This window comes from Pygocentrus nattereri, chromosome 5, assembly GCF_015220715.1.
Source record: "Pygocentrus nattereri isolate fPygNat1 chromosome 5, fPygNat1.pri, whole genome shotgun sequence".
Taxonomy (NCBI): Eukaryota; Metazoa; Chordata; class Actinopteri; order Characiformes; family Serrasalmidae; genus Pygocentrus; species Pygocentrus nattereri.
The window spans coordinates 43,272,031-43,392,098 of NC_051215.1; the positions used below are offsets into that span (position 1 = coordinate 43,272,031).

The 120,068-nt window shown below is 39.7% G+C and overlaps 1 protein-coding gene and 1 non-coding gene across 3 annotated transcripts; one reads left to right on the top strand and one right to left on the bottom strand.

Moving 5' to 3' along the window:
- Nucleotides 1-11,560: 11,560 nt before the first annotated feature.
- On the bottom strand, nt 11,561-11,751 carry LOC119263529. Its single transcript, XR_005130335.1, has one exon. It is a non-coding gene; the product is annotated as a U2 spliceosomal RNA (small nuclear RNA).
- Nucleotides 11,752-22,446: 10,695 nt separating this feature from the next.
- On the top strand, nt 22,447-95,171 carry LOC108426858 (gamma-aminobutyric acid receptor subunit pi). Of its 2 annotated transcripts, none has more exons than XM_017696660.2 (10): nt 22,447-22,683; nt 47,404-47,492; nt 71,652-71,764; nt 74,486-74,553; nt 74,879-75,096; nt 76,741-76,823; nt 85,873-86,010; nt 88,128-88,280; nt 89,198-89,388; nt 89,527-95,171. In XM_017696660.2, exons 2-10 carry the CDS (start codon nt 47,437-47,439, stop codon nt 89,893-89,895), a joined length of 1,389 nt encoding a protein of 462 aa, XP_017552149.1. In that variant the 5' UTR covers nt 22,447-22,683; nt 47,404-47,436; the 3' UTR covers nt 89,896-95,171. The 2 variants fall into 2 exon arrangements, with proteins under 2 accessions (XP_017552149.1, XP_017552150.1); XM_017696661.2 differs by having other exon boundaries at nt 47,408-47,492.
- The last annotated feature ends 24,897 nt before the right edge of the window (nt 95,172-120,068 follow it).

Below are 120,068 nucleotides of genomic sequence, written 5' to 3' on the forward strand. Positions count from 1 at the left end.
CTCTTCACAGATGAAAGCAGGTTCACACTGAGCACATGTGACAGACGTGCCGGAGTCTGGAGATGCTGTGGAGAACAATCAGCTGCCTGCAACATCCTTCAGCATGACCGGTTTGGCAGTGGGTCAGTAATGATGTGGGGTGGCATTTCTTTGGAGGGCCACACAGCCCTCCATGTGCTCGCCAGAGGTAGCCTGACTGCCATTAGGTACCGAGATGAGATCCTCAGACCCCTTGTGAGACCATATGCTGGTGTGGTTGGCCCTGGGTTCCTCCTAATGCAGGACAATGCTAGACCTCATGTGGCTGGAATGTGTCAGCAGTTCCTGCAAGATGAAGACATTGAAGCTATGGACTGGCCCGCCCGTTCCCCAGACCTGAATCCGATTGAGCACCTCTGGGACATCATGACTTGCTCCATCCGCCAACGTCATGTTGCACCACAGACTGTCCAGGAGTTGACGGATGCTTTAGTCCAATTCTGGGAGGAGATCCCTCAGGAGACCATCCGCCACCTCATCAGGAGCATGCCCAGGCGTTGTAGGGAGGTCATACAGGCACGTGGAGGCCAAACACAATACTGAGCCTCATTTTGACTTGTTTTAAGGACATTACATCAAAGTTGGATCAACCTGTCGTGTGTTTTTCCACTTTAATTTTGTGTGTGACTCCAAATCCAGGCCTCCATTGGTTAATACATTTGATTTTTGTGTGATTTTGTTGTCAGCACATTCAACTTTGTACAGAACAAAGTATTCAATGAGAATATTTCATTCATTCAGATCTAGGATGTGTTATTTGAGTGTTCCCTTTATTTTTTTGAGCAGTATATATATATATGTATATATATATATATATATATATATATATATATATATATATATATATAAAACAATAACAGACAATCACACGCACCTCTTTGTGCGCATAATGAGGTTTTGTTTTGTGTGACCTGTCAGAGCTTCTAAGCCTTGACCGATTAAATTACATATAATTACATGTAACAGCCATATTATTAGATACACCTACTCTACAGCTATGTACGGCTATTTCTACACAGCTCAACTTAAAATTATAAAGTAACTTATTACACAAGATGGGAACACTAGAGTTCAAACCACTAGAGTCAAAAGCTCTCCTAAAAAGTTTTTGCTCTGTATCTAGCTGGGACTGTTTCCTTTGCACAATCCCAGCAGGTGTTTTCTCCTCTTAGACTCCCAGTTTATGGATGGCTGTGACATCACTGTGTCATGCCTCTCTCTAGCTCTGAAGCCTTCATGGACTTCATTCCTCAGAATCCCCTGGGGGATCATATGGCACCTCACCATCCAACACGCTCCAATCAGTGTTCTCCTTCACCTGAATACTGATCTGTAACACCCGCTGTTTTGTCACATGACTAGTTAGTGTAAATTTAAAGCTGGGGCTTTTAGACTAGCTCTTTGTGAGGTATTGCTTCTTTCACAGAGCTACTGAGTGTTTATTCTGGTTTCATTGTATTTGCGTATCAATTGTTCTTCTGTGTTTTTGACTTTGCCTTATGCCTGATCCCTGTTTGACTTGTTTGCCTAGTGTTATGTTTGTTTTTCTGTGCCTCCTGTCTGTTTTGGATTTGACCTACGCCTGTTTTTTGACAGTGACTCTGGATCACGATTTAACTAGCAAAGCTTCTTTCTTCTTTTTTATAAGCTCGTCTCTGGCTCCTTCGGATTCATTACACATGAGGGTGTAAATCCATAATCAACTGATGTTGTGTGAAGGATTGCACTGCTTAGGAGCTTCTGAAGTTACTCAGATTTTTGTGTCCTCAAATGTTGAATTGAATACTGTAAACAAAATGTTGTTTTAACTAAAAAGTAACATGTAGTGCAACATCTAAGTGTTTACCTCAATATCAGAAGCTTGAGTTTGAACCCCAGTGATGTCACAGCCATCCACAATGGAAAGTAAAGGAAAGAGTGCCAGTTGGGGGGATTCTTTGTACTATAGAAAGAAGCTTGATTTGAGTGAACTCTAGTATCCTCAAGTTAAAGTATTCCCTATTTTAAACCTAGTTTTTAAAACTGTGTTATAGTTCTGTTTGAAATATTTAATCCTTTTTGGCACAATTATTTTACTTACATTTGATACTCTTATCCAGAGCAACTCCTAAAACATGAAAACATTGGAAGTGATACAAAGTACCATATTATAGCTTGGTCTAAGACACTGAGGAGAATGAATAGTGCATTCTTATTAAAAGTAATCCAACACAGATGTGACATGCAGAGGGATGGAAGAGAAATGACGCAGTGACTCAGATAAGGTGTGGCTGAGAGCAATAATATGTTAACCCAAGTACTGTCTGAAGAGGTGAGTCTTCAAACCATGGTGGAAAGAACTGAGTGACTGTGCTGTGTGGTGTTAATGGGGCAGTTTGTTTCACAGCTGAGGGGCAAGGACACTAAAGCTGCAAGACTGAGAATTAGTATGTGAAGTTACACGTCAACAGCCCAGAAGTTAAAGACCTAAAGCATGCTACTAGCATGCAGGTGTGTAGTTCTGATCCAGAGGCCCTTTGAAGCCTGAAATATAAAAGCCAGGGTTTTACTTCTGAGGTCTTAACTTTAATATGTAATTTTACTTTAATATACAAGAATTTTTTTTTCTGCATTAATTGGTCATGACATTTGGTCTGTTCTTCATCTAGGTCACATGAATACAATATGCTAAAGTTAATAACACACAAACATTTACAATCTTTCATGTTGTTATATACACTCCAATTAGACACTGCTGGTGGAAAAAGTAAGTGAACCCCTAGATTTAATAACTCGTTAACCTGATTTGGCAGCAGGAACCTCAAGCAAGTGCTTCTGGTGGCTCTAGATCAGACGTGCATAACATTCAGGAAGAATACAGCACTTTTGTTCCTTACAGAACTCCTTCAGCTCAGCCTTCAGATGGCTTTCTTGAGCTCATTTCTTGGTGTGTCTGCTGGTTAAGGTCTGAGCTCTGACTGGTCCATTTCAAAAGATGGATTTTTTAAGCCATTCTGTAGTAAATTTACTTTGACTTTCATGGTCATTGTCCTGCTGCCAGATGGCAGACAGGTAGCCTGACATGATCTTGTAGGATATCTTGATACACTTGGGAATTCATTTTTCCCTTGGTGGTGGCAATCGGTCCAGGCCCAGAGGCAGCAAGGCCGCCCCAAGTCATTAAATCATAATGCTCCCTACATCATAAAAATGTCATCACTTTTAGGTGAAAACATTTTCCCAGGTGCCGTTTTTTTTCTATGTTGTAACTTATATGAAAATCAGGCCATATTTTAAGACAATTTTAGACATTAATGAAGACAGTTCTAATATACTCACATAGTTCTTTCTTGCCACTATTATGCACCATTTGTCTTGGTCTATTCATCAATGTGTTCAATATGGTGAAAAAAAAAATCACAAGGATTTTAAATGACAGTATAGTAGTGACAGGTGAGGCAAGGTACAGGGGCATCAAAGGGAGTGGGGTGGATTAGGAAGATTACAACAAAGATTGTTTTTTTGCTTTGTTTGACTTTTAAGCTTAGAAAGATTCTCAACTGAAAAGCTTCGTTATTAGTAATTAGCTAGCAATTAGTTACTTACTACTTTTAGATACAGTGCCAACTGCATTGCATTGTGTATTCTGTCACCTCTCCAGTGACACCATGTGTAAAAGTTCAGTGGCTTAGTACTTAATTCAAATAATGATGCTGCCAAAAAATACAAATCAAGTTTTTAAAAATGGCAGGAAAAGAACAACCACTAAAATGAGGAGTTTTTCAGAGTTAATGGTGATATATTGAGATATACTGGAGCTGATAATAGAAAATCAAAGCTTATAGTGTAGTGGTAGAAACGATATGACAGAGTGGTGTAAACAAAACCCCATGTCTCCTGCAAATCTATAGTGTTTTGAGTTTTTCCCTCATAAATCAATAGTCCAATACCCGCTCTGTTTTTGTGTTGCGTCCCCCACCACTGAAATGCAAAAGAAGCTGAAAGTGGTCTGCTATGTGATACAGATACTCTGTAGTCTCCTATCTTTCAGCTATATGGATGAATTATTCATTAAAGCCACTATATTTTCATTGTTCCATGACTGAATTTCCTGATCTTATGTTGGATAACAAATATGTTCTTGGAGATTTTTAGTGGGCTTTGCGTGGTATATCTGTCCTGTACTAGTCAAAAACTGTTCATTAGTTCATGCAGTTCATATTCACAGCTTTTTGCGGGCTCAGTAGGAGGTGGAATTTTGGAGATGTAACACAAGAAAAAGTGGAATTATGAAAGTAAAAAATTGGCATGTTTCAGTGTGGTGGTCATAAGGCAAGGCAGGTCCATAAACTTTTCAGAGAGCCCAGAATTTCCAGCAGCCCTGGCATAGGCAGGTAAATTAAGTAAACAGTTCGAAACTGTATCCAAGATACTCTACATAAGACATCAGTTTTATTAAAACCAAGTAGCTTACAACTATTGCATGTTTATGACTGTATAAATAAAAACAAAAAGGTTGATGATGTGACTGGACTATGATGGTGAGTTAATGAAAGTTCTATGTTCTGAATTTCTAAACTTGCATTTACCGCTCATTACTAGCACTAGTTAAACATAAATGCCATGACTGGGGTGAGGTTTGTCCTTAATGTACTTCAGTAGCTCCCAAAAGCTGTTGCCATCCATCACGTGCTTCTCTATAATTTTTCACGCCCGTGCATGATGTCCTTACACTGCTGTACAGCACATTTTCTTTCTTAGAACGTGGCTGAAACATGATGGTCTTATCATTTGTAAATGGTGGCTTTTGCTATGGTACATTGTGCTATCACCCTCTTGAGGGCGAATACGACTATTTTTTAACCAGTTGCTTCATTTTTAGTTGGCCTATGTTATGTAACCACATGTCTATTGCATCTCTCATTTGAGCAACTTCAAAAAGGTTTGAATCTGCCTATTCAATTGGGAACTGTCGCTCATTGGATTTGAAATAAAATTAAATGAACCTTTTTCAAACAGATGCCTGTTTATGTATCAGTTTATAACGATTTGTCATTTTTATGCATTTATACAAAACTGGACAGAGATGCACTTTTCATTTTTTGGCTCTGTACTCCAGCACATTGGATTTGAAAAAAAAACAGTGAGTATAAAGTTACAGTGGAGAAAGTCAGCTTCAATATGAGGGCATTTAGAATAACAATGATTTTGGATGAATCACAAGCCCTTTTTACACATAGTCCCCCTTTTCAGGGCACCATGCATAATTGGATTGTTGGCTGCTTGGTTGTTTACAAATGGAGCTGTAGATCAAAAGTGTGTGAGCCAATGCGTTTGAAATTGGCCTCTGTCATTCATAATGAGAGGAGCAGGAAAATAAAATTATCCCCCTCTTAAAAATGTGCTCCCTCTAAATTGCTCATACAGTTAACCTTTAGGCACCAGCCTACTCACACAGAAAGAGAAAGAGGCTAATAATTCCTGATGCAACTCATTCTGGAACTAGACTCTGGTATAGTCAGCCAAATCACTTTTGGTTACAGCAGTGGTGTGATGACAGTACAAAACAGTAAAAGGAATGGTGTTTTATGCATATGCTATAGAGTAGGTGGTGAAGAGGTACCTGAGTGTAATATTGTTTAAAAGAAGTCTGAGCAAGAGAACACGGGACATAATAGGTAATGTTGGAGTAATGTTGATTTTATTTTTATACTGGATCCCTCACACACTGTACAGGACCACCCACACACTAAGTATACAGCCTTATTTGAATGAAAATTCAAATGAGTACTTTATTTATCCTAGCATGGCAAGTAATATGGTCATTATATACTAAAAACTAAACCAACAGGGTTGCTGGACTTACAAACTGAAAATATGTCTACATAAAAATGAATTAATTGTGTTGTCTTTGTGTAACAGGTTTATGTAAAATGGGCAAAAATGAAAGAAATTGCATTTCAATATATGAAAACTGTTTATTCTGAGAACTCCAGGACAACTCAAATATATTTTTGGTAAAGTAACAAAGTTTGTGTACTCTGACTGTTTGACTGAGTGGAAGTGTGTGGTATAATTGAGTTACATTCATACAATGATTGATCTTTTTTGATTGCATTTTTCTAAACTGAAGGTTAATTTCACACTGCTGCACATTCACAAATTATGCAGAAGAAAAATAGATCTAACTACTTTTTAATACTGAAATCCACCAAAGGAAGGGAGCAAAATGGACATTCAAGCATAAAGACACACATATTCTGTATAGTTAGTGTTGTAATGTATCCTATCTCGTTTTCCAAAGTACCACATCTGCACAGCAAAGAGCACTTTATATTTCTCAAGATAAAAAAAATCATTCTTCTCCTAATATAAAATGAAGGCCACAGTTTGATGAAAATTCAGACTAAATTAGATGATGAGACATGACATCTGAGAGGTGAGATCTATAATAAAAGGTTTCTCTTTGCATACCACTTCACAGCCGTGCTTAAGTATCAAGGTACTTACGTATTTCACTTGATTACCAGTGGATAACATTCACATCTGTCAATAACTAAGGGAATAAAATGAGCTAAACGTCATAATATTGTCAGATATAAATCATCAAAATGTAAGTAACTGACAGCACACCATAGCACAAATATGCACTGGTCATCTAATAGCAGCTTACTTCTCTGCATTCAGAATTCAAGAAATATGAAAGACTAGAGTATACTCCTACACTGTTATCACTAAAAGTAGGATGTTCAGATTAGGGATCATGTTAGTCATAAGTTTCTTATGTTTGCTTGTTTCAAACATGTAAGAATCACACATTATTGCTCAATGCAAAAACTCAGCATCCAGTTATTATTACCACGGGGAATGAGAAATAACATTAAATGGGATGCGGAAAAATAACACCAGGCTGATCTAGAACACTCTCTTCCATTAACTGTCTTACATTTCTCATCTTGAATATACATGTATGTGTTTATCTACAACCACAACATATTATAACATATTATACCAAGTATTTGTCCCATAGAAGACTTCATAACCAAAGAGCCAAGACACAAAAAAGGCATTTGCTAAAATCCATCCATCCATCCATCCATCCATCCATCCATTTTCTAAGCCGCTTCTTCATCAGGGTCGCGGGGGGGTACTGGAGCCTATCACAGCGGTCATCGGGCGGAAGGCAGGATACACCCTGGACAGGTCGCCAGTCCATCGCAAGGCAGACAGACAGACACAGACAGTCACTCACACACTCATACCCAGGGCAATTCAGCATGTCCAATTGGCCTGACTGCATGTCTTTGGACTGTGGGAGGAAACTGGACAACCCGGAGGAAACCTACGCAGACACGGGGAGAACATGCAAACTCCACACAGAGAGGACCCTGGCCACCCGGCCGGGGAATCGAACCCAGGCCCTCCTCGCTGTGAGGCGACAGCGCTACCCACCACGCCCAACAGCATTTGCTAAAATGCACTGAAAAAATCTTTTTATTGTATCGTATGGTAGATCTCTTCTGGAATCTTGAATATTTTACTCTTAAAAATAAAAGAGAGTCCTTAGAGTCCTAGAGTTCTTAACCCCTAGAACCCCTCCTAGTCTTTAACCCCTTAAAATCCCAGACTTATTACATTTGAACGCTTATTATTAAGTAACCAGTGATGTCAAAGCAAACTGCTTGAGCTATTCATAAGTTACAGAAGTGTGTAATAAAACTTTGGCATGTAAGGGCTTAAAGAATCATTTTGGTAAATGAGATGTCTAAAGATCCTTTTTAAAGTTTAAAGAACCTCCACCAAAGGTAAAGATTATATACCAGGTAAACATTTTCCTAGAAACATATATATCCATGCCAAGAGTAATTTAGGAACCATTCATTTTAGGATTGTGTGAGCCATGAGCCGTGCCATATCTGAATTGATCCAGCTGTGAAAGGACCAGAGAGAGAAAACACATGAGGATGGCTGAGAGCTGCAGAGTGAAATCAGTCTCATTTTCTCACTCTACCAAACATTCAATGCCCTGGCCTGCTGTTGATGTTACTTTATTGACATTATCGATCTACAGAGCTGAACAAGAAGACCCCTGAGAGCATGAAAAATCCCCTCCACCGCTCCACACTTTTCAAATGAAAGTTAAGCTTTAAGGTAAGACGATGAAATTCTCCTGAGATTGAACAGGCCTGCTCAGATTTTATTTACATTGAAGGCTGTGTGTGTGTGCACAGGCATGGCCACTTTGGTAGGATTTTTTCTTTATCTTCAATATTTCTCAAAACTGGAAGTTTTTTGTTTCCGTTGTTTGTTTAATGTAGTTTTGAGGAAAGCAATTAAACCAGACTGAAGGCCAAGTGTGAACGGAAGCTGATTTAATCTAGGCTGTGTTGGAAAATCTGCACTAGAGTGCTGCCTGAACATCAATGCAGGCTTATGCACAGTTTGTGGTGTGAAAGAGAGATGATCTAATTTGCCATGTGAAGAACGCCAGAGCCACTCTGTGTGTCAAGTGGCTCATTATGATAGAGGCAGAGAAAGCAGAGTTCATTCATCTGATAAAGATCGCATGCATAATATTATCAGTGCCAGTGGTGCTCTAAAGAATAAGTTCTACCTCCAGAAATTTATCTGAGCCTCTTTGCCATTAGTAGCAAATGAACTCGGTGTCATGAATTTATACAAGTGAAGTGCAAATGTCTGTTGGCAGATGTATTAATTAAAGATTAATGATGCCCCTTTTCTCCATAATGCAGGGAATGACAGTGACAAGTCCATTATGCAAAAGCAAACATGGATATGACAGAAAGCAGGCCATTTGTAATTGCTTTGCAGTAGTGAGAGGAGAAAGTGACATGTTATTTCACCAGAGGAAATGGGGAACAGTGCTGCAATCACACTCTGCAGGGTAAACAGATAATAGAGCATCTTCTATAAGAACCTAACCGTATTTTGACAATGTCAGCATGTGTATAAAAATAAAAGTTTTGTAAAGGGGAATCTTGCCCCTCCCTTGGGAATAAAGCACTCCTGGCCATTCTTTGTCGTTGTTCAGTTCAGTTGTCATGGCAGTGTTACAGAATTTGTCATTTGTATAACAAATCATTTCTTGTATGTACATTTTTAAGTGTAATAATGATAATATATAATTAAAACTATTGTTTGTTATTATTAATATTATTATTGTTATTATTATTATTATGAGTAGTAGTAGTAGGTTAGCTACAAAAATAACAGCCACAGTTTGATCAAAGCTGTAGCATTCAACATTAAGTTGGCAAGTGAAAATGATTTGTTTAGTACATCAGGGGTTCTCAAATGAATAATGAAGACTGATAAGATGGGTCCACATTGTTTCTTTAGAGTACCTGACAAGACAAGGTGTGGAGGTAAGTCTCCACACTGAACTGCAGAACTCACATACAAACTGATCCCCAACATGATGGCTAATTTTAGCTGACCTAATTCTAATTCTACCTAACATCTAATTCTAGCTATCAATTTCTATAGCTAGTATAGCAAACAGTAGTGAGCTGGAGGTTTGGGAACCAGCCTCATGACCGGAAGATCACCAATTAGATCCCCTGAACCGACAGTACGTGACTCAAGAGCCCTTAGGCAACACATCTAACCCCCAACTGCTGTGGTTAGAGCTGCCCATCACTCTCTGCAAGTGTGCTCACTACCCCCTAGTTTGTAGTTCTACAATCTCTGACTGTAGTCTACCTGTTTCTCTCAGAAGCATCTCTCAGAATAGTGGACTATTCTCCAGCAGTGTCTGATCCTCTCATACCAGCACACATGTTAACACGCTACAGCAGTACTGGTGGAGTTTGTAAACACCTCAATGTCACTGCTGGACTGGGAATAGTTCACCAACTAAAGCAAAAAAATATCCATCCAACAGTGTCCTGTGGGTAGTGTCCTGTGACCAAAGATGTAGGACTACAACATGACCAACACAAACTGTGCAGCAACAAATGAGCTACTTACATGTCCAAGGTGGACCAAAAAGGTAGGAGTTTAGGAGTACAGAGACTTTGCCATGTCATTTGAAAAAAAAAAAAAGAAAAACAAACCAGGGCAAAACACAAAACCTAATTACTTATCAACATGAATCTATAAATGCTGAGTGTATCTGTCATGCTGAGTGCTATTTTTTCCCCACTGATACTCACAGATTCTAATTTCAGGACCCTTCATGTACAATGGGATTGACATGTCACATAAATGTAGCAATTAATTGTATAAAGCAAAGCACATCTAAGAACATAGAAAGTCATTTAGTTTATGATGACATTTAAAATGACATATAATCACAGTTCTTAACTGACAGCATGATCATTTACTGTCGTAAAGAAACTTTACCTCTGCCCTCACCCCCCACCCTCTCTCTCTCTCTCTCTCTCTCTCTCTCTCTCTCTCTCTTTTAAGCCAGCAGTGTTTACAGACTCAATCTGACAGAGCTTTTGCACCACTCTTCTCCCTCATGTCCACATTCTATCACCTAAGATCCTAATGTTAACTGGACATGGTTGCCAAACCAGACTGCTGGCATTGTCAATCAATTCTTCTCATATCAAGTTCAAAGTGTTTATTGTCATATGTACAGAGGAAACAGGTTTCCTTATATACAATGAAAAGCTTACTTTGCTCCTCGCTAAGAATGCCAGATATAACATTAAGAATATAAAGAGTATATATACAACCATATATATTAATCAAGAAATAGTGCAATGTATAAATTACAGTGGTATGGGTAAATAGTGCTGTGCCTTGCCGGGAACATGATTATCTGCAGCAGAAATGAGTAGTAAAGTGCGATAGTGCAATTGTAAACATGTGCTACAGTTAAAGTGACAGTAGTTGCAGGTTATTCCTGAGGAGAGAGTTCTTTACCAGTGGGGTACACATCACACGTCTGTACCTAAGTCTGGCAGACCGAAGTGTGAATAGTTATTTCTGGTTCAGAACTCTGATTGCGGTGGGGAAGAAGGAGTTCTTTAGCCTGGAGGTCTTGCACATCATACTCCTATACCTCCGTCCTGAGGGCAGAGGTTTGAACAGACCGTGCTGGGGGTGGGTGGGGTCTTTGATGATGGAGGCAGCCTTCCTTTGGACTCTGTGGTTGTAAATGTTCTGCAGAGAGTGCAGTGGAGAATTGGTGATCTTCTCTGCAGTCTTCACCACTCTCTGTAGGCATTTACGATCCATCACGGTCAAGCTGCCGTACCACACGGTGATGCAGCTGGTCAGGAGGCTCTCAATGACGCAGTTGTAGAAGTTGCTGAGGATCACCGGAGACATCCCAAACCTCCTTAGCCTCCTCAGGAAGTACAGCCGCTGTTGAGCCTTTCTGACTAGCTGCTTGGTGTTCAGTGACCATGTGAGGTCTTCACTGATGTGGACACCCAGGTATTTAAAGCTGCTCACCCTCTCCACCTCGAGCTCCCGGATGAAAAGTGGCCGATGAGGTCTCCTCTCCTTCCTCATGTCCACTATCAGCTCCTTTGTCTTGTCCGTGTTGAGGATGAGGTTGTTATCATCGAGGTGCACCGTTCCCGGAGGTACTGCAATACCGGGTCGATGCGTGGAGCGGACGGAGCAAGCTCCTCTTCCGTCTCCCTGTTCTAAAAATCAATTTAATATGTAGTCCTCATATAGAGGACGTATCAGATATTAAACTGATAAGAACAGATACTACACTTGATCTTAGCCAAAAGGCCGAGAAGCGATGTTGATGTTGATGTTTGTGATGGCTCGTGACATTGTGGCTACTATGTTATTTTTCTCAATTGTATGAGAGGTTCCTGTGCTGCATGGTACCATGATGACGAAGTCAAAATGAAGAAAGCTTCATTAGGCTTATGTACTCACCGTGTTAGTAACACAATGGTTGACTTCCTCATGGAAATGTATATAGAATCCTCAAAAATAACTGAACAACTCTCTAGAGAGTTAAAAAAATTATAAAACAAGGCCCTTGGTGGATATAACTGTGAAACAAATCTCTCCAAATGTCAAGAGTAGTTAATGAGTCAAGATGTGTTTGGTGTCTGAATGCTCATCCAGAAGAGCATTGGTGAGGTTAGACATTGATGTTGGATGAGGGGGCCTGGCTCACAATCTCTGTTACATCCTGATAATGTTTGATAGGGTTGAGGTCAGGGCTCTGTGTGGTGTCTTCCACACCAAACTCACCCAGCCATGCCTTTAAGGATCTTGCTTTGTGACCTTACTGAACAGAAAAGGGCCTTCCCCAAGCTGTTCCCACAAAGTTAGAAGCATATAGTTGTGCAAAATGTCCAAAATTGTCCTAGGCCAACCCCTGAATAACCATATCATTATGCTTCCTCTACCAAACCTCACAGTTGGCACAACTTTGTTACTCTACAGAATGCATTTCCACTGCTCCAGAGTCCAGTGGTGGTGTGCTTTATACCACTCCATCCAACGCTTGGCATTGTGCTTATTGATGTAAGACTGGCATGCAGCTGCTTGGCCACAGAAACACATGCTATGAAGCTCCCGATGCACTGTTTTTGTGCTGATGTTAATGCCAGAGCAGGTTTGGAATTCTGTAGTAATTGAGTCAGTAGAGCATTGGAGTCTTTTATGCACTCGTGCACCTCAGCAACTGATTGTGGAATATGTAAAAGGGAAGAAATGTTCCGAAATGTCTTGTGGCAATGGTGGCATCCTATCATAGTACCACACCCAGATTCATTGAGCTCTTTAGAATGACACATTCTTTTACAATTGTTTGTAAAGGCAGACTGCATGACTAGGTGCTTGATTTTATAAACCTGTGGCAACGGGCCTGAAAACATCTGAATTCAATGATTAAGAGGTTTGTGCCAATACCAGTGTCCATATGTTGAGTTGTTAGGTAATATCAAATAGACTTACCATAAAGGTAAGCAGTAAAAAGGGTTCTTCTACTTTTATGATGTCAGTTCTGTTACAATAGAAGAACTTTTTTGGAAACCATTTATATAGAACAAAAAGGCTGTATATTGAACCATATACAACACATTCTCCACCAGTCTGAAGAACCATCTCACCATTCAAAGAACCATTTAAGCATGAAATGGTTCTGTGTAGAACTCATAGTTCTAAATACAATAGAACCATTGCCTCAAGTGAAGAGCTCTCAAAAAATCTTTATTATTTTAAATTTTTACATAAGCTGCTAAAAACAGTGCTAACAGGCATCTTGAAACCCGAAGACAATAGCATATGGTAATATAACACAACACACAAATCCTCCAATTAAACACACACCTTGACACATAATAAACACACACAATGTAAACTGACAAGGATCAACGTAAAACAACATAGCTAGTCTTGTTTGTAAGGGCCGTGGACCCTCTCTGTGTCTCTCAGTGCCAGTGTCAGCGGCACACTACAATATCATACAGTGTCAGAAACCACATAGCCAGATCTAATCGAGATTACTTAATTCAACTCAATTAAACATGGTCTGAGGTGTGTGATAAGTCAGGAATACAGTGCTAACAGATGGATTAAAGAAGCAGACTTTGGACACCAAACCTGGCTGATCGACTATATTTACAGAGATCAGAAAACAGAACATGGTGTACATTTGATTTTGGCCAAACCATTGCCCAATAAGATAAAAGTACAGTTAGTAGACTCATTGGGAACTGTGAGAATCAATTAAATGCTGGACTGGTTCTATTGCAGTTAATGTGTACTATCACTGAACAGTGCAACACAACTGAATGTTACCAGTATGAAGTGTTTCATTCCAGCACTCCTGCACTGCAATTCCTCTTCTCTCTCTGTGCTGGTTTAAGCAGACGGCAGGTGCCTCTTCTTTACCTTAGAACATCAGAGAAGACGTGGAAGCCATCCTCCAGGTTTCCCCCCCTAATGAGGCTCAAAAGGGCTTTGAAATGGCAATGCTTATGTAAGGCATGCAACAGCAAGTCTCTCTTGTGTTAAAACACAGCTGAGGCCTGGTGCTGGGAAAGCCATATGGAAAATAGATCATGCAGTGCGTCTGACTGGTGGAGAGAGAGAGAGAGAGAGAGAGAGAGAGAGAGAGAGAGAGAGAGAGAGAGACAAAAGGGGAAAGAGGCTCAAAGAGCCATTTGAATGTGAGGATACATAATACACAGATATTACAAGACATTTTGTAAGTGCAATTACTAGAATTGTATTGCAAGATCCGTATTAATTTAAATGCTTTTTAAAGAGACGTGTCTTCAAACAACATTTTCAATACAGTGACGCACTCAATTCAACTTTCAGACAGCCAGAAGGGGTTCATTCCATCACCTGGATCCCAGGACTCAGAAGTGTCTTCCTTAATCTTGAAGCATCTTGAAGTATGGTGGGTCAAAGTGTGCCTTACTTGAGGCTGGAACGGCTTGGGGTATGGTTCAGGTTTTGATCCTTGCTGTCGGTAAAGGAAAGGTTTGCCTGTTTTTGGCTGTACAGGCAAGCATCAGGGTTTTAAATGATGCAGGAAGCCAAAGGAAGGAACACAGCAGTTGAGTGATGCTGGTTCTTGGCTTGGGCTTATGGTTTTTTGAAAAAACCTTCTGTATAGAACTTTTGCACTCTGCACAGGTCTTTAAACTTTAGGGAAATTCTTCACATTCACACACCTTTTATGGCATCACTCCAAAGAAACACTTTTGTTTTTGGTATGCTTATTTTTAAGCGTGTATAAGTCAAAAACTAGTTTACTATTATCACTAATGTGTTTAAAACAGTACATCATGTCCTCCACTAAACACATTGAGGTATTCAGTTAATTGCAACACATTTTTGGCTGTAATTTAACACATCACTTCTTCAAGTGTATGTACACTCTCTGGAATAAATGGTAATCCCACATGGTACATATGCTGTCATTGGGTGGTCAAGGATACATCTTCGGTACTTCCAGTTAGAGAGATAAATGTACCATATTCTGTTCTACTGTTTTGTTTTTTTTTCTACTCAAACCTTTTTAACAGAATGTACAAATATGCCCCCTTTCCCCTATGAAAGTGAACATGGTGTACGTTTAAAATTCAATTAAGGTACACAATAAAACCTTAAGGTTCATGTCATACCTCTGAGAGTACATCTGCATTGTATGTACCTTGCTGGACTAAAATTGACCCTTTTCCTGACAGTGGACACTTTATGTGCGTAAAGATTGTTTTTGATGGGTTTTTTTGTAAAGACAATGGCTCTGTATAGAATCTTGAACACTCAAAGAACTATTTGCATGATTAAGGTGTTGTTTGCATCATGAAATGGTTCTTCAAATTAAAGAAGAATGTGTTGTATGTGATCCTACACAGAGCTTTTTTGGGAAAGGTTTAGCACCAAAAAGGGTTTTTATGTTTTTTTAAAAAATATGAGAACACTTTTTGGTGCTATAAAGAACCCTTTTTCAAATGGGTTCCATATAGACCCATATATAACACATTCTTCATTAATATGTTTCACCATGTAAAGAAAGATATAGATATAGCATGCAAATTCTTTGGGGTTCATGATTCTATAAAGAACTGAAAAATACATGATTACCAATGAAGTTTTATTACACACTTCTACAACCTAAGAGTAGCTCAGGCAGTTTGCACTGAGGTCCCTGTAGTTACTGAATAATAATATGTAATAAGCCTGTCAACTCTCTGTTGACAACACACAGAACCATAAGTGTGATCACATGTTATGGAAAATATGATCTCTGCAATCTCTGCTGTGCCTTCTTCTTCTTCTTCTTCTTCTTCATCTTCTTCTTCTTCTTCTTCTTCTTCTTTCGGCTGCTCCCTTTAGGGGTCGCCACAGCGGATCATCTGCCTCCATCTTGCCCTATCCACTGCCTCCTCTACTTTTACACCAACCATCTCCATGTCCACCTTCACTACATCCATAAACCTTCTCTGAGGTCTACCTCTTCTCCTTCTACCCTGCAACTCCATCTCCAACATTCTGTTGTGCCTGAGATATGAAAAATGTCCCAGAACAGCACTTTGTACTCTAACTGTATTAAACTCATTGCTGTTATACAAATATGCAAGAGCATTATGTGAGCAGAGTTTGCTATTCGCTGTCTCTGCACTAGATTGTTATTGCAGTGCGGAAGTCTTTGTAGTTTATAGATCAAACTGATTACAGTTAATAGCTGTGCAGATTGCAGGTTGTGGCTGTATGTTTATCAGTGAGCTTTTTGTGATTCAAAATCAATTTTTATACCAAACTGCATTCACGTTTACTGAAAGCAGATGAAGTGTGTGACTTTTAGATTTAACCATGCCATTATTGTGTACCTCCTATATAACAGTCTGTTCAATAAAAACAAAACCTTTTGTTGTGTCTGTATAGCTCTTTAAAACATGAAATCACTTTAAAACAGGTCTCTCAAGACATGGACCTGTAATATCTTAAACAATTCACTGGCATCTTTTGTAATTTTACTTCTCTTGTGGTTGTGATGTCTTGATGACTGAGGTGCAGTATCTTCCTGAGATGAGAGTACATAAAAAATTTGGGAGATTAGAAGGAGAATAGAAACGAGACAGAAAGCAGAGCCGTAAATAAAAGGGAGAATGAGCCTAACAGAAGAAAGAAAGCAGGGGATGGGGCCAGACAGAAAAGTCCGTGAGGAAGCATAGAGACAAAGGATGAAGGACAGTGGAAAGGGGGAGATTGAGAGGATCTGGAAAGAGAACAAGGGTGAAAAAGTTAACCAGATATCGATGTACTGAATCATCAATAAAACAGAAAAAAGGAGGGAGAGATATTGAACCATGTCCACATCGAACATACAAAGTAACTTGAAGGCTCATTGGGGACTGTGGGAATCAATAATTTGTACGAAATCCTAAGCTTCTTAGGCATTAATACGTCTGAATCATATACAGTATGCAGAGAAGGAAGCTCTTTTTGAGCTATATGCCTGAAGCTGTCTTCACAAGTTGAAAGTGAAATTCAGATAAAAGCGCAATGAAAAGCACTTCTAGAGCAATTTCACCATGAGATGAGTTTTTTTTACACACACACACACACACACACACACACATCTCCTAAGCCGCTTCTCCTTCTGGGTCGTGGGGGGTGCTGGAGCCTATTCCACCTTGATTCATTGTGTTTAATTAAAAGCATTGTTTTTAAGAATGATGTTCAAGTAGATACGTAGGATATATGTCTATTTTTAATGACCACAACACATATACATATCTTTCAGCACATATCTTGTTGAAAAATCAAGATATCCTTTTCAATATTTAACAACCAACACTCAGCTGTTACCCTCTGAAGCCCACAGTTCCCTTTGGCATGACAGCTGTGTATTAAATGTTCATAACTGCGCTGAAATATGGAGTATCATTATGTCACTGATATCATGAGGTATCCTGTGAAGACATATTGTGAACACAGCTATACTTAATTGTGCATTGCACTGAGCTCTGGAGAGCCCTCCCCGGGGCTGAAATTATTCATGGAAATCATGTCGCTGTCCGTGGTTCTGAAAGTGATGCCATTTCAGTTGGTCTAGTCTAGACTCTTTGAAAATAAAGATGCCAAAAAAGCTCTTTGATGCAATGACACAAAAGAGCCATATTGGGTTCCTTCAAAAGTCTTTTAATGATAGACTTTTTAAGAAACGTTTTTTTATGAAGAACCTAAGAATAACTTAGCCACTTTGCATTGTAGACTATGTAATTCCTGGATAATAATCAATCAACCTTTATTAAACCTCAGAGAACATTAAAGGTGACACTCATTTTCAATGTTGCTAAGCTTTAAGGACATAAAAAGCCTTAAGCATGTAAAAAGAACTTCCATGTAAGAACCTCCGCATGATACATAAGCTCTATATCAATTTATCCCTTGTATTCCAAGGCTTTTTACACTCTTAAGGGTCCATATCACATTGTTCTTGCATTGTATTGTTCCCCCAAGATTCACTTATGTGGTTTTATGTACTAAAATGAAGTTTAATTCTCAAAAATTATATTCTTAAAACTCCCTTCCCTTAGAATTAAACAGGCTAGATTTGGTCCATTTACCATTTATGGCATTTGGCTGATGCTCTTATCCAGAGCGACTTACAATTTGATCAATATTTACAATTTGGTGCTGTGCCTTTACGAGAGATGTATGTAAATGAGCTATGTTCATAATACACTGAGTCTCAAAAAGCAGTGCAGGTTCTTAGAACTTCAACATGAATGGGCATGGTCACACTGCTGTAGGCTGTATAGGTGTATATATGTCAATGGTTTGGCTTTTGATGACATCACATAAACAGCAGATACAAAATGGGCTGCTTTTGCAACTTAGTTTCCATATATGGAGTGTACTGAGGAGGTATTGGAACATTTTGAAACTTTAACCATGTTTACAAATCAAATCAAATCAATTCAAATTTATTTGTATAGCGCTTTTTACAACGGATGTTGTCACAAAGCAGCTTTACAGAATTTCGGAAAAGGAGTGTAAGAATGTACAAACCCACCCCCCCGGTGGGCAAGCCAGGGGCAACAGTGGCAAGGAAAAACTCCCTCAGAGCTGAGGAAGACCTTGGGAGGAACCAGGCTCACCAGGGGGCCCCATCCTCCTCTGGTCAAACCACCTACAAATGATTATACTACTAATAATAATAATCAGCAGTTTTATAGAAAATGTGCTTTTCCATGATATAGGTCCATTTATTCAAAAGACCTGCTTAAACCCTTATTTAAGTCTTTACGGCTTTTTGTAGAATTGTAAATCCAAATCAAATCCATTTAGCAACCTAAATGGTATGATTGTGGCTTTCTTTTTCAAGAATTGTGTTGGTGAACTTTGGCATACACTTGCTGTGCAACTGCATATTACTGAAACCTATACTCAAACAGAGACATTGTAACACCTCAGAATGAATGCGCAGCATTTCAAAAAGCAATGGGGGAATCTATTAAATCAGAGAGATATTTCAAATCCATGAGAAGCGAAAGATTAAGATTACATTATTAATGCTATTTTCTCAGCTACATTTCATGGGCTGATAACTCACAACAGTCCCTTTCCTCAGCAGCTGCTCCTGTTTTTGAGTGTCAGCGCTACCAGACCCTGTCAGAGTTCACCCAGATGTCAGTGTCAACATGAATCACTGACAACAGGCTCCAGACTCAGAGAGCACCTTTGACTTCACCCAGCGCTGCTCCATGTGCTCAGCTCCAGCCCTCAAAGCATGATTACACACTACACATTTTCATAACACTGCATAAAAAGCCTACATTGTTCAATGGCTTGTTTAAAGGCAAGCCTGTGGTGAGTGTTAAATCTGCTGCTTTTACTGCCGTTGCTAGTGTTGTTGTTATTATTGGTAGGGGGTTTAATGTAGGGTGCACCTTCTTCTCTTAACAGCAGAGTGAGAGGTGCCAAGTGACATCACTACATCATCCTCTGAGAATAGAAGCAACCATTTCTGCCTTGTTCTACAAGTTTCCTTCTTTATATTTCCCGACTACGATGTAACATCTTGAAGTTGAGTGCTTGAGAAAGCCACATGACAGGAGACAAGAAGGCCTAGTCTATAGTCAGAAATGTGTATGTAGTTTTGTAGCAAAATTGGGCTGGATTTTCTCCAGGTATTCCTATTAAATTGGATGCCATATTTAGAGTATAGCAGCTGTTTTTGTACATTGCACTGTCTTTAGACATTAGAGAACTGCTGTTTTACACCCTGCCACTATAACCTAACCAACGAACACAGTAGTCTTAATTGTTGCTGTTTAAAGTTGCAGCATGTTGTGATTATTTTAATGCCAGGGCAAAAAAAATGAGTCTGGGGTTCAGAGCCGGTCCTGACCTCCTTGGGGGCCTAAGCAAAAGTGCAATCGTTACAGTCACACCTGACACCCCAGTGACTTCCACTGCAGTCCTCCCTCCTTTAAAACAGTTTGCTCCATCTGTCAGTCCAAGAATAAGTAGACCTATGCAGAACAGAATGAGATGTAAACCAACAATATTTAAAATTATAGATAATGCTTATGAATCATTTTATCAGCTGCATCAGGCCTATTAAAACTGACTCCCTCAGATTTCCTTTCATACATTTTCAATTCTAAAATACTATTTATACCATGATTTGACTGGATACTTGATGGGTACTATTAACAGAGAGATGTGTATCCTTATTATCCAGTTTGCCCAGCTTATCAACATCTCAAATTCAGTATTTGACGAAGAGTCGGCATAAATCCATGGCATTAGTCCAGAGTTGTAACCACTTGACTGAGACACTAGATATCATTGTCTTGTTTTAAGTGATGTACATCTATGAGGAGTGTGCCTTCATGCCCTTATATGGTCTGGACTGGGCTGGACTTGACTTTATAGAGGCTGCTGCTGCAAAGTTTCATTTCATAAATGTGCATATGAACACGTCTGCACATGGCATGATTATCTTTTCTGAGCTTCAGTTTATGAACTCTGTTGCCCAATTGCCGTTCATCAAACATCGTAAATAGTTATATTTCACACTCACACACCAGAGATGTGCTCTGCTGGGATTCCAGAGAAGGAAAATACTTGAGTAATTGTACCTTGTTACCACAGTCAGGTGCATAAATATATGAACGAAATTACTGTTATTTTAGTTGTTTACTACAGCATATTGGAGTTGATATTTAATGATGAATCTGAAAGCTCTTTGGACTTCATATTGAGATTTAACAACAACAGATTCCAAATGCAGATGCAACACTTGGAATCAACTTTAGACCTTTTATCTGTTTTATTAGTAAAATAATGAGGAGTAACACACATTTGGCCATGGAGCGACTCAGATATACTTATGAGCCCTCAATCTGGGTGCAACAACATATGAAAATGGTTGTAATTATGAAACTTTTAATTCAATTTGGAGGTGAACACCCTCAAATTAAAGCTGAAACAATGCACTTTGCATTCATATATTTTTAAATTTCAATTTCAATTTTCAAAAGAAAAAAAACATACTTTTTACATTACATTATTGGCATTTGGCTGACGCTCTTATCCAGAGCGACTTACAATTTGACCATTTTACACAATTGGCCTGACTGCATGTCTTTTGGACTGTGGGAGGAAACCGACGCAGACACGGGGAGAACATGCGAACCCCACACAGAGAGGACCCCGGTCGCGGAATCGAACCCAGGCCCTCCTTGCTGTGAGGCGACAGCGCTACCCACCACGCCACCGTGCCGCCACTCTTTTTACTCTTTACATTTTCATTTACAGTACTCATTAACAATCTCAAAGACCAGATGTCTCTCTTCTTCTGCTCATACTTTCACTTGACTATTATTTCCACCCCTGGACGATTGATTATGCACTCCAGCCTTCAGAAATCAAGGTTTAAAGCCAAACCCTGTCTTGTTTTGTTTTGTATTGTTTGCATAGACGAGAGATGACCTGGACAGTGTGAGAAATACAGTGATTTAATTTCTTAAAACTTTACTTCACAGGGGAATAAGCAGGTTCACTGATGTTGCTCAGATGCATTCTTTGATTAAAATGAAACAAAGCAATATGACAACTCAGAAACACAAGTGATGTTCTTTGTCAATTCCATTCTCAAAAAGCACTTACAACTGTCGTCCTTTACTGCCCCTCCCACCCTTTCCCCCAGCATTTTCTTTCTGCTCTAACACACTCATTTTAAAGGCATGAATGATTTGGTAACGAGATGAGCTGAGTCAGGTGTGTTGGGAGTTGGGGCCCACAACACTGGCATAGATGGTGTATATGAGCACTTTGGATGGGCATAAAACTCATGTTCATGTGACAATCTTCAATTGATAACAATATTTCACAGCATGGTTCAGTTTAATGACAGCAAAACTGTGGCTGTTTAATAACAGATTGTGCTGATTGATTTATAATGCGTCTAGAAAGAAAAGATGAATTGCTGGAAGGACTGAAAGTGTTTTCAATTAGACTTGCTTCAGGAATTAAGATGAATGACTGCATGAGGCTTATATAAGCTACTAAAAGAGCATATATTGTATATTGATAAGGCGCTTCAAGGCACATTCTACAAAACGATGTATTGATTAACAACATGGTTTTCCGTTACCTGTTTTTTGGAGAGAGAGAGAGAGAGAGAGAGAGAGAGAGAGAGAGAGTATATCTAGGCAATACACATTTGGGAGAAGTAAGAAGAGAGAAATAAGAAGTGGGATGTGAATGAAACCCACCCTCTGCTCCCACTTTTGATTTATTTAACATCCTCCACATTTGATGTGATCCGGATTTGTGGCGCGCGCTGCCTTTCTGCTCGAGTGTGCGCGAGCCCCGCGTCTTTCTCCCCCACCGGGATTACACTCACTCTCTCTCTCTCTCTCTCTCTCTCTCTCTCTCTCTCTCTCTCTCTCTCTCTCTCTCTCTCTCTCTCTCTCTCTCTCTCTCTCTCTCTCTCTCTCTCTCTCTCTCTCGCTCTCGCTCGCTCGCGCTCCCGCACTGCTCCCATTAGCGCAGCGACAGAAGGTTCGAGCCTGGAGCGCGCGGAGTCTGGAATGAGCGCGCTCCACCGAGGCGTACCGGACACTCTTTGCTGGCATTCGGGCCGCTGAGGCACGAGTCGGTGTTGTGGACCGCTGTGGACAGCGCGCGCTGGTCTCCTAGAGAAATGCCTGGTTACAGACAGCAGCAGCATTACGGGTGAGTTGGAGCGCCCGGCTCGCCACTTAGCGCTTCTCCGTCTTTCTCAGCCTCGTGACTCGCTTTGAGAGCGCTAGACTCTTGGGCAGCATTCAAGCAGTGTCATTAAAAGTAACTTTGTCTGTCCGTAAGACTAATTACACCGAAAGCTCGCGTATCTCCACCGTCAGACCCTGACGCTCAGTGAGCGCTAGCCCACTGTGTCTGCTCGGATGAGAGCAGACGTGGCGGTGCGTGACTCTCACTTGGTTATTGTCCTTTTGGGATGCAAATGCGACTTTTTCACGTTGTGTCGGGCAGCCCGGGGCAGCCTGGAGCAGCGAGCAGCTATAGTTATTTATGCGTTGTTATGTGCTTTTTAGAGCAGAGCTGGACATCACAAAGGTCGCTGTTCAGTCTGAACGCCCTGGCTGATTGAGAGGGTGTGACCAGCACCTCAGCCGACACCACAGGTGGATCTGCTCAGTGGGTCTAAATGGGTTATACAATCAGTCAAGTACATGAGGTTTAGGAGTTGGAAGTGGGTGCTTGTGTGTGGTGTGTGGGCATAAGTGCGCGTGTGCCTACGTGTGTGGCCATGTATTTAGGTGTTTTGTGTGTATTACATGTCTCACACACACCCACACACACACCCACACACACACATATATATATATACGTATGTATACATACATACATACATACATACATACACAAGGTTTACTAGCATACATCAAAAATACACAAAAGAACATATATGCAGATACAGATAGATAGATAGATAGATAGATAGATAGATAGATAGATAGATAGATAGATAGATAAACGAGTTTCTCTAAAGGCATTAATAAAAGGGGTGACGGACTGGGGGGGTACCTACAGGATTTAATTACATTAGCCTTGAATTTATTGCTACTTTCCTGCCTTAATTGTCCTTGTCAAGGACAAACTCACTCTAGCGAGGCACGACACGTAAATCAAGTTCCTTAATCATTATGATTGTCATTATCCTTACCACTATTAAATTCCCCTCTCTGTCTCCTGATGTAAATCATCACACTTGGCTTCCTTTTAATAGTGAAATGTTATGACGTGATAACTACAAGAATTACAAGACCATCATTTTATAATCTATTATTCACACTCATTCAAGAGTGCCTTTAAAGCCATCTTTTTTCCCCAGACCAGGACATTCGAATCTAAATCTGCACTTAACGATACAATCTTTTTTACTTGCAGAGGGGTTTTTTGCAAAGTGTTGGTACCACTTGTGGCATATGCACAGCACATAGCTCTCAGCCAAGCATGACATTAAAAGTAGGACTGGAAGTGAACGGGATTATCATAAATGAGGTTTTGGGAGGAAACTGCAGGAGAGGAGGAAGCCCAACATTATCATCAAACCCCCAGAACCTGGCATGTCATATTTCTACCAGATGTTCAGAATAAGAACCTTAACAGTATAAAAAATAGCCCAGGATTTACCCAGAAACTACTTGGAATAGATACTATGTATAAGAATATATATATATATATATATATATATATATATATATATATATATATATATATATATGTGTGTGTGTGTGTGTGTGTGTGTGTGTGTGTGTGTAGGATATTCTACTCTTGCTAGGGACTAGGCATGTGTCAATATAAAAATGTAGATCATATGTACAGTCATAAAAAAAAATCTCTGGTGAAACTGTAACTTGTTTGCCTAACAATGCAGTGATGCTATTTCAAAGTGTCCGAAATAACAGTGCTATGTGAATTTGAATCATGAACTGAATCAATAAATGTGAGTAATGAATCTTTGGCAATGTTCTGACAAACCTAGGCACCAATGTAACATGTTAGTGGTCTCATTCAGTAGATGAAGTATCTGGGATTAGGTTTCTAGGATGACCTGTTGGCCTTATTTTATATGTGAAAACTGTGTTTACAGAAAGAGTTGTATTTTAAGCTAATTCTTCAGTTTAATGAAGGCAGCTAGGTGATGCATGTAATGCTGTGACAGAGCAAGGTACTAAATGTACAATAGTTTTTGAAGGCCAATGCACTTTATTAGCAAAAACTGATATGGCTTAGAAAATTCCACTGATTAATGTTAGTAATATACCATGATTAGCGATATTTGTAAAAGTAACGCATTCTGACAAATGACATATAGTGTGAACTGGGCATTCCAGGGAGTAGTGTAGCATCCCGGTCCTGGCTTGCATGGTCGTAGAAGGCATGGCCATGCAGAGTGGTCATGGGCACAGGCTCATGGGAGGTACCAGTGCCAGTAGGAGAGACTTTAAATGTTGTAAATCAGTCGATGATGTGTGTATGTGTTATTTGTGCTGTTCTGTGCTGGGCTGTGGGGTAGTTGGTGTCGTGTTAATGCCTACTGTCAGGGAGACTTCTGTGGCTATAAGTGACCTGCCCCCCTATTACAGTAGTTTGAGCAGAGCTGTGTGGCAGTTCTTTGTTGCTGGTGTAAAGAGCATTTGCTTGAAGCGCTATCTTTCCCATGTCTTGTTCTACAGTGTCCAGTTTAAGTCGTCAATCACTTCAGGTTGGACATCACTTTGAAAATGTAAATGAAAAATCATCACTGGAAATATGTGTCAATGGAAAAATCCAACAATATTTATGTAATCATCTACTTTTTCTAAAGAGAGAGAGAGAGAGAGAAACGGAGAGAGAAAGAGAGAGAGAGAGAGAGAGAGAGAAAGAGACAGATAGAGACAGAGAGAGAGAGAGAGAGAGAGACAGAGAGAGAGAGACGGAGAGAGAGAGAGACAGAGAGAGAGAGAGAGAGAGAGAGAGAGACAGAGAGAGAGAGACGGAGAGAGAGAGAGACGGAGAGAGAGAGAGAGACAGAGAGAGAGAGAGAGAGACAGAGAGAGAGAGAGAGACGGAGAGAGAGAGAGACGGAGAGAGAGAGAGACAGAGAGAGAGAGAGAGAGACAGAGAGAGAGAGAGAGACGGAGAGAGAGAGAGAGAGAGAGAGAGAGAGAGAGAGAGAGAGAGACAGAGAGAGAGAGAGAGAGAGAGACAGTGAGTAATGGGCGGGTGCCACTGGTGTTTTTGAAATGTTGCCCTCCATTCTCACTCAGCCTTGACTTTGTGAGGCAGCAGTTATTACCTGCTTTGCCCCACTGAAGGACACCTAGCAATCAGAAACACTACAGTAAGAGCACAGGTCAGCAACTCAGGTCATCCTGAGGTAAGACTTCAATCCATCATAAGGTTGCAGGAGACTGGCTGTCAAACAGATGATAAGCCGCTCTCAAACGTCATGTGAGTTATGCCTTACAGCACGGTTCAAATATGAGCCATCTGCTATCTGTGGCCGAAATCTCCCCAAAATGAATCCGATCCTGGGAATTTGTTCAGCTTGAATGAACTTGATCTTTAACTTAACTCCAGAAACATTTAATTTCCTAAAATATGATTTAAAAATATGTTGCCATGTTGCTTAGGCCTAGTGAGTGGGAGGGGATGATCACTAGTTTGCATATTTCTCTTTTATAACTGCTCTGCTTTTGATGTCAGGTTGCTTTTCTCTGTAACCTATATGATTGATTTTGGAATATTTTACAGCTTCTGAACAGCTGGCAAGCATGACCCTGTGAGACTGGGGGCTTGAATATGCTTCAGCTGTGGTTTGGATTATTCGGTATCTCATGCATTTCTCTTTCACAACTCTTACTTCAGACAGTGATGGACAGTTTTTTGGCCCTTTTGAAACAACTCTCTTAGTTATGTGGGTTACTTCCGCCAAAGATAAAGTCTAAAAGATTTTCTTACTTACTTCTTACTGTCCATCTCATTTTATGAAATGCTGCCTGGTGTATGAATACCTAGTAGATGACATTTCCTTTTTTTAATTACTCATAGCCAGGTCAGTGAACTGGCTTATCTGATTTAAGATCATGAACAAACAAGTGTGACATATTTTTACCTAATTTTCTCCTAACTTTAGTTCTTGTCAATTCCCTGTGTTTGCTAGGTCTCCCCATATCACACAATGCTCCCAAGCTGGGAGAACAAACTATTACATGCTTCTGCGGAGACCTGTGAAGCCCCTGCATCTTCTTGAAGTACAAAGAGAGCTCAACACACTTGAAGAAGAATACTAACAGGCACATTGGTGAGCACCATACTGAGTGATGGGAGGGCCATCCTACCAGGCCAATTATGCTCCCTTGGAACCACAAGTGGCTGAGGCCTTGCCAGGGATCAAACTCTCCTGATGCTCCTGATCCACTGCTAAGACAGTTGCTCCACTTTTTTAAGACTCATAGTGGAGTCAGTGATATTCTTTAAGACCCTGTGTTACAGGGTAAAAGTCAGTGCTCTAATGTAACATGGCATTAGGCTTTAATCAAGGGCACAGTTGCTGTGATTCGAGGAAGGTCAAGTAAAAGTAAAACTTGGAACTTTGCAAATGGAGTCAGCATTCCTCGTGCCCAGTCCATGATTCAAACAAGCAGTATTCCAGGTTCCTGTTCTGCTGCTCTACATCCACAAACCCAGCTTCAACATAGGCAGTGCCAGGGAGAATATTGGGTAAAAATAAGAAAAGCATGTATTATCATTTCAAGTGCAATCTTATGGCCTATTCACACCAAGAACGGATGTGATATTTAACGTAGTGGGAGCACCAATCCATGTGTTTTTTGTCTAAACACTCTAAAAACACGCGAAGAAGGTGGAAGAAAAAGAAATGAATTCCATGAACACCAATGATAAAATCATAATTTTTCTTTTGAGCACTGCAACTAAATAGCACATACACCTCATACAAGACTGTCTCATGCATTGATCCTGAAGGGATTTGTGTATGTCAGTAAAGGAATTCAAATCCCCGTTTCCCAGATAATAAAAACAGCTTTATACAGTTACTCTGATGTACCCACAGTCATTCCCAGCCTTTCACCATAAAGTTTCTTTAATTTGTGCATTTTTTATAGTGCTTCTTGTATAAGCTGTTGTGCTTTGTAATGTGACGCTGGCCTCCTGATACATGTTTATTTGTGCTGCAGCCATGACAATTGAACCCTGATTGGTCAGCCTGATGTTCAACATACCAATACAATGCAGAAAACAAAGCTCTGATTAAAACAATTATGCAGTGTTGCTGTCCATCAGTTTCAGACTGTGATTAACGGCATTAACATACATGTTCACCTTAAAACTTGACATACATTTTTTTATATTTATCCATAAAAATTAGACCCTGTGACTCTGTAAATAGGCCTTTACTAGTTTATGACCCCAGTGGAGAGAGTCATGGTATATTTGAGCACAATTTCTTTTTACCTGATTTCACCTGCTCGCTAGGTCTCCCCTATCATACAGTGCCCCCAAGCTGGGAGTGCGTAGGCTATCACATACCTCTGCAGAGACATGCAAAGCCAATGCATCTTTACAAACTGCCACTAATGCAATGACAGCTCAACATGCTTGAAGAAGAACACTAACAGGCACATTGGCTAGTACTACACTGACAGATCCTACCAGGCCAGTTATGCTCTCTCGGACCCCCAGACAAGAAGGCTTCTTTGTTGCAATGCCATTCAAACCTTCCTTAAAACAACTTTTAATGGATAGTGGTTAAAAACTTAGATAAACCATTTAATTGAAAAGTTCTTTAGGGAAAAATGTTTCCCAACATGGTTCTCAGGGCGTCTCAGACAGTCCACATTTTTCCTTTATCTCTGTGTAATGAGTTAACTTGGAGTGCAATTGTTCACCATCTGGGGGCCCTGAGGACCTGGTTGGGAATCACTGCTCTACAGTGTTCCAAAGAACCTTTTTTGGCACGTTTGTTTGTGCAGCACAAAGAACACATAGTATGCAGCAGTCACGTAAGTACATGTAACTTGTATACTGGTTGTCTCACCTACACATTCGTGTTAAGACCGATTGGCTCCCTGGCATAGATGCGCTGTGGGAAGTGTAGTTTGTTGATTGTGATGAGGTCTGTTGGAGCTCTTCCACTGTCAGCCTTGAGCCATTCTGATGCTCTGTAATTCCTTGCCTATATCATCTCACAGTCTGATATGATTTGACTTCATGAAGCCTGTAGTGTGTTTGTGTGTGTGTGTGTGTGTGTGTGTGTGTGTGTGTGTGTGTGTGTGTGTGAGAGCATTCCATGCTCTATAGTGAAAGGCAGTCGCCCACACACTCAAGCTTGTGGCTGTCAGAGGGTTTAAGGCTGAAGAACTGAGTGCTTCTCACTCTGCATCAGTCTTTAGTGTGAAGGATGGCAGAGGAGTGGTATGGATATTACAGCACCCACACTGGGTAGAGTATTCGAATAAGTTCACTATGTTTGGAGGTATGTGTGGTAGGATGCCAGTGCAAGAACTGTGTATACTACAGTTATAGTAATCAACATCATCATAATCATCATTAAACATTTTCGTTTTCATAACTCTCATCATCATTACTGAACATCATCATCATTATCTGTACTAAAGATTGAGCTCATGCTGTGCAGATTTTAAGGCATGTTGCATGCTATTGTTTTGCTTTACTTTTCACATTTATTTTTCCCAATTCAGTCATAGCCCCTTTTATTTTAGACTGAGTAGGCTCTCATCTGGCAGTGGAAAGCAAAGACACATAGGGTTGGTCAATATAAATATTTAGATTGCAATATTTTTAAACACAATGGTTTCATTAAATGGTCTACATATATGTATGTATGTATATATGGCCACTTTACTAGGTACACCTTGGGATGGACATGGTCAGCAACAATACTCAGGTAGGCTGCAGCATTTAAATGATGCTCAATTGGTACCAAGAGGCCCAAAGTGTGCCAACAAAATATCCCACACACCACTACACCACCACCAGCCTGAACTGTTGATACAACGCAGGATGGATCCATGCTTTCATGTTGTTTATGCCAAATTCTGAATGTCGCAGCTGAAATCGAGACTAGACAGACCAGGCAACATTTTTCCAATCTTCTGTGAATTGTCTCAGTTTAGTCTTAGCTGAACTCAGTCTATCTTAGCTGACAGGAGTAGCACCTGGTGTGGTCTTCTGCTGCTGTAGCCCATCTTCTTCAAGGTTCGACGTGTTGTGCATTCAGAGATGGTATTCTGCATTCCTTGGTTGTAACAAGTGGTTATATGAGTTACTGTTGCCTTTCTATCATCTGGAACCAGTCTGCCCGTTCTCCTCTGACCTCAAATCAACAGGAATTTTCGTCCACCATTCTCTGTAAACCCTAGAGATGGTTGCGTGTGAAAATCCCAGTAGATCAGCAGTTTCTGGAATACTCTGACCAGCCCGTCTGGTACCAACAACCACGCCACGTTCAAAGTCACTTAAATCACATTTCTTCCCCATTCTGATGCTCGGTCTGCACTTCAGCAAGTTGTCTTGACCACCTCTACATGCCTAAAGGCATTGAACAGGTGTATCTAATAAAGTGGCCGGTGTGTGTGTGTGTGTGTATTTATATATATATATATATATATATATATATATATATATATGATTTCCTCCAGTCAGGGTTAAAGTAAAATAGCCTCCTAAAGTAAACAGTGCTGAAGCTACAAGGTCATAACAAAAACCTTAAACATTCCTTTCAGTGCAGCTGGTTTGATAATATGCAAGTGGAAAGACTTCTCAAAGATTTCTCACCACACTCTTAGATTAATGATGAGGAAAGTAAGAGGGAAGCTAACAGTCCCTCAAATATAATTGCATGGTGACCTGAAAGCAGCAAGAACAACAGTTACACAGAGAACAATAAGCAGTCAACTGTAGTACAATCTTCTCTATTACTGCACCGCTCTCTGTAAGAAAAGAGGCACAGAGAAGCATGTCTAAAATGTAAACAGAACTTTCTTGGAACAATGTATGCTGACAAAACAAAAATAGAACTCTTCGGCAGTAATTCAGCCTGTCATGTTTGGAGAAAGAAGGGTTACATCTGTGATCCCAAGAACATCTTAGAATGAAGCACGGAGGTGGGAGCATCATGACATAAGGCTACTTCTTTGAAAACGGTACTGGGGCATTACATGTCAGGGTAGGACATGTAAATGAAGCAGTGTTCCAGGACATATTAGAGAAGAAGTTAGTCTCATTTGCCAAGAAACTGAATCCAGGAAGAAGATGGACAGTTCAACAAGACATCAACTCCTAATACACAGCCAATATAACTCAATATTGGTTTCTAAAAAGCAAAGGATGAAGGTGCTTGCATGACTATCCAATCTCCTGGCTTAAATCCCATTGAGAAAATGTAGGATTTAAAAATTGTGAGTGCATGAGGGTCACCTATGTAACTTCTGTAAACATGTTATATGTATGTTATGTGTATGTTTGTACGTCGTGGTGAAGTTATCTTGGGTTATTGTGCTGATGCTGTCCTTAATTCCACAACAATTAAGTTTTTATTTTCTAAATAAAAGTGCATTTCAATAAAAGCACCTACCAGTTCTCATAATAGGCAGTGGTTGATACACAAGTAAACTCAATCCATGAAAAATCATGAAACAAGGCAAGGCTCAAAAACAGCACAGTAATATGCACAGAAATTGGCAAGAGTTAATGAGTCCGGTAAGTAATTGCATATAAGTCAAGAAACTAGCTGCATATGTGTGTAATCATGCGTGGACAAAGCCTTGGCAGAGCTGGAGCTGGAGAGAGCCAGTGCAAACTCCTGATACATCCAACACAAATTTCAAATATGAATAGAACTGAATTGTATGTGAAAGAACTCTCATAGAAAGGGTTTTACAAGAGATGATCTTTGTATTTTTTTTAACCAGAGGGATTTTAGCCACCCCCCCCCCCGCCTCCCCCATAGAGTATGGATTATTAATGAATTATTAATTAATATCAGCCCTATATTCATGACATTAACATTTTAAGATCATGAGGTCTAGCTCCATATAAAGTCACTCAGTTCGACAATAACCTCTATAAGACTGGAAGAGAATGCCAAGCTAGCATGTCAGCCATGCAAACCTGTAAACTATTACAAATGATGCCATTTCAGTCTATAAAACCTCATCTCACATTTATTAAAATGAATGGGCTGATACACATACGGACTGATGTACAGTAAAATCTGAAATGCTCATACTGAAGAGCATGTACCACACAAGTCTGTCATTGGCAGTGTGGAATCATAAGTGCTTGAGGGAATTCAAATGGTGGAGCTAATTTAACACTGCTGTTTTCAATATGTTCAAGCAGTCCCCACATGACACTGGCACTGATGTACATACGAGTAACGTGATTATTGGTATTTCAAATATGGTGTTGCAAATTTGGATAAACTTTTTTACTGTATAAACAGTATTTGCATTGCCAGTAGACTGACTGGCAGGCTCTGTGAGTGATACTGTGGCCATAACAGACAGCAAATATAATTACTCATTTCAGCATTTCATTATTTTATAAAAGAGGTTGGTTTGGTCAAGGGATTGTCTCACTACATTAACATGTACATCTTAAGCATAACATTTGTAGACTTAAAAAAGCATAACACACCTGCATGCATGGTTTGTATGCAACTACTTGATTGCATGATTTGAATTATTTGAATATTGCAAGGGAAAATTGTACTAATTTCAGATCAATATAATGGGAGCTACATATACAACCCTATTTCCAAAAAAGGTGGGACACAAAATTCAGAATGGAAATAAAAATAGAATGCAATGGTGTGCAAATTGCTACTGTACCACATTACGTCTTCTTTTAACAACCGTCTATAAGTGTTTGGGAACTGAGGAGACCAATGGCTGTAGTTTTAAAAGTGAAAGGTTCTTTCCTATTCTTGCTTGATGTCAGCCACTCAACAGTTCAGGGTCATATTGTTTGTTTCATAATGCACCAGCAGTTTTCAGTGGTTGACAGGTCTAGACTGCAATGAGGCAAGTTTAGCACCCGGACTCATTTACTATGAAGCCCTGCTGTTGCAATATGAGCAGAATGTGGTTTGGCATTGTCTTGCTGAGTTAAGCAAGGCCTACCCTGAAAAAGACATTGTATGTTCCACCCAAACTTGTACTTATTGTTCAGCATTAATAATGTCTTCACAGATGTGCAAGTCACTTGTGCCATGTGTAATAACGCACCCTCATACTATCATGAATGCTGACTTTTGAACTGTGTGCTGATAACAAGCTGGATGGTCCATTTACGCTTTAGCCAGGAGGATGTGGCGTTCATGATTTTCAAAAAGAGTTTTAAATTTTGATTCGTCGGACGACAGGACACTTTTCCATTTCGCCTCAGTCCATTTTAAATGAGATCAGGCCCAGAGAAGGTAACAGTGTTTCTGGATTTTGTTCATATATGGTTCCTTCTTGGTATATGTTTAACTTATATTTGTTAATGTAGTGGCAAATTGTATTAACAGACAATGGTTTTCAGAGGTGTTCCTGAGCCCATGAAGTGATGTCCACTACAGAATCATGTTTGTTTTTGATGTCTGAGGCCCCAAAGATCAGCCTTGGGGTTGTACTGTACATGTGACCAAGCCTTCAGAGCTGTAGCACAGTCAGTGAATTGTGGTGAGTGTGCATATGTCTGTGTGTGTGTGTGTGTGTGTGTGTGTGTGTGTGTGTGTGTGTGTGTGTGTGTGTGTGTGCATGGTTTTGCTTTCAAGGTCTTAAGTATAAGCATGGCACTCTGGAGTGGATAATCAAGAGAATTCCCAGTGGGCCAGTAACATTTTGAGCTGATTACACATTTAAAGATTGCACAGATAAACTGTAAATGTTGCAGTTCTATACCAATCAATTGCTCCCTCATCAAGTAGTACAGCTGCAGAATTTCTAAATGCAATTGGTCAGCTAACGAGACTCATAGAGTGGATCGATTGACCTGTTCAGATTGCATGCAGCATGAATCTGGTGCAGTAAGTGCATTACTGTTTGCATTAATTTACAATGTAGCTATTCTTATAGATACATCATATGGAGATGAATAGCAGTAACAAAAACAGAAAAAAAAGAAAAAAAGGATATCTGAGGAGGGTTCACTGAAATGTTCAAAATATTGGATATAATAGCTAGTTTGTAAAATATTCACTGTCATGATTGTCACATTTAAGAAAAATCTTTACATGACATTTAAAAAAAATCTAGCACATAGAATAGCACTGGAAATGGAGAAGGTGAAAATGCCCAGAAAAAGCTTTTACCACAGTTGTTAACTAGATTTTGCTACAAGATTCTATGCACACACAATTAATAACATGTTGCAGACTCATAAATGAGATGCAGTGTGGATTTTAAAAATGTATCGATTACCACAAAAAACATCTAAGCAAGTGATAACATCTTAGATTTAGTTAATATGACTAATATTTCTCATTTCGCGATTGTTTAAGGATATAATATGATTAATATACAACCCTAATTCCAATGAAGTTGGCACGTTGTGTAAAACATGAATAAAAACAGAATATGATGATTTGCAAATCCTTTTCAACATATATATATATATATATATATATATATAATTGAATACACTGCAAGGACAAGATATTTAATGTTCAAACGATTAAACTTTATTGTTTTTTGCAAATATTCACTCATTTTCAATTTGATGCCTGCAACACATTCCAAAGAAGTTGGGACAGGGGCAACAAAAGACTGGGAAAGTTGAGGAACTTTTCCTGTTTGAAACATTCCAAAGGTTAATTGGAAACAGGTGAGTGTCATGACTGGGTATAAAGGGAGCATCCCTGAAAGGCTCAGTCGTTCACAAGCAAGGATGGAGTGAGGTTCACCACTTTGTGAACAACTGCGTGAGCAAATAGTCCAACAGTTTAAGAACAACGTTTCTCAATGTGCAATTGCAAGGAATTTAGGGATTTCATCATCTACAGTCCATAAGATCATCAAAAGATTCAGAGAATCTGGAGAAACCTCTGCAAGTAAGCGGCAAGGCAGAAAACCAATACTGAATGCCCGTGACCTTCGATCCCTCAGGCAGCACTGCATTAAAAACCCACATCATTCTGTAATGGATATTCCCACATGGGCTCAGGAACACTTCAGAAAACCACTGTCAGTGAACACAGTTCGTCGCTCCATCTACAAGTACAAGTTAAAACTCTGTCATGCAAAGCGAAAGCCATATATCAACAACACCCAGAAACGCCGCCGGCTTCTCTGGGCCCAAGCTCATCTGAGATGGACTGACACAAAGTGGAAAAGTGTCCTGTGGCCTGACGAGTCCATATTTCAAATTGTTTTTGGAAATCATGGACATCGTGTCCTCCGGGCCAAAGACGAAAAGGACTGTCCAGATTGTTATCAGTGCAAAGTTCAAAAGCCAGCATCTCTTATGGTATGGTGGTGTGTTAGTGCCCATGGCAGGGGTAACATCTGTTGCACATCTGTGAAGGCACCATTAATGCTGAAAGGTACATCCAGGTTTTGGAGCAACATATGCTGCCATCCAAGCGACGTCTTTTTCAGGGACGTCCTGCTTATTTCAGCAAGACAACGCCAAGCCACATTCTGCACGTGTTACAACAGCGTGGCTTCATAGTAAAAGAGTGCTGGTACTAGACTGGCCTGCCTGCAGTCCAGACCTGTCTCCTATTGAAAATGTGTGGCGCATTATGAAGCGCAAAATAAGACAACGGAGACCCCGGACTGTTGAGCAACTGAAGTTGTACATCATGGGAAAGAATTCCACCTACAAAGCTTCAGTAATTAGTGTCCTCTGCTCCCAAACGTTTATTGAGTGTTGTTAAAAGGAAAGCTGTCCCAACTTCTTTGGAACATGTTGCAGTCATCAAATTCAAAATGAGTGAATATTTGCAAAAAACAATAAAGTTTATCCGTAGGAACATTAAATATCTTGTCTTTGTAGTGTATTCAATTGAATATATGTTGAAAAGGATTTGCAAATCATTGTATTCTGTTTTACACAATGTCCCAACTTCATTGGAATTGGGGTTGTAATACGATTAATAATCAATTACACAGTTTTGTACTTGTTTTAAAAGACTTTACAGGGTTTTATTATATTGACAGATCATTTTTCAAATTAGTTTTGCAAAATTATCATTTTCCAGATCATTTTGCAGATGAAGTTACTTGATATAAGAAACAATCTAAGTAAAATTATCTGCCAATAGAACTAGACTCTTTCAGGTGATAAAATGACTAGAAAGACGTAAAAAGTGTAACAGTGTGACTAGCAGAGTAGATCAAAGAGAGAAACTGTTTAAAGCTTTAGTTGAAGGGATGGCTAACGCTCATGCACTAACCTGGCAGATGAAACTCATGGCTAAACTCTCTGTATGGTGGCTCTTTGATAAACACTTCTGACTTGACAGTCTCTGGATTTCACTATCAGAGGTAAAGATGAGGTTAAGAGATAGTGTCTTGTTGAAGGCATTAGAGTGGATTAGGATGAAATGTGTAAACCCTGTGAGTCATCTGTATTATTTGGGCCATGTGGGGGTGTCTGAAAGAGAGGTATGAGAGAAGGAAAAGGCCAGGATATGAGAGCATTCTGCATGACCCCAAAACTCACACAAGGCTTTCTTTCCTTTTTATCCTTTTCATGCTGACTTTAAATCACACATCCAAAGTAACTCCCTAAGCCCAGGCAGACAAAAGACACACAGATATTCCAGTCTGTCTAGTCCAGCCTGTTGGGGCCAGGTTATCACAGACTCACATACAAGTGTCCAGTTGTGATTCTGGGGTTAGTCTATAGGCACCAAGGCTGAACTGTACCCTGAGGCCACAGTGACTGAGACCAGGCAAAGTGGGACTGCACTACAGCCTCATGTCTTAAAATAGAGTCTTAGTAATGGGTTGAACAGATAACACTGGCGGGCTTCTCTGACCTTTACCACTGGAAGGCTGAAAATGAATTGGATGGGTGAGATGAGGCAGAAGGGCAAGCAAGTAGATGAAACCATAACATGCATCTTTGTAGATCTTTGCATATGTGTTGTTATTTTGCATCTGGATGAATGCTGGATCTGAGCCTTTTTTGTCTACGACAAAATGCATATGTCTTGTTTATGACATGTATGTACCAATTTGACTATTTAGATCTTGCAAATCAGTGAAAATGTGCATAGGACAAAAACCCAATTAATCATTCCCATAGACAAACACAACTTAGTCATGGAACCATTATGTGGATATAACTGTTGAAAACCTTGTATCACCAAAATGGTAACTTTACAGGATAAGGAAAAAAAACCTTCTTTACTTTTAATGTTAGTCAATGGAACCAGACATTTTTCCAAGTCATTTTGGGCCGTTTCTTTTGGGTCCATTCTTCATTAAATTTACGCACTATGTAAAGGGCAACAGGCATTTTCAAATAATTTCAAAAACTGAAAAACAACAAAAATTGAGATTTTCTTCTGACAACAGCAATATGTTGTTGACTGGAAAACCACAGAAGTCTTTTTATAATCTTACTTGAGCCTGCTTTACATGAGAAGGTTATCCACCATAATCTTTCTCTTTTAAGTGCCTAATGTTTGCTTTTCTTATTAAGGTTTTTAGTCAGTCTGTGCGTACAGAGATTGTACTTTGTTGGTGTCTCAAAGGCCTTTGAAAGCAGCTTTAAGTTTCTTCCATCCAAAGAAGATAAGCTTCTCTATTCTCAAACCTACATAAAGAGTTCAGTTCAGACATGCACACCTCAAATTCATTTAGGAGCCTGACAAGGGAGTCAGAAGCGTTATAGTCCAACACAAGGCACAAAACCAGCAGTACTACACAGATCACCCACTACATACAGTCTACATACAGTCTTTGTAAGATTCTGCCTGCCCTGAACTACATGCCTTCGACAAAGTCATCATCTGCCTAAAAGTGTTATTTTGTTTATGTTTGACTCTGATTCAATTGCGGTCTGTTTGTTTGTGTGTGTGCTGCATGTGTGTGCTGTATGTATGTATGTGTATGTTTGTGCAGGTCCTTGAATCTGGGCTGTTAAATGGCCCAAAAAAAAAACAAAATCCATGGCTATCATTAAATAAAAGGGTTTAATATGGTATGTAAGCACTGGCCCAATGCCGCACACCTCTTGCACCTACCACTTAGCCCTTAGCCTTCCATTTTACATGTTCACTCCTAGGTATATGGCGTCTCGATTTTTGTTGAGACAGAGGGGTAGGGTAAGTGTTAGGGCTGCATGGCTCTCCAAACAGTGTTATGAGAAAAAAAGGAAAAACCTCCAAGACCAAAGAAACCCACAAATGAAAGCTGTTTCTCATTTTAAAATGTAATCAATAATAGTATGCTGATATCTCGGTAGCTAGCTAGCTAAATTTCCTGTTCCACCTTAAACAGTCCAGCAGTACTGATGCCTGAAGTGCCAAAATGTAACTGCTGCTCCATTTACAGTGGAGCAGGAAAATTCAAATGAGAAGCTGTCCAATAGCTGACTTTAGTTATATATTACCAAAGAATTAGGGGTGGGCGATAATGAATAATTGTCATGCCCCCCTCTTTGAAAGCAAGTGATGCTCTAAACTAAAGACTAGCAGCGAGGTTACCGAACTTTACCCTCCTGTGCAGACTGGCAGGGTCACCTACAGAGCAAAGATTTTAACCACTACCTAACTCAGGTCTAAGGAGAACACAAGGAGGAGTGGTAAAAATAAGAAATGGGGTTGGGCCATTGTTAAAATATCAAAATGTACCATTCATTTCTCTCTTCATTAATCGAAATCAAGCTGCAAAAACAGCCTGTTTTTAACATTTTTTAATGAATATAAAAAACCAACACATTTACATATATCCACCTAATCAGCCTACAGCAGGTTATTCCACCCATTCATGTAGAAGTTATGAAGAGTGTTTATGCCTGTACTGCTTTTTAAATAAATCACAGTACAAACAGCCAATCAGAACAGATGTAGTTTACATATTCAGATTCAGATTCATTCAGATTCAGATTCCTTTATTGATCCCAGGGGGAAATTGCAGTTGTTACAGTTGCAGCCATTTATGTAAAATAAACACTTTACTAATAATTTAAAACAATATATAGAATTTACAGTATGTATAATTTAAAACAATATATAGAATTTACAGTATGTGTGTGCACCAGATTTAAGTACTCGGTGGACCATTCTACTGAATAAGTTCAAAAACTGCTTAAAAAACAGAAAACAAGTGGGTATGCACTCTCTTTCTCAAACACACACACACACACACACACACACACACACACACACACACACACACACACACACACACACACACGCTTCATCTTAGCCATTTATCCTGGGTCACTGAAGCCTATCAACATGCATTGGGCAGAAGGCACCCTGGAAAACACCCTGGACAGGCTGCCAGTCCATCAGACACACAGACATACACAGTCATTCTCTCCCAGACATCGATAGAACGTATAAACTCTACACAGTCACTTCCTGCAGTGAGGGGATAATACTATCGTGCTGCCCAGTAGGTATTCAGACCTTAGATATTCATATGGATTATATTATGATCCTTTTAAACCCGAAGCATTAACTGAGAAAGTAATAAGCTAAATACATACAAATTCAACCTTAAACCCAAAATTTCCACTTGTAAAATTTGAAGATAATAATGGCATTTTTGTGCATTTTCTCAATACTGTTTTTTAAAATACTGTTTTTCGACCCACCACCGATGGGAGGGGCAGTAGTAGGGGTTCGGTGCTTTGTGGATCGGGCAGTGTCCAAAGGCGTGGGCCTTGGTGTTCTGATCCTCGGTTGCTGAAACTGGCTTTTGGAACTTGGAACGTTACCTCACTGGCGGGAAAGGAGCCTGAGTTGGTGCGTGAGGTTGAGAGATACCGGCAAGATACAGTCAGGCTCACCTCAACACACAGCTTGGGCTCTGGGTCCAATCTCCTTGAGAGGGGCTGGTCTTCTCTGGAGTTGCCCATGGTGAGAGGCGGCAGGCAGGTGTGAGCTTTCTCATAACCCCTCGACTCGGTGCCTGTATGTTGAGGTTTTCTCCGGTGGACGAGAGGGTAGCTTCCCTATGCCTTCGGGTTGGGGAATGGGTCCTGACTGCTGTCTGTGCTTATGCACCGAACAGCAGTTCAGAGTACCCAGCCTTCTTAGAGTCCTTGGGAAGGGTGCTTGAAAGTGCTCCTCCTGGAGACTATATTGTCCTACTGGGGGACTTTAACACTCACGTGGGCAATGACAGTGAGACCTGGAGGGGTGTGATTGGGAGGAATGGCCTTTCTAATCTGAACCCGAGTGGTGTTCAGTTATTGGACTCCTGTGCAAACCACAGTTTGTCCATCATGAACACCATGTTTGAACACAAGGATGTCCATAAGTGCACATGGCACCAGGACACCCTAGGCCGCAGTTCAATGATTGACTTTGTAGTCGTATCATCGGACTTGCGGCCATGTTTTTTGGACACTCGGGTAAAGAGAGGAGCTGAGCTGTCAACTGATCACCACCTGGTGGTGAGTTGGATCAGGTGGGGGAAGATGCCGGTCAGACCAGGCAAGCCCAAACGTATAGTGAGATTGATCTTCAACTCACACCTCCATCAGAACTTTGACCAGATATCGGGGGAGGTGGGGGAAATTGACTCAGAATGGGCCATGTTCCGTTCCTCCATTGTTGAAGCGGCTGACTGTAGCTGTGGCCGTAAGGTAGTTGGTGCCTGTCGGGGCGGTACCCCTCGAACCTGGTGGTGGACACCCCAGATGAGAGATGCCATCAAGCTGAAGAAGGAGTCCTACCGGGCATGGTTGGCCTGTGGGACACCAGAGGCAGCTGGCAGGTATCGACAGGCCAAGTGATCTGCGGCTTCAGTCGTTGCCAGGCAAAACCCGTATATGGGAGGAGTTTGGTGAGGCCTTGGAAAGTGACTTTAAGTCAGCTCCGAAAAGATTCTGGCAAACCATCAGGCGACTCGGAAGGGGAAAGCAGTGTGCCACTAGCACTGTATATAGTGGAGATGGTGTGCTGCTGACTTCAACTGAAGACGTCATTGGGCGGTGGAAGGAATAATTTGAGGACCTTCTCAATCCCACGGACATGTTCTCCAGTGAGGAGGCAGAATCTGGGGACATGGGAATAGGCTTGTCCATTACTGAGGTCGAAGTCGCTAAGGTAGTTAAGAAGCTCCTTGGTGGCAAGGCTCCAGGGGTGGATGAGATCCGCCCTGAGTTCCTCAAGGCTCTGGATGTTGTGGGGCTGTCTTGGCTGACACGCCTTTTCAGCGTTGCGTGGACATTGGGGGCGGTGCCACTGGATTGGCAGACTGGGGTGGTGCTGCCTCTTTTTACAAAAGGGGATCGAAGGGTGTGTTCCAACTACAGGGGAATCACACTCCTCAGCCTCCCCGGTAAGGTCTATGCAGGGGTACTGGAGAAGAGAGTGCGGCTTATAGTCGAACCTCGGATCCAGGAGAAGCAGTGTGCGTTCCACCCTGGTCGTGGAACACTGGACCAACTCTTCACCCTCTCCAGGATTCTGGAGGGTTCATGGGAGTTTGCCCCACCAGTCCACATGTGCTTTGTGGATCTGGAGAATGCATTCGACTGTGTTCCATGGGGTATTCTGTGGGAGGTGCTTCAGGAGTATGGGGTACATGGCTCTTTGCTACGAGCCATTCAGGCCCTGTACAAACAAAGCTGGAGTTTGGTTCGCATAGCCGGCAGTAAGTCAGACTCGTTCCCAGTCAGAGTTGGACTCTGTCAGGGCTGCCCTTTGTCACCGATTCTATTCATAATTTTTATGGATAGAATTTCTGGTTTGCAGCCGAGTGTGAAGCGGCCGGGATGAGAATCAGTACCTCTAAATCAGAGACCATGGTTCTCAGGCAGAAAAGGGTGGAGAGCCCTCTCTGGGTCGGGGATAGGCTCATGCCTCAAGTGGAGGAGTTCAAGTATCTCGGGGTCTTGTTCACGAGTGATGGTACAAGGGAGCGGGAGATTGACAGGCGGATTGGTGCTGGGTCAGCAGTGATGCGGGCTCTTTACTGGTCTGTTGTGGTAAAGAAAGAGCTGAGCCATAAGGCAAGGCTCTCGATTTACCGGTCGATCTACGTTCCCACCCTCACCTATGGTCATGACCTTTGGGTAATGACCGAAAGAACGAGATCGCGAATACAAGCGGCCGAAATGAGTTTCCTCCGCAGGGTGTCTGGACTCTCCCTTAGAGATAGGGTGAGAAGTTCAGTCATAGAGCCGCTGCTTCTTCACGTCGAGAGGAGCCAGCTGAGGTGGTTCGGGCATCTGGTTAGGATGCCTCCTGGACGCCTCCCTCGGGAGGTGTCACAGGCAAGTCCACCTGGGAGGAGACCCCGGGGAAGACCCAGGACACGCTGGCGTGACTATATCGCCCAGCTGGCCTGGGAGCGCCTCGGAATCCCCCTTGGAGAGCTAGTGGAAGTGGCTGGAGAAAGGGAGGTCTGGGCCTCATTGCTTAGGATGCTGCCCCCGCGACCCGAAACCCGGAGAAGCGGAAGATAATGAATGGATGGATGTTTTTTAAAAGATCATTTTAATTTCTTTTGAAGTAAAGTTGAAAGATTTAGGTTTCATTTCTGCATTAAAAAAACATTCAAAGAAATGCTGTTCCACATTTTCTTGTCAATTCCAAAACAAAAATGCTTTTAGTCCATAAGTGGAGCCTTATTTTAGCCACACCCCTGCATTTTAGTGCAGGAAGTGAGATTACATCCCTGCCTTGGCCACATGGCCTCTAACACATGAACACATGTCCCAAAGTCTGAAAATCAGTGTGTAACATTAAGAATTGTCACTAGTGAAACGCATATTTTTGTGTTTTAATAAAAATATTATGTGTGTACAACTATTCAAAGCTGTGTTTGCTAGTCATGTACTGGCTAGCATTTCAGAGTTATGCAACAACGACTTATGACTCTTTTTGGAACATAAACAAGCACAGACGTCACAAGGGACCCTTGGGGAAACAAATAAGTAAAATAGAAGACCTTTGTAGGATGTAACGGCTGTAAATCGGGGAATAGTCTCCTGAGTGCTGTGGCCCTGGAGACTACATCCCTGGAGACTATGAGATGATGATGGTGAAATGCTTCTCTGGGTGTGTATGTTTGTATATGTGAGTAGTAGAGAGTGTATGGGGTTTTACATGTGGGTCAGGATGACAGACAGCGATCTCTGGGCACTTAAACTGCCCAGCTGCTTCACAGAGACAGAGAGGAAGTGCTCTAATTAAAGGTCTGTTTGAAGCTGGGGAGGAAACGGCAACACGTTGGTGCCCTGCTTCCACAATCCAAAAACATTTATAAAAGAGTCATTATGAAAGATATTTCATCATTCGCCGATGCTGCTGTTTATAGTTATTTTCTGTATTTTGTTTCACTGCAGTATTTGCTGTTTGAGTACACTCCAATCCAATTATTCTGAGTGACTGTGATCAGAGCATGCTCAGCTCCAGAGTATTTGAAATGAGCCATTTTTCTAACTGCTTGCTTAAACAGTAATGAGAATGGACAGCCATTAAACAAAATCTAGTTCTGCAGATGTAGCGGTGCCCATAAAGTTGTAATTTAATTTTAAACAAAAGTTATGGCCTGTTCCAAAGTCCACACTTGTGGTTTGTGTTTTGGCTTAAATGGATACTCACGTGGTGGATTTCCAAATCAAAATTGTGCAAGCACTCTTTAAGACCAGAGCATGTGGCTATGTATCGTATCTGTGTTAGACAGGTATTTGCACTGTTGTTGTTCTTCCACAATATTTTAATACTGCATAACATCTTTGAAAAAGAAAAAAATAAATAACACTGAATCACACAAAATGGTTCAGTACATTATTTTATTTATCTTAAAGCAGTAAACATTTCATTGTTTACAGGCATTGTGACTAGATTTAAGCAATGCTAATTTGATCTGATGTCAAAAAAAAAAATCTAAAACTAGAAAAGACTGTAAAATTTTGTTTTAAACATTTTCCTAAAACCTCATTTGGTACAGAATTAAATTAATTATGTCTTAAATCAATTCTGTATTGATCTATACTGCTCCTATGGTGAAGCTGCAAAAATGAAATCTTAACAAGCCAGAAAATCTTGACAGTTAGCAATAAATCTTGCTTTTCATTTTAAGATTAAATCACTAGATTAGGTTTATGTGTACAAGATTAATCTGCTATCTTGAAAAGTTTTGAAGCTCTCTACTATGACAATGTTTCTAAAATTTAGCTGGTTAATCTTACACAGACCATAAGTATTTGGATGTGATTGAAGTGTAGACTTTCAGCTTTAACTCAAAAGGTTTAATAAAGTATTGCATGAACGTTTAGGTATTATAACCATTTTTTACATTGTCTGCAAAGTTTAACAGGCTCAAAAATAATTGATAAGCAAAAATGATTGATAAGCAGTTTCATGGTCAGGTGTGGCCTGTTCTCTGGTTATAACAGGACTAATTAGGGAGATAAAAGTTCTGGAGTTGATTCAAGGTGTTTAATATGCATTTGATATCTGTTCAACTCTCAATGTGCAGTCCAAAGAAGTGTTGATGTGTTGAAGAAGTGTTGATGCCAGTGAAGGGAAAAAGCAAAACAAACCTATTAGAGAGATTGCAGAACTTTTAAAAGTGGCCAAATCAACAATTTGGTAAGTTCTTAAAAAGAAGGCAAAACGAATGCACCGGTGAGCTCAGCAACACCAAAAGGCCTAGAAGACCATGGAAGACAACTCTAGTGGATGATCACAAAATTCTTTTCTTGGTGAAGAAAAACGCCTTCACAACATCTAGTCAATTCAAGGACATTCTAGAGGGGGTTTGCATGTCATTGACAGAGTCTACAATCAAAAGATGCTTTCATGAATGTAAATACAGAAGGTTTACCTCAAGATGAAAACCACTGGTAACACTCAATAACAGAAAGGCCAGATTAGACTGTGCTAGAAAACATCTAAAAAAAGTCCAAAAAGATTGTTGGACAAATGAAAACGAGATTAACATGTACTAAAATGATGGGAAGAGAAGAGTATGAAGAAGGAAAGGAAGGGCTCATGGTCTGATACCACATCATCTGTCAAACATGGTGGAGGCAGTGTTATGGCATGGGCATGTATAGCTGCCAGTGAAACTGGGTCACTGGTGTTTACCGATGATGTGACTGCTAATAGAAGTAGGAGAATGAAGTCTGAAGTGTATAGAGCTATACTTCCTGCTCAGATTCAGTCAAATGTAAAACTGGTAGATGGCAATTCACAGTGCACATGGATAATAACCCAAAACATCATGTGAAAACAACACAACAGCTTCTTAATGCAAAGAAATTGAATGTTCTAAATGTCTAATTGAGCATGAGGTTTTCACTTACTGAAGACCAAACTGAGTTCAGAAAGACCCAAACAGGTAACAACTGAAGGTGGCTGCAGTAAAAGTGTAGCAAAGCATTGCAAAGGAAGACACTCAGAATTTGTAGATGTCTATTGGTTTCAGTCATTGACTATAAAGGATTTGCATCCAAGTGTTAAAAATAATCCCTGAGTTTATAATTATGTTAGCATGTTCATTTACTTTGGAGCCTTGGAAATGGAAATGGCTGTAATTCCTAAACAGTTAATGCTGTATTTTCACATCTTGACTGCTTCATTTCACATCCATTATGGTGGTGTACAGAGACAAAATTACAAAAATTGTGTCACCATCTATGTACTTATGGACCTGACTGTATTATCATTTTTGCATTTTATTGACAAATTGGCAAACATGGCCATGTTATTAGATTATAATAATATGACAGTAATGCAAAAAGGTCTAGAGAAAGTCTAGAGTTCAAGAGAATTAACAATATAATAATAGACAAAACTTAAATAACAGTCACTAGTTGTAAATTCACAACCATTGTACTGTTATTTAAAAACATAATTAAAATAATTGAATTGATGGCAATTTTTATGGCAGATTGCATGAGCATACACATTTCTTTACAGTGTGGTCATATGCACTGTACTTTTGCATGTTTGAGAAATGGGACACACTAAGACTTTAAACAGAAAGAACATGAACACACAAACAAGTGCACAAAACTGCATGTGAACTTTGTGACAGGCTGCCAAGCTCAGGTGATGTAAACTGATTAGTTCAGAGTCTTTGATATGTGAACAGGTCTGAGAATGATTATTGGTTTCTCAAGGGAAACACACGTGATCTGCTCTGTTTTTCTATGTTCTGTTTACTCATTTGGACAGAAACTGTGGATAGTCTGCCATACTGTATATTATGAACTTGGCAAGCTGCTTTCCTCACACAGGCCAGAAACGAAATAGGCCTGCAGTGAGGAGTGGAGGATGCAGTTCTAAAGAGAGAAATGAGTGCACAGAAGGATTGAGACAGCTGTGATGCCCACTGGGGAGAGGAAGTTTAGAAGACTTGAGAAGCTCTAGCTTTTTTGACATTTTCCCTGGCTCCTGCTGCATTTGCTGGCAAAGCAGTGTCTGTACACTCTTGAAAATAAAGGCGCCAAAAGGTTTTCTTTGGAGCAATACTATAAGAGAATCTCAGTTCAATTGAGTGGTTTTAATTAATATTTTTTTAAAGAACCATTTATTGAAAGGGAATCAAAAGTGGTTGTTCTATGTTGTTGTTTCAAAGAACACTCAATGATATTTTATACGTTTTAGTCTGGAAAAAAGTATAGTAGTTTCCAAAGTGTAGGTTTGCAGTAAGACACTGCAATTTAAGGAGTTAAACTGAATACTTTTGCATTAAATTAAGTTTCTTCAACAGAATTACTCAAGTACAGTGCAGGGCAATATTATTGTTGTTGTTATTTTATGTGTGCGCAGCTTTTCAAAGCTGTGTTTGCTAGTCAGTACCAAAACATCTGATAAAATTAAATTACTTTAATTTCACAAAGTACATAAACAGAACCCAAATAATAAACTATGCTGGCCACTTTTCAGTGGCTTAGGCTGGCTAGACTTTTCAGCCTCTTACTCAAGCTTCTCAGCTGTTCCGTCAGTCTCTTGTAGTTGCTGCTGCTGCTCGTCCCTCTCTCCCTCTGTTCCCTCTCAGATCTTTTTAGCCAGCCAGATCAGCATCAGTGGGCTCTCATTAAGGGCAACATGAGGGAATGAGAGCTCATCGCTCTGCCTCCTCGTCACCGCCCCCAGCTGGCAACTCGGCCACCCAGGTTGAACATGAGGTGTAGTGAAGCGACTTCGCTGTGTAACCAGGCATGGGGCCCAGGCGAGGGCCCAATTGTTGCTTTTTTTCCTCTCACTAGAACATCTTAGACAATATAATTGTACAGTAATAGTCCAGAAGTTATTTAGGGTGGCTGTATGTCCACCCCCTGGTGGCTGTATGTCCAAAGCAGCTGCTTATGTTGCTTATTATGTAGAGTCAGCATGGAGTTCTTGTGCACGACTCCTAATTCAGCATTCATCAACAATTGTAAGTTGGTTACCAACATACAGCATTCACCGAAACAAATTAAACTGGGGGGGGACGACGACACACAACCAACGTTCTATAAATGTTCTACTCTAACTTGCTTGTAATTACACATTTTCCCACAGATGTGTCTAAATCCCCAATGTAGATAATGCTGTTTTCTCAATATGTATTACGGACTTACCAGGTCTCTTTTGAACAAAGTTATAGTCTTTAATATGCTATGTTAGTTCAAACCGACAAAGAACACATTCTTTTGAAAAGTTAGATGTCACCAAACTTTTGATTGGTAGCACATTCCAAAAAGGCATGACTCTAACATTCCTTTTGTTCTCTCTTCTAGATAGACTTTAGCAGACACCTGCTCTCATCTGCAATGATGACTATGATCCCTTCCTGGTTTCCTCTGTTTGTTTTCATCTTCTTCAACAGGTAAGCTCTGCTGTTTGCTCTTCATTTCATTCGGCCAGCCCAATTCAGCTGCTGTTGTTCAAGTACGTGGAATGATTCCAAAAGTGCTTTATTTATTCTCTGTGGTTTTAACCTAGGTTTAAATGAAGAGGGAGCCTGAACCAGTTGGAATATTTGCTGTGTGCTCTGCAGGTTATTTACATATGCTTTAAGAGTGGGAGAAAGGGTGAGAATGAGAGAGAGAGAATATTAGGACAGAGGCAATGAAAGACAGAGATACACATGAAAATAGTACCCAGTGTGGCTCAGTCTGCTGTGTCTAGAAACTCCAGTGCAGCAAACTCCCTCCCAGAGAGCTGCTCACAAAGTGTGGAAATTGACATGGACTCTGCCAGCCATGCAGCGCAATCCTCATCACCACACGCCCTTCTGCAGCTAGTCAATCACAGCCGGGGGTGCCCTGCAGCACACACGCAGAGAGGATAATGATATAGTTTAGGGCGAGTTCAAATGTGACCATAACCTTTTTACGCTCTGGCAAAAGCTGGTTGCAGTAAACACTTGCAGTATACACAAACCCACCAACATGATCACAAAGCAGACAAATAACACACACATAGTAAACAATACAAACACACTTACAAAGCACTTTCCCACAGAGACAAACATAAAGAAGTGAAAACTACTTGTGTCTTTCATCATCTGCTTACTTAAATCAAAGCACTATACAAGTGAATTGATATTCCAGCAATTTTCAACCTAATCTGAGTGAGTGAGTTGATCCCACAACCGGGGAAATTCCACCTCCGCATTTAACCCATCCGTGAAGTGAAACACACTAGTGAACACACACACACTAGGGGGCAGTGAGCACACTTGCCTGGAGCAGTGGGCAGCCCTATCCACAGCGCCCGGGGAGCAGTTGGGGGTTAGGTGTCTTGCTCAAGGACACCTCAGTCATGGACTGTCGACACCAGGGATTGAACCGGCACAGGGCCAGATCCTTAACCTCCAGCCCACGACTGCCCCAATCTCCATCTACCGCTTCTGTATAGTAGGAAACACAAAACACACTTTTAATAGAAATGAATAGGTCTAACACCCAAAACCTTACAAATTGAGAATTGTTACTGTCCAACAAAAGTAATTTTACAGAAGTCACGAAGTAAATTTGTACATTTTACAAACTAATGTAAATGTAAATGTAATGTAAAAAAAAATCTAATCACTTTATACACAGCACAAAGGACTGTTGAGAAACAAAAACCAGGAAACAATGGCGATACATGCCTGTATCAATGATGTAATACATGTAGAGCGATGAAATATATAAACAATGAATAAATGAATTGTGTTGCCTTTAAGTAACTGAAGTACTTGATGAATGAATTTATGAATTTTTCTTATTTGCATTTATAGATCATTTATTTTTTTTCTATTTTGTTACATCAACAATTGCATCTTATGTTATAATAACATAGCCAGTTTATTCCAACTCTACTCTATATGAAGGGAAATGTGTGGTATAATTAACCATTAACTTATTTGAGGGAAGCTTGAAATATATATCCACATAATGCAAATTCAAAAAATTGTTATACTCTAACAATAAATTCAAAATATTGTCCTTGTTAATGGATTATATGACACAGATTCAGCCAAATAGCATTTAAAAGTTGTGTTTAGGAAAGCATATATTTTTCTCTTTCATTGCTTTTGACTTTAAAAGCTGCAGTTATTTTTGCACTATTATGCTGCCTCGCTTTCAGTGCTGATTGTAGAACATTAAGCAAGTTTAACCGATTGTTAGTGAAAGAGCTTATGAAGCAAATGTGGTGTTAATAGCAGTTACTTTAGATTGCAAAGCAAAGAGTGAATGGAAATGCTTTAAGTGAAAACTCATTAAAAGTTAAAGGACCCAAAAGGTACCGATCTAACGTGATTCATTTCCTTTTTTCTTCATCTTCTTCCGTTTTTTTCTTTCATCTGAAAAATTCCGAATGCTACTTGTTATTCTATAAATCTCCCAGCATAAAGAAACAGTGCTGCACTTACACTTAGCTTACGCTGTTAGTGTCTCCTACATTCAGCTTTTGTTGAATATAGTGACCAAATAAAGGAAAGTCTTTCACAATTTGACATATAAAGAACATTATGTTGTGGCCTTTGTTTCTCACTATAGATCTCTCTCTCTCTCTCTCTCTCTCTCTCTCTCTCTCTCTCTCTCTCTACTCATCAACTGTCATCTCTCTCCCAGACTTCTAGCAGCTCACTTAAAAAAACATTCTGTCTGGCTTAACCTCACAGTCTCGCAGTCTACAGTCTACACCTGTCTAGACATTCAAATTCATATTTTACTGACAGAGATCAGATGGACTGAGGTGATGCAGTGCAAGGGTAATGCAGTGAAGTTGGCACTAGACTCATTAGAGATCTCAGTAGGTGCAGACCATAGTGGATTTTCTTAGTCAACCTTTTTTATTGGAATGAGTGAGGGAGGAGCTGTCAGAGGTATTGTTTTCGCACTGCAGGCCTCGGACTGCTTTGCTTTGTTTTGCTTGAAGCACTTAACTGTGTTTACTAATGAACAACAGTGCATAATTGTGTGTCCATACTCAATTTTTTGTTAAGTGGTTTGAGAGTGCTTGAGCAATGGTTCACAAACTCAGCTCTGTCATGTACTGTTAACCTTGTACGATATATGCTTTTCATCCCTCCAGCTAATTCTGATTTATTTTATTGTTGCTGTCAGATGTCCATTTTTTGATAATTTGAAAACACCAGCTGTTCTTTACAACTTTAACAAGCACTTAAAATAAAATCCTGTTGTGCATTGAAACTTACATTGAAATTAAATTTTTTTTTGTTTTTCCTATAACATTACTTTTGTAGAGATACATTGTTTTGTTCCAAGTGTGACACTATTTTTTTGCTCTTGACAGATACTTGTGTTTTTTTATTTAAATCCAATCAAATGTGTAAAATTTTCCCCACTTCCCCATAGTTGACCAGCCACGACATGTTTGTTGCCTGAAATATGCTTCTTCTTTAAGTTTGCACTGGAGCTCTGAGGCTAATGTAGCGAACAAGTAAGAGAAACCTATTTGTTCATGGTAGCATTGTGTAAACTGCATGCTTAAAGGTGCAGTATATGATTCTGATGGATGATTTTTGATATTTGAACTTGATAAAGCAAATGCAACCCTCTCTTCAGTGCTCCTTCAGAAACTCCGATATATAAACTCATATATCCTAAAAAATATGAATTGAATGACAGTGGGTTTGCAAACTTGTTTTTTTTTTACATCTTTGTTGCTATAAAACTTTGCAAATATTGTAGAAATACCATGATGTTGTAACATCCTGTCTTGTCCTGCCTTGTTTTTCTTTATTTTTGTGTAAAAATACTCAAAAGCAAGTTTCCTCAAAAGAGTGCCTGCCTTTGCTTACCTTCCCTTGTGTGACTTTCCATGTGTTTTTGTTGTTGTTTTGGTCTGTGTCTCCTTCTTGGTTCTGCCTCCTTATCGTTTGTTCTACCTGTCTGTGGTCTGTGGCCGCTCCCTCTCATTGGTCCCAGGTGCTTCTTCCTGCCTCTCAGTGTATTTAAACCCCTCTAAGCTTGCTTGGTTCCTTTGTTTTACATTATCTGCATGAAACTGTTGCTTTTTCATTTGTCTTGTTTGGAAAATCTGTAGACCCTAATCTGAATAGTGCTGCAATATGGTCACTATCTATACAGACAACAACCCTCAGAAATATTTCAATGCCTGCAAAGGAGGGATGCTGTATGATCATAACAGGAACATCTTCATGCAGCTGTAGATGTCTGCAATCATGTACAGTAATAGATCTCCATCTGGAAAGGGGCTGCAGGGCTGTGTAGCCCTGTGTTAGTGCAAAATGTGATTCAGCGTCCATAAGCCAGAAGCATATAGAAACAACAGAAGCTTAGCACTTGAAGGCACAGAAACAGATCCATCTTGGCCACGTCTGCAGTCTACATGTACCATGCATGACAGTAAGCCACCATACATGACAGTAAAAGTGGGAGACTTGCCTCAGGCCCTCAGCTCGGGGAGAGAGGTGAACTTTTGAGCTTTGATGTCTAATGCATTAAAGAATGCTGAGGGCTTCTCATGCATCCACATTCATGTGGTGTGTGGTAGAAAGCAGCAACTTTGAGGTGCATATTGCTTATGTGTGTGTGTGTTCTTGGATAGTATTTTGCTCTAATATTCCTATCTCCTCTCCATCTCTGAGAACGACATGCTTTTTTTCACTCTCACTCCCGCCATATAGTACGAAAGAACAAAGCCTGAAAAGATTAAAATGAGTAAAAGCAGGGCTTTTCAGTAGCGGCAGTTTGAATGTAGATGCTTATGGAATGCTTATAGGAAGCTGTGAGCAGAAAGCTACTGAAGACTTTAGAAAGAAAAGATTGTGTATAGGCTGGGTATAGTGGTTTCTAAGCCGCTATACACAGCCTATTGTCTCTCTTGGGTTCAACCAAAGATGAGGTTCTCTAACAGGAACTCATATTGTACAAGCTCAAGCTCATGTACTCTGTCTACACCCACACATATACACATATAGACACACAGGCTATGTCTCAATTCAGCTGACCGAATGTGAGTGGGAAGCCCCAGCGCAGCTAGAGTCTTGGATTAGCCTCTTATTAACACAGTAATGATGCCGAATCTACTGCTTTGGGGATATTCTCGCCAGGCCCAAGACATTTCATCTATCTGCCTGTCTTGACCCCTGCTTAGTTGTGTAGGAGTCGAACCGAAATTAGCAGAAGCCTTTCTCCATGTCATATTAGAACTACAAAAAGCCACAGTCGGCCTTCCAAAAACATCAAAAGACTTTTTCTTTAATGCAGAGGTTTCCAATCTAGACCTCCTGCTGTGTGTAATATCTCACTGAAACATTTGTTCAGAGCCTAAATGGATATGCAGGTAAGATGGGTCTGATGCTCACCTTATTAATGTAGCCTCATCACTGCAATATGCTTATCTGTGTTTATGAGCTATTGGATTTTGGATTGATTGGATGCTTGTTTTCTTTCTTTTATTAAGGAACATTCACTAAACCACATTTCTAGCCCTCTCATGTGCAGCTTGATTTCCCTGTTCTTTCCAGCTAATGTATAAGGACCCTTACATAATTATAGAACACTCTTGTGAATTTGTGACAATTTTCAGAGTTAGAGGCTCATTGATCACTGCTTTAAACATATAGCCAGTTCAACATGAGAGCTACAACTTGAGTTTATTTTAAAGGTGAGTCCTGCCTCTTTAATACTGCAGCCCTCACCACTATTTTTAAAAGCACTACTTTTGCACAAGATGTGTTGCTTTATATTCCAACTGTTGTTGGTCACAGCCATGTCATACATACGTGAAGCACTGAAGTGCACTTCAATGTTTACTTCATCAAATCACCTCTATTTGGTGCTAGAATTTCATTCTTATCTCCCACTGTCAAAAATAAATTTACCTATGTCAGACTAAGTGAGATGTTAGCAGTTTCCATCTGACAACAGTGCTACACTATTCTTTCAAATGGATGCAACACTGCTAACCTAATTGGCAATTACTGTGAAGCTTTTGACAGATTGATCCAAAATGTTCAAAGACTCTCTTTCTCTGAATTACCCTCAATATGTCAGGGGCTTTTGTATTCCTTCTAACCTTTTCAATTATATCAGGGCTATTATCATGGTAGCCCTCCAAAGGAAGTGTTAAAACCACTTGTAAAGGATGCTGGCAATTAAACATAGCCTATAAATACATTTTTTAAATATTTCAGCATGTGAAATTGATCAGCTCCACTTTATCAGCTCTATTTTGCACCATGAATTGTCACCAGCCTTTTCAGGAAGTTTCAGGAATCAGAGCCATCAGATCATTGATAACCATCATTTCTAGTAGCCATTCCTAGATTCATAAATCACAATAAAACTCAGAAAACTTGCAAAAATAGAGCAGCTCTAAAAGCAGGCAAACAAGAAAAAGTATAATCCATAAACATCAGTGCTTCATAAAACTGACTGCACTGTGTATTTGCGTATAGTTATGGAGGCCCCTTCAATACATCATGCAAACCTTTTCCAATAAAGTGACCCAACCTTAAACACTGGTGCAGCTTTGGGAGTTTTGGCCCCTAAATAATTTTTTAGTCTCCTCCTATCACTCATTTTAGGGTTCTGTGGAACCGTAGTGATTCTGTTTTGCTTTTGGAACGGTGTCATACTGATTAATGAGCTTGTTTATATACCTCATCCTGTGTAGCACAGAGAAAACAACATCATTTTCAATTGAGTTGATTTTCTGGATGGTTAGGCATAACCTGCCCCAACAAATAACATACATAAACAAAAAACCTGTAAGGAGATTTGTGCTTTGACATAGACTCTGATTATAATTGGTTTTAGTGCACTCATGGTGATACTCAGCTATGTGATGGATTCGAGCTGAGCAAGAAGCATGCATGACTGAACTGTGTTAACTATCTAAAAAATATTCTCTCTCTCTCTCTCTCTCTCTCTCTCTCTCTCTCTCTCTCACTCTCTCCCTCTTTTCCTCTTTTTCTGCTGTTACACATTCTCCCACTAATTTCATAACGAGAGAATCTTGTGTGAAGAGGATTTCAATCCATTTAGTAGTTCAATGTGGCTGGATAAGAGAAAGCCCTCCCCCCATCACTACCCCCTCTCCTGTTTTTAGACCTTTTTTTAAACCTCACACTTTAGGCTGTACAATTTCAGGATAAATGTAGAACGCAAAATACCAATTTGCTCTTCACAGCACCAATATGCACTTCGAATTTTCTCATTAGTGCCATTTAAGAAACCAGTTATATATAGCAGTGATCTCCTCTAAAGTGACATAGTATAATTATTTGCCACTTTGCCACACTGCCACGCTAAGCTGAAAGCCAATTGAATGCATGACCTCTTCATGTGGATGCTCATGTTTGCCTCCTTACCATTCAGAGCAACGATGTAAGGAGTGCGCCTGAGCGAGTGCGTTCCCCGTCTCCAGTAATGCATGCAGCCTTTTTTATTGTTTCTGATGCAGACAGGCACTGAGGATCAGCAGGCCATTCTTGCTATTGGGGTTCTTGAAACTGTTTTTCAGTGGAATGCCCATGGACATCAGCTAGTTTGTATGTTCAGTGGTGTGAAAAAACAATATCTTTCTTTTATTAACGCTGTGTTTACGAGGAAATTCTTGCCCAGTTCTGTGACATACATTTTACTGATTGCTTCTGTATGCATCGGAGGGATAAATCTAACCAAATGTTTTGTGATTTTCACTTTCATATATATATATATATATATATATATATACATATATATATATACACAACCCCAATTCCAATGATGTTGGGACGTTGTGTAAAACATAAATAAAAACAGAATACGATGATTTGCAAATCCTTTTCAACTTATATTCAATGGAATACACTACAAAGACAAGATATTTAATGTTCAAATGGATAAACTTTATTGTTTTTTGCAAATATTCACTCATTTTGAATTTGATACCTGCAACATGTTCCAAAGAAGTTGAGACAGGGGCAACAAAAGACTGGGAAAGTTGAGGAATGCTCAAAAAAACACCTGTTTGGAACATTCCACAGGTGAACAGGTTAATTGGAAACAGGTGAGTGTCATGATTGGGTATAAAGGCAGCATCCCTGTAAGGCTCAGTCATTCACAAGCAAGGATGTGAACAACTGCGTGAGCAAATAGTCCAACAGTTTAAGAAAAAAGTTTCTCAACGTGCAATTGCAAGGAATTTAGGGATTTCATCATCTACAGTCCATAATACAATCAAAAGATTCAGAGAATCTGGAGAAATCTCTGCAAGTAAGCGGCAAGGCAGAAAACCAACACTGAATGCCCGTGACCTTCAATCCCTCAGGCAGCACTGCATTAAAAACCGATATCATTCTGTAACGGATATTACATCTACAAGTGCAAGTTAAAACTCTGCCATGCAAAGCAAAAGCCAAATATGGACAACACCCAGAAACGCTGCTGGCTTCTCTGGGCCCGAGCTCATCTGAGATGGACTGAAGCAAAGTGGAAAAGTGTCCTGTGATCTGACGAGTCCACATTTCAAATTGTTTTTGGAAATCATGGACATTGTGTCCTCTGGGCCAAAGAGGAAAAGGACTGTCCGGATTGTTATCAGTGCAAAGTTCAAAAGCCAGCGTCTCTGATGTTGGAAAAAGGAAAGGTGATGTAACACAGTGGTAAACACACCCTGTCCCAACTTCTTTGGAACGTGTTGCAGGTATCAAATTCAAAATGAGTGAATGTTTGCAAAAAACAATAAAGTTTATCCGTTTGAACATTAAATATCTTGTCTTGAAAGGATTTGCAAGTCATCGTATTCTGTTTTTATTTATGTTTTACACAACGTCCCAACTTCATTGGAATTGGGGTTCTATATATAATGATGAAACACTTCAAAACTTTAACACCAATGCAAACTGAATTGCTGTAGGTTTAATTGGCATATATACACAATGAAATGAAACATTATGATCATCTGCCTACTATGCTGTTGGTGCTACCAAGACAGCTCTGTCTCCGAGGCATAGACTCAACAAGACCTCTGAAGGTGCCCTGTGGTATCTGGCGCCATAACATAAATAGCAGATCCTTTAAATTCTGTACGTTGTGAGATGGAACTGCTGTGGATCAAATTTGATGTTCCAGTACAACAGTCAATAGGACTGAGATGTGGGGGGTTTGGAAGCCAGGGCAACACTTTAAATCCCTCTTCATTTTCCTCAAACCACTCCTGAACAGTTTGTGCAGTGTGGCAGGGCGCATTATCTTGCTGAAAGAGGCCACTTCCATCAGGGAACACCTTTGTCATCAAGGGTGTATCTGGTCCACAGCAATGTTTAGGTAGGTGGCATGTGCCAAACCGACATCCACCTAAATGTCCGGATCCAAGATTTCCCAGCAGAAAGTTGCCCAGAGCACCACACATCCTTCATTGGATCATGTGCCCTTAGTGCATGCTTTCGACAGTGGGGAGGGGTCAGCAGGGACACAATCTCATACGCAGCAGGATGCATTGTGTGTTGTGACTCTTTCCTGCCATAACATATCATTAAAAAAAGTTTACTACAGTATCGCAGTAACCTTTCTGTGTGTCTGGACCGGATGGCATAGTCTTTGTTGTTCTTGTGCATCAATGAGACTTGAGTGCCCAATAACCTGTTGCTTCTTTATAGTTTGTCCCTCCTTAGATGACTGTCAATAGGTGTAATCACTACGGGAAGCACACCACAAGCCATATAGATGGATGCTCCAACCCAGTTATCTGGCCATAACAATTTGACCCTTGTAAAAGTTGCTCAGTTCTCCACATCTGCCCATTTCTGCATTCAACACATCTACTGAGAAGCCTGACTCTTCAAGTACTGTCTAAATACTCCAGACTTTGACATGCACTGACAAGTTATGAGATGTTATTTGCTTCATTTGTTAGTTGTCATAATGCTTTGGCTGATCGGTGTACGTAAGTAGTAGATTTTGTTGGAGTTGGTTTGTTGGCAGCTGGTGACATGTTTTTGTTATGAGTGAAAACTTTTGGTTTTGGAGGCTTCTTCTGACCACCTCGCTCTCTAGGAGAGATATCCACAGCTGAAATAAAGTATTAACATACATCCATTGCTGTCTTCACTCTGCTTTTTTTCCATGCTCAAGAGCAGCAGATCTCCTGTGGCTTCTTCTTGAGTTATCTAGCTGGCTATCTTTGACAGGCTAAGCAGAGAGTAGCTGGCTCTTTAGCATCCTACATGAAATGTGCTGCTGACTTTAAATCCCTACCCACATGCTGAGCAGAGTACACAAGGAATAGTTCTTCCATATACCAGCAGTTAAAGAGACAAAATGATGAAGATAAGTGCTTAGCAGTGTCCGTTTGGCAGTTTGACACTTTGTTGCCTTACAAACTTTAGCTGAACTTATTAGCATCTTCTATAACTTTTGTAAATGCATCACTGTTGTGGTAAATTATTAAATATAGACACTGGAAAAATGTCTGGAATGCACAATCGCTTGTGTTTATAACAACTGGTAGAGCAAAAAAAAAAGCATCAGCTGTTTTCACTGTAGTCACATTTAACCTGACAGTCAGTATTTTTAGCTGTTCTTATTTCTCTTTTGAATGAAAAACATTAAATGTCAGTGATAATGATACTGGCCCATAGTTTAGCATTTGAAAGCCAACAAAAGCACAATCATCTTGTAAATAATCACAAGCCTGATGTTCTAATATAATATTAGCTGCATAATATGTCTGTCACTTTGAATAACGTATGCTCAGATGTGAAAATATATGATAATGTTGGACTGTCATACTGTATTTCATGTCCTTTCCACCCATAAGGCGTGAAAGCAATAGCATTGCCACTGCACTGCTGGATCCACTAATCTGACTTTGGATTCTTACCATCAATCTTTTAAATAGTTTAATCTGAAAGCAAACCAGCGAAATGTTGTTTCGTATTAGATGACACTGCTCAACATTCTGAGGCACAATTATTCGGATTACCTGCTGCTAACACATTGCATGGATTTTAAATGGCAGTCCCCAATTAACACCCTGACTACACTCCCAGGAGAGTGGCATGCTTGACTATCACAGACAGTAATCCTCAGTAATCTGTAGTGCTTCAGTGCTTGCTGCACTATAAAATAGGCAAGAGTTTGGGACATATATTAAAGGATGGGATATGAATTTTGGGAAGGTATTTGGAAGAAAAAGATTTTTGGGAATATGTGAAGATTTTTTTTTGAGGTTTTGAGACAATGTTTTCAGGTATGTATGTATATATACACACACACACACACACACACACACACGCACACACACACACATACACACATATATATATATATATATATATATATATATATATATATATATATATATATACATATATAAAGAACGAGCAATAGACGGGGCTGAGTATGATGACAGAATGTCACAAGCCTTTCCTTCAACACTACATGGTTCCACAAACTGACAGGCTAAGAACTTTATACAGAGGTAACATTGTATCTATACAGCTTCGGGCCATCTATGACCTGATGGTTAATTTCACAAACTTGCTTCAATTTGAATTGTGACCTAGAAATAGTGAAGATTTTTGAGTCATTCTCCTTTATTTTCATCTTTATTTTCATTGCCATAACTTTTCTTTGTTCTCAATTTTTCAAGATTTTTAAACTTTCTGTTATGTCTAGGTTTACTTGAAAAAAAGTTCAAGAATTTCAGTGTGATCTTTTAGAGAGTCTGTAAACGACAACTGCTTGTGAATTTTATCTATTTATAGCTGTTTACAAACCTGTATATGTGTTGCTTTTACCTACATCATTCCCTTTACTTTAACAGTGAATCCCAAAGTTACTGCGTAAACAATGTTGTCTTTTGGTGATTTTATAATTGCACAGCTATTAACCATTTTCATTCTAAATCCAAACATTTAACACATTACTTGCATGAAAAAGGCTTTGCCGCTGTTTATCCAGCAGATATGCTAATTACAGGGTATATCTAGTGTTGTATGTAATACAATTATAATATTTAATTTCAAAGCTGTCGCCCTCAAATTGTATTAGGTGGCCTGAAAGCACACTTGGTGAGAATGTGTGTGCTATATTTGGGTGATATGTATTATGGTTTTGATTGCATGACTTAATGCATTAACAAAGTATGTTAAAGCGCCATGTAGATGATTTACATAGTCTTTCACAGTAAATGGGTTTGCATAGTTATCAGTTTGTATAGTTGGTTGCTTTGTTTGTATTAAACAAATCAGCTGGTTTAGAGCCAAGTACCCATTCAGCATGTTTAACAAGCAATCTGTCATTTCACAGTGAGTTAGATACACACATAGACAATTATTTCTTTTATTATATTATTTATCTTTATTAGCATTACATAAAGCTTTGTTTAAGTTAGGGTAGGTGATATATATATATATATATATATATATATATATATATATATATATATATATATATATATGAGGTATTAATGCATCACACACACACACACACACACACACACACACGCACACACACACACACACACATATATATATATATATATATATATATATTTTTTTTTTTTTTTTTTTTTTCCTATTATCACTTAATGTGGTTTACAGAGTTGTTATAAGTTATATAGTTTATTGTTAAAGGTATACACACACCAAAGCTAACCATTGCTGCATCTGGTGTAGACATGTAAACACATCTACTTGCCTTCTACAGTGATGCCATAATAGTGACAGAGTGACATTTTCCAGGTTAATGTCTAGGAAATCACCCTTCTGATGACTTGTCTTAAAGATGGAAGGAAAACCACTTTTGCAAAACCACAACTGCACCAGGGGGAGCTGTTTTTTTCTTACTAGCTGGCAATTACAGGCAGAAAAGTGACCAACATCATATATTGAAGAAACTAACTTCAGAATATGCTTTTTTAAACAAATTATTGTTCCTTTTTTACTTAATTGTTCCATAATTGTTATGTACCTTTGCCTTTCATTTGTTCCTTTCTCATCCTTTTTTTCATGAACTGCTATTACTTTTCCATAAGCTGATTTGTATGTTAGGTTGTAGTCTGTGTTTTTGCAAACTTGTGTCATTTTAGGAATGCAGAGTCACTCTTGGTAATGTTAGTGTTAACCTAGCAGGCAGGTAAGTCTGCGGCCAAACTTCAGTTGTTCTGAGGCCAGCTGAGAACCAGTCACTGCTGGTTGTCTCGTCACTGGTTCCACATTGAATCTTATAAAACTCTTCTGAAACTAAGGACCTCACTGAGTATGTTTACCTACACTTAATAATCTAATAATGGCAGAAAATCAGATTTTGTCAGTAATCAATGAATTTATATGCACTTGAGTGATCAGATAATAGGGAAACTCCGGTTCTACATGAGTCAGGCAGTAATCGGATTCCTGCTTTAAAATCGTCCAATGAACTCACAAAATAAGACATGACATAAGCGTAATGTAAAACTTCATGCTGCAACTTTTTAAACATTCCATTTTACCTGAAAATATGAACACACATCATCTAGAACATGAACAACATTCATTTTGCCCAGCATGTATTTGGTTTGAGTGTCTGTTTTCACGTATGTACCGCCTGAAATATCCAAAAGAAATCTGGTTACTGTGCTAAAACCATCTCTTTGTCTAAAATTTCTTAATCGGATGTCCAGTCCTTAGTCTGATCTAAGAAACTGAAGACTTGAGGCAATGATGGAGAGTAATTGTTACTACGCACTGATTGCAGGGCTGAGAAAATAAGATGGACCTTGGTAGTGAGTGTAAAAATTGTGATTTGCCATAATACAGAGACAGCACTCACAGAAAGGAACTCAAATTACAGTGTCTTTAAAAATGTGGCTTAATAAACGTTCCATTCTTATCTGATTTGAGTAGGCTTGTGATAGCCTTAGTCGGCTACTGCATTATCAAAGCTGTTTCCACATGAAATGAATCAAAGCTGTTTCCTCATGAATGGATAATGTGGGGGAAAAATCCTTTCTGAACCTGCCGAGGTCCAGATATCATAGCTAAGGCTGTTAAGGCCATGTAACTAGTGTATATGTGTGGGAACTATCTTCAAAAAATAAGCATCACAGCAGAGATGAGAATTGCCTAGACTGTTGTTCCTCAAGATAGCTGAATGCTGGGTGAATGTATGTAGAAATGGTGGTCCAATTTAAAAAAGGCACATGGGATTAAAATGTAAAGCTACAGCACAACCAGCCCAAATACAGCAACTAATATCATCATTATTACAAGGTAAATTGACACCTTCACAGGAGCAAATTCTCACTGTAGCAGCTGATAGCTAATAGATTGTGGTTAAATATGGTAATGGACACAGTGAACACAGGTTAATTGAGTCAGGCCTGCTATCACAGGACATATCTGTTTTGAGACAGGGTGTCAAGTAATAACTCATAGCAGGGCTTCAGCATGCTTTAGGAGGCCTTCAGTTTGTCAGGCTATTGGAGCTTCAAATATGACTTCTATTAGTGGGAAACACAGATCTGCAGCTTGACCAACAACATATAGTGGTTGCTAAGCAGTGATTGGAGGGCCAAGAAAATAAAGTGGGGCTTGAGATTAGTCTCTCAGAGAAAGGGTTGTGCTTAAACTTACAGGAATGATTCTAATCAAAAACACAGGTTTTATGAACACATTTAAGTGCAATTTTAGCCTAAAGTGTTAGTAACTGATAAAATATCTTGGGCATGCAAAACAAAAAATAGAAAAGGGCTCTACATCAAGGGGTAAAGAGGCAGGTGCTCAAGGACCCTCAAGAACCCCCCCCCCCATGGTTCCTAAATGGTTTTCAGCTTGAAGTTATAGAAGGGGGAAACAAATGTGAGAAAAAAGATTTATATCTCTAAATACAAGAATCACTTTTGGCAAATGAGTATTTTTCACCAGCAGATTTATTCCCCATCATCTACAAATGCTACTGAATCAGGATAAAGGCAAGCACCATTCATCCATCCAGGCTTCTATCCATCCATCCATCCATCCATCCATGGACAACTCAGCTACCATTCTGCCGGGACATGGAATTAAACCTCAGGGAGGAGCCTAGGGAATTGAGGGTGGCACAGAGCTAAGAGGAAAACAAGAAAGAAAAGACATGAGAGAGAAGGAGGAGGATGGATAAGAGCAAGAGATAGAAAGAGACAAGGGTGATGAGATACTGAGGCAGGAAGAGAAAAAGAAAGATTAGGTGATTACTGTCTGTCATGGAACATTTTAGGCAGGGTGGGGAGCAGATTTAAATTAAGAAGGCAATCTGGTGAGAGCGGCAGTAGATAAAATTTCTCTGCTGGAGTGTTCAGCTCAGTCTGTACTCTACTAAATGAATCTGTTCTGATGTGCTCGCTTTGATGCTGCCTCTGTTAAACCGAGGTGGGAGAAAAAGACGGACCAATTGCAGAAAAGGAAGGTACAACAAAGGATAAAACAGAAGGAAGCAACTGAAATCTTAGCGCTTTTCCTTCTATTTCTTTTTATATCCCTGCTGTTGACCTTCAAGCTCAAGACTGTTATTTATAGTCTCAGACTGAACATGGATGTGTTCTTGGAGCTTTGTTTTGGATGCTTCTTCATTGGTATGCAAGAGTACACAGTAACATTTATTACATTATTTCCAGCTTGTGGGTCCAAATAAATGTATACTAGGCCATTCATTTAAAAATGAGCTCCCAAAAAAGAATAGTCACACAAACGTACTCAGCTTTCACGCTGAAGCCTCACAGATTACTGTGATCTCCAAACAGCATGCCAGCAAAAGAGAGCGCGACTTTTGGGTCTGACCCGAAGGCATGTTATTCCCAATGCAGAGAGAGTGAGTGAATGAGGAGAGAGAGCAGTTCAGAGGATGGAGCTCAGTGTGGAGGCTGAGGTGAGGACACTGAGCAGGGTCATTAAAAGCATTCCACCGAGTGTAGCTTCGGAGCTGTGCTTCTATGTGGTTCTACTATGGCCATGAGTCAGGCCTGCTTAAAGATTTCCACAGAGCTATAAAACCCTTTCGTTATGAGGTGAAAAAGAAAACGCAGCCTACATTATTTGTGCTGTGGCTGTAGAGCCTGTGCAAAACATAGTTCAAATAAAGAGCCCCTTAATAAAAAAACTTAGGATCAATATTCTTCAGTAATCTTACGTTGTAGCTCATAACTGTGATCAGTTACTTAATAAATACTGTGAACCTAATTTGTAAATTATTTGCATATAATTTGAAATATATGCCTGCATATAGGCCTTTGCAGTTTAAGTGGTTAAATACAGATTTAAGTTCAGGCATTAAATGCAATTCATTACTGGTAAATGCCCTTGTAAATGCAAAAGCTATCCAAAGCCACACTTTACAAGGGCAGATCAGGTGTTCAGTCTGTGATTGTGTTATGAGGAGTGATTATTCGATCAGTTTTAATCATCTGTTCTTGTTGTCATTTTATGATGTAGTGTACAGACAATACCAATGTGATAAAAAAAAAAGAAAAATCCATTTAGATAATTTAGATAATTTAGATAATTTAGATTTGGGTTCGTTATGCAACCTAAAGGCTATATGGGAAGGGTCCCCATGGCCAGTCCTGGTGATCTGCCATGTTGGAGAGTTTAGTTTCAACACACCTGGCTCTAATATTGAGATGCTTCTGAAAAACTTCATCAACTAAATCACCAGGACTAAACTTGGGCATATTTTATAGAGAACCTGTAATATAAAGCAATAAGCCATGACAGCAGAGTGAACAACATAAAACATGATAAAATGTACACATTTTCCCTAAATAATTCAAGTTAGACTCAATAATATTCACCAAAAGTTCTTGCAGCAAGAAACTGAATTGTTTAGAGTAGGCCTGTGCTATTGTTGCCAAGTAGCTAAGAACTGATGAAGGAGGGCAAGAACTTTTAGCCATTAACCCATCTTTGTATATTGTAGGAATTTCATGAACTGTAATGGATCTTTTGTCATTTAATATTTAAAATGCCACTATATAGCCAAGTTTAATGCAAAAACATTTACCTTATCCGTTGTTTTTATGCACCAAATTTCCACTGCTGCGGCAAAGCCAAGTACCAGTATCACCTCACTGTGATTTTGTGTGTTGAGGTAGCAGCAAGATAACATTTGTTTTCCCCCCATGGTTTAATACAACTTAAGGTATCACAGACATATAAGGCATGTAAGACTTTCCATATTCTTTTATGTTTTATTGTAAAGGCTGACAGTAAATCATTCCATAAATACTTTCATTCACTATTACACAACACAGAATATTTATGGAATAGTGGTTTTCGCCTGTTTCCTATCTTTTAGTCTGTTTCGGCTGCTAACTTTTAGGCTTGTTGTTACATAAAAGTCAGTCCCTCAATTAAAAAAAAACAAACAAACAGAAATCAGTTGTTGTGGTGCAGTTGTGCATATGTTTTACATCAGCTTTGAATACAACTCAGCTAAGCAGCTTTTGGGACTGGAACTGTCCATTAATGAGGTTCTTGAAAGAAACTTCTAAGAATCATTTTTGCTGAGACTGTGAATTAAATGCCAGTTCTAAGCAATCGTAATCCTAGCAAAGCTGTTTGCTTGGTCAGTCATTGGACATCACAATGCTGCCAATATGATTGTTCCAGTGAGAATGAATGACAGCTGATAGCATCAGACAGGAATTCCCCATCTCACACATGACTCATTCTGATGCAGCACCACTTCAGTAATTCCGAACCATGCATTTGAGACATATTGTGAATGTATATGTGTGTGTTTATGATAAACCCTTGACAGAATGTTATAGATACAAGTATCTTGTTATCAATATTGCATATTAGATCACATCCCAGATGGCCACACACATCAGTGTGGGATGCGTATGGGTCGACTCTTCTGTGTAGAAGCTGTTATTATGTCACTGCTGACACATGACTCATAAGCCCTCTGGCTTCCCTTTCATCATAGGGAGTAGAGAAAAGGGGGGAGAAGTAGAAAGTGATCAGCAAAGAGAGAGAGTAAAAATCTAGCAAGAACATGAAAGAGCAAGTTGCTGCTTTGTCAGGCCTTTGTTTCTCTGGGAGAAGGCGTCCTCACCGCAGGATGGAGGTCAAATATATTAAACCATCTGGAAATCCTTCTTGCCTTTCCAAATCAGTTCCCACAACAGCCATCAACATCCCCACATCAGCCAATGCAGTCTTGTCAGCTCAAGTCTTTGAGCTTTGAGAATTTTCTGACATCATTACATGACTTCTGTCTGACCTCCAGATACACTACATAGCCAAAAGTATGCGGACACCTGACCTTCACATATATGCTTGTTGGATATCCCATTCCGCAAACTTGGGCATTTATATGGCCTCCACTCTTGAGAGAAGGCTGGCCATAAGATGTTGGAGTGTGCCTCTGAAAATGTATGGCCATTCAGGTGAAGGAGCATTTCTGAGGTCAGGCACTGTTCAGGTCTGGCTCATAATTGATGTTCCAGTTCATCCCAAATGTGAGGAGTGAGGTCCAGGGTCTGCCATGCCAGTGTCATCAAATCATGTCTTGATGGTCCTTGCTTTATGCACAGATCATCAGTCATGCTGGAACAGGAAAGGCCTTTCCCTTAACTGTTCCCACAAAGTGTCTTTGTGTGCTGTAGCATTAACATTTCCCTTTACAGGAACTAAAGGGCTGAACTCAAACCCTGAACAACAGTCCCAGACAATTATCCTCTTCCTTGTAGTTTTCCTGTGGGCACTATACATTATGATAGGTTGCACCCACGTGGCATCTGCCAAACCCAGATTCAACAATCTTCCAGATGAATCCAGTGAAGCAGGATTCAGTTTCCACTGATAAAGAGTCCAGTGGTGGCTTGACATTATGCCTGGTGATCTAAGACTTGTGTGTTAGCTCAGCCACAGAAACCCATTTCATGAAGCTACCAATGCTGAGTTCTTGTGATGATATTGCTTCCAGAGGCAGTTTGGAACTGTGAGTGAGTGATGCAGTGGAGGATAAAACATCGCTCTGTGAGTTTGCTTGGTCTACTGCTTTGCGGCTGAGCTGTTGTTGCTCCTAGATAATTCTGTTTCCCAATAATAACATGTACGGTTGACTGGGGCAGATGTAGCAGGGCAGAAATTCTACAAACCGACAAAAGTGGCATCCCATGATAGTGCCAGTCACTTTCTACTGTCAAAGTTTGTCTATGGAGATTATTACTATTGCTATATCATACTTGATTTTATACCCTTGTTAGCAATGGACTTGGCTATATAGTGTAGCTCTTTCTCTGTTCTATCTGTGAGCAGCTCCACAGTAAAAAAGCAAAGGAATTACAATGTATTTCTCAGTAGTAGTCTATTATATCTGTGAACATTGGGGAGGTGAGGAGATGATCTCATCATTGTTATTCTGTGTCAGAGTGTCTAGTACAAACTGACACATTTATACTTATACCTTTCTTTTTTTCTCTCTTACCTTTTTTTCTCCTTTTTTATATGCTTTCTCTCTTTCGCTCTGTCATTTTCAACCTCCCTCCCTGCATAAAATCAATTCGACCTGAGCTTTCCTGGGAAGCAGTCATCTTTTGTATGTGAGGAAAAGTGATGCAATGTTAAACCTAGATGTCACACACTGTCAGTCTGGAGGAATGCTTTCAAGGTGTGTGTGGGTGTGTGTGTGTACATGTGAATGGGTTGTGGGTCATGGTAGATGACCCAGATTTATAACTGAGCATTCTTGAAGCAACACTGTGTCAAAAGCAAGGCTGGAGAAAGAGACCTTGGCATACCGCATGAAAATGACATTACACTGGAGTGACACATATATGTGCACACGTGTGTGTAAAAACTGAACAGTATTTCTCTCTCATGTATAAGAAGTAACTGGATCTACTTAAGCGTTCCAGAGTCAAAGCCCCAAACGCCCCTCAGGAGGCTCCTCTATGCTGTGGAGGTGGAGGGTATAGAGCACAAATCATGTTTTCTTTAGTCCAAGAAACTCAGCCAGGAGTGGGAGGTCAGGGGGAGAGGCAGATCAGAATATTTCTGAGTGGTTTTTTTTTTTTAAACATGAACCTTATCCAGGAATTAATCTAGACACATCAGAATGTAAAACACCAAGAAAGAACAATTTGGACATAAATAAACAGAAAATGAAACAGAATCTTTTGCATACTATTGCTATGAAAATAATTTTTTTTTGTTATTGTTGTTTTGCTTTCTTTACACCATGAAAACATTACATTAACATTTCATGCTGAATGAAACAACTAACATTTTGAAAAAGCAAAGCTTACTCTGTGTTTGGAGTGTTATGCATTGTTTTTCTCCTGTCATATATTATCATATCATATATAAGGTTTTCTCATGATAGTAAATCTTATTTACTAGTTAATACTACCACTATTAACTACCCATAGGCAACAAAACCCACACATTCACTTTAACACAAGCTTATGGCAAGCAGCCTTCTACGGCTTCCGTTTGTGTTATGAAATTACAGTTTGGCCACTGTCCTACTTTATATTCCTACCCACCGTTAGGCCAGTGAATGGTGTGATGATGCAACCTTGCATAACAGCTTTTTTTATCTCTGTACGGCCAAATGCACTGTCATTTAATCACCTACTATAGAAGAAATGGGTATTAAGTGAGTGAATGCAAGCTTTGATGTCATTCATGGTTGTAAAATCCCAGAGATGCACCAGAGGACATCAAATATAACACTAAAATCTCCAATTAACAATAAAGCTCTCGCATAGGGGAAACTATTGTGATGGCCAGAGGGGCAGAGCTGCTGTTGCACCACTCTTAATTACTGATTAATTTAATTATGCCTCCCTGTCGTTAGGAAGCCATATTTGGCTAGTTATGGGCAGAGTAGAGACAGTTTAAAAACAAGCTTCATAACCACATGAGAGGAACCAGGCTGGAAAGCAGGGACTGTCTTACTGTAATATAAACTCAGAAGGGTACTTTATAAGCATCATAGAATCAGAAGGTTAATTTAAATGTATTTCTGTTTCTGTACTTGTTGTTTATGTCTAAGCTATATCCTGTGGCCATCACCAGACAGTGTGCAGTAGAATAACCATGCAATGATGTATAACAAGACCTGAAAGAAAACCATGACTTTGATTGTTTGGTACTAGAGGAAGTGACAGCAAACGCAAACATTCATGTTGGGAGATGTTTCAAAATATTTTGAAATAGATCTGGTAAAACCAAATGTGGGACATTCTAGAACAGTGTGAATGTGGGATCAATATTCCAGAACAGTGTGAGTGAGGGAACAATATTCCAGAAAAGTGTGAATGTGTGTTCAATTTTCCAGAACAGTATGAATGGGGGAATAGCATCCTAGAACAGTGCGAATAAGGAACAATGTTCTAGAACAGAACAAATGGGAGAATAACATTCTAGAACGGAATGAATGTGGGACAGCATTCTACGTAGAACAGTAAAAATGGTAGAATGACATTCCGGAGCGTTATGAATGGAATAACATTTTAGACCATTGTGAATGAGGTACTAACATTCTAGAGCTGTGAATGTGGGATAAAGTTCTACAACAGTGTGAATGGGAGAATGTTCTAGAACAGTGTGAATGTAGGAATAACATTCTAAAACAGTGTGAATGGGAAAATGCATTCTACAACAGTGTGAATGGGAGAATAATGTTCTAGAACACTGAGAATGTGGGACAATGTTCTAGAACAGTGAACGTGGGATAACGTTCTAGAACAGTATGAATGAGGGAATAATATTGTAGAACAGTGTGAATGTGGGTCAGCGTTCTAGAACAGTATGAATGCTAGAATGACATTCCAGAACATCATGAATGGAATAACATGTTAGACCAATGTGAATGAGGGAATAACATTCTAGAACTGTGAATGTGGGATAACGTTCTACAACAATGGGAATGTGGGGATAACATTCTACAACTGTGTGAATGGGAGAATTATATTGTAGAACAGTGTGAATGGGAGAATACCATTCTACAACAGTGTGAATGTGGGACAATGTTCTAGAACATTGAATAGGGGAACAACATTCTAGAACAGTGTGAATGAGGGATAACATTCTAGAACAGTGTGAATGTGAGAATAACATTCTAGAACAGTGTGAATGTGAGAATAACATTCTAGAACAGTGTGAATGTGAGAATAATTCAATTCAATTCAATTCAAGTTTATTTATATAGCGCTTTTTACAACAAGGTTGTCACAAAGCAGCTTTACAGAAAAACAGGTCCACGCCTCTTTTGAGCATCACCACAGTGAAGCCAATTTTGTGGTGACTACAGTGGTAAGGAAAAACTCCCTTTAAGAGGAAGAAACCTTAGAAGGGACCAAGGCTCAGTCCGAGGAACCCAACCCCCGTGGGTCGACCCGCACAGAAGAAACAGAACAGAAACAAGAACAACAGTACAAAGAGAGTGCAAAAAGATGGCTGGAACGCTGGAACCACGAATGGGGCACCTCCAGACAGGCCAACGGGGCATCTCGACACATGTGAGAGAGATAGAGAGAGAGAACGGAGTGGGAGGGAAGAAAGATAGGTTAGAAGGGTTGTGTTAATCTCTGTTGAGCGGGACAGGGCCGATTCCAGAGTGCTGCAAACACGAATCGGCACCTCCAGACAGGCCAACCGAACATCTCGACGCATGCGAGAGAGACAGAGAGAGAGAACAGAGTGGGAGGGAAGAAAAAGAGGTTAGAATGGTTTTATACTTTGCTGAAGAGCGGGGCACGCCTGTGAAAAAGCACAGGGACCCTGGATGGACACCTCCAGACAGCAGCTCAGGACATGAGGGGAAAAAGAGAAAGATAATGATTAGAACAGGGTTTGTGTTTGGTGTGTGAGCTGTAAGAGAAATCGTTAAAGGGAGACCAACAGTACAGACTAAGTTTGTGTGCACTGGACAAAAGTAGAATAGCTGCAGGCTACAGCTAGAGAGAACCGCTATGATAAATTTATCTAAAAGCTTGTTCAAAAAGAAATGTTTTGAGTCTGGATTTAAAGACTGAGAGTGTGTCTGAGTCCCGTATATTAATAGGGAGATTATTCCAAAGTTGCGGAGCTTTATAAGAGAAAGCTTTACCTAATGCGTTGTTTTTTCTAATACGCGGGACTGATAATAAGCCGGCCTCTTGCGAGCGGAGTGTACGTGGCGGGTTATAAGGGATAAGGAGTTCCGCCAGATATTGCGGGGCCAGCCCTTTAAGAGATTTATACGTCAAAAGGAGTATTTTATAGTCTATATGGAATTTAACAGGTAACCAATGTAGGGATGAGAGGATTGGTGTAATATGATCAAATTTTCTAGCTCTGGTGAGCACCCTAGCAGCTGCATTTTGAACCAGCTGGAGCTTATTCAAAGATTTACATGAACTTCCAGCCAACAAAGCATTGCAGTAGTCCAGTCTAGAGGTTATGAATGCATGCACCAGCTTCTCAGCATCTGCATGAGAGAGTATGTTGCGGAGTTTAGCTATATTACGTAGATGGAAGAATGCGGTTTTAACTATGCTGCATATATGCACATCGAATGAAAGAACTGAGTCAAAAATGACTCCTAAGTTTCGCACCGTTTTACCTGGTATGATTAGGTGACCATCTATTTCTACTACAATATTATCGATTTTATCAAGTTTGGGACCTAGTAGGAGGACCTCAGTTTTATCTGAATTTAGTAGGAGAAAATTAAGTGTCATCCACTTTCTTATTTCTCTAATACAGTCAGTTATTTGGTTTAGACAGAGGTCCTCATTGGGTTTAGCTGATATGTAAAGTTGGGTGTCATCTGCATAACAGTGAAAGTTAATACCGTGCCTACGGATTATTTTACCCAGCGGTAGCATGTAGAGTGTAAAGAGTATTGGGCCCAGAATTGACCCTTGTGGGACACCATATTTAACTCTAGACTGATAAGAGCATTTATTCTTTAAATGAACACACTGGTAGCGATCACTAAGATAGGATTTGAACCAGGTGAGGGCGGATCCTTTAATTCCTATAACATTCTAGAACAGTGTGAATGGGGCAATAAAATTCTAGAACAGTATAAATGTGTGATAAAGATCTAGAATACTGTAAGGGGGGGGTTGTGGAATAACCTCAAACTTGTGTCTTTCACACGTATAAAATAATCAGCCTAGACATGAAATTCTAGTACCTGACAGAAATTCTGAAATAAATTACTGTTGTGTGTTCATAGTTGGCTCAAAATATACCATTATGAGGGAAAGAAAGGAGGTGGATGTCAACATGCTGATGGAAAAATCCCAGGCCTTCGCACTGCCTGGATCAAAGTAATCCAATTATGAAAATGTGCTTTTTTTGTGCATTTCTCTCTCTCTCTCTTTAGAGAGCTTTAATCTCCTGCTCTGTGTTACTGGAGAGAGTAAGTGATTTAGGCTGCACCACAGCCCTTATCATGACTGCACTGCTTCACCAATGTAGCGTAGTGCAGTAGGAGCTGGAACGCCCAGCTATCAGATCAGGGTAAACACTGCCAGATAGAAGAAAGTGAAACAGATTTCCTCTCCCTTTCTCTCTCTCTCCCTCTCTCTCTCTCTTTCTCTCTACTGCCAGGATCTTTGAGAACTCGCTGCTGAGTGCTGAGGTGAAGGAGGGAGAGATTCTGCCTCCCACCATCCAGAAGCTGATGAAAGGATACAACAAGTACCTCAGGCCTTTCTTTGACAGTAAGAAAACTCTGCAAGCAAAAGCATACAAAAGACACACTCAGGCACACTCTTTCTCTCACATATATTTACTTTAGAGGTGTGACAAATTAACATTTATATTATTGAAGGATTGTAACCAGCAAAACATACACATATAATAGTACAGAAAATACTAACCATCACATTACATGCATAGTGCATGGATGAAAAGAGATACATTTACAGGTCTCACTGCAGTGGTAGCTGATCTCTTCCCTAGTAGGACTGTCAAACTTCTACAAGATTTTCATATTCTAATATTTTGGAATTGTTCATGTATTTTTCAAATTTTCCCTTATGCACACATATACACAGATATACACATACATACATAGTGATAAATACTTTTTGAAAGCAAATCTGTAATGCAATTTCCAAATGAAGTGAGGTCTCTCTTTAAACTCTCCTCATCATTTATATACGTTACGTCCAAAAGTTGGTAGACACCTGCTCATCCGAAATGTTTCTTCATGAAAATGTTTCTCAGTGTCTATACCTGCATCCAGCCTGGAGAATCCTTTTCACAAGTGTCCCCACATGCATTCCTCATGGCTTAAAATAGGGTGACCTGCTGATGAGGATCATTTCCATAAGCGTTGCATTGCCAAGAGTGAAAAAAATCTGCAGTTGTATATAGAAATGGATTTAGAGAACGTTGTATGGTTCTGAAATGAGCCTTCAAGAACCGCTGCATGATGAAAGCTGACATTGTCTCAGACAGTATATTGTGTAGTTTGTCTGCTTTTGGAAATGCGGATCTCTTGCTCGGGGTGGAATGTAAATGTTGTGCAGAGAGGCAAGATAAACATGATGAGCAGTGTTTCATGGTGCAAATACACAATGCTGACGGAGGTCACAATGTGTTGATGGCGGCACATAGGGTAACACTGACCAATGCTGATCAGGGACATCTACAGACCTTGGGTGAAGCCTTCCTCCTAGTCTTCCTTCTCTTTCTATGTTTTCTTCAGTTTCTCTATATTACAGCAGTTAGCAGTGCAAGCCTCTGTGCTTGTTGTTGGTGTCCATTTGTATTTTCCCGTTTGGAGGCTCATTGGCTGGAAGGTGTAATAAATGGATACAAAACATTACTGCATATTTTTTCAAAATATTCCTAATTTTTTCTTTCTTAGGCTTTCCTGACTTTACTTATTTGCTTTATGTTTTCTTTGGGACATTTGGGACTCTTATTTCTCAGCACTTATGCAGAAGCGTAGAGAAAAGTATTTTTTTACTTTGTTCTTTGAGACTAAGAATTGGGTGAATTATTTTGCAAAAAGTGTTGAAGCAGTTTGTCATGAGTGTGAAGTGAAACATGTTTGAGTTTTGGACCAATGACATAAGCAAGAGACACCTGAGCTTCAGATAGGATACACATATTGTGCCAGTATTCAATAACTGTGCAAGCATTCTAGAAAAACTTAGAATAGGTGTTCCTGGCTTTGTATACTTCTATCATTTTTGTTCATTGGTTTTATTGTTATGAATAATGATTAATGTTAGTCATGAATACACTATATTGCCAAAAGTATTTACTCAGCCACCCAAATAATTGAATTTAGGTGTTCCAATCACTTCCATAGCCAAAGGTGTATAAAAGCACCTAGGCCTGCAGACTGCTTCTACAAACATTTGTGAAAGAATGAGCTCAGGAGCTCAGTGAACCCCAGCATGGTACCATGATAGCATGCCACCTGTGCAACAAGTCCAGTTGTGAAATTTCCTCACTACTAACTATTCCACAGTCAGCCGGTGGTATTATAACAAAGTGGAAGTGACTGGGAATGACAGCACGAAGTGGTTGGCCACGTAAAATGAGAGAGCGGGGTCAGTGGATGCTGAGGCGCATGGTGCGCAGAAGTTCGCAACTTTCTGCAGAGTCAATCGCTATAGACCTCCAAACTTCATGTGGCATTCAGATGAGCTCAAGAACAGAATAGAGAGCTTCATGGAATGGGTTTCCATGGCCAAGCAGTTGCATCCAAGCCATACATCACCAAGCTCAATGCAAAGTGTCAAATGTAGTGGTGTAAAGCACCACCACTAGACTCTAGAGCAGTGTAATAGAGTGGTCAGTGAGTGGAGGCGCAGTGTGGATAAAGTTTAAAGTTTAAAGTTTGGTGGAGGGGGGATTATGGTGTGGGGTTGTTTTTCAGGAGTTGGGCTCAGCCCCTTAGTTCCAGTGAAAGGAACTCTTAAAGCTTCAGCACCAAGAGATTTTGATCAATTTCGTGCTCCCAACTTTGTGGGAACAGTTTGGGGATGCCCCCTTCCTGTTCCAACATGACTGCCCAACAGTGCACAAAGCAAGGTCCATAAAGACATGGATGAATAAGTTTGGTGTGGAAGAACTTGACTGGCCTGCACAGAGTCCTGGCCTCTACCCGATAGAACACCTTTGGGATGAATTAGAGCGGAGGCTACGAGCCAGGCCTTCATCAGTGTCTGACCTCACAAATACACCTCTGGATGAATGGTCAAAAATTCTCATATACACACTTCTAAATCTTGTGGAAAGCCTTCTCAGAAGAGATGAAGCTGTTATAGCTGCAAAGATGGGCCGACATCATATTAAACTCTTTGGATTGAGACTGGCATCTCACTCAAGTTCATATGCATGTGGCAATATAGTGTATCTATTAATAGAAAAATAAACTGCACTAAGGTGATATTCCACTGTTTTTCTGTTCTGTTTCTCAGATGGTCCAGTCACCGTGGGCATGAGTTTGGACATTGCTAGCATTGACACTATTTCAGAGATCAACATGGTGAGTATATTCTCTGAATTCCATGAAAGGATCATTCTCCATAATGGGCCTGTGTATTATCATCTGTCCCCATACTCTGTTTCAACAAAGGCCAGTCCAGCCAGCCTTTACATGGCCTGCTCCCCAACATTCAACCCATTTATGGAACAATTAAGTGCATAATCCAGTGTGTCTTTTTATTCTGGGAAGTCATAGATTTTTATGCAAGAAAAGCATGTTTGTTTCAGTTTTTCAGTAATTAATATTTCAGTTTTATTGTAATATTTCTGGCCCTTTTAGTCCATTGTGTGATTACTTACAATGATACTGACTTTATTCTGTGCAGGATTACACAGCTACCATCTTCCTGAGACAGAGGTGGACAGATGAGAGGCTTGTGTTTGAAGGAAATAAGAGCTTGAGTCTTGATGGCCGTCTGGTGGAACTGCTGTGGGTCCCAGACACCTTCATTGTGGACTCCAAGAAGTCCTTCCTGCATGACATCACCGTGGAGAACCGGCTGATCCGAATCTTCCCCAATGGAACTGTGCTTTATGCTCTCCGGTGAGACTGCCTACATCTACTCAGTACTCCAGAATGGTAATATTAAGTAAAATTCTCTACAGAGCAGATTGTGACTTTTGGGCTTTTCATGGTTCTGTAGTTTGTGTTTCAAAGTCAATGTGTATCAGTTCTGTGTATACTCACTAACCCAGAGTGCCCTAGCCCTGTTTCTTGAGATCTACCCTTATACAAAGCTTTGTTCCAACCCTAATTAGAGTTGGGCAGTCCTGTATTAAGCATTGTTGTACAGAGTAGGCAGACACACGGACATAGATTATATCTACATAGTTACAGTGGTTCATATCAGAAGTTAAAGTGCAAGCAAAACAGTAAGGGCTAGAAAATCCATAGACAAAACAAGGAAAAATGAGAAAAGAGGGCAAAAGAAACCATTTCACTTCAAAGACTATAGGCCACACAAAGGCTTAATATACACAAAACTATAATGAGACACAGATAATGGGAAATACTGTGGCATTATAAGCAAGGTATAGATGAAGGTAGGGCAGAGCTGGGGATCTCTGATCCTGGAGGGCTAGATTTCTGTACAGTTTGATGATTTTTAAGGTCAAACACACCTGATTCATCTCAGCAGGTAATTACCAGGTTTAGTTGTAGCATCAGTGCAGAAAAATCAGCAAACTGTGCTGGACTCCCTCAGTTCCCCACCCCTGAAGCTGGAAAAGGCTGAATGCAGACAGGATGGACCTGGAGCCTTGATAATGTCGAACCAGGACAGTGATTCCCTAACTATTGTCATTGACTCAAAACCTTTTCTAACAGACAATCAATTCTGATCACAATTTAGTCCCAGACTAAGCTTATTTTGTGCTTGTAAAATGTTCCTAAAAGGATTTTTGAAATCTGTTTTTAAATGTGTTCTGTGACAAGTTTGATACATGTGATCTCTGATGTCCTATCAAAAACCTGGTGGTGCCAGGATTTTAGAGAAACATGATGCAATAGGCTGTAATTGTGCCTCAGTGCCAAGTTCAAGTGTACATCTGTGATGCAGACTGTTGTTCCTCAAGTGACCAGCATAAACTCTCAGCGGCTACCCTGTCAAAAATAAGCTACCATCAGAATTTTACTGCACACTTCAAGCACTAATGTTGTAACCATCATAGTGAATCCCTGCTACAATAGCACTCTTAAAAAATTACAATTAAATATTGCTTCAAGCTCTTTAAAAAGTGAGGGAAATTCATTATTCCGTGCTATGGGCACTTTAAGACAGCATAGTAGTTCATCAGTAATTTTACTTTGGCCTACTTGAACATGGTGATTTTAGATGGAAAGTATAATGTATCCACAAGTAGTGTTTATTATCAGCTGTCTAGCGATTACAACAGAAAAGCATTGCCTTGGTACTTTATACTGACAGATAATTGAGGCCTGCTGAGCAAGAAAGCATGAAGGTGGTACCACCCCAAGGCAATATGGTGATAATGCTGGTCTACAATTCTATAGACTCAACTGCAAATGTTTTTCTGGAAGATTTTTTTTCTTCAGTGATACCCTTTCAGTGATACGCAGTTAAGCCAAGACATCTTATTTCAGTCAGTTCTTAAATATTTCAACATTTATTAGCCATTAAAATGTGATAGATAGTTCATCTGTCTGTCTGTCTGTCTGTCTTTCCAGGATTACCACCACTGTGGCCTGCAACATGGATTTGACTAAGTACCCAATGGATAAGCAGACCTGCACCCTCCAACTAGAAAGCTGTAAGAGAAACACTGTGTTACCCCCCCCCTCTTTTTTGGAGGCATTAACGAGAGCGTTGCTCTGGCAACAAGATATAGGCTCTCTTTTTTATTCCTCGGATCTTGCTTGTCGCATCGGCAACGTACAGCTGCATAATCTGTTTCATATTTCATAAGTGCATGTTGTGGTTGCACATCAAAAGACACTGAGTCTTGCATGCAGCACACAAACGTGACTTTTTAATGTTACTCATTCACTTATAAACATGCCCAAAACCAAACAAACACGCACATAAACATATACTTCCCACTCCAACACAGTCACCCACATTTGCAAACATGAGGAAATGGCGATATTCCTGTGTACTTGGAATATAGTGAGGCTCTAGGCTGTGTGAGAAGAGGCTCAGTGTGTAGGAGAGATAGGAAGAGTGCCATACGGAGAGCACTTGCAGTAGTCAAAGTTGTAAAACAGGAGTGTGTGGTGTGCTGTGTTTGCATGCGCCAGTTTATTTGGGTCATCATTGTTACCCGTGGAAACCAGATTTGCTTTCTTAAGACCCTAAATCCTCCCAGCTCTCAAGCCATTTTGCTGTTCCTCTCTCTCTCTCTCTCTCTCTCTCACCTCTCTCTCTCTCCGTTGCATATGCCTGTGATTTTGGGATCTGTCCTTCTGCCCTGGTTTCTGCACATCGTTATGTAAGGCTAAAGCTGCAGTGAAAGAGAATGAATGAGAATGAGACAGGCAGACAGACAAACAGAGACAGTCAGAGAGAGAGAGAGAGAGAGACAGAGGGGTAGAGAGAGAGATCAATCCCACTTTGGGACTCGCTTTCTCTCTCACACATACACACAGACTCGCAGAACCAGCTGCAGTACCATACAAAAGTTTGAATCACATATCATATTAATTGTCGTTATTTTATACAAAAATAACTTTTATTTATTTGATTTTGTTTATGTTTATTGAAATACTATAAGCTAGATACCAGAAGGTAACTAAAAACACTGTATTTAATACTTTTTATATGATAAGTAATATACTTTAATTATCTATGTGCAGAAATTTATTGTCATCTCATCTGCCTCCAGATTTGGTCCCCTTTCAAGTACTTCTTTCTCAGTGTTTCAGAGCTTCTTCAATCATTTGCCTTAGCTGTTTTAGAATCATCTACAGTTATGGTCATCATCCTGGTCACATCGAATTTTTTTATTATTATTTTCACAGTGTCCAACTACAAATCTAATATAAAAAATAGAATTAGTATAGTGTGCCACACATCTTTAAAAGGGTTTGGTCCAAATGGCAGCATATGTTGCTCCAGAATGTGTGTGTACTCTTCAGGATTAACCCTATCACACCTTGTCTTCTCAGCTTTATAACTCAGGAATGCTTTAATGCAGCAGTTTACTAAACATATCCTTAGAAACAGCGAACCTCACAGTTTCTAAAAAAACCTGTGAGTAGTCCATTGTGGAAAAACAGTAAAAGTAGACTCCTACAAAGTTTATGTTTTATTCTTCAAGTAAAACTTGTGCTAATAAACTCTACATTTCACTGTATTTCCACTACTATTATTTACTTCTAGGGCTTCTAAAATATTTATGTGGTGTCTCAAATCAAATATTTGATTAGATCAGTCAGTATAATCCACCAAAAATGTCTAATCAGTGCCTCCGCCGCTTAGCCAGCTCTGAAACTGCGCACACATCTTGTAAGCGCGCTCTGCTAAAGAGTCGCTTTCCTTGCTCTGTTTGTGTGCGCTGTCCTCGCACCGGCGTGTTGTACGCGTGAATGCACATCCTGCTGGGAGCACTGAAGAGATGCGCGCACACCTTCAGAGTCTTTTGGCGTCTGTCCAACACCGCTGGTCTGATATAGATTTATATCTATCTAGTTTATATTATGGTACATAGTTCTTTATTCTGTGTTTTCTAAATAAGGCAGTATTTATCTAATCATTTGTGTAAGGACTCTTTATTATAAGAATAATTGTTATTCTAAGTAGCTTATAGTAAACACTGGACTAAAACAGTGTTTTATTAGCTGGAATATTAGCCATATTGGCACTGGACAAAAAACTCAAAGGCTTGGCTGCTGTGACAGTCTGTCAGATGCAGTTTCAGCAATGTGCATGTATTCTACAGATGAGAATATCAAGAAAGGTCCACCTGATGCTACTCATATACTGTATCACAGTAATAAGCCATGTAATGAACATCCATCCATCGTCTAAGCCACTTCTCCATCAGGGTCGCGGGGGGGTGCTGGAGCCTATCCCAGGAGTTTTCAGGTGGAAGGCAGGATACACCCTGGACAGGTCGCCAGTCCATTGCAGGGCAGACAGTCACTCACACCTAGGGGCAATTTAGCATGTCTAATTGTCCCACGCAGACATGGGGAGAACATGCAAACTCCACAGAGAGGACCCTGGTTGCCCGGCCGGGGAATCGAACCCAGGCCCTCCTTGCTGCGAGGTTTTGAATTGATACCATCAAAAATAAGTAAAAAAAAACAAAAACAAAAAAACGTGTGCTTGGTAAAATTTTGATCAAAACATGTCCAGTTTCATAAAAATCTAAAACTTCTGTGGGCATTTACAACTCAGCTGATTACATATTTGAGAAGCCACGTGTCTTCTGACAATAAAACAACATAGAGCATGTGGATGTCTCATATAATTACTAGAGTTACAACAACTGAAAGAGAAACTGACAAAAATGGGGAAACAAAACACATCTAATAGTGCTAGGGTCCTTCACAGATGTTGCCTTCACAGATGTTCAAGTCACCCGTGCCATTGCCACTGAGAAACTCATATACCATGAGAGACGCTGGCTTTTGAACATTGCAATCAGGAGGCCACTTTTCCTCTTTGGCCCAGAGAACATGACATCCTTTACTTTCAACAGCAAGTTGAAAGGTGGACTTATCAGACCACAGTGCATTCACATTTGTCTCAATCCATCTCAGATGAGATTTAGCCCAGAGAAGGTGGTAGTGTTTCTTCATGTTGTTGATACAAGGCTTGTGCTTTTTGTAGTAGAGTCTGACAAGGATTTTCCTAAGTATTCCTGAGCCCATGAGGTCATGGGCATTCAGTACTGATTTTCAGCCTTGTTCTTTCTGAAAAGATTTTGTATTCTCTACTTTTTTGATGATATTCTGAACCATCAAGTGAAAAATAACCAAGATCCTTACAAAATGCTCTTTGAAGAACTGAATTCATGTCACTTCTGTCTGTTGTTATTTGCAACTACTGTCCCAAGTTATGAAGTTCTAGAGCAATAGCATCTTAATAGAATTGTTTTATGCATGTACCTGCAACAAACTGATTATTGTTGAAAACAATTATTTCAACCTTTTGAATGGTGATTCTACACTTTTGAATGGCATGTGTGTTTTACCAACCTTAGACTCAGCAAGTGAAAGGAAATTTTTCTAAGTAAAAGCAACATTTCCTATAGAGCAGTTTTTTTATCTGTATTGAGGAGGTTTAAAGGAGAGGTCACAGCACTAAATAATGCAAGTTTTTTTTTTTAATAAAGGAGAACTTTTGACTGAACTAAAATGAGAAAACACATACTCTGCTGACCACAGAGTTTAATGAGTTAAACATCACTAAATCTACATACAGAGGCAGGAACTAATACCACAAAAATAGTACACCAAAACAATACAGAATGGTTTATACCAGTGTTTCTTAAGCCTGCTCATGATGACCCACAGCACGGCACGGTTTCAAGTATGCTTTGAGCCCTTCATTAGCTGGATCAGATGTGTTGGATAGAGGAATAGGTCAAAATGTGCAGTCCTATAGGTCACCAAGAGCAAGACTAAGATGCTTTGGTATATATTAACATAAAATACTTAAAATAGACACCTTTACATGTAAACAAGGAGGCTTCATAATATAGGCCATTGATAATATGCTTGAAAATGGCAGTGCTACTAAATTACCACTAGGGTTTGTCTGACATTTAGCTGCAACAAAGAGATTGATAAATTAACCATTGTTCCAGAGAAGCAAACACATGTGTTTAGACGCAAAATACCCTTCAAAGAGAAAATAAACTGATTACATAATTATTCAACATAAAGAATTAGGCAAAATATAGAATAAGGCTCAATTATTTAGTCAACTTTAAATTCTAGAGGCTTTTTACTCCAGTACTACACAATGTTCAGAAAACAGTACTGTAGCAAAGCTGTGAGCTTATTACATTTGATATTTTATTACAATAGATGTAAAATATTGGCAAGATTAGTACAGCAAACCGGATTTTTCATTAATACATCCCTAAATTGTATTAAATATGTTGCCTAACAGAATACAGAGATTGTACTGAGCTTTAAACTATAAAGCTGATGCAGACCTTGGTTAAAGGCTTTTGAATTTGAATTATGCTGAAATATTTATTTGTCGCTGACAGAAAAAGAGGGACTGGAGTGATAAAAGAGTCGCAACTGCAGTGCCGTATTGTTGTCTAATGAGACCACAAAAGATGAAAGATGTTTAAAGGAGGTTATGTTTGAGCAGATATGTGAGAATTCATCTTGAATTACTGTACTTAAGTCAGACTTCACAATCAGTTCATAGCATGTTAGTTGTTGTTTGTTGAAAAACACATTGTATAGAGGGAATAACCACATTCTACTTTATGGAGCACAAGTTATTTTTATAAAATAGATGAACATTGTGTCATCTTCACTATAAACTATCCTCCTTAGATGCTGCTGATCCACTACATTCTTCAAGCATTAAGTTTTCTAGTAGCGTGTAGATGTAGACTAAGAAAATGTATGGATGAGCAGTTGGCCCTTATATAGAGAGTGTAAAATAGTATTATGTATAATCATTAATATTATCATTTAATAATTAATATTATGAATTTTAAGTAATATTAATAATGCAGCCTTTTCTTCATCACAGTCCCCTTGCTCTCAAGGGATTTGCATAAGGAAAAGTGCAGATTAATGAGCATCATGTGTCCTGTTCCTGTAATAAAGATGTGTGATGAGTATGATTATCATTCCTTAATACACAGCTCCCTCTTGAGGAAGCAGACTGAGATTGCTTTCTGTGGTGTACTGCTACCACTTGCTTTAATTCAGTAAGGGGCGGTTTAACTCCCCTTTTATGACCACAAATCAGTTACATCATTGATGTTTGTGGGCCAGTTTTGACCCCGCATAACTAAATCTCCTCAAAACAGTCTTAGAACTTTTTTACTCCACTCTCCACTCCGGACTCAGCCGTTCAGCTCGACAGCCTGTTGTGCTTCCGTGCGGACAGAGATGCTGAGCTGAGCGGTAAGACTCAAGGTGGAGGCCTGTGTGTTTACATCAACACTGAATGGTGTAAAAACGTGGCGCTGGTCTCCAGTCACTGCTCACTGCTGGTGAAGTTTGCGATCCTCAGAGCAAGGCCATTTTATTTGCCTAGAGAGCTGATTTCGCTGTATATAATAGCGTTGTATATAGCTCCCAGTGCTAATGCTAACGCCACACTGAACGAGCTGTTCAGCACAATCAGCGACCTCCAGAACACAAACCCAGAATGACTGTTTATTGTTGCCAGTGATTTCAACCATGCCAATCTGAACTCAATACTCCCCAAATTTCATCAGTATGTGGACTTCGCAACCCGTGGGGCTAGGGTGCTGGATCTTACACAAACATCCCTGGCACGTACAGGGCCGAGCCCCGCCCCCACTAAGGCTAGTCCGACCACATCTCTGTGATGCTCATTCCAGCATATAGACCACTCATCAGATGTGCCAAACCAAACCAGAAGCAAGTGAGAACCTGGCCACCAGGACCTATCTCTGCTCTTCAGGACTGTTTTGAGCACACTGACTGGGAGATGTTCAGAGTAGCAGCAATTACCAGTGACTCCATCAACCTGGAACAGTACACAGAATCAGTGACTGGCTACATCAGCAAGCGCATTGATGATGTTACTGTCTCCAAACCCGTCACAACTCACCCCAACCAGAAATCATGGTTGATTGAAGAGATGCTGCTGAGAACCCGCGACAAGGCTTTCAAGTCAAGGGACAAGGCAACCCTCAGGGTGGCAAGAGCCAAGCTCTCTGGGCCCATCAAAGAAGCTAAGTGTGTCTACTCAAAGAAAATCCATGATATTTTTCAAAACACTGCTGACACTTGTTGCATGTGGCAGATCATCCAGGCCATCACCAACGACAAGTCACCTCCACCTGCTTGTGACAGTGATGCCTCCCTTCCAGACATGCTTAATAACTTCTATGCTCGGTTTGAGGCACAGAACGGCACGATGGTGAGGAAAACCACACCTCCTCCAAGTGAACAGGTACTGTGTCTGTCCACTGTGGATGTGCGGAGAATTCTACACAGAGTCAACCCACAATAAGCCCCAGGATCCGACAGCATACCAGGCAGAGTGCTCAGAGAATGCGCTGAACAGCTGGCTGATGTTCTCACAGACATATTCAACATCTCTCTGAGCACTGCAGTCATTCCAACGTGCTTCAAGTCCACCATCATCATCCCTGTGCTGAAGAAGTCTCCGGTGTCCTGCCTCAATGACTACCATGCTGTTGCAGTCACTCCCATCATCATTAAGTGCTTCAAGAGGCTTGTCATGAAGCACATCAAAGACCAGCTTCCTCCTTCACTGGACCAACTACAATTTGCATATCACCCCAACCGCTCAACAGACGACGCCATCTCCATCACACTCCACCTGGCTCTCAGCCACCTGGACAATAAAGACACCTACGTCAGAATGCTGTTCATAGACTTCTGTTCAGCATTCAACACCATCATTCCTCAGCAGCTGATTGGAAAACTAAGCCTGCTGGGCCTGAACGCCTTCCTCTGTAACTGGATCCTGGATTTCCTATCTGAGAGACCTCAGTCAGTTAGGATAGGAAATAACATCTCCAGCACCACCACACTGATCACCGGTGCCCCTCAGGGCTGTGTGATCAATCCACTGCTGTTCACTCTACTGACTCACGACTGTACTGCAAAGTACAGCTCAAATCACATCATCAAATTCGCTGATGACACGACTGTGGTGGGTCTGATCAGCAAGAACAATGAGTCAGCATACAGAGAGGAGGTACAGCAGCTAACGACAGGTGCGGAAACAACAACCTGTCTCTGAATGTAGACAAAACTAAGGAGATGGTTGTTGACTTCCGAAGAGTGCGAGGTGACCACCCCCCACTGAACATCACTGGCTCTGCTGTGGAAATTGTCAGGAGCACCAAGTTCCTCTGTGTCCACATCACAGATAACCTCACTTGGAACCCCCACAACAACTCCATAGCCAAGAGAGCCCAGCAGCGCCTCTGCTTCCTGCGGAGACTGAAGAAGGCTCATCTCCCCCCTCCCATCCTCATCATGTTCTACAGGGGGACTATAGAGAGCATCCTGAGCAGCTGCATCATCGCTTGGTTTGGGAATTGCACCGCCTCAGACCTCAAGACCCTACAGCATATAGTGAGGACAGCTGAGAAGATCATTGGGGTCTCTCTCCCCTCCATCATGGACACCTACACCACACGTTGTATCCGGAAAGCCACTATCATTGTGGACGACCCCATCCATCCCTCACACAGACTTTTTTCACTGCTGTCGTCTGGCAGAAGGTACCAGAGCATCCATGCCATCACTGCCAGACTGTGCAACAGCTTTGTTCCTCAAGCAATCAGGTTTTTAAACTCACAAGGAGTGAGCTAACACCACCCCCCCCCCCCCCCACACACACACACATACTCCACACACACACACACGCACCTCTTTTGATCTGGAACATTGCTGCTAACACTGTTTTCACTGTTTTGCTCAGGTTTTTGTACCTCAGTAACTGCTGTGTTTATGTCTGTCATCTGACTGCGTGACTCACAGATCACAGCATGTTAAATATCTCTGCACCTTATTCCACTACCTCATGTCCAGAATGAGTGCTGTGTCAGTGCTGCACTGTCCTGTCTTTTTACTGAGTCTAATGTCTGTTTAATTTATCATATTTATTGTTTCTTGTTTAATTCATGTTTGTGCACTTTGCACTTTTTGTTCCTTGTTGCACCGTGATGTTCCTGGAGGAACTTAATTTCACTCCACTGTGTGCTTGTACATAGATGGAATCACAATTAAAGCGTCTTGACTTGACTTTCATTTGACTCTACCTGCTAACTTCTAACTTTACTTTGCTACTATATCTTTATTGAATTTTACTGTTTTTTAATTACCTTACTTACCTAAAAATAAACTTGTTTTCACTAAAAATTATATTTTAGAGCAATTTGTGAATTTAAATTGTTATTTTGATTGTATGAACCCTATATTCAGTTTGATTATTTCTTTCCGGCATGTGTGTATGTCCCAAATATTTATTTGTGTTGGCGGCATCACATTATGAACTTTTGATTAACTTTTATGTTACGGGCCAAAATTGACCCTTGTGGTAGAAATTAAACCAAAAAACAAAGTTGTATTCATTTTTCATTCATTCTACCCCGGTTTCATGAGGATCTTTTGAATGTGTGTATGTGTGTGTGTGTGTGTGTGTGTGTGTGTGTGTGTGTGTGTGTGTGTAAGTAAACTGTTTCCCCAGTCTACCTCATTCTTAACTACAGGGTGATATTTGACCCTGAACAGTATCTTTATACCCGAGTGGTATAGAGATAAAAACATCAAATTGAGCATATTCATTTTTATGTGTTCATATTATCATGGATGAGGAAGTCATTAAGTGTTATGAAAGAATTAGTGTAATGGTATTTTATAGAGACATTGAAAATTTGAAAAAGGGTTAATTTTGACTTTAAATGCTTTGGTTGACTTGAATTTCTAGTTATGAAAATGCTAAAGGTTTAAGGTAACAGCAAGTATTGATATAACATATATGGATTTATTGTAATTCTGCACAAACCAGTTCTGTCAAAAAAAAAAAGCTCAGTCACTCACTCACAGAATCCATCTTCTTCACTCTTGTCAACCTCTGATTCTCAGATGTATGTCATTCTGATGAGAGAGAGGCACTCCTTCTAATCTTTCTCTTTTTTTCTGTCTAAGGGGGATATAACATCAATGACGTGATGTTTTACTGGACAAGAGGAAATGAATCAGTCAGTGGATTGGATACTCTGCGCCTGGCCCAGTACACTGTAGAGGATCATTACACGTCTGTCTCAGAGGCAGTGTATGAAACAGGTACCAAGAGACAACACATCTACACTCTTACAAAAAGATTCTTAAAAGGTTATAAAACCATTATAATGCAGACATATAATAGCCTGTGGGGTCAGTAACATATAATGTGGAATGTGTGTAAGGCAGTCTTGAGCTGGAGGTTAGGGAACCAGCCTTTTGACTGGAAAATGATTCCCTGAGCCGACAGGATGTGGCTAAAGTGCCCTTGAGCAAGGCACCTAACCCTCAACTACTTACCAGGTGCTAGGGCTGCCCAACTACTCCCCAGATGGGGCTGCCCACCACTCTGGGCAAGTGTGTTCACTAGTGTGCATGTATGTGGGTGTATCACTGCATGGATGGGTCAAATGTGGAGGTCTAATACTCAGGCCTGTCAAAGCTCAGGGCCCTCCTCCAGTACCAGTATTATGCGCAATGATTTATCATTGAATGTTAGACGTCGAGCCTATGAAGACGATTGACATTTCAACCAACCTTTTAAAGAGATAGGAATGAGACGGGGAGGAGACAGGTAAAATGAACAGAGGAAGAGAGACACTGTAATGGGGAGCGAGGAGGTGGACGCACGTGCCTCAGATAAGCAAGATTTATTAAGGGCAAATCCAAAATCAAGGTCGAGACAGTCCAGGGTCATAGAGCCAATACGGATAGATCGGGGGCAGACATGACAGACAAACCAGAATCCAACAGAACAAGCAGAGCAGAACAAACAGAACATCCAACAGAGCATATCACAAACAACAAAGACCAGCAACCAGACAGGGGAAAACACAGGGCTTAAATACAAGGGTAACGAGGAACAGGTGCAAATACAGGTGGAGACAATCAGGGGCAGAGTCATGAAACAAGGGGCCGGACTAGGAAACCAAAACAAATGCACATGGAAGATCAAAACACAACACGAACACATGGACAGGACTGGGAGGGGCCAATCGTGGCAGACACAGCAAGACCCGAAAACCCTTTATCCAGCATGGATATGTAACAATGCTTAGGAGTAAGTGTGAATTCATTTAATCCTCTATAGTTCTAGTCCATTAGTGTAAGTAATGGGAGTGGCATAATATAAGTTGCAAGTTGGAACTAACCAGGAAAGTAGATCTCCAGGAGGAGGGTTGGTGACCACTGATCTGCATTCTCCAAAGAAAAAGCTCTAGATTTATAGAGCTGTAGTTCATCACTAAGGAATGCTTCATTCTGGCATAAAAGGTTCCTCTAAGCCATATACCAAAAGAGCAAACTCTGATGTCATATCTTGTCTTCACAAGTTGGTGACACTTCAGCTTGAGGAAATGCCTTAAAGATTGCAAAAGGGTAGAGACTTAAACATGCAGGGTCTGACACTTGCTAAGTGTGAAGGGTCTGTGATCTTGTGGTTATGGATGTAAGGCACTTTATCACTGCAGCAGTACCATAACTTTCAATATAATAAAAAAAATTATATAATATTAACATACTAATATATATATATATATATATATATATATATATATATATATATATATATATATATATAAACAGCTGTGTTTGCAATGGCTGTTCTGAGACAGAAATGTTTTAACACATTCAAGAAGTGTTTTACGTAAACCACAGAACTTGTCCAAAAGTTTGTAGACACTTGCTTATCCAGTGCCTCTACTAAAATTAAGGGAGAATAGAGTTCCTCTTCTAGGAAGCCTTTACTCAAGATTTTGAAGCAGCATTGTGAAGGTTTGACTGCATTCAGATATTCAGATATTGCATTAGTAAGGTTACGTACTGATGTTAGAAAAAATCATTCTCAATCACAAACACCAACTCATCCCAAAGGCATTAAATGGAGCTCCACTCACTCCAGACAATGTGTTCCACTGCTCCACAGCCCAGTGTTGGATGGCTTTGTAGCCCTCTACTTGACATTTGACACTGGGCAGGGTGACATTAGGCTCATGTATAACTTTCCAGAGTGTCCCATTGTATTGATACTGGAGACTATCAAGACCTGTGTTAGCAATTAGTGCACCTTAAAGTAGCTGAACTGCCTAATAAGAAGGGGTGTCTATATACTTTTGGACAGCGTATTTGAGATGTTTTTTCAAGTGTAATGTTTAGTAATAATATGCTCTCTGTCCTCTGAGGTAACTATCCAAAACTCATCTTCCACTTCGAGCTGAAGCGAAGCATTCTGTACTTCATCCTGGAAACCTATGTGCCCTCCAGTCTGCTAGTCGTCCTGTCCTGGGTTTCCTTCTGGATCAGTCAGTCATCAGTGCCAGCTCGCATATGCATAGGTACATTATCTCCACGAATCACATGCTTGGTCAACTGTGTCCAATATCATATTTTTTAGTGCTGTAAAGCTAATTGTGGTTACAGTCTTAATAATATCCACAGTAGAGTGGGTTCACAGGCAAAGCGGTATCAAGTCTGCATTGAATATCTATTGATGAGGGACTGTAAAAACAGGTATGCAACTTCCAGGGAACAAATGTGCACCTCCTTCAAATGGAACAGCTACTTTTGGAGTGGTGCTGCAACTTGAATTGTTAGCTACCTTCCAACAGCTTGGCTTAAGATTAGGAGTGATAAAAGGCCATGAAGGATACTCTGATAACGTCCTAGGAAATTCAGAATGTAGGCTGCATTTCTAGGCTGTTTTCGAAAAATCCATCTGACTGGAACAGCATTCGATGGACTGGACCGTGGCCTACCTTTTGAAATGGAGCTGTAATGTTTGTAGTGAATGTCGTTTTTCTCCCAAATACACAAATGATTGGTCCACATATTATTACCTCATAAAACACTGCACTGAGCAGTATTAGACCAAATAAAACCAGATCAAAAAAGAAAGGCCCAAGCTAGAATTCTTGATGCTTGTATTCACTGCAATAAAGTTTATTCCAAGGCAATGAAATGATGCATTAGTAAGTGCTCTATCAGTATGTGTTTTCTAGGGTGTGAAGATGGCTCTAAATATTGCTAAACTTATTAATTATTTTCCCTGTTGCAGGTTCAGTTTCATATTAGCTAATTAATGTCCATATAGTGCAAATAAAGCTATGTAGGGATTTTTGGGAATCCCACTGCCTGAAACTTCTCAGTTCATTTTCATCTGTACTGCTTTTGTTATATGGGCAAAGCACTGTCATCGGTCATAGTTAGGACCAATAAGTCTTTGCTAACTGTGTGTTTAATGTTCCATTTAAAGGAGTAACCACAGTCTTAACGATGACCACTCTGATGATGGGAGCCAGGACGTCTCTGCCCAATGCTAACTGCTTCATCAAGGCTATAGACGTATATCTGGGAATTTGTTTCAGTTTCATCTTTGGGGCATTGATAGAGTACGCTGTTGCTCACTTCTGCACGCTCCACCACCCAGATTGCAATGCACTTATGGTAAGACTGATTAATGGTAAGCTCATCATCATCTACACCAGGTCAAATCACATCTCACTAGTGCTGTCATTTACAGTTTTCATCTTCAAATACAGGTGTTTTAGTCACTGTTCTGTTCTTACCTGTCTTAATCCTCAGTATGGAGGACACCACATGCATGACTGTGATGATGATATGAACGGCATTGTCACAACTATTGCCAGTGACTCCAGCCGATCTAAGCGACGTAAGGATTCTCCAACCCCGGCTCCTGCCCCAACCCCTACCGGAGAGCCTGGAGTCGTACCCTCCAGCCCTACTTCCCCAGAGGCTAAGCCCCCAGAGGCCCTGACGGAGCCCCTGAACCGCTGTCTTAAAAACCTATCCCTCATAAGACAGATGCTACGCTCTGTGAACTGCTGTCACGTGGAGAATCCACATTACATAGACAACTACTCCCGCGTAACATTTCCACTTTCCTTCGTCATAGTCAACATGCTGTACTGGACTTACTACTTGTATTTGTAACACACCAGAGACAGAGTGTTTTGTGGGAGTTCTACTCTGGGTTAATATCTAGGGTGAATTTTAAGTTTGACTGAGCATGGAGCAATGTTAACATCTGTATGTGAGATGTTCTCCTGTTTGTATGTACATGTGTGAGCAGAGTACAGGCCTGAAAGGCATGAAAAGAGCTGTAAGAACCATGTAGGCTGAGAATAAGGAGAAAGTATGCATGAGGAATGAGTGTACGAGTGTGTGCGAATATATTTGTCTGCATATTGATGTGCCTGAGTGTGTGCAGGTCCTTATCATTAATTCATCATTAGGTTGTTGCTGGATCATATTCCTATTTCTAATTCTTGCCCAGATCCTACTAAAATTTTCATGTCCTAATATGATGCAATAACATGCAAATGAAAGAGGCCTAAAAGTCAAGTCCGTTCCGGCTGAAACAACATCAGGATATCATTTTATCTTTCATCAACTCTAATTATTTCTTTAGTTCTGTCTTTGCGCATCAGTATTTGAAAGAATTGTCATGTTCCTCAGCCACGTAAAATGTTGTTATGCTCTTGTCTGGGCCTTTCCCTGTTCCCTCCTGTTGTTCTGCCACCATGGGGCTTTGCTCTCTGAGTTATTGTGCTGGTTAAATTGCTGGGCAGTGCTGCTGGGGGCATACTGAAGCTATTGCTCTTTCTTTATTGCCTCCGTAAATCCTCTGGCCCTGGCTCCCTCCCCTAACAGGTTATGGGATCGACTCTCATTGCAGGCCTGTGTAAACGATTTTATATGATTTGGCATTAAATTATTCATTTTGCAGTCCATTTTACAAGCAGGCAATGTGCCAAGGCCATGTCTAGTTGCAAAGAAACAGACCACTGATGGACAAAATGGACATATGAGTTGACGGTCCACTGTATCTCAGCTGCACTGTTCAGACCCAGGTGACTCATTGGCTGAACAGTTAGTGACATTGCAGTGTTGACCTTCCAAACACAATTCCACGGTTAAATAAAACGTGATATGGGACAAATGTAAGACATTCTGCATATTTGGAGAGTCCATTTGAAACTTCATTTGGTCTAAGGCCCTATTCTTTTTTTTTCAGAAGTGAACAAAGAAGCACTTAATATTTTGTCTGGAAAAATTAAGCCTATTTAGAGGCCAAAGAGGTCCAAAATTAGGTCACAAATCCAAAAAAAAATGGTTATGTTGATTATCAGTATCAAAGAGGATGGACCAAAGACATTTGTGTTTAAAATATACATGATTCATCCTTAAAGCAGAGCATTGACCCTATACATGAATTGATCAGTAACAATAATCACATAGTGATTTCGCAGAATAAACTAGGCTGACATTTAGGATGTATAGGATGGGGTAAAAACATGAATACAGCATGCAATGCCCCCTACTTTTCCTTTTCAATGCCTTCTAGCTGGAGAAAACTATTACAAGTGCTTGATTTTGCATTTATATTTGATGCATGTTACTTTTTCCTTCCCTGACTATACAGGATTCCATATATATATATATATATATGTATGAATATAACATGTAATTGTAAACGTAATACTTTTTTTTAAATTGGGCAAGTCAGATGGTGAAAAACCTGGAACCAATGCCTTGTGTGTGTGATTTTGTGTAAATAACATTGAAAACCATTTATTACATTTTTCCTTAAGAGTTTAATTGAATTGTACATGATTTGGTTTGTAAAGCTCAAGCCTGACTTAAAGCATTCCATGCTTTCCTTCCATGTGGAAGTTTAAGTGGATAAGAAGGAGGTGGATAGAAGTTAATACTAAGTTAAGAACTTAAGTCATCTATTCATATTTAAGATCTTAAAATTAGGTAAAAAAAAGCAGGTAAAGCAGGGCCCCTCCACTGCACCCTCCCATTTTTACAAACAGTTGCATTCCTTTTTAATCAATCATAATGCCAGTTGTTCAGTACTTCATGAGTAACTACACCCTGACAGGTCACGTCATTAAGTATGCTAGCTTATGTCTACACTCATTGATATCAGCTCCACTTACTATATAGGTGCACTTTGTAGTTCCAATTACAGACTGTAGTCCATCTGTTTCTCTGTATACTATGTAAGCCCCCTTTCACCCTGTTCAGGTCAGGATCCCCACAAAGCAAGTATTATTCCGCTGGTACGAGTGGATCAGACTCACCAGTGCAGCTGGTAAAAACTGTGTCCACTTGCTGTCCACTCTGTTAGACAAACCTAATATAGTGGACAGTGGTCCACCATTAGCATGTCTGTGCACAGTTTGTGTAGTCATGTTCATTAGTGGTCACAGGACACTGTCCACAGAACACTGTTGATCTGATATTTTTGGTTGGTGGACTTTTGTCAGTCCACCAGTGGCACTGATGTGTTTAAAAACCCCAGCAGCATGCCACCACATCAGTATCACTGCAGTGCTGTGAATGACACACCACCCATATAATAACTGCTTTGTGGTGGTAATGTGGGGGGTCCTGATCATTGAAGAACAGGGCAAAATGGGGCTAACAAAGTATGCAGATAAACAGATGGTCTACAATCTGTAATAGTCTAACTGCACAATGCACCTATGTGGTAAGTGGAGCTGATGAAGTGGACAATGAGTGTAGAAACAAAGAGGTATACCTAATGAAGTGGATGGTTGTCACAGAATACTGTGCGTTGGGGATTCCATTCATTTCCTCCAACATAAAGTTACATTTTCCTGCATGAAATGTGCCTTTATATAACAGCACCCTTTCATGTGACCTATATGATAATTTATCTTTTAAAAAATGATGCCCATTTTTTTTCTCACTGAAAATCTATGCCTCTTAAATTCTGAATTTCTATTAAGGAAAATCTTAAACCATGCTACAGTCTTCCCAGGATTAATTCGCAGAGTTCATTAATGGAACGCATGGTAAACATATTATTTATTTTAATAAGAGGGCTGTTATTATTTGAATGCCTTTATTTCAGAACAGCATATTTTTTGAGGCATTTAGGGCCTTATTTTAATCAAACGGTGCTTGATGCCATTAGCTCCTTCAAGGAATCTTAACATTTTATGACTCCATTTTTAACATCTGGATTATAATTGCTTTCATCAATGGAACATGTGAGCAAAAAACAACCAGTACAATACCAATCATCACATGGAATATTGGTGTGATTATTATCTGCACAGTAGATTGCTGATGAGTGCCAAAGAGTACGTTCATAAGTCTAAAAGCAATCACACCATATAGAAATAGCGCTCAAGATAACTCAATGTAAATTAGGTTTTTTCTTGAGTTTCTTATCTGTTTTTTTGGAAATGCTGAGTTATCTAGTTGTTCATTGCCTGACTAATAAGGCTTTATACTGGTTTTGTTCTCTTGATGTTTTATCATATCTCTGATAGTGGCTGTGAATCACTACAACTTTATGGAGTCATTTGTAACATTAATCCAGCATTTGGATGGACCTGACTATTCAATGCAGTATGTACAGATTTTACTCTCTTGTGAAAACCAACCATATGGACAGCAGCAGACTATTACTTTGAAGTGTTTTACTTTTTTTAGCATGATTTGCCAGCTGGGCATACAGTATGAATGGTATGTGTTGGCATCTGAAGATGTCACTGACTTCCTTTTGTTTATATTTGTGTATACTGTATCATTGAAACATTCTATACAGTTGGATAACTGGAAAAATGGATGTAAATATATTGTTACACTCTGCATGCTTTCTTGATGTCTCTTGATAATGGTAATAGTAATCATAATAAACAAAAAAGATATTATCATCTTTACTTCTTGATAAATAATTAATATTGATAAATATTTGAAGTGTAAAGGCATATAATTCTGAAAGAATAACACCCGGGTATTAGACTTATTTATGTATAAAGAAATACAATACAAGCATGCTGTGACAACATTATGAGGAATAGTACATTTGTTCCATCTGACTGAATTGGCAGTGCTGAAAATCTCAGAATCATGAAAGCAGGCAGTGAATTGTATCATATAATACCAACGTTCCAGAAAAATCATGTTACACAGAGATTATGTCTGGGTCCACTATAATCTCTACACTACTCTCATTTATTCATGAAAGAACCATTATTATTTATAATATGATTACTGCTGATCATATTTCAAATTTGATTTCTACTTCAATAAAATATTAAGCTATATTATACACCCAGTGACTACTATATTAGGCACACCTACAGTGAATCTACAGTCATTGGCCATTTAATGCATTTGTCCATTAAATCCATTTACCATATGGGAACATTTCTTAATTTTGTAGTTGCACAATTACAGATTGTAGTCCACCTGTTTCTTTGTATTATACGTTACCCTGTCAGGACCACCTCAGGACCACCAAAAAGCAGGTGTTGTTGCACAGTTTGTGTTATTCAACCTCTAGTCCTTTATTAGTGGTCAGTTTCTGGACACAGGATACTGTTTGCTGGAAATTCTTGCTTGGTGGACTGTTCGAAGACCAGCAGTGACACTAAGATGTCACACATTAACTTGCCATCACCGCATCAGTGTCACTGCAGGGCTGAGAATGATCCACCACCCAAACACATGCTCTGTGGGTGTCCTGTGGGGGTCCTGACCATTGAAGAACAGGGTAATGAGGTAACAAATCATAGAGATAAACAGATGGACTGTAATCTGTAAGTATAGATCCACAAAATGTACCCATACGTTAAATGGTACAGGCCAGTGAGTGTATGATATATGTTTTTGTCATATATAATTAGCTTTATAGACTTTCCAAGGTCACAATGAAAATGGAAACATGCACAAACCCCAAAGGGTCAAATGTTCATGCAGCCGCATACAAATAAATAAATAAATAAATAAATGAGGATTTGCACAATACCTGATGATAGAAGGCCAAAAGCCTTAAGAAAGTTGAAGTGAAATGTACATGCATAACTACATATGAGTTTACATTCATAATTACAGAATATTTTACAATATAACGAAGCTGAATATGCTTTATAACACAGTTTACCCCAAGACTGGAACTCTATCTTGTAGGGTGGTTGCACATTACACTCAATTGCCTCTGAGTCCATAAATACATGAATACAATGTATACTTTTTTAAATAAGAAGGTGAAATATCTAAAAAAATCATTTGAAGTGTTTTCTTACTTTAGTTCTACCCTTAGATGTACAACTGAATTGTCCAAGACTTGTTTGGTTTGTAATGTTTAAGTCTGATTCAGTTTAAGGAGCGATCCATGCAGATGTTTAAAATGTGAATCAATAAAAGTATGAAAAAAAGTATGTGCCTATGCTCTAAGCTGCATATCATTTCCTCGGCACAGAAAGCCAACACTAATCTTCTGGGGTGCTTGCAGGTTACACACAATTACCTCTGGCTATTTTTGCATGGGAATGCAGACTGCACTCCACATGGATACATATTTCACACTATCTTGGGAAATGAACAGTATGAAAAAATTGGATGCTGGGGGAGGGGGGCTCAACAAGGATGCAGCCATCATAGACAGAGCACAGTTCATTGCATTGCTGCATCCTGAGCTGGGATTAGTATATGGGACCACAAGTCATATTCCTGTATAACCTTAACTGCAGCAGTTTAAGTTCCGCTTAATAGCATACTGGCTAAGCTGCGAAGTGTTCATAAATCAACCAGGTTGAAAAATAATGGGTGCAATTATCCTTTCCTCTCACATATTACACAGTATAAATACAGCTCAAATGCACAAAACTGCAGTAATAAGACAGAAGCATAATTAAATCCAGAGAGACTGAATAAAGATCCATATGGTATGCATAGAAGAGCTTGCCCTATCTGTTGTGAATATGCATTGATGTTATAATTGCACTGGAAGGGCACTGAAAAATAACGGTTGTATCTGGACTATGAATATGAAATGATGACGGCTCATTGACTGAAGAATACTGATGAAGCAATTGATCCAGTAGCATCAAGCTAAAAACTTCAGTGATCAGAACTGAAGTATGGTAATCATTCAGACTGGTCTCTTCTCGTCTTGTTGTCAGATGATGTAGACACATATACTGTTATAGAAAACAAACAGTGGTCCAAGATGTCAACCTGAATTTGTCACAAACATGGAGGAGGAACTTGAATCAGGTTATTGGCTAAAACGTGATAGCACCTGAGCTCCATCAATTAAATTTCTTGAACTCAGTGCAGACCAGGCCTTCAGTTTATGGTTTGAGGAGTGACTGTGGAACTGTAGAAAGGGAGGAAACTGAGAGCTTTGGCCAGAGAAGGTGTGGAAGCAAGGAACAGATAGAAGACAGGGAAGTGATGGGGTGCCAAAAAATCATCACAGAAAAGGTAGAGAAAAGACTTCATAGGAAGAAAGAGAAGAGGAGTTTCAGGAAGGGAAGGATTACTGGACACTACACAGGGGCCTCTGCCTGATAGGGCCCTCAGCAAGCCTAAGATCACAAGACCAATGGTAGTTCAAAGACTGGGGACAGTCCACTGCAGAAGCTTGAATATGTGATGTGCATAAATGAAATGAAGACCCCTCATCCTACACCCTGGCACTATATTTTAAATAATTAAAGCCCCCCAAAACCAACAATGTGCAAAAATGTAACTCTGCAGGCAGAAGCCATTGCACATTAACTGAGAATTCACAATTTTATTTACATTTTTTTTTCATTGTACATAGCACACAAGCTGTTATTTGTATAGTGTATAACCCATATATATATATATATATATATATATATATATATATATATACATATATATGTGTGTGTGTGTGTGTGTGTGTGTGTGTGTGTCTGTATAAATAACATTAGGTCCCAATTTACCTTATTGTCAGAGTGTGGATGGGCCTCCATAGACCTTGTACCAAGGGGCCTCACAAAATCATGATCCAACCCTGGTTTTGCAAGCACTCTTTCTCTCAAATTTTACATTTTATTCTCAAATTTTATGTTATTTCTTGCTGCCCACATCATAAGCAGTACCAGTGTTACAACACATTTTATGGTTCAATATGATTTTCAATTCTGAGGTCATTATTAATGACATTTTTGACATTTGATAGGTTAAAAATGACTTGATTCTAATGATACACACTACACAAACTAGGTTGCATCAGATAAACATTGGTTTGGCTCAGAGCCACAACAACCCTTTAGCAAAATCTCCATGTTAAAAGTGCAACCTTTAAAAACTAGTGTAAACACAAAACTAATTAGATTGTAATCAAAACTGCCTTTCAGGCCTTTAGGCTTTAGTACTCAAACAACGCTTGTTTTTAAAGGTGCACAGAGACCCTCATAGGTACCACCCATTTAGCACTTAAATCGGTGTTGAAATATGTATCATGTTTCTCCAAAGGCAACCATGAGGATGCAATCACAGAAGAAAATGAATTCAGTAAACCGATTAACCCCGTAACATAACACTCTCTGGACACTAAATGTAACCACTAGACGGCACTGTTTAATCAGACCTAATTTCATGGCAGCTTCTCTGCTTTGCTGAGGAACATAATGCAATTAACAAATACATTTTACATTGATGCAGATGTGGCTGGCAATATATGCTCATGTTTAAAATAGTTAAAACAGTGTACAGAGCACAGAAAATTACAGGGAACTACAAAATTAACCCACAGACCCAGAGGGAACACACATAAATAATTTCCACACGACTCACATGAATGACCACAGTATTAAACTTAACGTTCATGTTTTGTTGAGATTGGCTTTACTTCCTCCTTGTTGGGTCCCAGATATACACTCACTGAACACTTTATTATGTATACCTTTCTTGTATCTACACTCATTGTCCATTTTATCAGCTTTGTTTGCCATACACTTACAGACTGTAGTCCATCTGTTTCTCTATATAATTTGTTATTTCCCCTTTTTTTACCATGTTCTTCAAAGATCACCACCACAGAGCAGGTAATTAACTGGACCGTGGATCATTCTCAGCACTGCAGAGACCCTGATGTGGTGGTGACATATTAGTGTGTGTTGTGGCTGGTATGAGCACTGTTCTGCCTGCAGTGCAGCGCTGAGAACAACACATCACCCAAATAATACCTGCACTGTTGGTCCTGTGGGGGTCCTGACCATTGATGAATGAGGTAAAGGTGGAATAACAAATTATGCAAAGAAACAGATGGACTACAGTCTATAATTGTAGATTACAAAGTGAGCCTATATGGTGAGTGGAACTGCTATAATGGAAAATAATATGAATACTTTAAAAAATATTATTATTTTAATTTAAATTATTCTGATTAACTTTGTTTACATGCACAAATACATACAGATTTGTTTTGGGAGTAGCAGTTTAGAGCCCCAACACCAATGAGACAATCATGTGGAAACCCATTAGCCCATGTTTTATAGCTGAAGTCCACATTTCTGTAGTCAAAATCATGTTTATTAGCAGGCCATAAGCAAATTCATTCACCTTCAAGCTAATAAAACAATGTCAAATGTGTGTACAGGAGAACAAATATAACATGAGGGTTAAAAAAAGCAACTTCTAAATCAACAGCATCAAAGTCTTTCTTATAGATAAAATATCCTCTGTATATCTTAATGTCTTACTCAGTATGTACTGATGAGCAGAGGGCTATGCAGTCCAGAGCCTTGCATAAACACAGGCCAGTATGACTATGCCTGTGGGTTTTTTAATAAGGCTGTTATTTCAAAATAATGTAGGTATGAACTTTTTTGACAGCACAAAAACCCTAAAACTGAAGTGTGTTAAATACTGTATGGAGATACTCAGTCCCAAAGTCTCTGAATCCCAAATCCAGAGTTAAAGCAGATCATGCTGAAAGCATACAATGACAATTTAATGATGAAATTAGGGTTGAAGGTGACCTTGGTTAAGTTTACTCATTTTAAAAAATTGCATTGTGATTGGGTCTTTGCTGTGTAGTGTGACCCTTTGCTGCTCTCCTACTGGACCCTGCAGCTTTATAGAGGTCATCTTACAGAATGTTCTCAGTGGTCTTCAAGAGTCCAGGGATTCCACACATAAACAAAAAGGAGGTGACTATAAAATGACTAGGTAAAAGGTTAAATAAGTCAATCTTGTCCTTAAAAATAAAATGGAGTTTATTCTAATTGACAAACATGAGAATTGTGCACAAATCTTACACCAGTAAAAAGTACAACAATGACTAAACATCGCCCTCATGTGGCAGAAAATAACACACCTTCAGGTTAGTCATGTAGTTATGAGGTGTTGCCTTTAATACTGGAAGTGCAATGCTGAGTTAACCTGTGCCTTTTATACTGACACACAGACACAAATGATGTGTGGCTTAGGGACCAGAGGCTTTAGCCAAATTATTACTACTACTAAAAGAAAAATATTTATATAATATATATATATTTATAAAATATAACAGATCCACAAGCAAATATTAGCTCGGCAAGCTCAATTAATATTAAATACATAATAGTTTCAACCGTTCTTAAACAGCAGTAACTTATCAGTGGTCTGCACTTAAAAAGCATAAGAATAAGTAACAGAAAACACTTCACTTCACTCAAATCACTTTTTAATAGAATTATGCTGCTGTCTGAGAGTAAAGAGGGACTTAAAGGCGAAGTCAATTTTTTTTTTCATTTCTGTAAAATCGAATGGTTCTGATGTAAACATTCAGAGACGTTTAATGTGAAACACGCTGTTTTAGAGAAACACACTAAGATAGAACTCTTCACAATAGTAAGAGGAACCTGACATCAGAAGATTTCAATGCCCCCAAAAGCTCCCTCACAGAAAGTTATGCAAGCAAATGTAACAAATGTCCCATCATAGTGGAGGGGTACACACAAAGTGGCGAAAACAACATCACATATAAAACTCAGAAGACATTTCTAAGTTCACCAGCAGTTTTGGAGTGTACATTATATGGATCTCTGTTGTAAACATTGTGACCTCCAGTTCCTATCACAACCATCCATCCATCCATTTTCTAAGACGCTTCTCCCTCAGGATCGCGGGGGAGGTGCTGAAGCCTATCCCAGCGGTCACCAGACGGAAGGAGGATACACCCTGGACAGGCCGCCAGTCCATCGAAGGGCAGACAGACAGACACAGACAGTCTCACACACAGTACAAAACATTACATTTCTATACAATTTAGCATTTCACATTTAACCATTCTGAATGACTAGTGCCTAACTTTTGAAAAATCTGTGCAATTCCCCTTTAATAATGATCTGTTGTGCATCTTCATGGTACAGGGAACAATCAGTTACTCCAAACATAATAAGTGAATTGTAGTTTTTTCAGGGAACAACTGTGTATCTGGAAATCATGAGGTGTTTTGTTCAGTTATTGCAAACTCTTAGTCCTTGGAGCAAAAAGTGTCTGTGAACTGATCTGCACTGATCCTACACGGCTGCCTGTTTTCACTTCAGATAACTCACTCATCTAGTCTCCCCTTCCAACTAACTTCAAACAGCTTTGTGGGTCTATTTTTATGAGTCATTCTCAACTTTAAATACACATACACACTCACTCACATGCGCACACACACACACACACACACACACACACACACACACACACACACACACACACACACACACACCATATGACTGATCTGTTATTAATTGGAATGCATAAAGCAAGATGAAGGCAGTAAAGACTAAAACACAAAAGAGTCACGACAATTACACAATACAGTACTTGCGTGCGCTCATACACGCTTTTTTCAGGTCAACATTATCTGAAAATATAAAATAACAAGCAAAATTAAAGAAATATGTCAGGGAAAACCTAATTCACACCCTTTTCCACCTTTTCTCGCCTCAGATGTAGTTGATCAACCAAGAAACCACCGGTGTCCAAATTTTTCTTCTTTAGTTCAGTGCTCTGCTACAAGGCTAACGTTGTTAATAAATACCAGAAATCAGTAATCACCTAAATCTTTTCTGTAAATGCACAGCCAAAACTTATTTCAACCCTCCCAAACCACATCCAGGTCTTCGTTAAAGGAGTAGTTTTATTTTACATTAACCTTAAATGCAGTTGATCAGACAAGACATGTCTAGTGCCCACATTTTGCTTCCTTGATTTATGGAGCAGTTAGGCTAACAGGACTGGCGACCTGTCCAGGGTGTATCCTGCCTTCTGCTCGATGACCGTTGGGATAGGCTCCAGTACCCCCCCCCCGACCCTGAGGCAGAAGCACCTTAGAAAATGTGTGTGTGTGTGTGTGTGTGTGTGTGTGTGTGTGTGTGTGTGTGTGTGTGTGTGTGTTAGGCTAACAGTGCCAACAAACACATCCTCCTGGCTCTGGCTTTCCCAGAGTTCTCAGATCATAAACATCAGATTCACCAGTCAACACTCCAGTTAAGTAGAATACTAACTTATTGCACCTGTGATGTTTCATATGACTAGCTTTAGTCTGGTATAAGCCTGGATCTGGTTGCCTATTATTGTTTATGTTAGTGCCTTTTTGGATTTGGCCCCCGCCTTTATTTTGACTATGAGTCTTGTCAAGCCCTTTCTCATTAAAGTCTCATTTCTTAGTTTTTACCGCGTCTGGCTGCTTCTGTTAAGTTACAAAACAATGGAAGTCGGAAATCACTGTGACTTTTTTCAAAAACACATGAAAAAATCTTCATATATTTCCTTCCTGTCGACAGGCTACGAAACCTCAAAAACAATTTAGTAATGGCATGGATACATCTTATTTACACATCTAAGCTAAAATTAGAACTACATTGTCATCTGCATAGCATCCCTTGCATGCTGTGGAGAAATTCCATGTTGAATAATGACAAACTACAGTGAGATCCTGTGTTCCATTTAGTATAAAGTAAACAAGGAAGTATACTGGTGATATTGGTGGTGTGTTATTGATTTCCTACTGATGCTGACACATGCAAACTGTGGCTTTTGGTAATGAACCATAAATTAGCAACAGAACCACTTAGTGAAGTTATAATGCAAAGTTTGGCTCTCCAGTGGAATATTCTAAAATCCACAACTGTAACAAGCACATTTTTAATGGATAACACCTCAAAGTGAATCCGAGGTAAGTGTTCTCAGCCTTTTCTGCGTCTTTGTTGTGCTCACTTACTGTGATGCCGGTAGGTTCCTGTAGTAGGATCCAACTGCAGACCAGCAGCACCACAACTTTAGTCCCCTCACTTTTACCTTATACTTGCACTTACATGAAGAACTGCACACATAATTCTGTGTAACTGTTGTCATTTATATAAATGTGTGGGCAGTATTGATTAGTAATAAAATAAAATGGAATCTACCAGTTTTATCAGTGCTACCAGTGTTACTGTATGCCTGGTCACCAGCAAAACCAGCATATGTTGTGCTTTGGATACTGGCATGCCTGCCATGACCATGCTGGGTGACCAGCTAAACCAGTACTAGACCAGCACTAAACCAACACTGACGGGCTTAGAGCACTGTCATGCTTCTTGGTGTGCGTCAGCAAGGTAAGTAAACTTAGCTAGCAAGTGAGGTGGCCAACTTGCCAATTAGGCCATTTTAGGTTTGTCTTTCAATAGGTTCAAACAATGAGCAAGAAAAGACAAATTAATTGCAATTATTTATGACAATTGTCAGCTAAATTTTCATGACCATGGAAGAACCTATAGATATCTCTATAGGCAATGCAAAAAAAGCTCTCTCATGAAGACCTCCCTCATATTATGCCCCAGCCTCCTTTCCTTAGCACCGTTTTCTTAACCAAAGAGTCTTTTCTACATGCTGCCTTCATCCCTCTGCCGTCAGACAGCTCTCAGGCCTCAGCTCAGCTCTGATGTATATTTAAGTTGCTCTCTCTGCCACCTCCATGTTAAAAAGCTCTCTTTCACCCGCTCGTCTGTGGTGCAGCGATGACATTGACCATAGGGCACAGCGGCAGAGTTCAGCTAACTAAAAAGCTCACTTTCATCTCAGCTCTCCTCTGCTCCTGATCAAAACGCTCAGCTTCAGCACAGCTACATCCCCGATCCATGCAAACGCACAGAGATCAGGCAAAACACACATTTGCAAAAATCTGAGGGTGAACTTTTAAATTGCCAAAGGCTTTTGAGTTTGATGTCTAATAATAGATTCTCCAATAAAGTATCAGAAACTCATAGTCGTAGTACTAGTAGTAGTGGTAACGTTTTCTTTTCATTTGTTGTTCCACACAGAAGAAGTGCTTTTAGTCCGTCAATATTTTCTGTTCAAGCTTCACAGGACTGGAATTCGGGACCATTTCACATTACGGGTTCTAACACTTACAGTTCTTTTACCAGGCAGTTGAAAGTGTGCCTCTTCGATAGACTGATTTCACATTAGAATCTATATTGTGCTGTTGTGCTGTTTTTTCCCTTTCTTGTTTACCTGATTTATCGTTTTTTCGCGCTACACTAATCGCGTTAACTGCTTGTCTGCACACTGTCAGGTGTGTTCCATAATGATTATAGGTGATAAACTGATGCTTGAATAATTTGCTTCTTATGTCCTGATATACGTGTATCATTTTGATGGGAATGCCAGTATGTTGTTTATTTTATGCAGAATCATTTACACAGTCTGCAAGATGTGCATTTTGTTATTGCATATAGGCTGTATCTCAAAAGTCATGATGAGTCTTAATGTTGTTTATTTAATATAAGATCATTCAAGGTGCCTCTTCTTATCTAGCCTGGGTTAACAGGTGAAAATTAGGCATTCCAGATTAGGCATTTGCAGTTCTGTTGATATTGTTTTTAATGGGCTTTAATGAACCCAGGCCCTTCTTGCTGTGAGGCAACAGCGCTACCCACCATGCCACCGTGCCGCCACAATTAACATGTGAATAAATAAATGAATCTTTTATATTATATATTTTGTGATATAATGTAATATTTCATTATATGATGGATATGACTCATACAAGTGAATTGTCATAAGAGGCGAGAAAAAGAAGAAGGCATTTCAATCAGAAGTCAAAGTCATTTAAAAGTCTGGATGACTGTAGACTGCTGAAGCATATTAACTGAACCATTCAAGACAATGGTCTGTAGAAAGTGTGGCTACTTTGAGGAATCCAGAATTCTCTAATTATTGTCTACTGCATCAGATTAACCTAAAGATAGTGCTCTATGTAATCTTAATGGGATCTGCTTAATCAAAGAGACCCAAAAGACTGACATTTCAATGTCACCTCTAGTCAGAAATCAAAGGGTGTCTTTCTGAATAGTGCAAATGAACACACCATGGCCATTAAATCATATAGATCTAAAAACAGGTATGCAACATTACAATACTAAATTATTGCTCACGCGCTTCTTCTTCTTTTACTCTCCTGTCGAGGCAACTCTATAAATGTAGCTGTGTTTGTGTTGTGTCTCCAGGGCGTCTGTAGTACTTTCAAAGAATAATAGATTGAATGCTGTTTTCCTCAACTCTCCGAGCAGGATGTTGTGTCTTTGAATGTGCTTGATGTTACTTCCATATTTCACTTACACACCACTCCGCAAAAAGTCTTTTTCCTCTTGCCTTGTTCCCTCCTCTGGTCATTTAGGGCCAATTACAGTGTAAGTTCTTCCAAATAGTACACTTTTGTATTGGCTTCCTGAGCAGCTGTGGGGCTAGGAATAACTTGGGTTTATTTGGACTGGGTACCAAGCAGCTGAAAGACTAAATAACCTTTTGTGTCTTTATGCTGTTTTCATGGTCAAAACTCAATGTGCAATGGCACAGACTCTGTGGCATATGGGATGACACCCTAAACAACCATACTGACTACTGTAAACTGTCAAATATGTTACCTATCAATGGATGGGGTGGCAATGAGCTCAACTGGTTTATTACACTGTAACCATATGTGGCACCAATGGTAAGGCTGCCAATGAGGGTTAGAGTACCTGATATGCCCACCCTAACAAGACCCGAAGAAAAGTACCCCTCCCATTTACGTCAAGGGTAGCAGAGTCCTCATATTACTTCTCACAGAGTTTCCTCATGCTAGTGTGCGGCTGTCTTTAAAACAAACAGGTCACAAAACTGGTGCCTAGAGTACAGTGAACACCATAGTCTATCCAGAAATTCTGTTTTAATGAGGACATCACAACTTACCCTTGAAAGAGTTTGATCATCACTTTAGTTAAAATGCTAAAGCAAAAAAGTCTGTAATTAAACAATGATTGGTATAGTAATAACAGGACATTGTGATCACACTGGTCAACACACCAGGATTGAGACCCCCCCCCCCCCCACACACACACACACACACTATCATTATTCTAATACCCTTAAAGCGTCTACAAGAAACATTCAATAAAAGAAACTATTATGCAAAGCTGAGGCACTAAATACATCAAAAAATACACAAGAGATGAAAAAGCAAATCACAAAGAATAACAAAAATGCTAAAATAAGAGCTCTAACGGCTGAAATGCAAAATAACAGCAACATTAAATTATTATATTATAACGTTAAATAATTATATATAATATTTATAAATAAATATTATTTATTTATTTTAGCCCTATGCAAATGTAACTACCTGTAAAATGATTTTTTTAGTAAAACATTTTAAAATAATTGTAAAATGTTACTAAAATATGACGTTGATTCATCCAAGGTGGGAAGCTTAAGAGTATGAGGAAGCAGAAGTGGTGCTGAGTGATCTTGGCCAGATGTTTAACCATTTCCAAGAGGAGAAGAGCTCATTTGAAAGAATAGGTCATGCTCTACTTCTATGTCAATTTTCAGAAACAGAATCAGAGTCAAGCACACAGTACTGGACAAACATTTACATGTAGTGAATAAAATAAAATTAAATAAAATAAAACATGCATTCCTACCATCACTCACTCATACACACCCCCACACAGATCCATACACACACAGTCATATCTGTAAACCTGTGCTTCTTTTACACACCTGTAGACCTTTATTTTAACTTCTTTTAAAATTTTCCTCAGAAAAGTCCATTGTTTCAAAACAGTATGACATGATAGAGAGCCATGATTAGGCTGTTTTTTATCTTAAAAAGAAAAAAAAAGTTTGTACGATAGGACAGACTTACCCATTTTTATATTTTTAGTTTTATATTTACATATCTAGAATATATCTAAAACAAATATTTTAAACAAAATAAACTAATAATAATAATCATCATCATCATCTTCATCAACATCTTATCCTACGGAATTATAATGCACAATTTATTTAGGGTATTTTTTATTTGAAAAATACGTATTTTGTTTATCAGCATACACAGCATCTCACAAAAGTGAGTACACCCCTCACATTTCTACAAATATTTTATTATATCTTTTCATGGGACAACACTATAGAAATGAAATTTGGATATACCTTAAAGTAGTCAGTGTACAGCTTGTATAGCAGTACAGATTTACTGTCCTCTGAAAAGAACTCAACACACAGCCATTAATATCAAAATAGCTGGCAGCCAAAGTGAGCACACCTCACAGTGAACAGATCCAAATTGTGCCCAATTGTGTCATACGGTGGTTTTCCAGTATAGGTTTCACTCTGAACAGGCCTCGCCAGTGTGGAACAAAGAAGAGTCCACATGTTCAGCATCATATCCAGAGGTTGGCTTCAAAACATAGACGCATGAGTGCTGCCAGCATTGCTGCAGAGGATGAAGAAGTGGGAGGTCAGCCTGTCAGTGCTCAGACCTTATGCCACACAATGCATCAACTCTGTTTGCATGGCCGTCATCCCAGAAGGAAGCCTCTTCTGAAGCTAATGTACAAGAAAGCCCGCAAACAGTTTGCTAAGACAAGCAGTCCAAGAATACTGATTACTGGAACCATGTCCTGTGGTCTGATTAGACCAACATAAAGGTGATGTCCAGCATGTATGGTGGCACCCTGGTAAGGAGTTACAAGACAACTTTCTCTTGCCTACAGTCATGCATGGTGGTGGTAGCATCATGGTCTGGCACTGGGGAGCTGAGGTTCGTTGAGGGAAACATGAATTCCAACATGTACTGTGACATTCTAAAGCAGAGCCTGATCCCCTTACTTCGGAAACTGCGCCGAATGGCAGTTTTCCAACACTATAATGACACCAAACACACCTCCAAGATAACAACTGTCTTGCTGAAGGTGAAGGTGATGGACTGGCCAAGTACTTCTCCAGAAACTAAACCCAATTGAGAACCTGTGGGGCATCCTCAAGTGGAAGGAGGAGGAATGCAAGGTGTTTAACATCCACCAGCTCTGTGATGTCATCATGGAGGAATGGAAGAGAATTCCAGTAGCAACCTGTGCAGCTCTGGTGAATTCCATGCCAAAGAGAGCACTGCTAGATAATAATGGTGGTCACAAAAAATATTCACACTTTGAACACAATTTGTACATGTTCACTGTGAGGTGTATTCACTTGTGTTGCCAACTATTTAGACATTAATGTCTGTGTGTTGAGTTCTTTTCAGAGGACAGTAAATCTGTACTGCTAAACAAGCTGTACATTGACTACTTTAAGGTTTATTCAATTTTCATTTCTGTAGTGTTGTCCCATGAAAAGATATAATATGTGCAGAAATGTGAGGGGTGTACTCACTTTTGTGAGATACTGTATATTTGTATGTATGTATCTTCTTTTTCTTTTTATACCTTATATGCAAGAATGGCTTCACTATAATACATTTTTCTATACCCCCAAAAAATATTCTTTCATTACATTTTTTTCACTGAAAAGTTAATATCTATGCACAGTACTGTTGTGCACTCATAAATGAAGATATATTACTTTCCTGTTACGTTACAGTTGAATTTGAACAATTTGCTATTTTTCTCTTCCTTAAATGTGTTTCTTTTTCATCTGACTGCAATAAGGCCAGAGAGCTTTAACCAGGGCAGACATCTGTACTCACACAATTAGTGATAACTGAATTCATATGGCATAAAAATCTGAGCAGCAAGCAATGCCAGGACCACCTAATCCTTGAACAAACAGGTGTAAGTTAGCAATTCTATTGGTGTAGGGCCAGGAAAAAATCAGGAACTGTGTGTGGTACTTGATGTTAGTTGGTGTCCAAGGACACAGCAAACTTTTTTCATATGTATACATTACTATAAACCCCATCCAGAGAAAACTAACTATGAGGGGCCAGATTTCTGTCTATAATACCTTGGCAACTTGGGTTAGTAACTGAATAAGAATGCCTTTTCTGAATGGACAGAAAATGCATTATAAAAATTTTGCTTTTTGAAGGCCTTCTCCACAGCAGTGGTCACCAACACTCCTCCTGAAGATCTACCTTCATGCACGTCTCATGTCCAGCACATAACTAATGCACCTCATTCAGCTAATCAAGGACCTCTTAAGGTCAAGTAGATCTACAGGATTCAGGATTGGTCAGCACTGATCTAAAGTTTCTGATCTGTAATTAACATTTGCCAGTTTGACCAAAGTTTGATCTGGCTCAGTTTGATTTGTTAAGAGAAACATGCTTTTGATCACATTTATTGACCAAAAGATATATTTAGTTTGACCTTTTTGTTAAAACATCCCACTGTCAGTCTCCAGAAGGCTGTGTTAATAGTGACACAAAACATATTGTGGATTGTTTGCATATTCAGTACATATTTTCCTGTTTCAGGTTTTTTGAATAAACAGTGAGATGTTTGGGTCATGGCAAAATGTTAATTAAAAAAATAAAGAAAAACTTAGCTGGCCCAGGGATTTGTTGAGATATTTAATATGACCCTTTCAGTGATTAAGTCTGACACCCCTGATCTAAAGTGTACAACCAAAATGAAAAAAATGTGTTAGTGTGTTTTTTACATGTTTGTTTTTAGAGTGTATAGCCAACAACAGCAGTGCACAACTCTGGTCCTGGAGGCTCCACTGAGCTGAGTAAGCCACAGGTAGGGCAGTAGATATTCTGAATGCTAAACAGATACAGATATAAATACAGGTGTCACCCTTAGTGTGGACAGAAAATGCGAGCAATCTTACAAGACGTCTTAAAAATTGATACTAAATGAGATTTTTTGCAAGACTTCTACAGGTTCTAGGCTGTTTGAGTTGATTTCTGTTCAGAATATATGAGACCTTTGGTAACGGTTCTTATTTAAAGACCTTGTCACTGACATTTTCGGCTACAAATTCTGCATTCTTATGCAGTATTCACTTGTTATTGTGGCCTTGCAGTGGTACACGACTGATGGTGACATAAAGCCAAGCAAAAGTTGTCATAGTGACAGTGTTACTGGCAAAAATTGATGATTATCAGAGGAGAGTTTTAGCAGAGCAGATGTGAAGGTGGACAAATGCAGGAAGATTCTCTATGCCCTTTTATTTTGTGCTGTATAATACTGTGTTCTTCTGGAACTCAACGACAACATTTTTGGCATCAATAGAGCCTTAAAAAAATCAATATCCAGTTTGTTTCACTGCTGTGGTCAACGCTCCACTTACAACTGTGGTCCGCGGAATGCCGCCACAAGCAGTGGCAGAATCTTCAGTCGCGGCTCCTTTGAAAACAACGAAATTTTTGTTTGTTGTGAACCATCTGCTGTCGGCATGTGAACGTAGCATTACACAGGATTACTGCAAGCATGTATCACTGGTCAGGCCAATTTTGAGGGAATATTTCAAGCAGCTTCATATTGTTGCTGTGGAAAACCTGTGGAAAAAAATGGAAAACCTCCATTTTTGTTATTTTCTTTTTATTTTTTGCACAATTTGATTTCATGACGAATGGATCAATAGAACTGGTCCAAAATTACTTTTTAAAATTACAAACCCATTTCCAAGAAAAGTTAGGACGCTGTGCTACAAAATTCAATGATGCGCAAATCATTTAAACTCTATTTCACTGAAAACAGTACAAAGGCAATATATATACGAATTTCCCTGGTTGTGGGATAAAAAAAAAAAAAGTATCACTTAACTTAATATCAAATATTGAAACTGAGTAATTTTATTATTTTTTGAAAAATATCTGCCCATTTTAAATTTAAAACACGTTCCAAAAAATTTGGGATGGGGCAATGTTACCACTGTGTTTCATCACCTCTTCTTTTGACACTGCTGTACTCTTTTAAAACGGGCCATGGTATTGTAATACATGCAGAATGCGGTTTGAAATAATCAAGGTCTTCCATGAAAAAGACGTTGCCGGGACAGAAGCATATGTTGCTCCAAAACCTGTATATATCATTCAGTAACAATGGTGCCCTCACAGATGTGCACATCACCAATGCCATGTGCACTAATGCACCCCTATACGATCACCAATACTCACTTTTGAACTGTGCACTGATGATGAAAAGACGTTTTCACAGACAATGTTTTTCAGAAGTGTTTCTGAGCCCATGCAGTGATTTCCACTACAGAATCGCATCTGGTTTTAATGCAGAGCCACCTGAGGGCCCAAAAATCACAGCCATCAAATACTGGTTTTTGGCCTTGTCCCTTGCATGCAGAGATTTCTCCAGATTGTCTGAATCTTTCAAAGTTATTATGTACTGTAGGTGATGAAAAGCACAAGTTCTTTGCTATTTTATGTTGAGAAATGTCATTCGTGAATTGTTGCACTATTTGCATATGTAGTATTTCAGAGGGTGGTGAACCCCTCCTCATCTTTACTTCTGAAAGTCTCAGCCTCTCTGAAATGTTCTTTTTATGCCCAATCATGCTACTGATCTGTTGACAATTAACCACTAGGCGTTTTTTAGAATTACACAACTCTACTAGCCTTTTGTTGAGCCTGTCCCAACTTTATTGGAATGTGTTGTTTCCATCTAAATGTCGCCTAACTAAAAACGGGCAAATATTTTCCAAAAAAAATAAAACATCTCAGTTTACACATTTGATACATTGTCTTTGTACTATTTTCAACAAACGGTATATATATATATTTAAATGTTCTGCACATCATTGCAGTTTGTTTTAATTTACATTGTGCATAGTGTCCATACTTTTTTTTGGAAATGGGGTTGTATTTATACATTAACTTACAGTTAGTAAGTAAATGTTTTTTGACATTGTAAACTTACCATTTCAGAGATACTGTAACCTGACAGAACCATTGAGATGCTTGCATATAAAAAAAGTAAAAAAAGCTTTACTGTTAGAATTGTCAACCAAAATCATTGTCAGGAAACAGGCACAGGTCAAATCCAAAAAGGGCAGCAAGTAAAGACAGACAAGCCTAACAACAGGCAAAAAAAAATAATCCAAAAGGCAAAATACGGAAGACCAGTCAAAAGCAGAAAACACAATAAATAAACACAATTTCTTGAGCATTAGCTCAAGAAATAAGCAGTACCTCACACTCAACTATTCTAAAGCTAATGAGAAGTCAACAGGTGTTACAGATTAGTATTCAGGTGAGAGAGATCTGTGACTGGAGCATGTTGGAGGGTCTGGAGTCATGTGATCTCCTAGAGTTCTGGGAGTTGGAGTCATGGAAACCTCTGAGTCAGATCGAGACGTGACAGGTACAAGATTTTGCTCCAACAGCAATGATGTGCAGTTAACTCCCTCATTGACAAGGCCCTAGTTGCTGTGAGGTGACAGCGCTACCCACCACGCCACCATGCTGCCCCTCTTTTGGTACATTCACCATGAAATTTAAACACAATGTTAAAGCTACAGCGCATTTTCAAATCATGCCAAAAACTGGAAAATGGAGATATGAGGGGTTTATTTATGACAGCAGCGATATTTTTACTGTCTACAGATGTGTAAAGGATGTCCTCTTTATGTGATGATATTTTACTGTTATCGTAATAAACTGCTTCTCTGAGCATACTTTGGATATTGTCAGTACTTAAAGAGCACTGACATACTACATGCTTAAAAATGACAGTCTATGAAGTCTATTAAAAGCATTGGGCCCCATCACATACAAAACATAAAGCTGAAAAATACAGGAAATGAATGATCATTGGGTATTTTTCACATGTGTATGCAGTGGTCTTAATAGCTTAAGTTTTAAACTTTTAAAAACAGTACCCTTCTCTTCAGGCCTAGAAAATGATACAGCCACAAATAATCAAAGATTAACACCTGGATCCCAGATGCTCCCCTTGTGGACTTCAATGGGTAGATATTTACTGCATATTCAAAGCTTTCTTTATCAGGTTCGCTTCAGCAAGTTTATGCCATTAGGTCATCGTTTGAGGTTAGATGAAGAGCTGAAGACTGAACTATTGAGAAAGATAAATTTGGTAAAGGACATACAAAGGAACGCTTTAGATTTACAGCCGAAGTGTCGCAATGTTTGATGCATAATGAGTTATCAAGGCTGTAAAGCACCCCTATCTACCGAGACTACTTTTGTATGTTCCCAACATTAACAGTTGCCTTTCCAAATGTAATATGTTTCTTTCAGACTAGTTCATGGTCAGTACAGATACAGAAATGCTAGGTCAGCATGTTGGCAAGTAATCCCCCTTTGTACTCCTTTCCCAGACGATTCCTGAATTCAGATGAATGCTGTTGCAGTTTGAGAGTTGTCCCGACCACTTCAGCTTAGATTAGCATAGTGAATAGAGGAGTTTGTTCTCTGATATAACATGGTGCTTTTATTACAATGTTTTAAAGAGGTTATAAAATCATACAAGCTATGTGTATTTTAAAATCATAAAAGTTATGTGAAATAACTTTATATATGAGTTATAGTAACAACTTTCTAATCCAGCAAGTAAAATAAACTCTAATAGCCTAATAACTTTAAATGGTGTCCTTTGAGCTGGCAGTACTTTACTTTTTCAAGTTTTGCTTAATCTTGAATTATTTTGGTCAACTTGAATCAAATACTCTTCCTTGTATGATGTATAAGCATTAATTATAGCAACTCCATTCTATGAAATAAGTTGTTTTAAAGAATAAATTAAAGAATAAGAATAAATGGGAAGCTTCATGGGCAAAAGACTCTTAAGTCTGTATGGCATTCAAGTAAACTGATCTTTTACTTATTTACTTATTTAGTTATTGTTCTGAGATTTATCTGAGTAACTAAGGATTATACAATAAATATTAAGTGCTAGTAAATTTGTGTAATTTAAACAAAAAAGTAAACAAGAAAAAAAATGCACAGTTATGTTTTACAGTGAAGATTGCTAAGAACAATCTGGAATATGACTTACAAAAAGTGGAAACATCTGATGGCATACTTGCCCATTTAAGAGAAGATCTTCTACTTCTTTTTATACTATCTTTAACAAATCTTTAACGTTTAACTAAATATCTATTAAATGCAATTAAACTTGAAGGTGCATGTGAAAGATTCTGCTAAATATGTTAAACCTAAACCTAAGCCTAACTCCAACTTCAGTCCTAAACCTAACCGTAACCATAATGTTGTTAATAATCACTGGAGTATCATGGAGTATATGTAAATCTTCTTAGGGGACCATCAAGTTAAGTTTTACAGTTGAGAACCAGTGCTTTACCAAAACGACTGCGCTCTCCCCACAGCTGGTATGGCACGATAGCTCTGGAAGCAGTTCTCAAGGCTTACATAAAAGTCTGTAGAATCAGACTTGACGCTTTTTTTGGCAGCACGCCAGGCCATTTCAGCCATAAGGGGTAAAGGAAAGAGCAACGGAGGGAGAGGTTTAAAAAAAACAGGCAGGCTGGAAGAAGGAGGCAGTATTTTTAACTCTAGTGGTGCGTCATGGAGACCAGAAGCTATGCACAAAACCTGATTGGGCTCTTGAGACAGAGAATAGGAAGAGGGTGATCATGGGCACAGTTTGTTTTATTCAACTGATGTGCTCCAGACTTCCCTTTAGCTCAAAAAGACATTTGAACATTAAACATAAAGTGAAATGAGATGGTTCTGAATTCATGCCATACCACTGGTTTATACAGGAATGCCCTGTTTAACCATAACAGGCCATGTTCAAGAGAAATCAATTTGACCAAAAGAGACTTTCTGGCCACTCTTGCTATAAGTCTTGCTTCTGGCTAAGATTTTTACATGTATGTGTGTGTGCATGTGTATGAATGTGGACGAAGGCTACTGCCGTGTGTTGACTCAGCTGCAGCCTCCCTCCTTGCTGACAGTGAATTGGCAGGTTCTGTCACTGTTGCCTCCTTATAACTTCAGCCTGCAATTATGACTCAGTAAGCCCAGTGTGAGAGGCGCTGGTAACCCCATTTTGTTTGACAGAATGAGCTAGGGGCCACTAGAGTCCAATAGAAGGTTTCCAGCTGCAGACAGTGCTACTCCATAAACTGTCTGCACTGAATGGCGCATTCAAAAAAATGGAACTCAATAATAAAAGTACTGGTCATCATCAAATGTGATTTAGTATATTTTAACTTTAAATACAATTTGATGTAACAAAATTTTACTCCATGTCATTTTTGTCCACTTGTATTGGTCTATTAATCAGCTGAAGTTCATTTTTGAAAAAAGTAAAAATTTAGGTGTAAGGTGTTGATGAGCTATTCTAAACTCTGAAGGTAGGCTATCATGCTCAACCTGTGCTCAGTACTCTACTACCACACAGGATGAAAGACACAGTGAACAACATTTCATGACACAATGTGAGTGTGTGTGCTATTTCAGGATAGGTTTGTTACAGGATTGAATCAGAATCATTTTTATTTTTCAGACAATATCTAATATGGCATTGATGTTGGGCCTCGTATTGTTCATTGCTATCTCTAGGGCCAGCAGCATTCCAGTTTAGTGCTCAGACATTAGTGGTTTTTCCTTTCCTTTCCTTTGCTTTCCTTTTCTTTCCTTTCCTTTCCTTTCTAGCATTCTTATCCAGTAGTGACACAACAATTTGCCCCTGTGTTTTGCAGCCCTATCCCAAGAAGACCCTAACTTAACCAAGGGACCAGCCGTATGTCTGGAGAAGTGAAGTTTATTTGCTTGTGCGCAGGTACCTGACGCCTAGCCAGCCCGTAAGACACTGGGCTGATGCAGTTTTATAGCAGGACTGATGCCAAGATTAGGCTCAGCCTATACTTGAAAAGTAACAGGTGTGACAGACATGACCATGTAGGGTAAACAAGAATAGACAAAAGAATGTTCTAAACACAGTCACAGTACAGGCACACAGAGTTATGAATATAATGACATGTAACACAACACTAAACACATTACAGAGCAGTACATTTCTACAGGATGCACGGCACAACATTTTTTCTTGCTCTAACACACAAGATGTAAGTCATTGAATTATCTTGACTAAGTCAAGAGGTGGAGCTAGACTCATCACAGAGGGGGCAGAGCATTCTTAATGGGCCTTGCTGACAGTCATTTTAAATTTCACAACTATAAAATAGCTGCTATTTCCATCCATCCATTTTCAAAGCCGCTTCTCCGTCAGGATCGCGGGGGGATGCTGGAGCCTATCCCAGCAGTCTTCGGGCGAAAGGCAGGATACACCCTGGACAGGTCGCCAGTCCATCGCAGGGCAGACAGACAGTCACTCACACCTAGGAGCAATTTAGCATGTCCAATCAACCTGACTGCATGTCTTTGGACTGTGGGAGGAAACCAGAGAACCCGGAGGAAACCCATGCAGACATGGGGAGAACATGCAAACTCCACACAGAGAGGACCCTGGCCGCCCGGCCGGGGAATCGAACCCAGGCCCTCCTCGCTGTGAGGCAACATCGCTACCCACCACGCCACCGTGCCGCCCCGCTGCTGTTTCCAATTCTATCCTATTCCTAAGATAAAATTAACGCAGTGGTCTACATGATTGCAAGGCCTATACAAATACGAAATACACACAGCAGCCAAATGACAAGACCTGATCAAATCCGAGTAGACAGTATTCAACACTAATGGCAGTGACACAGGCAGGTGCTGAGATGTGGTAAATATGAAGTTAAACAACAGATCATCTAAAATTGTGACTGATTTCTTCTTAAACACAATTTAAAAACTAATGGATCTGCTGTAATTTAGTGTAATCCATGTATTATACCACTCAGAACAATATAACCCAAACAGGTTAACAAACTTTGTACATCACAGTCCCTTTTTAAAGCTTCATATCTATGTCCTGCTCAACATCTAGCGAAGTGAGGTTGGATACTCTGGCTTCATTCAAGCATGAATGCAAATAGCTCTTAATGAACCTCAGGCGGCTAAACTTTGTTCGGCTTTTTTGCTGCTGGTATCCTCCTCATCACTTCTGCTGTCCAGTGCTGGTGGTGGTAGTCATCCTCCTTAGGTGTGCTGGCCTTGCACTGTCAGGCTAGTAGTGGTAGTATTAACTGTACTGATTGGCTCCATTATCATCATAGTTATTTTGAAAGGATGACAGGAGAGATGAGCAGTAAAAATGTAAGAGGAGCACAGAATGCAATCAAGTTTTTCTTGTTTCTCACTCCTTGCATTTTATTGCATCTGATTTGTAAGTTCTTCAAATTTACCACCTACTTACTGCCAAAATTAGTGGCACGCCTAGAAAATCTAATGAAGAAAATGGAGTTGAAGCATGTTCCCATTCATATTTCACCTGATATCCAGAAACTCCTATGGTGTTCATCTTTGCTAAGGGTGCCAATGATTTTGGAGTTGACTATATAAGTATCTTGCTGCAGGAATTAACTACATTACTCAAATTTTTGAAATATGTAGCAAAAATTAAGATTAAGTGACCCTTATTAGTCCCACAACGGGGAAATTTCACCTCCGCATTTAACCCATCCGTGAAGTGAAACACCACATACACTCTAGTGAGCACACACACACACACTAGGTGGCAGTGAGCACACTTGCCCGGAGTGGTTGGCAGCCCAATCCACAGCACCCAGGGAGCAGTTGGGGGTTAGGTGTCTTGCTCAAGAACACCTCAGTCATGTGCTGTCGCCTCTGGGGATCAAACCGGCGACCTTCTGGTCACAAGGCTGGTTTCCTAACCTCCAGCTCATGACTCACCATCACCTTGCACCTCTTTCTCTGTTGGGTTCTGCTCTTTTCTGTTATAGCAGGTGAGTCTTCAGTCCCTCAGCATAAACATACACATACATATAAAATACATAAACATACGCATAAAACATAAACAAATTAAGAAAAATAAGTGCTCTGAAAAGGATCTCACATATCTTGTCAAGAATGCTAAAAATGCAGTCCATCAGCACACATAAACTTGAATCACAGCGGTACAGCAGCAGTGAGAGGCCACAGGTGATGCAGTGAATCAGGTTGTGTTAGCCCAGGTGCATCACATTGGTGGTCCCGTTACCGGAGATGGAGTGTGTATCATGCACACATGCATACAAACACTTTTGCACCTCTCTCTCCGCTGGATTCTGCTCTTTTCTGTTATAGCAGGTGAGTCTTCAGTCCCTCAGCATAAACATACAATACAGAGGGCTGAATGTTCATAATTATTTTGGAAAGAGAGAAGGGAGGGTGTATCCATCCACTGCTGTTTGGATGTGTAGTTTGGTTTTGGTTAGCGCACAGACAAAAGGAGGTCCGCTCCGAGTGGTATTCAAGAGTCTATGTTCCAGTCCCTCCACGCCCTAACGTGTTTTTATTTTCTTTTTTTTCCTTTTTCCCCCTCATTGATGAGATTATAACGTTCCTCTATTTTGCCTCTAGGCCTTCTCCTCCCTACAGATGCAGCTGTGTGTCTGACCCCGGGAGCTCCGAGGTTATTGTAACTGTGGCAGCACTGTGGGATTCTGTGTTTTAACTGTGTGGTCGACTCGTTCTCGTTTACTGTGGTGATGCAGCAAAGCTTTCTGCAGGGCCTCACTGCCACACCAGCCAACGCTGTGGTTTACAACCAATTAAAAAGTTCTGGATGCTCCACAGCAGCAGCTGTGCTTGTGGTGGGGCAGAGCAGAAGGCAAACAGAGTGGAACACAGCAGCAAAAAGACCCAAAGCAGTTAAACTAATATTAAAAAGCTTGATTCCAGCACACTACCACTTCATAGCTTCAAAACAGCTCCTTTTACAGCTTAGCAGTTTTTGTTTTTTTAGCTTTATTGGTATCAGCCTATGCTCAATGTTTCAGAATCAATATTGGAAAAGAAAATTAAATCATGCTATCTCTAGTTTCAAATATTTTGTAGAAATTTAAACGAGGAAAAACTATACATGATTCATAAAGTGGTATAATATGAACAATGAAATATTAGCCTTCAGAATGCCTTATATTTAGACAAAAACAAATCTCAAGGCTGATAAACTGTACTGTAAACAGGTAGAGTACATTTTTTATCATTAATAAGTTCTGAAATGTGTTTGTTAAATGAATACATAGACAATTGAGTATAGTTTTTTTTTGGAATGGAATGAAACATCTAAAAATGCCTACTGATATTTCAGTCTATACTTTATATACTGTTATTTAGATAAAATAAAACGTAAAAACACACTAACATTCATGATTCCAAGCTTTTGAAACACAGCATCTGAGGTAAGAGCAGCCAGACTGGATAATTGGCAATGACAAAAATCCAACACAAATGTTCTTTTCTTTTTCTCACACTTTGCATTGGAAAGACACGGAGCACAGTATGGTATCTGAATGTATTCTGAAAGATAAAAGCTTGTCCCCTGGCACCACTCCAGAATAGAGCTGAGCAACATGGATCAGATCACCAGTCCCTTCACTCTTAGCATTAGACATACAACTTTCTGAACATCCTCTCATCTCCCTCAAGGAAGAAAGAGAGTGTGATGCTCATTCCTCAAAGCAGGGACGAGATGAGAGGTGAGGGTAGAGGAGAGGAGACAACACCAAATTATACATGGAACAAAAGACGTTTGTTTCAATAGTGGTTCTTGTCCACAGGCAGAGACAGGGAGGGTGAATGGAAGGAGAGAAGGATGTTCTGCTAAAGGCCGTGGAGATTGGCATGGCAGCCCCTAAGCTACGTGCCGGCTGTCCCTCAGGAAGCCATCTATGAGCCTGCCTTTTTTAATAGAGATGCCACTGAGGTCCAGGGTCCATGTCCTAACCTTCAGACAGCTGGCTAACATGGCGTGAAATCTCCATCCCTGGAGAGCTCCATAGCCTGGGTTGGCCTGGCTCACTCCAGAGAGAAACCACCAATTATATTATACTGCTCAGTCTCAACAGTGCAGTACCAGTCTGTGGAGAATGTCTGAAACTTTCAAGTCTCTTTAGCCAGAGGTCTCATCGCTGTTACATTAAGCGATGTTTTGGCATGCTGTATTAAGACAGTGCTCTCACTGTTTAATACAGTCATAAATCATTTGATAATAACATCACACAGTTTATATCTATGGCTGTTCCTCTGTTGAAGAGAAATAGTAATCAGCTCAAATATATCAGAAGGATGCCGTTACACAGCACTACTCCTTAAACTCTAGACCTATTCTCCAGTTATAAATCTTAAGGATTAAAGGTTACAATGTTATGATAAGTTGGGCACCATCTCTTTTTTGTGCATTGTGGCAGATTCACTGTCATTTCCATGCTGCCTAGTTTTCATTATCCACAACAGCAGCTTAAAGTAGCTTAAAATGTAGCACTTTAAACTCGTAACTCAACCTTATGTAGAGAATTCAAACTCCTACCTACACACCTCTTTTCCAGAGGAGTTGAGACAGTATGTGATGTGTTAATAAAAAAGAAAGCAGTGATTTGTATTTTTGGTTTGCCCTGTATTAAGTTATAATAATTGTAAAATTATAAAGTTGTAATAATACAAAAGTTTCATATTTGATGTTTTACCTTGTTTTAACAATGTAACAGACTTGATTGTTGTTTTTGGACATAAATGCTCAATACAAATGTGATGGCTGCAACCTAAAAGATTGGGACAGGAACACACTATGGCACATCACCTTTCCTTTTAACATCACTTAATCATGTGGGAGCTCAAGACACCAATTAACCCAGTTCTGGAGGCAGCACTTCATAATGCACCATGATTTCAATGACAGACAGGTCTGGATTGCATATATATAGATATAGCTGTAGTCTATATAGTCTGAAGAAAACCTCAATCTCCAAAATGGTAACTTTACAGGAGAAGGAAAAACCTATAATGGAACCAGACCTTTTTCCTCCCCCCCCCAAGTCATTTTGGGTCATTTCTTTTGGTCCATGCTTCATGAAATTTACACATGTGTGTGTGTGTGTGTGTGTGTGTGTGTGTGTGTGTGTGTGTGTGTGTGTGTGTGTGTGTGTGTGTGTGTGTGCTGTGAAGGTGACTTCACAGGTCTGCAAATTACCCATGCCATGGGCAGTAACACTCTGGATGGTCCTTTTTTCTTTGGCCTGGA

Bases quoted from the DNA above. Each gene is read 5' to 3' on its own strand.
- LOC108426858 (XM_017696660.2), top strand. From the start codon at position 47,437: ATGATGACTATGATCCCTTCCTGGTTTCCTCTGTTTGTTTTCATCTTC. The intron at 76,824-85,872 runs GTAAGAGAAACA...TTTCTGTCTAAG, and splicing joins CACCCTCCAACTAGAAAGCT to GGGGATATAACATCAATGAC. The intron at 88,281-89,197 runs GTACATTATCTC...TTCCATTTAAAG, and splicing joins GCCAGCTCGCATATGCATAG to GAGTAACCACAGTCTTAACG.